We start from the raw sequence: 144,073 nt of genomic DNA on the forward strand, positions 1-144,073 counted from the left end.
CTTTTTCTGATACAATTAGGAGGTCATCTGTAACTTTCACCATATCATTTTGTCCTATCCTGTACCTATGTTTTGTTTGAAGAAAACTGTATGACCTAAACATGATGCAATGAAGATTTAACAAAAAAAAAAGTTGGACATTACAACATTTATGAACTGGAGACATCTGTCCCCCTGGAGTCAGTTAATCCAGACTGATGTATTATAAAGCCTTTTTAATTATCCTTGTTGTTACATGAAAGGCAATCAATTATGATGAGCAGACACAGTGACACATGTTATGAAAATGAAAAAGTGGAAATGGTGCAGTCATCACTGACTCCAGCATGTGGAATGCATTTTGACTTCTCCAGATGCTGATGTCTGGAGTGGGTCATAATTTTTCACTGACAGATGATACGTCAGTGAGGTTGCAGGTCACCCCCCCCACCCCCCAGTTCTCATCCTGAAGCCAGAGCGGCAGTTCTGTGTGGAGGTCAGACAGGATCGGGGTCAAGCCTTTCGCTTCTAACATCAGTTTCCTGAACATGTAGCGGGATTATTAACATGAGGAGAAGAGTGAGGTCACTCTGTGCTCTGCAGATGTAATGTGTACATCTGCTGCCCACTGTTATACACCAGGAGGCAGGAAACATCGCGACTGACAGTTTGTTCTGCAGGAGAGCTTGAGCAGATTAGTGCTTGATTACATGCTCTCCCTGTTTATGTTATGAATCATTTTGTTGGGGAAAAAACCCAAGTGTGCTGTCCTGTTGATTATGTTCCCTATGGTGCAGCTGTTGAAATTTTAGTCTTTGGATTTGAGTTGCAAAAGATTCAACCCCTATAAGAAATTATTTTTTTTCTGGTAACATATTGTAGATGGCACCTGCAGTATACCACTGTATACTGTGCACATACAGTGTTAATACATAATTACATACCTATCAAACTAACAACTGCATTTAAAATTGTAGTCAAGACCCAACAGTTTCCAAAATGGTAAATAAGTTTCTTATTTTATATTTGTTTTATTGTTCTCTTGCTTCTATATATTTTGTAGAGCCATCTGGTGGTCATACTTTGCATTTGTTACCTGTGAGTTCACTGGCTCCTTGCTCAGGTATTTGCAATTAGCAGGTGTTTGTATCTACGAAAGAGGAACCTGTGTGCTGAGGGCTACAGCCTGAAGAAGGCTGTTTGTGCCGGTACGCGTGGGTTGTTACACAGCTCTATTTTTAAGGTACAAACAATTTCAATATGAAAGAGCCATCTAAATAAAGGCTTTTAAACCTTTTGCAAGAAGAGTGCCTTGGAACTTCTTTTTTTTAACTTCAATAAATAAATCATTTGTGAATCACAGTTAATTTTTTCTTTTCTAAGATTGTTGTTTCACCTCTACCCACTATATTTCTTTTATTTTTTTTGAGCCAAGTTTCCACTTCCTTTGTGCATTGCATTGCATTGCAGGACAAGAGTCCATCACCAGAGGACACTCACACACCAAGTGTATACACGCAGTTATTTTTTTTAAGTACACTTTTTCTTTTAAAAGTATACTTAATTTGTATTAATACCTGCTTAGAATCAGTGTGCAGTATGGAACTGGGACACAGCCTTAATGTTGCACCATAAAAAGGTGCTTAAAAGGTAAAACATTTAAAAAACAAAAGGGAGGACATGCACAGAAAACACTGTGTAGTAAAGTTGACTTTTTTCCATGTCAGTGTTATTGCTTTATCTGTGCTGTATGTGTTCCCCCCTCGGTCTCCTGAAGAGTTTGTCTGGGTCATAGTTCAGCCTGCATCTCTGCTTCTTCAGTCTACTCTACTACATTGCTAACTGCTGCCCTCTGCTGTCCATCAGTCTCAGTAATCCCAAACACATGCACTACAACAAGAAGTACAGATGCAACTGAGATACTAAAGTGTCACATTCTCACAAACACACAGGTTTTTTAAACCTGCAAACCCCCCTTCGATCGTAGCGTGCTTCGTCATGCGTCAACAGAGATTATAAACCAAAGGAGTTTGCTGTCCACCGTGATAATCCCATCTCTGATTCCCTGGTAGCCTGCAACGAGGAGGCTAACACACAGAACAAGAAGTCTACTGTAATATGTCCAGATTGCATGTTGAACTAAATAATATGAGGCCATAGATTTTTAGAGAGAAATGTCTTTCAAATGTTTTTGTCTTGTGGTTGATAAAGTCTTCTGCTGGCATGAGTGGCTTTTTTAGTCGCGCTCTGCGGCCTCTATTTAGCCAGATGGCTTCCTCCGTCAATCCCCACTCACAATCAAGATTAGGATTACACCACACACACAAAAACATGCACTCAAATACGTCACATGCACAATAATTAATGTTCACTTGCTAGTGATATAACACAGAGTCTGTCACAGTTGCAGTTACAACTGAAGCTTAAGTTATTAAAGGGAGCCATTGATCGCAAAAAAATTCAAGGTTGGCAGAGTGGCGCGGATTAAAGTATTTTTACCACAAAGCCACGTATCGACGGTGCTCATCTGAAACAGAGAGGTGAGAGACAGAAGCGAGGCAGGGAGGATGAAGGGAGGGAGGGAGGTAGGGGGGAGGACAGTAGGGAGAGAGATTGAAGAGGATAGAGAGGAAGAAAGCCCTGCTGTCACCAGGCTTGTTTAGTGTTTCTCAGTCTGTGGCAACTGCCGGTACCTTGTACCTTCCCTTCCTCTGAGACCTCTGACGTGCTTGTTCTTCGAGGGCCTCAGGGCCGCTCAGCATGAAGCAGGAACCATGGGCTTTTTGGAAAACTACCAGGAGATCGACCCTGTCACTTTGAACCTTTGCATCCTCATTGCCAGCTACGTTATCTTGCTCCTGGTTTTCCTGATATCGTGTATCATGTATGACTGCCGGGGCAAAGATCCCACCAAGGAGTACGCCCCGGACCCTGTGCCGGCTCAGTCTCCCGTCAGGCTGGTGGTGTTGCAGAGCTCTCCAGCTCCGGTGGGACGGTGGGACGCGGCCAACATGATCACAACCTACCACGAGCCAACGCACTCGGACTTCAGGGAGAAGAAGAGCACGATGGTCTGAGCGAGACTCAGCAGACTCACCTTTGTATATACCTGACTCTTTCTTTTGTATTTCTTTTTATATCTCCTTGTTTCTCGCTGGGACAATGCTAGGATTTGACCTACACAGGACCAGACTTGCACGGTAAGAGAGAGTGACATGTGCTGAAGTGTGTATGCAGTGTTGTGTATGCATGTGAAATCCCTCTTTATCTGAAGGAGCTGAAGCCAAAGCCTGCAGTCTGCTCTGGAGGGGAAATGTCACAACTGATAAAGCACAAGGAATAAAGAGGGCATTTCTGTTGTAGGATTAGGGTTAGGGTTAAGAAAACACAGACAAGTGTTATTGAGGAGAAAGGTAGGGTTAGATTAACATCTTTGGCTCTTTTTAGATTTTAAATGAGGCACTATAAGACAAAAAAAAGTACCTTTAAGACAGAAAAATACTGCTTACGTTGCTCCTTGATGTCTTTGGACTTTGTTCCTCTCCAACACATTGATTAAACTATTATCTCTAACCTACTTGAACTACCCTATCAAAATCAAGGATGCATTGCTCTTGATTAGCTGCCAAATAGGTATTAGTGTTCAACATTTGGTTAAATCTGGATAGACGGTAACCTCTTACATAACTCGAGGAAGTGTGATGTGCACGGATGTGGTTGTCAAAGTGTCAGAGAGATGGGTGAATGCTTTGCGATCAAGGTCCTGACCTGCAACGTCTATACATTCTTATTTTCTGATGTGTGTCTTTAACCAACCCACGCACACCCAACAGGTCGATGTTAAGCCTTTGACCGATTCAGTGCTCCACTTACCTGCCACTATACAGGGACAAGTATGGCTGAAAGTTGACCTGCTGTTCATCTTGAACGGTTCGACGGGGATAATGAGCAGATAAGCAACGTAAATAAAAGATTAAGCTTTGAAAGCTTTTCCTTTGTCTCACGTATCGCTCATATCACTCAAGTGCAGTTGTGGTGACTCACATCTGTGGAAACATGCAAACAAAGTTTTGTGTAAACAAGAATGAAGCACATGATAGCTGTGTTTGATAAGTAAACGGAGTACAGTTGACACAAAGTTGCAGTACTGTTGTTGGTGTACACGGCCGTTCTCTCAGTTCAGGATGAATGACCTCTTCATTAAGACCTCTTCAAAGGCCTAGGCCTTTCAATTTTTTTTGAAACGCAGCTTTTCTCTTTTGGCCTTTCGTCCACACACAAACTGTGTTTTAGGTCACTGAAAAAGGATCTTTTAAAAACTCCATCCAGGGGGAAGTTTTTCAGAAACTCTGTTGACATGTGCGCTGTTATCTCCTTTTTGAGGCATCACAAATGAGGCGACATTTCGTGCAATGGCGGATGTGACCAAAACAGTACTGGTTTTTATCCCCAACAGTACTTTTTAATGTTAAATGTTTACACATGAATGGACAGTTACCCATTACTATATAGAAGAACAGAGGAGTCTGAATGCTTTGGAGCAATGATGTGCCATTGCAGCCAGGTAAAAGCTTTTTTAAGGCTTCTGATTGGCCAACATGGCTTTAGGGTTAGGGCTTTTGGGGTTAAGGTATTTGGACAGAAGTTTGTTTTTAAACAGTGCTTGTGTGGATGAGATTTTTTTTTAGAATGGTTACCCATATTAAAGATTACCCGTGTACGTGTGGACTAGGCCTAAGTCTTGATGAAAACTTGTTATGATTGATTTCTCCTCTAATACACTCAGTATTTATTATTTCAATGGCATCTGCAGTGACTTCATTTTGATTATATTCGGCATCTGCTTTTATGCTCCTTCCGGCTCTGTCCAAGCAGTTTTCCAGGTCAGTCATTGTAAAGGATCTTCCGTGCAGCGCTATGCAGTAATCAGACTGATTGGCTGGCCTGTCAGAGCAGTCAGAGGGTCTGAAATCAAAGTAGGGGCTTCTTCCGAGCAGCAGATTAAATGAGTTATCTGGATACCTGTGTTGAGTGAAACCCCAAAGCCTGTCAAATCAGAAACAAAAGGAAACTTGGCAGGTTTTACTCAAGAAAGTCATGGAGATAAGTCATTGAACCGGCCTCTTGGAAAATACCTCCAATTGGAGTTTTATTCAGACAAACATTACATGGAGTCAAAATAAAACCAATTGGTTGAGTTTAAACTCAGTGGAAGTTATAAAAGATAGAAAGCTGGAGGCCATGATAGGGAGTGTACGATATTTTATATCATATACTGTATATGCATTATAGTGGAGTGCATTTGCTGATTCCTTAAATAAAGCTCAAGCTATTTACCTGAATTAGCTGGTTAGCCTAGTTTGCCATCAAAATCCAAACTATTCTAATCTAGATTGGGTTTATATGACATTCATGTCATGTTGGAAGTGCCTGAAAACCAAACAATCATGGCCGCCACATGTTAGCTAGTTCATTGTTAATTGGTAATGCAATGCAAATTGAATGCATTCAGTGTTATTTTGCCAATTTTTTACCCATATATAACCTCGACAATCAGACAGTTTTCTTGATTTTTTTTTTTACATAGTTTGTCTTTGTATTCAAATTTGCAGCAAAAAACTGTGGTTCTTTGACTCTGCCCACTCAGGTTTGAGGATCTATAGTAATGTTTTTAGCCTCCAGGAACAAATGTATGAATAATGTTATAATCCAAATCAGATAAGGATAGGGAGATGCAGGAAACTGAATTTTTGCTGGTTAATAAAGAAATGTGAAATGTGTTCTAGTAGTATGTGATTATTCAACACACTGTGATTACAGCTTTCAGTTTGAGTTCACAGTGAACATGAACAGAAACCTGGAGCTCAGTGTAATCCTGCTACTTCAAAGAAATGGGCATAAAATGGATCTCATTCATAGAATAGGTCAATGGTATTCTTTGTAAAAGAAAAAAAAGATGGTAAATACAGTAATTAAGACAAATCACATCTTATCATTTTAATGGCTTTAAATGTATCTGCATTTTATATGTTTATACAGACCATAAAATTGCTGTTACCTCCTGGTTTTGGATCCTTTCTCATTTTAATTTCTCACATACAGTATTTTGCAATTCTAGTAAAGACTGACCAAACAATCACAGTAATTATCCGCTTACCTCCGTCCCAACCCTGCCACTTGGTATCTAAACAGCCAGAGGAATTCTTCTTTGAAAAAACAGAACATGTACCAGCTTAGCTTAGCTTAACTTAGCTTAGCTTAACACCATGTGAAAAACTAAGAGAATGACCCCATTTCTAAGACCTGTTTGTGTAGCTAAAAACTGACTGCTATTAGTATGTGACAATGATAGTACTGCAAACAAACAAAGTATGGAAACATATAATTATCTTTAATTTCTTTAATCTTTCACGATTTCCTGCACACAAGTAAATGCAACATAACATCCTTAGTTTTTTATGATTACACCCTCATCACTAAGAAGCTCTTTTGTTCTGAAATTTGAAGTCCAAGCGTTTACTGAAACATATCCTCATACTTTCTTAATAAAGAATTTGACCTGTATCTTGGCTTGTCAACACGACTGAACTTGTAAAAGATACCGAACAATGGGCCTCATTTATGAATGTTTATTTTATTTCTCTTTAAACATTTTCATTATAAAGAATTATTATTTTTTCTCTTTGAACATTTTCATAATAAAGAAATATAAAAAAATTTTTTTTTAAAAACTGTTACGTCCACCGATATGACGAATGAGACGCAGTTTGATCTATTATTTATTGGCAATTATGACTACATATTTAAATAATATTTTGGAGTTATTACTTGGGAATTGTTTGATTGGTATTATGATTTTCATCGTTGCTGTCATTATCATGTTGAATTTCAATTTGCATTTGGGTATACATGTTCTGACAGGCACTTCTGTAATATGTGGAATATTCTTTAAAAAGTGATCAAATTTAAATACATGGAATGTTGTTGTTTTTTTAAATAAAATAATGGCAGCTTTTGATTTTCTCTGCAGTACTCAACCAGATATGGACACGCTGCTATAATAGAAGATAAATTATCCTGATAGTCACAGTACAATCAAAGCAGTGGACTTCTGTGTGAGACTCTGAGGTGTAACATGAGTACAGGAAGGTAGCCATGCCTCAACGCACTCCATAATCCTCGGCCAGAGGCACCAGTGTGCTTTCCAATATAGAGCACACTATAGGCTCAGTTTGTTAGCTGCAAGATTACTTGCTCCTGCTGACCTGAACACACTGTTTAGTTTGTGGGATGTACAAATCGTGTCCAAATAGCAAAACGTATAATTCATTTAACCTGCACAAGGATAATTGTGGAAATGGTTTCATTTTGTAGTTTGAGTGGACATATTTTGCTGTCAATACTTAATAGATTTTTTAAATCTTTGTTGTTAAATTTTCTGAAATTCTGTAGCACCTTCTGTTGAAGCTATTTTTTTTAGAAATAGGCCTATTGATATTATTGAGGTATTTTTCCACTTTACTTTGCTTTATAGTTGACTGGAGGTGAATTGGGGTCATGCATTCTAGCATGACACAAGTAAACCAATTATAAAGCAGTTTCTTCCCGTGTCACACGTGTACATAAAGCCTCTTTTGTTCTAAGTTCGTCCCCCCTACTCTATATACAGTGAGGAAAATAAGTATTTGAACACCCTGCTATTTTGCAAGTTCTCCCACTTAGAAATCATGGAGGGGTCTGAAATTGTCATCGTAGGTGAATGTCCACTGTGAGAGACATAATCTAAAAAAAAAATCCAGAAATCACAATGTATGATTTTTTAACTATTTATTTGTATGATACAGCTGCAAATAAGTATTTGAACACCTGTCTATCAGCTAGAATTCTGAACCTCAAAGACCTGTTAGTCTGCCTTTAAAATGTCCACCTCCACTCCATTTATTATCCTAAATTAGATGCCCTGTTTGAGGTTGTTAGCTGCATAAAGACACCTGTCCACCCCATACAATCAGTAAGAATCCAACTACTAACATGGCCAAGACCAAAGAGCTGTCCAAAGACACTAGAGACAAAATTGTACACCTCCACAAGGCTGGAAAGGGCTACGGGGAAATTGCCAAGCAGCTTGGTGAAAAAAGGTCCACTGTTGGAGCAATCATTAGAAAATGGAAGAAGCTAAACATGACTGTCAATCTCCCTCGGACTGGGGCTCCATGCAAGATCTCACCTCGTGGGGTCTCAATGATCCTAAGAAAGGTGAGAAATCAGCCCAGAACTACACGGGAGGAGCTGGTCAATGACCTGAAAAGAGCTGGGACCACCGTTTCCAAGGTTACTGTTGGTAATACACTAAGACGTCATGGTTTGAAATCATGCATGGCACGGAAGGTTCCCCTGCTTAAACCATCACATGTCAAGGCCCGTCTTAAGTTTGCCAATGACCATTTGGATGATCCAGAGGAGTCATGGGAGAAAGTCATGTGGTCAGATGAGACCAAAATAGAACTTTTTGGTCATAATTCCACTAACCGTGTTTGGAGGAAGAAGAATGATGAGTACCATCCCAAGAACACCATCCCTACTGTAAAGCATTATGGTGGTAGCATCATGCTTTGGGGGTGTTTTTCTGCACATGGGACAGGGCGACTGCACTGTATTAAGGAGAGGATGACCGGGGCCATGTATTGCGAGATTTTGGGGAACAACCTCCTTCCCTCAGTTAGAGCATTGAAGATGGGTCGAGGCTGGGTCTTCCAACATGACAGTGACCCGAAGCACACAGCCAGGATAACCAAGGAGTGGCTCTGTAAGAAGCATATCAAGGTTCTGGCGTGGCCTAGCCAGTCTCCAGACCTAAACCCAATAGAGAATCTTTGGAGGGAGCTCAAACTCCGTGTTTCTCAGCGACAGCCCAGAAACCTGACTGATCTAGAGAAGATCTGTGTGGAGGAGTGGGCCAAAATCCCTCCTGCAGTGTGTGCAAACCTGGTGAAAAACTACAGGAAACGTTTGACCTCTGTAATTGCAAACAAAGGCTACTGTACCAAATATTAACATTGATTTTCTCAGGTGTTCAAATACTTATTTGCAGCTGTATCATACAAATAAATAGTTAAAAAAATCATACATCGTGATTTCTGGATTTTTTTTTTTAAGATTATGTCTCTCACAGTGGACATGCACCTACGATGACAATTTCAGACCCCTCCATGATTTCTAAGTGGGAGAACTTGCAAAATAGCAGGGTGTTCAAATACTTATTTTCCTCACTGTATCTGTCCTACAAGACCAGTAGAAGATGCAATATAAACTTAACACAAAAAGTAAGGAAATGTGTGTTTGGTAGATTATTTCTCTGTGGTAACAATGCTTTTTGGCAATAAATCTTATACCGTTTAGTTTATAGCCTGTTTAGTTCCCTTTCAAATGGTGCCCCATTTGTAAGGAACATGCATTTGTGGGGTGAGTAGCAGCACTGAGTATGTGGGTTGCGCCCATGAAAAATTTGCCAAATCTTCTCTGGCACCTCCTCCTCATGCTGGTCACCAGCCTGGTCACACACTGCTGTGGGATGGCATCCCATTCTTCAACCAGCATTTGTTGCAAGTCAGCCAACATGGTTGTGTCACTCTGGCACGAACAGCACTCCCAAGCTGATCCCACAAGTGTTCAATGGGGTTGAGGTCAGGACTGCTGGTTGAAGTTACCACAGAGAAATAATCTGACCTCTGACTTATCAGGCTGATGAGATAATATTAGTTTCAGAAATTGTTGCATCCAAACTTTATCACTCCAACCAACAATACAATATATGGCGGAAATTTCACATGTACGGAGCCGCTAATGGGACATTGGGAACTTTTTCTTTCTAGTGCTCATAAGAAACTTTCTGATGAGCAGGAGATACTTTTCTTGTGAGCACACGAAAGTATCTCATGCTCAAGAGAAACTAATCTGAGTCAGAATGGCTGCCGAGGAGGAGGTATTCATCTTTCTAAAAAAGGAAACAAAATGTACCTGATATTGTCATCAACAAACAATGGGGGTAAAGATGATAAGGTTACTTTTAACCAATTTCATGCTGTGAATGTGAAATATTAACTTCAGCCAGGAAATTTATCTCTTCTCGTGCATCAGAAAATATATCGTGCTCACAAGAAAGTTTCTCGTGTGCATCAGAAAGTTTGGCGTGCACACCAGAAAGTGCTTTGCTTCCTGGGCACAAGAAAAAATAAATAATTCCCCATGTCCATTTAGGGGCTCCATACAAATGCTCACCATAAAGTAAAAATAACACACATTCAATCTGTACATGTGAGCATTTGTTGGAGGTCAAATTATGCATCATTAATAAAGAAGAGCTCACTCTTCTTTAACTGAAACACTAAATTTACTCCCACTCCTCACTACAATGGACAAAATGAAATGCTGGTGATACATGAATATCCATGCATAATTGGTCTGGTCCAGTTGTTATAGGCTATATTTGCATCTGCTGTTCCATATTTTTCCATAAGATTTCAAGTCCCAAATGGGCAAAGGCAGGAATGCAGGTCACACAACAGGAAAAAGGTAGAGGGCGAAAAGGCTGCACCATCACAGCAGGCAGACAGCCTGCCAACTGAGCAGTTGGCTGATATTTATGTGCTGTGGCTTGATGAGGCACAGGTGGGGCTTGATGAGACAACGAGGGACAGGTGTGCAGGGAGGACACAGGTGGATCTGGAAAGCTCCGTGATGAATGCAGAAGGATAGGAGGGTTAGCATGAGAAAGATTCCCATATTTACAACTTGCAATTGTTTACATCATTGGACAACTGAAGGCAGTTGTATGATTTGGTTTTGTAAAGATAAAAATATTGTACAGGGTCAATATAGAACTATATTCATTCGATCAGTGTTTGATGGTACACCCATACAGCTATTTTTTTTTGCCTAATTAGACCCCTTCTGAGGACTGTGTGAGTGTGCACAAACTCTTGGTCCCCCAATCCTCATACTAGCTTTGTTGCACCTGTGAGGGCAGTTATTGTTTGTTCATGGAGTTTTGGTGACCTCACATATTTCCCTTATCATGTATGGATAACTATCTAATTTTGTTTTATTTCTAGTTGACCTAACATGTCCACACATCAATAATTGTTTTTCTTTGCCTAAAAAAATCTAAGAAATGCAAAAAAGTGAAGCCATGTCCAAAGCCTTACATTCAATACCATGTACCGGTGTTATTCTGGCTGATTAGACCTATGCTCCGGTTACAGTTTGGTGGAGCTAGTCAGGGAATTATGTGATGTCATGGAAGCTCATGTATTAATAAAGGAACAGTCACAATAAACTGTTAACAGTCTGTGAGAGCGGTGCTGCAGTTCGTAGTCTGGTAGTGTAATATTGTACCAAACGACATGATGGCACATTGCAAGAAGAACTCCAGTTCCAAACATAGTGCATTAGTGGTTCTATTGACTGAAATTTTGCAGGTCAAAGTTGAACAAAGGTGATCTGAAACAGGAAAGGCATGCTTGAATTTGTCCCTCATATAAGCTTCAATGGCAGGACTTAAAAATTGTCAGGACTTCTTTATTGGTCTTGAGATGTGAGCTTACCAGACCTCCGCAGCCTTCTTATTTCTGCCTGATGTAAACGACTTGAGGCTGCATTATCTGCTGCTAGCATAACATACCCAAATCTATGACCAAGCTGTTGCAATCTTGTAGCATTGTGGGTAATGTAGAAACCGGTTTTGATGGTTGTGGCAAGAAGTGATACAGCTATGGTGTTTAGCCAAGAAAAAGTGAGCGTCACGTGGCAACAGCTATGTTTAGGCCAATGAATAGTTAAGTTTAGGAAAAAGATCATGGCTTGGATTTAAACACTCCCAAAGAACGAACATGCTTTTCCTGGGTGAAAGTATTCAAATTATATTGTTATATTAGATTAGATTTTGCGGAACTTCCTGCCGGAGATGTATCCCTTTTAGCCATAACTGGTTTTAATAAGGAATGCATTGGAAAAAAGACTAAATCTTAGGTTCTCTTGTACTGATTTTTATCCTTTTTTCAGTCCATCATGAGTCAGACAACATAGGAGTGCTAAATCAGTGCAGGACTGTCAGGGGTAGTAGCTGTTAACTGATACAGCTGCGTGATTTGAGAGTGTGCAGGTTAAACACCAGAGAAACGTCATCCACCAACAAACAGAGGAGGTGACCAGCAATAATCAGACACAGACAGGGATTGTTAACGGCCAGGACAGAAAGAAAGATATCCTGAGCCGCTGTGACACGCTGACAACCTGCAGCTCTCAGGTCTGTATCACATTAGAGGTGTGGAAAAAAGCAGACTGAAGCCAGAAACATAGAGACACTGTGCCCTGATGTATGGCCTCTGGCACTGACCCATTGTCTGTGCTAAATGTCCCTTTTAAAACCCCAACTACACAATGAGCTCTCTCTTTGTCTGGATCAATCCCATTCTCTGCTCTCCCTGGTACAGTAACTGCTACGTGTACAACAAAGGCCCTGATACCTTTATTTAACATACACAATTCTTCCATGAATTTCTGATACATAAGATACCTATCTTTGTAGGTCACTGTTTCTTATTCAAGAGAAAGTGGTAATCTGTATCTGCTGAAACATAAAACATTCTTTATGTGACTTTAGGATAGGACAGATGTAGAAAACATTTGGAAAAGGAAACATAGCCTACTCAACTGGTTTCTATCTTGTTGTGTGCAGCAACCGAGTGCAAAGCATGAACGTCATTAAGCCTGATGATTGCACTTTGGTCTTACGTAAACCCACTGTTATATATACAGTAAGAGTCACTGATCAAGTTACCGTGCTCTTATGTAACTGAGCTGTTACAGTGTGACACTGTGTGCAGTTCACTGTCCAACTGTGTCACTTTGTCCGCTGTAACAGACATGACTCCTGCTATACCAGCACATTTATAAATTTCCCTGTCCATGATACCTATGTCAGGAAGCTGTGTGTGCTTTCTGTAAAAAAATAAATAAATAAAAAAAGTCAAATTGTGAAGTTGTTAACACATTACAAGATGAATTAAAGCATCAGCTTTTTAGTTCATGGTGCAAGCTGTTGTCACAATCAGTGTGGCCATCCTCCATCTGAGAGAAACTTCTACATAACGTGTGCTTTATGTTTTTTTTTAACAGAAGATGGTGTATGATACTGCATGTACAAATCTGCCAAAAAGTGGAAGGATTATATTATGGATTAAATACACTGCGAATTAAGATATAAACTGTATAAACCTTTTTTTTTGTTATTGGATAGAAGACACAAACAATGCGAGTACCACAATAGGTCACCCTATAAAGGGTTTATAAGTTGTAACTGATGGCTTTATTAAAGGTTAATATAACATTTACTTATGCTTTGTAGATTAGTTATTAACCATTACTAAGAGCAACTTTTTGGGTTAACAGGTGAGAAATCCAGTTTTCTTGTTTTTACTTTTCATTTACAAACCTTTTTATTATCAATTCTACAGCTAGAAAAATGTTGAATTAATTAAGTAATCTAGTGTTTTTACAACAATTAATGTCATGATGGAGGAGGATTTTTAATTTAAAGGTCTTATTAAATATTTACATGTATATACGATCTATAAAGTGGAATGATTTACCAACCTTTATTAAAGCCATTAGTTACAACTTATAAACCCATTATAAAGGGTGCCATAAAAGGTGGTACAAACATATGAATGGACAGCAGTTTTACACTGACTAAACATGCAACTATAATCAGGTCACAGAACATCACAACAAACAGAAACCACTTCCTACAACACAGAGACAAGGTAAAGAGTTTAATAGAAATGATGTATTCATGTATTTATCTACATGTTTATTTGTTCTTTTCTCAATGTTTAATATTTGCATATTGAAAATGTGACTGTCACGCTCCTATACAGAACACCTCCTTTTCAACATCTCATTGGCCAATTCGCCAGTCGTCCCGCTGCTCATTGGCGCACACCGCTGTCATTCAACATCTCACCACTGGATGGGCGGCGAGGCACAAAGAGAAATCATTTTGTGCTAGGCTGCTCAGCGGGGAGTAGCTTGTCATTGACCGGTGTAGCTGCTTGCTTGCAGGGGTCTTTTCGGTTTGTCCTGACTGCAGCTGGTGCTTATGGATATTTCTAGCTTAAAGAAGAGCCAGTGAAACAGCATTTTTTTTTTTTACAGAATGGTATTAAGAAAAAGACTAAAATGGTGCCTTTGTAGTAGGAGTATAGATGCTGCCGGTGCCTTGTAACGTTAGCTTTAACGTTAGTGAAAGTTAGCTAATGAGTAGCACAATGTTAGCTGAGTAGCTAATGCTGGGCCTTCCGTTTCCTTTGGTTTGTCAGAACAGTTTATTGTTTTATTCTCCCCTTTGTAAACAGGGCTTCGGAGCTCTTTTGTTTGCTGGCGTTTGCTGATTTTTTTTTTCTTCTGTGGTGAAAGAGGCACTGAAATGAAGAGAGTAAACAGCTTTCAGAGGTTTGTGGAATCTAAAAAATGTCACTGTAAAAAAGCTGAGCTGTCAGGCCAGGATTGCTGGTATTACTTGTCTATTTTTATGGGTTATGTGTTTAGTTAACGCTACCTCATTCTTTATGGCCGTTAGCATAAACCTGTTGTCCTTTCAGGTGGAATGACATGATGTTGAAGTTGCTGTGTAATTATACAATCATTTCAACTTAATGCATAGAAAAAAAATGTATCGTCATTTAACTTTGACACTTATAATAAATAATAATAATCATATATCAAGCAAAACTGCAGCTCATTCTCTTGTTTCAGATTTAGGAGGATTTGTTGCATTTCCCTCCATGTAAATTGAGTGTTTGAGTGTTGGACTGATGGCAAAAAACAAGACACTTTAACAACCAAGATTTCATCATTGGCTTTGGGAAATTGTGGAAATGTAATGTTATTGAGTAAATCATCAGTATTAGGTAGAACCTGTACTTTTTGAAATGGCAATACATTTAAAATAGTCTGCATGGTTATATATTATTGACTTTTATCATTAACATTGTTAATAACGTTATAAAATGTCATTACATCTCAGGGTAAACTCGGCAAAATAGAGAATTTAGAAAAGCCATGCTCAGTCTCCAAAAAAATACAACTTACTGTCAGTTGATGTCATTCACATACACTGCAACAGGAAATCAACTTGGGGCCATTTAGAATGTTCATGTTTACAATTGTGAAATGGTCTATAGGCCTGCTTAGTTTATAGGTAAAGATTATAGTCCATATTTATTTTCTCTGTTGATTGGCTGCTCTATCTATCCCACGTTGTTATTGAACTGAGCACTGCAATATAGTTAACATCTTTAAATCAACATTTCTGTCAATCAGTTCTCTTTCTGTATGGACAAAATCATAATAATAGGAAGTTATACGGTGCTGCATCAGCCTTCTGTGGTTGTTTATTTGTTTTATTTTTTCTTTGTGTGTGTGTGTCTTTCAGGTTTATGAACAGACGGGCCTCAGCTAACTGCCGCTACCAGCCCACCTGCTATGAGCATGCTGCAAACTGCTACACCCATGCAGTGAGTGGCTTGAATTATTAATTATTCAATGTAGATGTTGTTTTTTTTAAACAATGTGTTTATTAATCATTCATTCATTCATTCAATCAATTACACCTCCCCCACCCCCGTCCCAGCCCACAACAAAATTTCTCTCTCAACCTCTGCCGTACTACAACAATCAAAAAACAAAAAGCTAATTATATGACAGTATCACAGTAGCAGCTCCCCTATGTCTTCTTCTTTTACAAACCGATCAAATGGCCTCCAGATTTTCCCATACACCCCCAATTTGCCTCTCAATATACAGTTTATGGCAGTCCCTCCATGGACATACATTGCGCCATATTTGTGATCCAAGCAGCAATTGTAGGTGCCTCCATGTTCTTCCAGATGAGAGATATAGTCCTTTTTGCCTCTAGTATAGCAAAATCAATACATTTATATGCCTAGGGGTTTCCGATTCAGATTTGTTGGATACAGGTGCAGCAAAATGTAATGTAGATGACTTCATCTCAAATTCAGAGTTGCTCAGCCTCATTATCGCTCTGAAAATATTGGAGCGTGGTAGAATATCTCGTTCTGTACATTGCTTTTAATGGTTTTATTCCATGTGTGTAGCTCCTCATCGTGCCAGCCTTCGTGGGCATGGCGTTGCTGCATCGTCTGTCGGACAACGGCTGGGAGAGGATCACAGCCTGGGTGTACGGCATGGGCCTCTGTGCCCTCTTCCTGGTCTCCACTGTGTTTCATATCATCACCTGGAAGAAGAGCCACATGAGGTGAGGAGGAGCGCGATGACGAGCCACCATGTTGGCAGAGAACCACGACATGTACCAGTACAAGCTGTCATTTAAAAAAAAAAATAACATACACACACGTGATAGACAAAAGAGCAAGGGACACAGTCATTCCTTTTGTAATATTTAGTGTAAAAACAATGATGTACAGTACAGCTGGACTGTAATTTAGAGGTTTGGAAGTACAAAGTACACGCTGTTGACAAGGATATTTTCATCTCTTTACGTTCATTAGCTTCACTCTGTGGCTGTGTTGTGTTTTTGGCATGCTGTTATTTTGTTTTCAAGTTTCATGTTAAAAAAGTTAGTTTTTCTGCTTTTCTCATTGCGCACTGTGCTTAATGAATGAAGTCATAAGTTGCTGTCATATTTTGGTCTTTTATGCAGCAGAAACCCTGGGAGTGTGTATTTGTTCAGGAGAAAAATAGCCCTAAATTATTATTTTTGGCCTATTCCTGCTGTTTCCTACATTGGTAGATTTGTGTTTTCACTTTGGTTTAAATGTTGTTAAAGGCAGAGCCTTCTTCACAGATGCATGCTATTGGACTTTGTATTGATACCTTTTTACATTAGTGCCAATATCAAAACAGTACTTTTTTAAGTACCTTACTTTTAGAGATCTCTACAAACCCTTTCTTGATTTACAAAAGAACAGTAAGTTCCCAAATGTTAAATGTTGCCTTAACACAAGCAGACATAAATTAATTAAATGAAATACAGTTCAAATCAAATTGACACAAGTTTTGTTTAAATGAATTTGATCAAAGAACAGTACTAATTACTAAATAATTTCCCTGAAGGGAGTCAATAAAGTATTCTGATGCTGATTCCAGAACACCAGTGCTTTTCCTTCAATGCCAAGCCAAAAAGCTTATTTAAGATTTACTCTTCTATGGAAACTTGATATTACTTCCTGTGAACCGGAGCGTTTTTCCCTGTAAAAACATGCAAATAATGTTCCTGCTTTGCACCACTGTGACTTTAAGTAAACAAATCACCTGTTTGTTTACGCGTGGGTTGTTTCTCCCAATGTCTTTTACATTTTCTATCATGAAATAGCCAGTAAAATAAAGGCTTTTTAAGTAATTTTGAAGAAGAGTGCCTTGGAATTTTTCTTTTTCTCTACATTCAATTGAATTCCCGACCCCAGAGAGCACCTTCAAGCATTTGATTGAACTTCCTGAGCACCCTGGACTTTTTGTCTCACCTGTTTGTTTGTTTGTTTGTTTGTTTGTTTCAGGTCCATGGAACACTGTTTCCACGTGTGTGACAGAGTGGTCATCTATTTCTTCATTGCTGCCTCCTACACACCTTGGTGAGTGTCACACAGAGGACACTATACTCAGAGGCTGTAGAGTCATAAATGAAGTCCTAAAATAGATGCTAATGCTGTTTTGTTTTCTTGTTTCTAATCAGGTTGAACCTGCGTGAACTGGGCCCTCTGGCAGCACACATGCGCTGGTTTGTGTGGCTCATGGCTGCTGCTGGAACCATATACGTCTTCAACTATCATGAAAAGTGAGTTCATTTAACCGGTGGCTCCCCCGGTGATTGTGTATGTATGTGATATTTTGAATTTAAACATATATCTGTTGGGAACTGTCAGAAAGTCTGTGACCATTAACTACCAGTAATCTAGATAATCTATTATAACTGTGCAGCACCTTTTAAAATGAAATAAAAATCTCATCAGACAATCCAACGGCACATTTTTTTAAACATCATTTTTGTTGATGTTTACATTTTGGTAACCAATATATTTGAAATTAGAAAAGAAATAGCCGAAAAAAGGCACTGGTTCTTCTGAAATGTGTATTTTTTTTGTAACTTTCGTTGTCTTAAATCGAGTATCTGTGGGTTTTTAGGAATATTTTCTGACATTGTAGTTAAAACCAATGAGAGAATAACTGAGGGAATAATTGACAGATGAATCCATAATGAAAAAATGAAAACAAAGAATTAACTGCAACCCTATAACAAAGAAGGAAAAAAATTACATTGGCAACAAAAGGAATACAATGAGAGAAAAACAAAGCAGACACAAAGTCCATATTATACAAATTACTTACAATCCCAGTTTTCAACCATCCACCATAGACTCACTAAGAAACTCTTTAGTGGACACCCATGGGTCAGATTACAGAAAAATAGCTTGAAAAAGATTTACAATGTAAATACAAAAATAAAAAGTCAAAAATGTGTATGGTCTACCCAACTACTCCTATACTTCTTATGGCGTTTTTCCATTACATGGTACCTGCTCGCCTCGACTCTACTCGCTTTTTTTGGTTTTCCATTACGAAAGAAAGTCCCTGGTATCTTCTAACAGGTATTTTTTCTGCAGTTTCCTGCGGCGTCGCTATGACGACCAGCCACGCTCGCCTCATGCATGAGGTGGTACTAAATCTGCAATGGAAAATGGAGCACGTGGCACCGGGTCGAGCCGAGTAGAGTCGAGCAGGTGCCATGTAATGGAAAAATGCCATTAGATTGTGTATAAGTTTTAGTTTGAGCTAAAGCCATACGTGAAGTCCTGATCTGTTTAGATTCACTAGATAAGTGGATGTTTGATCAGTGCTTTATTTCATTGTTTTTTTTTAAACATGTATTTATTGAGTTTTAAGGAGACCAAGGATCAAATGTAGTAGCTGTAGTACCCACAGTCATGAATCTGTACATCCATAGGTGTATGCTTACACAAAATACATACAGCAGTTGTTTATCTCAACACCGTATAGTACAGATCTTCATTTCATTGTTGGTGTTCAGTCGCCATAATGAGCCCGTACTGAGTGTTAACACCTTCTGTGCCCTGAGCGTCGCCCCATGCACGAGGTTGTCACAACAATGACTTTGGCTGCCAGTGTCCTCATGAACTGCCTGAAAACACAGAACACATACTGAAGTCTGAAAACACAGGACACATACAGTATTTCTTTTCTGGTATAATTATTGAACAGATTTATTTTCAAACATATGCCCGTGCCTAAAAGGTTCTTGAATTTGCATCCCATTGACCGTGTCCGTGACCATGTTGCGTTTGTTTGTCTTTACAGGTATAAAGTTGTTGAGCTGGCCTTCTACTTGATGATGGGTTTTTTCCCTGCATCAGTCATGACATCAATGGTAATATTTACATTTATGGATCTATTTACGGTCCCATTCAGTTTATTTGCATATCCTGAATCATCACTTTTTCAGCCCATCAGGCTGCCGCAGCAGGTTGGAGGTGTTATGCAGGTGTTTTACTTCCTCTTCTTGTTGAAAGGGGTTTTCAGAGTGTTTCAGGGAGGTCCCCAGCAGAGGGATGATTCATTTAATCCATTAGTTTTATTAATAAATGTTGTTAGAAGTGTATTATGTTTAGGGTTGTACAAACTGTAAATATTGGTTCTAGGAGGTTTTGCAGGAAACGTACTGCTTTATGGAACCGAGTTGCAACATTTTAAATCTGTTTTCATTTCTGCTGCTCTCCTGTGGTTATAATTGATAAAGCATCCTTGTATCCCACTGAAACTATTAAGTACAAACTACAATACGTTCTAATGTTTACACTGTACTCGTATAGCATTTATTTTACGACAAATTATTGCACATGCTCAGTGGGTATCCAGCTGAATCCTCCACTCTTTAATACACACCCAAAGTACATATTCTTTCTGGACAGTATTTACTTCAGCTCCTGTTTTGTTACAGATCATTTCTCATTTATTTCTCCCTGTTTTGTGGATTCTGCAGAGCAACACAGAGGGCCTCCAGGAGCTGGCCTGCGGTGGACTCATCTACTGCCTCGGCGTGTTCTTCTTCAAGAGCGACGGCCGCATCCCCTTCGCCCACGCCATCTGGCACGTATTCGTGGCGCTGGCTGCGGCCGTGCACTACTACGCCATCTGGAAATACCTCTACAAGGCCCGCAGCGTAGACTCCCTCCTCCAGTCGTGACCCCAGCCGAAGACTGGACGGCGGTCCTGCCCCTTCCCCGTGTGCTTCTGAGCAGAGGCGCCTGCACACTGACTCCCTCAACTGCCCGCTGAAGCTGCAAACGAGTTTACGAAAATAGTGACCATAAATTGTTTACTTTTTTTCTAACGTGGAGAACAGATTTTTCAGCGTCTCCCTGACAAACAAAAGCTACTTTCCAAGCTGTTTTGTACAACTTCAGTCTAAAAAAAAAAAAAAAACTTGACCGTGAGGGAGGGAATTTAGACTTTTTACAATGAACCCTGGCACATTCATGAGTATTTGGGAAATTTGATAGACCTTTTTTTGTATCGCTTGAAGTGAGTCACATTCCACATTGGAGTCATTTGTGTGTCAAAACCTGGAGATTCATCCATTTCAGCTGGTGATTTCAACACTGGGGATAGAGTGAGGTGCTAAAAAAAATCAGCTCTTATCAGTAGCAGGGCTGGGTATCATTTGAAGTTTCAGTACCAGTACCAAATTTATACTTTTTGATACAGTACTTTGCTTATGAGAAACCTACATTTTTGTTTCAATTAAAAAAGAAACCAAAGATCTTAAATGTTTTCTAAACACAAACAGCTCTACAAGAACAAGTAAAGAACAGTAAAATAGTTTTGTTTTGGGGGGGGGTGCCAACTTTTCATATTCTGAACCAAAAAGTGTTGAGGTTTTATACCCAGCCCTTGTCTGTGCTCTGCTGGTGCATTTTCAAGTCGGTAAGATAAGAAAGAAATGATAAGGAAAAGCTCTTTTTTGTTTTCCCATTTTCATTATTATTTTTTTTTTGCTTTTTTACAATGATTACATTGTCAACCCTATCTGATCCCCATCACACACTCTTGACTCTTTTTAATTTTTCTGACTAGTATCCAAATGCAGTCCTCAGTTTTCAGGGATCTAGTTTCTCCTTTAAGTATTTAGCGCCCCCTGCTGGTTTAGAAGGTGTGTGTGTGTGTGTGTGTGTGTGTGTGTGTGTGTGTGTGTGTGTGTGTGTGTGTGTGTGTGTGTGTGTGTGTGTGTGTGTGTGTGTGTGTGTGTGTGTGTGTGTGTGTGTGTGTGTGTGTGTGTGTGTGTGTGTGTGTGTGTGTGTGTGTGTGTGTGTGTGTGTGTGTGTGTGTCACAGGTGAGTTGGGATTTAGTTAATGAGCCAAATGAGAAAATCAGTTCAGGTAATATGAGAACTTTTTTTCTTCTTCCTACTTTCTTAAAAATGTGAACAGTGTGCAGTAGGGTGTGTATGCACGACCTTTGTACTGTAGCTCAGAAATACATTTCCACTGATTTTCTCTCTCTCTCTGATGTGCACCACTAGGACAAACAGTGTTTCCTGTCTGTTTTTTGAGGCGGGTTTGATCAGTGGAGAAACTTCATGTTCATGCTTTTGTCTCATGCTGTTGGTTTTGTAAATTTGCTTAATGGCTCCAGATTCCTAACATTACCTTTCCCTCTTAGTGATGTATGAAGCTGAATGATTGCATATTTCTTGATTGTGGCTCTTGTTGAAATAATTTCCTGAACCACTGTGTTTTATAATGCTTGTGTATTCTGTTGTTCGTTCCGTTGATTACATGATCCTGGCCTTTGCGGGGGAAAAAAAACCCCCAAAAAAACCCAACTGCTTCTTGTATGTCCCATTGGCTGTTAATGGTGCTGCATATACATGAATGCCCCTCCACTATACTGAATATCACCTTTCTAATGTGACAATAAAAATGATAATGTCCCCCCCTCCCACATCTGAACCAAAAGATCCTCAATTCATAATGTACTTTCTGTTTGCATTGAGTGTTGTTTTCAGTGAGAATCATCAGACATTAATTTCCTGCAGGAACAAGAACCTTCCACGGAGTACTGTACTTTTTCTGATAGGATTTTAAAAGAAATATGGACAGATATGTAAAACATACTAAGAGGCCTTTTGTCTAAGTGTACTGTGGCTGCTGCACTGGCCACTGATCATAAGAAGGGTGAAGGTAAACATGGTTCCATACTAGTGCCACCAAAAGTATTTTTAGATGCATCACATTGAGGAATATATATATATATATATATATATATATAAAAAAAACAACCTCTACAAACCCATTTTTTAAAACCAAATTGAACCAAACTTCTCAAACATCCATTCATGAATGGTCTTTCACTTAATATGATGCATTAAAGTGCTAAAATCTTTTACTGCTGAAAGACAGATGATGGAAACATTGATTAGAAGGTGATGATGTGAATGAATGATTTGCAAATCCTTTCAAACTATATTGAACTGAATACACTGCAAAGACAAGATATTTAATGTTCAAACTGATAAACTTCATTGTTTTTTAGCAAATATTCACTCATTTTGACACCCCCCCCCCCCCATACCATCACAGATGCTGGCTTTTGAACTTTGTGCTGATAATAATCTGGATGGTCCTTTTCCTCTTTGGTCCGGAGGACATGACGTTCATATTTGAAACGTAGACTCGTCAGACCACAGCACACTTTTCCACTTTGCGTCAGTCCATCTCAGATGAGCTCGGGCCCAGAGAAGCCGACGGCGTTTCTGGGTGTTGCTGATATATGGCTTTCGCTTTGCATGGTAGAGTTTTAACTTGCACTTGTAAATGTAGCGACAAACTGTGTTAACTGACATTTGTTTTTCTGAAGTGTACCTGAGCCCACGTGGTAATATCCTTTTTGTTTTTTAATACAGTGCCACCAGAGGGATCGAAGGTCACGGGCATTCAATGTTGGTTTTCGGCCTTGCCACTTACGTGCAGAGATTCCTCCAGATTCTCTGGATCTTTTGATAATAATTTGACTGTAGGTGATGAAATCCCTAAATTCCTTGCAATTGTACATTGAGAAACGTTCTTAAACTATTTGCTCATGCAGTTGTTCACAAAATGGTGACCCTCACCCCATCCTTGCTTTTGAATGAGTGAGCCTTTTGGGATGACACTCACCTGTTTCCAATTAACCTGTTCAGCTGTAGAAAGTTCCAGGTGTTTTTTGAGCATTCCTCAACTTTCCCACTCTTTTGTTGCCCCTGTGCCAGGTTTTTTTGAAATGTGTTGCAGGCATCAAATTCAAAATGACACTAGTTTATCAGTTTGAACATTAAATATCTTGTCTTTCTAGTGTATTCAATTGAATATAGGCTGAAAAGGATTTGCAAATCATTGTATTCTGTTTTTATTTACGTTTTACACAACGTGCCAACTTCATTGGAGTTGGGGTTTGTAGAATAAGTCAACCAAAAGTAAACTTTTTCCAAAAAATTGAATAATATAAACATGTGCTTCTAAATAACTGTAAAACAGAAAAATACATCAATATCTGATCAAATTATAAATAAACCAGACTTGAGCGTCCAGTGCTAGACACATTTCAGTCAATACAAGCCCTATTTTCTTTCAATACTGCTGTCAAATTACCCAGGTTTTGATTTGAGTATACTTTGCTTTAAAAAAAAAAAAAAAAAAATAAGTTAAATACCATAGCTTGTTATTTTTTACAGATCCTTATTTTTACTTACCAAAATTAGCCAAAACCTAAACAAATGAACAAAGAAGCCATACTAAAAGCCTGTGTAAAACAAAGTCACACATTTGTAAAAATGTCCCCATTTAGATTAGGACATATCTAAAAGAATGATTAAACTGGAGGCCAGAGTCAAACACCATTCAATACAGGTTTCAATACTCGCTGCTAGGGACACATTATGGTTGATACTTAAAGAGGTTTGACACCCGGCTCAACTGATAATTAGGCTTTCCATTATAATTTTAAGAATGTGTAATTAATAAAAAAGCTGCATGGATGAGCAGAGAAATGAGACACGGCGGAAAAGAATTGGGATTTTATTAGACACTACAAATTACAGAGAGACAGGGGGCTGGACATCACAAACAAATGTTAAGCATCCATTCCATGACAATCAAGACCGAACACACATTTATGTTCTATTTTTATACACTCTGAAACAGTCCGTTGGTGTTGCCATGAATACAATGGTTACAAGTCTGTTGCAATGTCCAGAATAAGAAATGAACAGAGTTGTCAGTGTATATATTTATTATCTGATGCTCTAAGAAGCCCTTCAGTGCAGATCTGAACCTATGCGATTGATGCTGTGATGAGAACTTTACATTGCTGAGAGACTGGGGAACAGTCAGTGTATTCAAGGCACTGGAATAGACTCAGAATTATTAACGTTTCCGGGTGAGGTAGTGAAATCACTCGACAGTGAGGTACTGTTGGGGTAAACATGGATTAATTATTGGCCTCTCTCTCTCTCTCTCTCTCTCTCTCTCTCTCTCTCTCTCTCTCTCTCTCTCTCTCTCTCTCTCTCTCTCTCTCTCTCTCCTCTCTCTCCTCTCTCTCTCTCTCCTCTCTCTCTCCTCTCTCTCTCTCTCTCTCTCTCCTCTCTCTCTCTCTCTCTCTCTCTCCTCTCTCTCTCTCTCTCTCTCTCTCTCTCTCTCCTCTCTCTCTCTCTCTCTCTCTTCTCTCTCTCTCTCTCTCTCTCTCCTCTCTCTCTCTCTCTCTCTCTCTCCTCTCTCTCTCTCTCTCTCTCTCTCTCTCTCTCTCTCTCTCTCTCTCTTCTCTCTCTCTCTCTCTCTCTCTCTCTCTCTCTCTCTCTCTCTCTCTCTCTCTCTCTCTCTCTCTCTCTCTCTCTCTCTCTCTCTCTCTCTCTCTCTCTCTCTCTCTCTCTCTCTCTAGATGATTTCATAAAAAGATGCTCAGTAGGCATCATTCCAGTCTTCACTCTTCTCTAAGAACCCTGTTCACACTCGTGTGCGTCTGTGCAGATAAGATGCAGAAGGGAAACCCTCTAAAGCGCAAAAATACTAAGACAATAGTTTGCGGTTAGAAAAAAGAACCATTTTACGTCACACACACACCTTTGGATTGGATCGATAATGTTCCATCAAGTCTGGACTGGGATTTGACCGGTTTTATTGAGCTGATATTGGCTTTCGTTTGGGTCGTAATGTTTTTAAAGAACCAAACACTGATGCCTCAGAATTCAAAAGATGTCGGCACAAAAATATGGAAGTCCAGGGCTGTCACTATTAAAATAAATCAAACTGAAATTTCATTTGCCATTTGTGTGCATATGATATGTCAAAAAATGTAGGTCGATTTATGTTTTTTTTGGCACGACTGCCAAATTTAAACTGAGAACTCCATTAAAAGAATATACTTTGTGTTTTTAAATCAACAATTAATAGTGAAATGAATTTCTCATTTTAAAAATGGCCGACAAACTAAAATTGAAGATTAAATTGCAAACTGGGCTTTCACATCATTACACCTCTTTTGAAAAATCGATCAGAGCGGTTGGTCTTTGTGCCAAGCTAAGCGACAGCTAACTTCTTATTTAATGCACACATACAAGAGTGGTATTAATCTTCTCATCTCACCTTCTCATTGTCAGCAAGTAAGCAAATAACATCCCAAAATGTCAAACTAGTCCTTTGGATGATTTTAATCTCGACAGCTCTGGGCTTCCATACAATAATCAGAAATGTCAATATCAGCCCTCAAAAACATCAATCGGTCGCAGTCGCGGCCTGATTGGAAAAAAAGCAGCATGCAGCTCTACACTACAACACAACTAACGTTTTGGGAAACGTCACTGTAAGACTTCATTTAAGAAAAATAATAAAAATAAAGCATCCCAGTGTCCATCACTCAGGTACAGGGACCCGCTACAACTGCATTGACTGAAGGAACCAATCACACAAAGAGTAGCAATAGTAACCAGCTATAGATTTCCCTTCCTTCATAGTAACTTTATCCCGTCAAATCAGATCAGAAAAGAAACGACTCACAAGCTGCGCAATAAAAAATAAAAAAAGCCTCAAGAAGTTATTCACCATTAGAAGTAAGATAGGTCTGGACAACTCCTTAAATGTCGGGACGTGTCGGGGAAAGGTCACAAGACTAAAAACACGATGAACAAATGTGTGTTTTTTTGGTGGATTTGAGATAATGGATTTTAAAAAGTGCCAAACTGTACATTCTCTCTTCTGGACTGCATTTTCAGCATCTGCTTCCTCAGAGTTAAATGGGATTCATATGACACGGGAGCCTAAAGGTGGCGCCAACACAAGCAGGAGTGTCATAATAATAATAATAATAATAATAATAATAATAATTATTATTATTATTATTATATTTGTAGTGATAATGATAATATTAATGCCCAGGAGGTTTGGGTGCTGCTGAATATCTCTGAAAGTCTTTGTAAAACTACAACACAGAATATCAAAATACCACTATACTGTATGCATTGGTCTTTGAGTTATATATATATATATATATATTTGTATTCTTCTGTTGTGCCTTTAAAATACATAGTTCAGTAATGTATAGGAAAAATACTGTACAAAAAGAACAACTTATAGAATAGGTTTATATAAACATATCTCTTGTAACCAATATATTGTCTCTGTTGTGAATCATTTGGTCTGCAGTAAACAAATTGATTGGCATAACCACAGTATTGGACAACACCAGCCAACTTCTTTTTGTCAAAATCTTTTACATTCCGACAGCCATCTTTAAAAAGAGGGCAAACATAGAGCTACGATGAGAGACTACAGACATCTGTATTGATTTCTAAAATAAAAAGCACTCATTAATCATGCTAAGTCAAACAAAAAAAAAAAAAAAAAATCATGCTTAAATCTGAAAGGAGGAGGCTAAACGACAATGTCAAGAGTAGTATTTATACTAACAATTATATCAACAGAATACACACATATATATATATATATATATATATATATATATATATATATATATATATATATATATATATATATATATATAAATAAAAAAAACAGAACAATCTTCCATCTGAGAACGAAAAGGTAGATAAATATGAGGCGGAGGAAATTTTGAGCGAGTGGAAAACATTGCACCGGATCAGATTGTGAGACACGCATTAGTGCAGAAGTTATATAAAGTTATCTTTAAATGCGAGTTGAAAACAGATGGGAGATCTGCCAAGGGAAGGGGGGGGGAAGCAGGAAGGGGGTTTAGAAATATGTAGGTAGTCTTGTTAGTTTAGTTCTGGACAGGAATTATTGCTGGTTGATGAAGAAGAAGAAAAAAAAACCCCCTGCAAAGCTACGCCCACGATTGCACAGAAGAAAAAAAAGAAGAAGTGAAAGTGCTATACCTGAACATTAAAATACCCAGAGTGCTGTTGGAGAAGCTGGAACGGAGTTGTGTTGGAGCGCTGGGAGGTTAGACAACTGAAATACAACACGAACATCAAAGGAAGAGAGTTTAAAAAAAGATAATGTTGCTGATGGTGAAAAAAAAAAAAAAAAAAAAAAAAAAACAGAAAAAAAGATTTGTGGGGTATAAGCAGGCTCTCGGACACGTCACATCATAACACAGAAGAAGGAGAAGAAGGAGAAGAAGTAGTAGTAGAAGAACGGAACCAGAAAACAACGGTTTTCAGTCCTGATCTCGCGTATAAAATTGGTATGAAAGTGAACAACAAACAGCATGGCATCGTTTCTCAAAAATGGAAAGAAGCAGGGGACTCAGCTGGTGGGTTGGCTCACAACTCCTCACAGAGTTTGTAAATACATATATGCATCTATGTACTGGAAATATTTAGTCTACAGAAAATAGAAGGAACAGACAAACCGAAGCTTATGATCCAAGTCAAAAGGACAGTTATAATAGCAGAATCATACAGGTGTGTTGGTTGAGGGGGGAGGAGGGGGAGACGGGTTTGTGGGAGGAGGAAGAGGAGGGGAGAGGGGCAGTTCCACCAAAGGAGACATATTGTCCTTCAAACTCGATGGAAGGCAGGTTGGGGGAGTGAAGTGGGTGTGGGGGGTGGGTGGGGGGGGGGGTTTGGGGGCTCACAGGGAACCGTGCCGGGCCTCGTATTTAGCCACAATGTTCTTGCAGCGGCCCAGCTCCTTCCTCATCTCTGCTACCTCCATGCGGAGAGCGGCGTTCTCCTTCTCCAGAAAACTGGCCCGGATGGCGATCTGGTTCTCCTTCAGCCGCCGGGCGTCCCGGGACCTCTTGGCTGCCACGTTGTTCTTTCTGCGGCGGGCCCAGTACCTGTCGTCCTGGGGAGCAGAGCGCACGGGTCAGCACTGAATACAACAGAGGGGAGGTTTTTTTTTTCTTTAAAAAGTACAGTTTTGTATGATTTGTTTGTTCTCTGTCATCGGACCCATAGTCTGATGATTAGTCTTGTGGTCTAATAAGTCCCATGATGAAGGCCTCTAGCTGCTGGCAGGGTCACAGGGTCGAGACATGAACCAACTCTGTCGCTTTAAGTTATTCTCACAAGTAAATACAGCAAACTCCAATCCACAGACCATCTGTTGAAAACTTTGGAGCTTCATTTCTTTAGAAACGCCCAATAAAAGAAAAAAGGTAATCATGTTTCGCTGCTGTAGGAACACAAATTAAATAACCATTTTTTGGACTAAAAAAAACCAAAACAAAAACAACAACAGGCCCGACCGCCCGACACTGGCAGACTGAGACAGAGCAGCAGTTTACCTTCAGGTCTTCGGGGATGAAGATCTTGCGGGCTTTCTTGATCATGGGCTGTGGCTTCAGCTCCTCGGCGGAGAATTTGCGTTTCCTGGGGTCGAACATTTCCTGGCCGGGCACGCTGGACAGAGCCAGGTCTTGCGGGTCGGGCTCGTAGGCCAGGGGCACCTGGATGGACTCTGGGTCGATGGGGCTGGGGGTGTCTCGGGCTGAGGGCAGTGCTGCAGGGGGGCCACACAAAAACAATAACACACACACACACACACACACACACACACACACATTAGCTGCCAGCGAGTGCACAGAATCATCCTATTTTCTTGAAAAGAGGGTGTAAAGCATGTTGAAAAGTAGGGAAAACATCTTTGTATGGTACAGATCCTCGCATCCTCTATTTTTTTTTAAAATTTTTATATGTGTCAATGAAAATGAAAATGAAAATGATACAAAAATGATAATTTCCTCCAATATCGTGAATCACATCGCAATTGCAATATCAGTCAAAAAGAATCGCAATTAGATAGTTTCCTCATATCGTGCAGCCCTAATTGAAAACCTCTAATTATTTAAAGAGGGGACAAGTCAGCAGGAACCAAACTCTTAACACCTCTGATTTAGACTGTAATGTGTCTTAATGGCACCATTAAAAAGGCACGGTGGCACTTCCATTGTGTGTAATAGGCATTGACATATATAAAATGGACCAACAGAAGCTAATTATTGCTAACTAAAATGCTAGTTAACATTAGTAATTACACTTAAACAGCTAATGTGAGACGAAACTGCCTGCGCGCTTCTCCTGTACTATACGGTAATTTTTCTACTGTGCGACAGTAAGTCGCGTGGTTATGACACAATCGTAGGTAGGGCTAGGTACTGCATTCAATACTTTTTAGGCACCGACAGAATTGCCACTAAAGTATTGACTATTGAAAAAATGCCTCAGCATTCAATACCCAATTTAAACACCCAATGAGTAAATCTCATCAGCGTGAGTGAGCCAATAAGCACGCAGCATGCTTCTACCAAGATCTAATAATGCCGCCGATTGGCTGGCTAATGTTACACGTCGTAGAGACACGCAGGAAAAACAATACGTTACGCACAGAGACGGTGCTCATGTGGTAGGAACTAAAAAAATAAAATAAAATAAAAACATTTGTGCCTTAATGTGTAATGTTGTAATTTCTTTTTGGTTTATAAAATTGGTATCGAAAAAAAATATTGTTTAGGAATTGGTATGGAAGTCACGGTATTGGTATCGGTACCAAATATTTGTGAACGATGCCCAGCCCTAGTTATAGGTCATGCAATGTCATGAGTGAGTCCTCTTTAGCAGATCTTTTATGTAAAGCCTGTTAAAGCTGGACACAGGACACGCGGTGAAGAGAAGGGAGCAGGAGGCCTCTGAGGAGGGAGCTGAAAGCTGCCTTTATCCCTCCGAGCTCACATGTTTGTGTCTTCAAGGGCTGATCCATTCAGAACTGGTGCAAGCCTGAGTGTCCGGTGCAGGTGTTTTATAGCAAGAGAACTGCGACTACTTTTCTAGAAGAAAAAAAAAAACAAACCCAAACACTTAATCTGAAGTATTTGCCTCATCCGACCGGCAGGTGGTGCTATCACACAAAGTTTAAAACACAGGTGAGCAATTATACCTTCACAAACTGTTTTATCTTAAAACTCTGCAGCTGTTAGCAGCTCATCTCAAACCACCACATGCCTTCACGTCTGGCTTCCTGTTGTGCAAAGCTTCTCTAATTGATCTGAAGCTGAGGGCCGACCAGCGGAGAGTGATTCAGTTCCATTAGCTGACCCAAATGCAACCGTTTTTCTGTGATTTATTACATTAGTGCTCATTTGTTTTGTCATACAAACCACACCTGCATTTCCTCGCTTGATACAAAAAGCTCGATGAGAAATAATTGGAAATACGACTGAAAGTAGCCGGCATTTTCATTAGCCGTTACGCTGCCAGCTAGTACATCATGACCTACATGTGTGTACGTGTGAGCCTGCGATGACAGCCAGTCAATGCCGCTGACCTTCCATCAGAGTGTACGCAGTCAAACTGCTTTTTTTTTTTTTCCCCTCTGTTGGCTGCAGTGGAGATTTGAGAAGGGGGCCCATCAGATTCAGCTCTTGACTGCTCTCTGGGTACAGATCACAAGCAAACAGGAAGTCTGTGCTCAATCGTCTGTGCTGTCTGTACATCAGGAGACACTGTCCCACCCAGAGGAAGTGATGAGCTTCTTCATCTCTCACACACACACACACACACACACACACACACACACACACCACACACCCCTCGCTTTTCACAACAAAGTAAGTTTGTTTGAAAAACTATGCAGGACTATTAAAGCCGTCAATTATCGCCTTGTAATAGTGAGCAAAAATGTGGAAAAATACCCCGGTGCAAAACATAACAACAACATATGTTTCAGATATATGCCTCAATGCATGTTCACTGGTAAATCCAGACAGCTAGCTAGACTATCTGTCCAATCTGAGTTTTCTGTTGCAAGACTAAAACAACTTTTGAACGTACACATTCCACCAAAAAATGTTCCTTCCTGAGGCCATTTTGCAGCAGCACCGTGGCTTTTCCAGGTGCTTAGCGCCGCCCAAGACGATTGTGATTGGTTTAAAGAAATGCCAATAAACCAGAGCATGTTTTTCTCCCATCCCGGATTGCTGTGTGGGCTAGCCAGACCCTCCTCCGCAGCGCGGTGGAGGAAGGTCTGGCAAAGCGAGACTAGCTGATACCCAAAGCCCAAGTATCGTATCGGTACTGAAAAAGTCAGATTCACATTCCTGATCTAGACTCATTGGTTAATTGCTTGGACTATAAGAAAGTTTCCAGAGCCCAAAGTCAAAGTGCTTGTTTTGTTCGACCAATAAATAAAGTTTAGAGCTGCCCCTTTAGTCGATTAGTTGACTATTCGGTTGTTTTAGTCCTGCATTTTTCATACTGAATGGCTGATGTATAAGAAACTTATGAGAACATCAAAAAAATCTGTTTTACAGATCTGTCGATGTAATTAATTAATCGATTAGCCGACAAAAATCGTATGAGGACAGCCTTTACATAGTTACCTCAAAATTACGTATAACAGAGAAAAGTTGCAAATCTTCACATTTGAGATGCTGGAACCAGAGCATGTATGGCATATTTGACTTGTAATTGTAAACCTTTTCTGTCATCAACAGTTTAGCCGACTAGTCGCTTCCCTGTATTGAGGTTCAACACCCAGCCCTACACACAACAGGCACTATAATGAGAAATCCTGACATTCTCCAGGTAATCCATCCATAAGCTAAGAACCGACACATATGGCCCAACATGACCTTCTACCATTCGTACACTAAGCCCAGCCAGACAGCAAACTACTTACTCACTAAGATTAGACGCTGTCTTAGACAATCTGTCAGGCCTGCACTCAAACCTTCAAAAAGCCAGCGTCGCCCTAATCACCTTTACGGGTCGTTTTCATCTCCTAATTAGCTAAGTTAAAACACAGCAGCATGGTCTCGGGCTAAAAGTAGACGTACAAGCCCGCTCATTAACCTGTAATGTCCTCAACTGATGTTCGACACATTCCAGGGAAGAGGAAGCAGACGTGGATGTGAATTCACAAAATAGTTCCCCTCCTCTACCCCTCCTGAACAGGAAATCTAAAATTAACAAGCCAGGAAAGGCAGTCATGAGCTGACCTACAAAGAGCTGTGTAAACGCTGGAATAACTCTTGATTAAATACCTGTGGAACTTTGTGATTGATTTATCTATTTACGCACACCGCTGGCTGCAGGTTGGTGTCACGCTAGATGATCCTATCAGAGTAACTGGGAATGTTATCGTGCCGCTGTGTGGGTGATAAAACTACAAGTAGTGATAAGCTGTGTTGCGTATCTGTGTGCAGGGACAGAGCCCCTGAACTCTGACTTGGGTGGAACACGGGACCAACAACAGCCATTTCTTTCTCTCAGAGACTGCACTTTGAAAAAAAAAATCTCTTTTGCCCTTTAGCCCCGGATTTGATACAAACTAGGTTCAGAATTTTAACAAGACAACTGCAACTGTTTTTTTTTTCTCCTTTGGTCAGAAGGTCGAACTGGTGCATGACCACATAAATTTTCTATTTTCATAGATTTTCTATATTTTTCTTATTGTCAACAAATCCCATGAAAAGACCAAAACCAACAGTGAATGTATCTACTAACAAGTATTGTGTGATATATCTTCCTCTGCGCTATGCAGTTTTGGCCATTTCTTCACTGTTTTTTCGCTTTTTGCTCGCAAGTTTCTCTATAGTGCTCCCCCTACAGCTTCGGAATAGATATTTGGCAGCTCCTATGTTTACTCGTGTCTGACTCCTCACTCGGTCAGTCTGCCATTTCCTCTTTCTTTGTTCCTCCGACAATGCTTTCTGCTTCTTTTTTGCCGGCTCAGCCATGACGATAGTGTGAAAAACTCAATCGCTACCTTGTTTTTATAGCTAGCTGGTTCCTGTATGTGTGCAGTGCCGTGAAGCAATTCGATACATCGCAAGACCTGATATCACGCGATACTTCCTGACGCTGAGGCCGGCGGCTCGCCGGCTGAAAGTTGCAAGGGTGGTTTTTCCGCTCACAGGCGCTAGGGGGAACCGAGACGACCACCATTCAACCCGAAAAAAGTCAAATAACCATTCCAGTGACTCCGAAGCTGTTCAGTTAAGGTTAATTAAGCTAAGAAAACTGCATAGTTCCCCATTCATTACCATGACCACACCCACACACCCACCCACAAAAAAAAATGTGTGCGTGTTTGAGGTGTTTTTAAAGCTTTACATCTTCAATAGAGAATGAAGTTGGAAAGTACTGAGCGATGTACACATTGTTGATTTTGGTCCTTTGAAGAGGTCAGAACAAGAAGATAAACCAGCCCTACACTTGATCATCTGCAGGATACTAACTAACATGTCATCCAATAAATGTATCAACCAAACCCCGCTGAATTTATTTTTGTTTCCATGACATTAAAATGATAATAATGAACCGACACAAGCTGCAGTTACATGCACACTTTGTTCCATTCTGATTTAAATCATTTTGACCTGATCTGATCTAACACGGTCTTGTGTTTACATGCGCCAACACTTTTTAAATCAGAACAGCTGTGCGACATGTGGTTTATTAATTTGTTCAACGCTTCGGTCTATCCCGGCGTCGTTCATTTTTTCTGTGGACTTGTTTGAATAGGTCGTTATTTCTTATTTTCCTACGGACCTAGCGTAAAATAATGTATTAGTTTTTCGAGACAAACTCTCAGCAGAGGTCCAGTTTTATTCTGTTTTTCTGTTTTAAACGATTATAAAATCGGAATATTAGGCTCCATGTAAAACGTAGCTACAGATCCCCTTAACATCTGCAGTCCGTTCAGACTGAGAAAACGCTGAAAACTCCCATTCATTTGTTGGACAGTTGTGATAACAATGCTATCGGCCACCTGCTGTATTGCTTGCAAGCGGACACATAAGGATTGTGGTGGTTGTTGTGGGTGGTGGTGGAGTGGCTGGTTAGGCGAGATGAGGCTCGACATACTGGAATAACATTGAAAGCACGTGACAGAAGCACACCAGATTCCATGTGATCTCTGCAGGGTACAGCCTGTGCCTTGGCTCCGAGTCCAGGTTGTGTCAGAGCCGAGCTCGGCGAGGGCGGGAGAGGAAGACTGGATGGGAAGTGGAGAGTGTTAAAGGGAGAGGGGAGGGGAGGGTGAAAGTGAGAGGGGGGAGGGAGGGAAGCAGCTTCATGCCGTGACAAGCTCCTGTTTGCAGCTCAGCGCTGCACACGGCGCCTGCATGTGTCTGTCACATGGCCCGGCACGCTGTAGGAAACCCCAGCCGCGTTCACGTGAGAGGTAAATGTGAAGATGCAGACACGAACACACGAACGAACGAACACACACACACACACACACACACACACCCCCCCCCTGGCTGCACTGTTCTCAGATTTGACCTAAAACATCCTAGTTTAGTCTGCACACCTTTCCAGTTTGTGGAATATAAGGTACATTTGTGAGAAAAAAATAAATATCTCATGCAGTTACATGAGGGATTTTTAGAGAAGACATGAAATAATAATTTTAAATTATCATAAAACTAGTTCTAGAAGATATGACCTAAAATCTATATCCTGATAAAACTGTCTAGGGCTAGGCCTTAAACAACTAGTGTTTCAATCAATTTGTCAAACTATTTAGATACAAATATTAAATTAAAAGTGATAATTAAATCACCAGTTAAAATGATTAAAAGTAATATATTAAGTAAACATTCTCAGTCTCTTTGTTTGTAAATGTAAGCCTCTATAAATGCCCTTTGGTCAACATGTATTGTTTTTAAATGTGCTCTATGAATACATTTAATTAATTACAGTCTGACAAGTTAAATATTCGAGGGGGGGGGGGGGGGGGGGGTCGGCCTGGACTGTTGGCTGTACGTTTCTCACTTTAATTGAATGGGATTCCACCTCGTCTCGTCTGCTGTGCCTGTCTGTCTGTGCTTCTCCTGCTATGCCTGCAAGGTTGTCTGTTTCATTATTGTTCAGGCTAATCTTCTGTTGCTTGTTACTGTCCCAGTAATGTTTTTTGGGTCTGTCAAACCTGAAATGAAATAAATAATACGTTTTTGATACAAGTTATACTGAGTTCAGAAAGGCATTTATAATGTCACTAATGTGATAAATTACATTGTCTAGCCCTTTTATAAGCAAAGACTTAAAGTCATATATTTAGCACATTACAGTGAAGGTGAACACACAGCGATTACAATATCTAATCAATGGTTGTTTTTTTCTTCCAAATCTATAAAAGACACAACTAGTGATGTTAGATTTGCGACCAAATTGTTCTTTTTTGAACAACTTTTAAAGAGGAACTAGTTTAACTCTATTCACAAGCGGGAGTGAATCCAAACTTCCGATTCTCGTTCAGCGAGCACCCACTGAGCCAAAGAATGAGTCAGAGCTGACATAATGCACACATCCACTGCGCCAAATGTACGTTCGTGACCGCTATTTCGCTTGTGTTTATATCATTGTGACATGTAATTAGAGCTGCAAAGATTAATTGATTTAATCGATTAGCTTTCAGTTACTAAATGAATCGGCAACTATTTTGATAATTGATTAAATCGGTCATTTTCTAAGTAATTTTTGATTAAAAACAAATAAGAATTCTCTGATTCCAGCTTCTCAAATGTAAATATTTTGGAGTTTCTCCCTTACTACATGACCGTAATCTGAATATCTTTGAGTTGTGGACAAAACAAGACATTTGAGGACGTCATCTTGAGCTTTGAGAAACACTTTGAACTTTTGCTTAAGATTTTTTTTTTTTTGGGTGCCATTTTTAGGCCTTTATTTTTGACAGGACAGCCCAGACCTGAAAGGGGAGAGAGAGGGGGAATGACATGCAGCAAAGGGCCGCAGGCCGGAACTGAACCCGCGGCTGCTGAGTCGAGCACCGCACATGGGCACGCGCTCCACCATGTGAGCCACCCAGGCGCCCAAACTTTTTCTTTACCATTTTCTGACATTTTATAGACCAAGCAACTAATCGATTAATCAAGAAAATAATTTGATTATTCGACTATAAAATTAATCGTTAGCTGCAACCCTAACAGAGTTGTTTGTTTATTAGACTAAAAAAATAAACTTAAGAGAGCATGAGGAATGCAGCGAACTCGCTGCACGACAAAAGAGTTGTCCATGAGTCGGTTTGCTAGCAGAAGGGGGAACGAAACGTCATGGACGACTCCACCCAAAAACAAGCAGAACGGGACACATTTCATGTTTTTAAGCTGACAAATGACTTGAAGAGTAGCTGTTGCTCAGGTCGAAACCACTCCTTTTTATAAGGTTGACAGGATGGCGATCAATCATTTGTCCTCCATTATCATCCAAACTATTGTCTTTAATCATTGGTGGGATCAATACACAACTGCACACAAGGTGAATCTGCATTTAACCGATTGTAGGTTGTGTGATTTCATTATATGACTCATTGGTCCATTAACACACTTTATTAGGCACTCATTCACTCTTCAGTTGAACAATACGTGTTGCTTTTAATCAGGACTTCACCTCTTCAGCACTTACAGGTGAAACACACTAACAGGGCTTATACATCACACACGCCATCACCCTCCACACACTCCCTCTGTTTATCCATCACATATCGTCAGATCTTCTACCAGGAGCCCTCTTTTGTGCTGCGTTTGGAATCGAAACACTAACCGTCTCCAGTGCTGTGGCAGTGCCCGCTGAGAATTTGCGCTGTTCATGTTTACAGTGAGGGGTGGGCCCTTTAAGTGATTTCAAATTGTTCTGGAAACTCCAATCATGTCAGGCAGCAGCTTAACAAACTCACAGTTTAACACTTCTGTCTAAATACTAACTGCCTAATGTCAGCTCACTGCAATAATAAGATTTTCTATTAAGAAAAGCTCTATTTAATCACCACAATGCTGAAACACTGGAACTAATACACACGCTTTGAGGTTCATAACACTGCCTTTCTTGAAATGTTGAAATATTTAGATGACTCCATGTAGAGCCGGTTGTAGATCTCAACATGCAAATGTAATTTAAAAACATCTTACAAAACACCTTCAAATTCATCAAAAATGTATTACCCTGCAGGACAAAAGCTAAATATAGTTCAATGCACTAATTCATGAAACACGTTTTTGACTAACGCAAGCATAGAAATGCAACGCAGCTTTTAATCAGTAGTCACCAAACCCTGCAGGGAAATCTTGGAAATGAAAATGTATATTAAAACCAACTCTTACAGAGTAAGAACTTACACTGCACCTTTATAACCAAAGCACAAAAAGAAAATTAAGCAAACATGACTCATGGCAGACAAAGTCAGTGCGGAGAGCCTTCTAATTGGACTGTGCTACATCCTTGGACATGAACCTGCTTTACCCTGGGACTCCAAAGTCCAGTTTAGGGCTGTAAATCCGAGCTTGAGCATGTCTCAGTGTATCTAACCTGTGGTCAAAAGCTCTAACTAGGAGAAGCTTAAACAGCAGGAGCTAAATAAGAAACAAATCTAAATCAGCGCGCAGAGGCAATGCCTTCTGACACAAACCACAAAAACGTGTTCTCTCATAGTATCTCTAGGATGGCGGTTTCTCTAATGGTGGAGGGGCGTGTGTGTGTGTGTGTGTGTGTGTGTGTGTGTGTGTGTGTGTGTGTGTGTGTGTGTGTGTGTCTGTATGTGTGCGTGTGTGTGTAGTAGGTGAGCAAACATCCTCACAGCCTTCCAGAGCCTCCCCTGACACAGAGGATCTGTGAACAAGTGTGTGAACCCACTGGTCCTTGTGTGCAGGTGAGGTTTCAAGGCGCCACTGCGTGTGGTTCCTACCTGCTGTGCTGGGGCTGCGGAGACATGTCTGAGGCGCCATGCCTGTGTGAATGGAGGTGGTGGCGCGGCTGCTGAGGTCCACCACAGTGGGTGTAGGCGTGGTGGGTGGGGCGGGCGGCGAGGCCTGCTGTGCCTGCTGCGCTGCCTGGTCTCCCTGGTCTGTGTTGGCTGGGATGCCGTTCTCCGACAGGAACTCCTCCAGGTCCATGTACTCCAGCTGAAAGTTGTCCCCATCGTACGGCAGTGTCTTGTCCCAGAGGGTCGGGCCAAGGAAGGCCGACTGTGGGTGGTTGGCTGTGCTGCTCTCATCGTCCAGCTTCTTTGCTTCCTCCTTGGCTTTCCCAAATCCTGCAAAATGTTTGCTCACAGTCATTTCATTGTCGCCCACCAGGAGGATCACAGGTTATTGCATGGTAGAAAGTATGCCTAGGGTTCAATGGGGTCAGTTTAAATTTACCAAATGAAAAAAAATAACAACTGGGAACTTTTGAATTTTCTTTGGAAGCTATTTCCCCTTACTGAAAGTTCAGTGTTTGTCAAGGCATGCTGTGTCATTTTTCAAATTATATATAAAAAATAATCCTCAATTGTTTTGTGGTTAGAGTTAAGGGGTTAGGTAACCCTTACCCTAGTTTTTATTTATTGAAATGACCCTTTAAGATTAAAATCTAGGTCTCCAGTCAGATAATGTAATGACATTCGATACAAACAGAAAACATCCACAAGAGCTTCAGAACAGAAAAGACGCCCTCTATCGACAACTTGTGCTATTACTAACATAAATCCAATTAGAGACAAGGAGGTTTAAAGGGTATAATCTCAACTGCAAGCTAAAAAAAAGAGCGCAGTCACAATAACGACACGTGCAAATCGGTTTTTATTATGCTAATTTAAATCATAAATATACGCTAAACTAGCTTGTTCGATTGAGCTGAAGTTCAAGTCAACCTGTCAGTCAACTATCATTCAGCCTAGACGTCAACATTCTGTTTGATTTATCTCTGCTGCCCGCCAACTAATACAATTACATCGTTACTTTTTCGACAAAACATTCGTGGAATTTTAAGAGGCGTCACTCTGCGTGGATTTGGTTAACCTGTGTCCTTTATGGCGTTTTATCTGTCAAAAACATGGATGTCCACAGAATGAATATAGCCCAGCGGAGGAACACCACAGAGAGGAGGCGAAAGCCGAGTCAGTGTACGTGCAAGTCAAGTTAAAAACGTACCTTCATTGTGATGGAAAGGCAGCTTTAGCGGGTTTTCCAGCAGGGATTTCAGTACGCCGTGAGTCGGCGGCAGGAAAGTTTGGTTTATAGGATGAGGTCTGGCCATTTTCTCTGTATGTCTTGAAGGGCAATTCGAGAACAAAAGTCGCAAAGACAAATCTGAACTTCCCCCAAAAAAAGACGCGACCGTACTCGCTAGCCGGTCCCTTGGAGATCCTCGCAGAGGGGATAAAACGACGCTGGAGCTCGGAGGGAGAAGACGGGACTCCGCGCAGCAACAGGACGGTGAGCGGCTGGCTGCCTATGTAGACGGGGCTGGCTGGCAAATAGCTGGAGGAGGAGGGCGGGGCGAGCACAGCTTTGACGGAGCCTCTACACTTCTCCATCCATGTGCGGAGACTGACGCCGGTGACGTCAAAGCACCTGGGGGGCGGCGACGCTTCTTGCGGCGCGTTGAAGTAGCATAGGGAAAAAAACACTCTGTAGCTCCGAGCGACCGCTTGGAATATGCTGCCTTTACGGACAATCACAGTTTTTTCCGATTGCTTAAGCACTATTTTGAAAACAGGGACCGGTTTTTCAAAACACTACATACAATTCACATATAACACAACCACTCACCCAATCAGCAGAACATATCAGACCCTTTGCAAAATGAAACACTCTTGCAAAAACTATACACTAAGGGACTGTTCATTATTTAATCAAGGGGCCACCGGAGGAGTTTTGTGGCCTCTAACCAAAAAAGACGTGAACCTCCCCTAGTCAGTAATAATTTTCCTGTGACCCTCCAAAACGATTTGATAAAAAGGAATGACCCTCCCCTCGCATGCAAGTTTGCACTTTGCAAAGAAGTACAAATAGCCTACCACTTGATTTTTACAGCCACGATATACAGTAGTTAACCTCTGCATTCTCATCTTACACATCCCACTCCTCTGTTATGGTGTGGTGGCCATTTCAGTAGATTTACTCACTAACATTGTTGTGGAAACACAATAAGCATGGAAACTAAATGCACACTTCATGTATTACTGCATTACTTCAAATACTAAGTTCCTCCTCTAGTAAACTAGTATTCATATGAAATAGAACAATATAAAACATTGAGACCATTCAGCAAAGGACGCTGGGATATAACCAATTCAACACTGGTTGCTATGGACTTGTCACTATCGTCATTGTATATTTTAGCACATAGGTAAAGCTGCCGAAGCTGAACATTATATTCCAAAACACATATGTTTATTTTTAAAGTTTTTAAGTTACGTTGTAACTATTTAACAATTCGCTCTTATGAAATCCAATCGCGGCACGGCTGTTTTGGAACGCAATAGACAGACGCTTAAATTCAACTAAAATGTAACAGTGAACAATCAGTGTTGGACCTACAGTCTGTTGAGATGCCTCTCCAAACGCAGAAACCAAGCGCAGTCACACCATAAAACGTTAAGACACGTTGAGAAAAAAGATCCGCATTTTGCCGTAATCCAATGACACAAAAAAAAGTAATCCACAGCGATCAGTAGATCCACAAGAAGGTAAATGACACGGTGTATCCAGCAAGGCCGATATGAGCGTCCCATGAGGCCTCTCCACTTCGCCGTTTAAACAAAGTGGAATAAACGTATAAAAGTCCAAATCTACACAAAACCCGCAATCAATCAGTAAGCTGACATCACATTTATATACATGGCATTTAGGAAACCTTTATTGCAAGGTTGGCACAGCAAGATGTCCAGACTAGTGCAACAGCAACTTTCGTTTTTTGCGTCCTGCTGCTCCCATCGTCAGCCAGGTAATAATTTTTTTTTACTAAAGCAGTATATGAAATCAGATGTATTACCTATCACCATTTAGTTGTTTTGTGTTATTTAAGATATTTATTTAATATCTGGTCATGCCAGATGTAATTATTCCACAAATTTTTTAAACAATGCAATTACCCGTTTGAGCCACCAGGGGGGCAGTGCTCCTCCTGCCCCCCCCCCCAGCAAACTCCGCGTATGCGGTCAGAACCATCTGCTAGGGGGCCGAGACTGAGAGCTACATGGATAAATATGCACCAAACAAGCCACTTTGAAATTTTGCTCTTTTCATGAATAAAAAAGTTGGGCGACCCCCCCACCCAGACTAAAAAATGTTTGATGACCCTCCCCTCAACAAAAAATAAAAAGATATGACCCTCCCCTATTTTCCTCCGGTGGTCCATTCCATAAATACCTAACGGTCCCTAATTTATAAAAAACATATTTTGTTACCATATGAAACACACACGTTTCATATGACTTAATTCTGTTTGAACCAGTTACACACTGCTGTTGCTAGCCTAAAACACTTTTAGTAATTCTACTTCTCAGTGATTAGAGTACTGCAAATTAAGTACACAGAGAAAGTGCAAATATACAATAAGTTCACCAAACACTACACAAGACCAATGCTGCAGACTGAGGAAAATATAATTTATTTCTCTCCATGTACCCAAATCAGTCAACATGTCAACATGGAGAATCCCAACAAAACATGTCCCAGTTTTCATGCTACTACAGTAGTGTGCATAACACTGTTAGCTCAGCAAACAACAGACAAACATAATATACTGTATCCAGTACAGGTTACAATTACAATAAAAAAAACAAAAAGAAAGATACAGTACAGAAAATACTAGACTTAGCTGCTGCATTTTTATAGTGCTTAAACCTGATTGGTGTGTGTCTACAATTACAGTTTTTGCTGATTGCTTACACACTGAAATCAAAAGTATGACACAATTAGGAAAACCTTACACTCAAAGAGAAAAACATTGGTCCAGATGTGCACCACTATAAGCACAGTGTCAGCCTCACACTTTTTGGAAAACAATACAGACAGTGATTTGCAAAACACTCAACACACTTGTATACATTAGACGCAGAAGTATATCATGATGTCATTTTCTTGCAATTCCAAAGCACTGACTGTCAAATGACCACACCTATGAGCCAATCCGTCTCACAGCCACTAGGTATGCAAACACATGATTGCTTACAGTAATTGTAGACACACCAATCAGGTTTAAGCACTATAAAAATGCAGCAGGTAAGTCTAGCATTTTTTTTTTTACTGTAATTGTAACCTGTACTGGATATAGTATATTATGTTTGTCTGTTGTTTGCTGAGCTAACAGTGTTATGCACACTACTGTAGTACTGTAGCATGAAAACTGGGACATGTTTTGTAGTGATTTTCCATGTTGACTGATTTGGCCTTCATGGAGAGAAATACATTATATTTGCCTCAGTCTGCAGCATTGGTCTTGTGTAGTGTTTGGTGAACGTATTGTACTGTATATTTGCATTTTCTCTGTGTACTTCATTTACAGTATTCTAATCACTGAGAAATAGAATTGCTAAAAGTGTTTTAGGTTAGCAACAGCAGTGTGTAACTGGTTCAAACAGAATTACAGTTTTTCTAGATTGCTTTGACCTGCTTAAAGAAACTGGGATCCACTCGGTTTTCATCATCACTGTCTCAGCAGAGCAGAAGACACCTCTTGCAAATGTGTTAACCCTTTCTCATTGGATTGACACATTTCCCCCACCCTTTTGCAGAACAGTTAACAAGGATGTCATTCAAGCAGTCCAAACTCCATTGTTTTAGCTATGGTAACCAAACAGAAACCATCTGTTCCTAACTATTAGAAACTACCTACATAAGTATGAAATCACTGAAGCACCTGTTTGACACTCCTTTACACAAATCTTCAATTAGCAGTCAGTCTGCAGGCCTTAAAGGTGCAGCGTCTGTGTTGTTCTTTGCCAACATGGATGGAAGAGGTCTAAGACAGAAGAGACTGAGTATCAATAGTGGCTATTTCTTATACTCTACCGTAATAGATGTTTATACTTTACTGTAATAGATTTTCTTTTTATTTTCTTTTTTGTCATTAAAGTTTTTATTTCTTCATACACACATAAACATCCAATCAAACTCAAGAACAAACACTGACCTCAACATCAACAGACCAGCATACCACCCCCATATACAAAGGCCTCCTGCAAATCGACATTTCCTTTTTTTGAAACATCCAAAATATACATTCAGTACCATGTCTACAATTTTTTTCCATATGCCCTACCTACAAAAAAATACGTTCCCAGGTCCTCCTAAAATGTTCTTCTTCGTTGTTAATTCTAGCCAACATGCAATCATATGATGCAACTTCTGACATAATTTCCATCCATTTCTTAACATCTGGGGCGACTGTATTCTTCCATACTCTGAGAATTGTTCAAGCAGCTGTGACCATCCCAACTTTTAAAACCCCTCGTTCATATTTAGATATATTTGACATTTCTGTTTGGTCCCCTAACAAACACAGTCTTGGTGCTACAGGTACCACCACACCCAGCCATTTACTCATATAAAACCTCCATCAATGCATTCTTGACTAAATTTACCCTTTGTGATACAGGCTCTTATTTGTAAATATTTCCAAAAATTATCTTTATATTACAAGCCATTGAGTCCAATAAACAAATTTCTTCCCAATACGTATGGCTGGGTTATACCATAGAGAGGCGGAAGGTTGTCTTAAGTGCGAAATACCATATATCTTATGAGTTTCTCTCCAGACTGCTTTAGAATAAGACAACACTGGGTTTGAAAAATAATTATGCCCAGAAGTTGTTACACCATGTGAGAGGACATCCAGAGGTTCAAACGGGCTAGTTAGTTCCTTTTCAATTTTGATCCAGCTCAGCTCCTGATCTATCCCCTTCCAATGTTTTATCATTCTAGACATTTCGAATGATAGATTATATAATCTTACATTAGGTAGACCCATACCTCCCTTATTTTTATTTTCTTAATTTCGTATACTCTAATAGATTTTATTTTGGTTTACATGTATTTTGTGTAATATTTACAGTATTTCAGTTTTCAGCCACAGCTTCAAAATAAGGATCAATGGAATCAATTAAATTTGCATCAAAGCATTTCTGATTCTGGATCCAATTCTTTGCAAGAAGGCAACTTTATCAACAAATGTCACTGGCATGAAAGCTACGTACAGTAATAGGCTACAATGACAAGCAATGGTGCACTGATTTGCACAGAGTGCTGTATTTTGTATTTTGTTGTCCACTGTGTAATGGTTGATTGGAAGAGCTCATACGCTTGTTTGCAAGTTGTGTTATTTGAAGGCAAAATTTTCTTTTGCTGAATATTTTAAATGTTTTGGCACGGTTAGAGCCTTTTGCAAACAAAATGTGTCATTTTGACCATGAGTCCCACTGTTTCAGCCTGTGTGTTAACTGTTTTGAAAAATGTGGAGTTTGAGTTGACTGCTGTGTCAAAGCAATCGAGAAAAACTGTAAGTCATATGAAACGTGTGTGTTTCATATGATAACAAAATATGAAATTAGTTAGTTAATTAGTTTAGTTTTTATAGATTAGTGTATTATGTATTATATATATATATATTTTTTTGCAAGAGTGTTTCATTTTGCAAAGGGTCTGAGGTGTTCTGCTAATTGTGTGTAGTGTTTTGAAAAAACGGTACCCGTTTTCAAAATAGTGCTTAAGCAATCGGAAAAAACTGTAAGCAATCATGTGTTTGCGTACCTGATGGCTGTGTTTCACAGATTGGCTCATAGGTGTGGTCATTTTGACATCATTATATACTTCTGTGTCTAATGTATACAAGTGTGTTGAGTGTTTTGCAAATCACTGTGTGCATTGTTTTGCAAAAAGTGTGAGGCTGACATTGTGCTTATAGTGGTGCACATCTGGGCCAATGTTTTGGTCCTTGTGTTTTGATAATTGTGTAATACTTTTGATTTCAGTGTGTAAGCAATTGGCAAAAACTGTAAGTGTCTGAGGCGACCAGTTTAATGTCTGATGTCACTCTGTTATGAAACATTGGAAAGTTTTATTATGATGGATTTTTTTTAATTGTATTTAGTCTATCATATGTTCTACTTGCAGTGTGATGCACAATTACACTGTAGTCTACTTATGGTTTCTATGTGTTTACTCTGTAACATTTCATTTATCATAGTATCACTGAAGCAACTTTAAAAAGAGAGTAATGTTGTGATAATACAACAGAGAGGCACCTTTTTTGTACATTTCTTTATTGCCTATAATTAATAAATCAAATGTGTTCAATAAAATGACCACAAATTAAATACAACACAGCAGACCTGGGGATGGGGGTGGGGAGGATGGTCACAAGCGGCCCATGGTTCTTTTTATTTTAAATATGGCCACTGTGCAAGCTAATGCTACTGCTGAATATTCTCTGTACATGTATGCATTCATTTAACAGGTTTTAAAAATGCTACTTATGACATTACTTGCTTACTTGAATGTGCACCATAGGATTTATGGTATGTTTCAAAAGTCAAACTGATTAAACTGAGTAGTTTACACTTGCTTCCCCTACACACATCAATCATATATACTGCATGCTGTTAACTGCTGTTGTAGTCTATTACCAAAGTAATTCCTGTTTGAATTGTTCTCATGTAATTTTTCTGCAACTGCAGCTCTGCAAGGTACATTATTTAGAGCAGGTATGCCAAACATTTACAATTGATGGACAGGCCCATAAACAGACTGCAGCTCTTCAGTTTTACGTTGTTTAGTTATTTCTTTCAATCCAACCAAAAACTGTTTAGAAAATTATGACTGTGGGAAATTTTCATGGAAAACACTAATCATGTGTCAGAGGACTGCCTATGAATACGGAGTGAATGGCAACTTGCTCAGCTTGTGTTTGGGTACTATGTCAAACATGCCTTTGTTTTCAACTGAAATGTGGTCTTTCATCAAGTTTTAAGCCTTTTCTCAGGTCAAACCGGTCTTAACATTCACTGCAAATGACCGGAACAAAACAGAACCAAATATAGCACATTAAACAAATGTATACAACCATCATTTACTAGCTTTTCTAGGTGAAAAGAGTAAATTTTTTGTGACAAATTAGCTTTCAACTAAAACATATTTCTTTAGAAATATAGCAGCTTCATTTTGACACAGCTAAGATCCCTGAATGGAATTTTTTTTTTTTTAAATGTTTTTATTTTATTCTCTCTCCAAAACCACTGAGAGATCCCACCTTTCAAAGTGAGTGTTTGTGCCCTTTGTGTTAAAGTCTTTTTTACAATGATGACAAAATAAGCTTCTTGGGGCTGCAGATTCAGTCTTTTAAACTGAGCAATGAGGGCACAATCCACAAAGCACCACAGCAAAGAATGACATGAATCTAAACTTGACCTACTTTCAGCCAATGGGTGTTGTCAGACTGCAATTCTATCTGTGCGGGTCGTTGCACATGAAGACTCATGCTTTCTAGTATAGGAGTTGCTGAGTCATAGTTTAAAATCCACACTCCACTCTGCACAATTATTTTTGTTTAATCATTAGTTAGTCGGTATCATCAGCACATCTTGTTGTCCACAAACAATCAAACGGAGATGACAAGAATAACTAGCTGAAGAAAAACTAATTGTATGACGAGATATATTAAAAAAGCCTTATGAAAGGAGCTGATTGTGCAGACCGGACTGGGACAAATCCTTTCATCTGAAACTGTCCTAATGTCTATGAAAACGTCACGCTATATCAAACTAAACATCCTATTTTTCACGACATCAAAGCAATTTTTTTTTGCATCACAAGAAGTTTAAGTTCAAAGCAGTGCAGAATGAAAATCTCCTCTAGTCCCCTGAAATTCAACCAGGTCAGACACTGTTGCTGCATTCTGATTTTGCCTTTTAAATTGTGTATCTTAATGAGACAGCTTCCGTGTCTGTACTCTGGCCTGCTTCTCCAAACTGGGGGTGTGCCAATCACAACTGACTATAGATACAACCCCACTTGAAAATATCCAAACTACCCCTTTAAATGTGGATAAATGGCAAAAAAAGTGAAAGTTAAGTACAGTTAAGTTGAATCTAATGACGTTTTAGACAGAGGGTGAGCAAATATACTTATTGTATGCAAACTGAGCAGTCAAAAATTCACTCGAGGAAATTAAGTGTTTGTTCGACAGCCACAGAAGCGGAAACACTTTTCCTAAAGACAGATGAGTGATTGAGCACTGTAGTGAGGCTGAAGGTCAGGTCAGGTCAAGTTATAGACCTTTTTCACAGCAGACATGTTGCCATGTCATAGTAGGAAAAGCACAGGTGTACTACTACACTTAGGAGAGGCCCTGGTATTTTGCATGCTGACTCACTGAAATAGCTTACTGGGACACTTGATGTAACTGAGCCATCGTTAAGGTTATCAATTTCAGCTGTGCTTTTCCTACTATGACAAGTCAAAATGTCTGCTGTGAAAAAGGCCCATTAACGGGTCACGTGATGGGCCCAGTCAGCTGCAGGTAAACAGCTGATTTCTCCCCTGTCTCTTTGTGCCTTTATGTGTTTCGTGCATTATGTGCAAGAATCATACGTGTTTTTAACTGTGAGAAACTTCTGTAGAAGCCGAACAAAATGTGTGTTGTATGAAAATGGTCAGCTGAACAGAGCAGCATGAGCCCGAATCACTGCATAAGAGTTAGTCAAGGACACATAAAAAGAAACATTCAAAGAACTTCAACCCTAGCAAAATGTGATTTTAACTGTGAGAGCAGACTACAAAGACTTGTGTGTGGAAGCAAACAGGATTACACAGTTTACCAGAGGCTAGCTGCTCCTTAGTTTTAGGGTTAGACATTTTGGTTTTGTTATGATGTTTGCAGTACGGATAAAGACAAACTTTTTTTTGTAGCTAAATCCTTTCAAAGTGAAACAATTAGCAGTTATAAAAGAGAATTGCCTTGCATGATAAATTATCATTTGTTGATTGATCTCTGTTCATCTACATTCAGTGAATAAGAAGGAAGGTTATGAGAACGTGAATTTTATTGTATGTTCAGCAAGAGTTTTCTTTCTGTGAACATTGTTAATGTTATGGGGGGAACATTTGTTTTGCAGGAGGGGACATTCTGTGAAAACGTGGGTGGCTAATTCTTAATTAAAAATAACAATGTTGTACTATGTGCAATAATGAAGCGTGTGGTTGCTCATCTAACATGGTCTTAATCCCTATGTAGTTGTACACATAGGTGGCAAACACACACATACACACACAGAAACTTGTACACTTCTGATGACATGTCTGAAGTTTGCGTAATATCCAGAGCAACTGGGATGGTGTTTTTTCGAAAGACGTGTTTTTTTCAATGGAAACGTTCTGTTCACCTCCATTGTATTGGGGTGTAGGTACAACTTTCAGAGGTGCATATCTCAAAAAGTGGGCACATAAAAAACTAAACTATCGCCATGGATAGTTACTATAACAGTGACGAAATAAGACTTTTTGTTAATTTGGGTGAACCCACCCTTTAAACCATAACCGCAACACACACAATCCTAAAATAAATGGCCAACCTTGTGGGGATCAAATTTATATCCCCAGTCCCTGCAGTGTGAGAGTGTGAACATATGCTGTATAATGTCCTTCCATCCCTGTGTCTAACACAGCAGCAGGAGCACACACACTGGACTCTCTGTGCCAACATGTCTCCACATAAACGTCCAGCTAACATTACATGACACTACACTGTTTGCACAAGACAGAAAATCTATTTCTGATATCACACCTTTGGGCAAAATAAACGTGGCTTAACATCCACCTCAATGCTTGTCAAGTCTTTCTTGTTAAAGGTCCTATGACATGCTGCTTTTTGGATGCTTTTATATAGGCCTCAGTGGTCCCCTAATACTGTATCTGAAGTCTCTTTCCTGAAATTCAGCCTTGGTGCAGAATTACAGCCACTAGAGCCAGTCCCACAATGAGCTTTACTTAGTATGTGCCATTTCTGTGTCTGTAGCTTTAAATGCTATTGAGGAGGAGAGAGGGGGGGGTAAGGTGGAGGGTGGGGGTGTGGCCTTGACCAACTGCCATGCTTCGCTTGTTTTCAAGCCATGATGTCTCTCTCTTTCTCATGGGCGGGCCAAATTCTCTGGGTGGGCAAAGCAGAGAAAGGGGAGGTAACCTTTCCCCTTATGACATCATAAGGGGAAGATTCCAGATCGGCCCATCTGAGCTTCCATTTTCTCAAAGGCAGAGCAGGATACCCAGAGCTTGGTTTACATCTATCGTCATTTCTAGCCACTGGGAGACCATAGGCAGGCTGGGGGAACTCATATTAATGTTAAAAAAAAAACTCATAAAATGAAATTTTCATACCATGGGACCTTTAAATGAAAAGCAATTGTCAACATGGAGGCTAAAATGACTGTCACAGTGGTAACTTTCCCATCAGTGCAGCCTATTATAATGCTGTGCTGTTTCCGGTCTGTCCACTGTCATGTATGTAGGACTTCTGTTACACATTGATTCTAAAATGTATCAATTGATCACGAAAATCAAAAAAGACTGTGAGATGCACACATACAAAGATAGTCAAATTTCAAAATATAGCCATGCTACATTTATCATAATCGCTATTATTAATGAAAAAGCCCTGTATGAGTCTCCTATGTAAAAATGACTCCTTAACCATATACATTGGTTGGTAATTCACCCAGGGATTTGTGCACTGGTGCATTGTCATGTTGAAACAGGAAAGGGCCTTCCCGAAACTGTTGCAACAGAGCAGGACACACTATTGTCTAATACGTCACTGGAACTAAAACAGCCCCATAGACCAAAAGAATGTGGACAGGTGCATATCATAACACGTTTTTTTGTCCAAAAGAAAAAAATTCCACCCAGTCATCAACATGCTCTTTGCATTTAGACTATTGTGACAATATGACAATCAGATCAACAATAACAACCGTGTGTGACACACAAAGCAGAACCCTGACCCGATGACATGAATGGGTCAAGCGATGTAAAGTTTTCTCTTCATGAGAAATGGGTTAACAGAAGGTGGAGGCGGGGAAACAAATAAGCTTGATGAAATATACTGAAATAATCCGTCAGCACTGAGGCTTTAAGCCTGCTGCTGCTGCTGAAATGATTCTGAATCTGCAACAAAACTATTCCTGTTACGTAACACTTCATGAAACAATTACATGGACTCGGGCTGTTATCCCTCGCTTGTAACAGCAGAGTCCTGAGTCTGAAACTACACAGCCATCCCAGCAGAGACTGTTCAGTCAGTCAGACCTGCACTCGGGCTTTTCTCATCCTTCCATCAGAGGCTGTTGGCAGAATTTTTCCCTTAAAGGAAAATTCATAGGAATTCCATATAATCACCTCATAAACTTGGAACGTCTAGAAAACTGCACAAGCAACATTATGTTTGTTTCAGGCCTGTATTGAACTTTGAACCAAACTTTTTTTTTTTAACCACATTCACAATTGAGCATTATTTAAAAAAATTGAAAAGACAAGAGACATCAAAAATGACATTATCATACGGCCGATAATGCACATACACCTTCAACATGTAGAAATCCAAAGACTGACAGTCTGCGCCTACTTACAGTTCCTGCTCTATGATTGGACAATCTCTGTTCAAGGTTTGGGTTTTGCACCACCATTGCAACACCATATATAATAGGCGTACATAAATAACGATTGACATGAGTCAAACAGTCTTATTAAAAAAACTAAATTTTGAGGTTTACCAAACTCACTTCAGGCTTGTTCTATTGAGACATGTGTCTGTCATTTTGTCTGCCGCGCCATAGCCCTTATAGTCAAAATGAACCCTGTATTGACGACCAGCTTCCTTGTTCTGGAAAAAAAAACATTCAATTTACATATTTCTGCAGTTGTTAGAAAACATTTCCCAGAATTGTTGAGCATCAAACGCTTGCTTTGTTGGTTGCGTACGTGCAGTGACAGTCCTCCTGAAGAAACTTAACTGGGCCATGTGGAATACAACAATATCACATTTCCTGGAAAGTCTTTTTCTTTAGAAAAAAGGCAAGTCATGACAAAGGCTGAGTGTCAGGTTCATATTTTTCTTGGTAATTTCCCCAGCCAAGGAGAAGAAATCCTTTGTGAAAACATAATCAGCTTGATGTGGCATTTGTAAATAAATAATGTCTCTTAATTAGGACTTCACCTTCATCATTTATCTCATTTTGGGGGCACAAATTCCCTTTTTTTCCCACCAAACCACAAAGTAACAGATCTTTGACGGTAAGGAAGCATAATTACATCAAACCGCATTCTCCTGTCTTTGGATGAGAAATGGAAACAATCCTCTGCTTTAGGCTTTCTGCAGAGTTTCCTGCGAACTCCCCGCCTACCTGCTCATCATCTCCTTTTGCCAGCAGGTGAGAGATGTTGAGTTGTAGGGTTGTTCATCTCCACATCCCACACAATGCATTAAACACTCACATCCCTCTGCTCGCCGCCATGCACTCAGGTGCTCCCCCCACACACGGAGAGGGCTGCAGGTGAAACAAGTGGCTGACAGATACTGTGTATTTCTGGAGCCTGTAATGTGCTGAGTCCATTTATAGAGATAGGAGGGAAAAGTGATGCATGGACAGATGCTCTGCTGTCATTGACTTGACTGTTTAAGAAGCAGACAGATGAATTAGTGAAAAAGTAGTCCTAAAATAATGAATCTGAAAAGATTACAGAATGTTGGTTATCGAAGGAATATTTTGTTTTCATTGCATTTCTCTCAAAATATGTCCATTTGTAAGAGCCCACTGGTGCTAAAAAAAACAAGCTCAGATTGTGTGAACCAAGTACTGCTGTGGACAAAATTATATAAGCAGAATTTTCATCCATTTAAATAATTATTCTCGAGAATGCTGTAATTTAAAATAAAAAAGGAGAGTGACACTTGAATGAGTGATTTGAGAGCTCTGGCTAGAGCAAGTCCTTTACAGTGTGTTTGAAATTCAATTTCACAAAGTACTGTGGAAATGGGGCTTATTTCTGCTCTCAGCATTAATTACCAAAAAGGCAGAATTATCCAAGAGGGAAAACAACTTGAATGTTTGGATCTCCACTAGCCTCTGCTGCAGCAGCTGCTAATCTTACAGTACATATTGGTTGTGTTGAGTGTGCTAATTCAGACTTGTATGTGCTGTTAAGGAAAAAGGTATCAGATGAAAATGATAAAAGCATTTGTTTACAGCATTACATGGATGGATTACTGAACGGCCCAGAGGCCCAAGGGGTGGGGGTCCTGACTCACAAAGTGTTGCTAAAATAACACAAAACAACGAATTTTTGCAGGATATACAGTAGATCTTCTACTTTCTATCTTAAGAATACCATGAAATATTCTAGTACATCAGATTATATTGATTTATTCATACACGACGGGTGACAGATTAAGGAAGAACCTGAAATTAGTGGGAAGACATTATGAATTCAAAACGCTTCCAACAAACGAGGGCTCACTGAATGCTTTAATGAAAATAAAGTGATTCATATATGCTATCGTTACAAATGCTTCAACATTACTCAAAGGAAAGCTGGCTTTGTTAATGTACAAAAAACATTTGTTTTGCAAAAAAAAAGATACTAAAATATTATGTAATCAGATCAATATTAAAAGAGGTCACAGTGAAGATGGGCAAATTACAGTCATATTTGGATTAAAAAAACAGCAGCATTTGTTTTATCTGCACTATGGTTAATAGGAATGGCGGCCCAAAAGAGACAGCAAATGAATTAATAAATGTTTGCAATAAATGAAGGATAAATACATTTGAATTTCCCCCAAAAAGGATATTTTAATAAATGACAGAATGTATAAATGTTGTATTTTTTTATTACATTTACTTTTGTATTTCTGTAATCCTTATATATTTGCAGATTTGGTCTCTATCACCTCAATAAAAGAGCTGTGTATTATCATACTGTCAAACATGTGTGTCTATTTTCTCCCTCTTTTCTTTCATGCCGAGTCTTGATGTGCATCATCTATTTTTGTTAATGCATCCTGCCTTTGTCACCTAGTGACCTCACCAGCCTTCAAGTACCACATTTTTTCCTCCTGTATGGAGGGGGGGTTACGGGAGGCGACATCACACAGAGAAACCAATAATCCTGCCAAAACAACAGTGCCTGTGAGGATTAAACAGAAGGACCTGGCTCATCCAGCCTCCTCTCTGATTTGAGATGCATTTATTTAAAATAGGGACAGTGCATTTTGATAGAATGTTTATGTAAATATACAAGATTCTTTAGTCCCATGTTGATGTTAAATTAATAAGTTTGATTACATACTGATTGTAAAGTACACTCAGTCTAATGAGACTTCTTTCACAGTCTGCGTGATTCTGCAAAACAAAGATAGTATTGAAGCTGCTGGAGCAAGCCTGCACACACATGCAGAGAGAGAAATCACACACACACACACACACACACACACACACACACACACACACACACACACACACACACACACACACTTTCTCCCCTGCCGTGCTCTGCTCTCAGACTGGAGTAACATGCTGTCATCATGGACAGACACGTTTCCAAGCACATGCCCTCTGTCTCTCTATGTCTTCTCTGTTTGTCTCCCCCTTGTTTTGTCTCCTTGTTTCTTTTTTGTCCTCCTTTTTTGACTCTCTTTTTCCTACATCCCAATCCTCTGTTCCTATATCATAAACAAAACAACATGTTGATGTTATGTGCCAGTGTATTTCCATGTTTTGCCTCTTGCAGGAGAGCTGTGTGAGTCAGAAAGCAGAAATCAGGTAGAGAATGTCCACACGGCACAGCAGGCCATTTTAATTCAGCCCTCTCATTTTTCCATGACACAGAGCGTAAACAATTTGGACACAGCAGAGCGCCTCATTAAACGACTGCTGTCTGCTCCCCTTCTGATGTTCAGTTGATTGAAGTTATTGGTGTTGAGCCCAAGCATCCCTTAGTGAGGGAGTGACTGCAACCAGAGAACACGTGATTATTATCACGTGATTATCCTCCCCAATTAACAAGAGTTGGCTTTGATTGGCTTTTCCCATGCTGCAGATATATCCATGTGTGAAAGACTCCTGTACATGGATGATAGCAGTGGTTATCAACACAACTGTGGACTTGCATCACATTGACTCAAGTCATGAACCTGCTGACTTTAGACTTCACACAATCAAAGGATACATCTACACTACTATGTTTTCCTTTTTAAGCGGCGTTTTGAGACAAAAACAATCTCAAGAGTTTTAGCTCCAGTAGCAGAACTAACATATGTCCATATTACCAGGTCTGACAACGCATATCACATTACCATTAGCATACACTGGGCATGCGCATGCCGGTGTAAACAGGAAGCAGATTGTCCTACGTTACTCCGCGGTTGAAAATCATGGATGTTTAAAGTTGAAAATACAGAAAATACTTTGGAGAAAGAACAACAATAGCAAAAGGAAAAGCAATTATTCATTTGCTTGGACTGACAATAAGGTGGAACTGGAACCTAACCGATAACACTGATTGACTGACGGTGCAAATGACGGTTTCAAATAAAAACGGGGCAGCAGTGTTTCCAAATGTCTTCGTTTTAGGGGCTCTAAAATGCAATAGTGTGGGTGTGAGGCGTAAACAAAATGTAGTAGTGTAGATGTATCCAAAGAGACTTAAAGGAGAATTCTGGCCAATTTTTACATTACTCTTAATCGCTATAATTATGCGTGTACTTTCGTTTGAAAAAAACCCGACCCGAATCGGTGCAGGCAACACGGAGTAGCTGCAGCTACGTGTACAAGCACGGCTAAAACTACCACACAAATCGACACTGCTAAGCCTCCTACTCACCAACACCAGATCAATCACACACAAAATGGATGAAGTACAAATACACACGGAACTGCTGCGTGATATTTTAGCTGAACACACTTATCACAGACGACAGCTAACAGCTAGCAGCTAGCAGCTAACAGGGCGAGCTAGCTACCAGCAGAATCGAGACAGGGTAGGTGAATTAAAACAATGTCTGAGTTGAAAACGCATCTTATTGTCAAGTAAGGGCCCTGTTTATGTTGCACAGACATTTTAATTGCATTTCGTGTCTGTTAAGAGGCACAAAGGCACTCTAAAACCTGCCTGACAACTGCCGTTTTAGCTCAGTGGAAGCTTGTACACGTAGCTGCAGCTACTCCATGTTGCCTGCACCGATTCGGGTCGGGTTTTTTTCAAACAAAAGTACACGCATATTTATAGCGATCAACATTAACGTAAATATTGGCCGGAATTCTCCTTTAACTCGACTTAGACTCTTTCATCTTTAAAGTTACCAACCAACTGTTGTGCTAGTTACGTCTACCCTCTCTGGCAGACAGACCACTGCTGGGTGATGCACAACCACAACCACATACCACAAGTTTGGCAAACAAACAACCCCTCTTTCATTTTTTAATAACATCTAGCGAACGACTGTCGTACAACCGTAGGTTGTAGCTAAAACAAACGCTAGATGGCCAATGCTGAGCTAAACATGTTTGCTAACCTATCAGGGTACATTTTCAGGTGAGGTTGAGCCAGAATCCTTTATCTTGATACCATATATTTTGCATTCAGCGCTTCGTTTCTCTGGGCCTTGTTGTATGAAGAAGGCAAAGCTTCTAATGAATGGCACAGCAGCTGCTGGTGCAGTTGACATGTTTGTTGTCCTTGTAAAGTTTAGGACTTGGATTTGACTTGCGTATCGTTGGTCTTGAATTGGGACTTCATAACCAAGACTTGAGACTTACTTGTAAATTGCAAAACAATGTTTTTGTCCTACCTCTTGTAATCAGTGCACCCGTGTGGCTAAAACTGGCTCCATAAAACCGTTTGATCCTTATAATTTCCTTTTCAACCAGCATGCTGCTTGAGACTTCCAGTGACGGGATGAAGGAACGTTCCTTTGCCAAAGGTAATGATGAAGACTTGCATTCACAGAGCCCTGACTTTAACCTCATCCAACACCTTTTGGGATGACATGAAACACTGAATGCAATCCAGGCCTATCATCCAACATCAGGATTGGTTTATAGAAATTTGACTCCCCATTAAATGGGATCTTTAAGGCACTGAATGGTTTAATGTACACACCCTAAATTTACAAGGGTTTAATGTACACAGCCTACATTTACAAGGCCCAATAATTCCCCCAAATTAAACTCTAAAGGGTGTAGAGTTTTTATCCAACACTAGCGGTGAGATATGAAATTTAGATTTATTATTATGCTCTTTACAACAGAGTGGGTCTTTAGGTTTATGCCACTAAAGTCTTATGGTGTAGGTAGGGGGAAGACTGGGTTCATGTTCAAATAATAAAACTGTTTAACCAGGATGCCAGTGTTAAATGCCACACCCTCAGTTTTATCTGCACGCCACTTCCTGCATCTGGACTAAATGCTGCCAATGTCAGATTTTTGCATAAGATGATAATTCGTCAAAACTTGTGCCGCATCATTGGCCTCTTGCGATTCTGATTGAACTGATTATCTCAGGGTTATCACGCATGTCGGCATTTACAGGCCCATTGACACACATTTAGAAGACTGAATGTTCTCTGTGCTTGCAGAGACGCGTTCATGCATCTATTGGCAGAACTCCAGCTTAAGTCCATCTTGGGCAGAACTGGTGAAAGAGCTTTCCATTCTGCAGGAACAGGTTTAATATGGGAGTGAGCCAATTATCTTAACTTGGGTTCCAACCCGGTGGGTTCTCATAATGGGATAATGTTTATGCTTGTGATGAGTTAAGAAGAGAATTCTCTCAGGTAAATATAGAGACTGATGCACTGTTTGTGCAGCTGAATGGATAAGACACACGCCGTCCTTTAGGCTCGTCTGGCCCGTCTGTTATTTCCGGTGTACCATTGTTGGTTGGGCAACAGCAGCTGCCCCGGCAGTACCATCCTCCTGCCTTCAGGCGGCCAGAGCAGAGCCAGTGTCTGAGGAGCCAGCCGAGGCTTTGGAGTAGTGTGTGTGATTGTATGAGTGTATGTGTTTTGGAGGGGGGGGCTGTCGTCACGGAAGCCCCTTGGAGGTTCGCCATCCAGCCTTCAAGTGATTCACACAGGCGCTAATGTCATAGCGCTCACAACTATCACGAATTTAGTTGCTGTGGAGCTAGATCTGCTCAGTGATACACAAAGTGGGGGACAGGAAATCCTAAAGAACAGGGCTCAACTAGGTTTCATGTGTGATGGCTCAGAGCCTGTTTACTGTTGTTTTGCTTGTGCACTTGCAGGTCTGTGGCTGAGGTCATAATGAGGTAACTCCAGTCCTCATAGCCGGTCATAACAATGAACCTAGATACCAGTTGAGACACATATGTGTTTTTTTTGTTTTTTTTTAATTGTTTTTTATATTTTTGAACATATAGAACAGACAAATACAATTGAACAAGAACAAACACCCTCACCCACCCCCCACCCTCTGTGGTCTCAAAGAAAACAAAAATCACACCTTGCCTAATCACTCTCCTCTACTTCTTGTGATGCTGAGGTCATTAGGACTGATACTTGTGCTGCTGCGCCTTTCCATAGGTCCATAATTGATGATTTGACTTTGTTAATCCTTGCTGTAGAGAGCTCAAGCATAACTATGTCTACAAAATACGCCAACCACTGTTTTATACAAAGCGAGTGGGGGGGGAGCCAGCGCTGAGCTATCATTTTCTTGGTCGCGGTTAAGCCGGCTAACCAAATTTTCTTCTGTCTCTCAAGCAGGTGTAATTTAGAGTCATCATTAAGTAACAAAACAATCGGGTCAGTAGGAATTCGACATCCTATCACATCGGATATTATTGATGTTTTATTCCAGAGCTTATGTACCTGTTCACACTCCCATACCATGTGCAGGAAAGTTCCAGTTTGTTCAGGTTGACAGAACGTGCAATAGGGAGTAGGAATAGGGCTGAACGATTTTTGAAAATAATCTAATTGCGATTTTTTTCCCAAATATTGCGATTCGATAATTTTTTAAGCTCTTTGTCTTCTGTATTATTCAACAAAGACAAACAATAAATCCTTTTATAGTATGAACAACACAGAATTACACACTAGACAGTTAAAAAAGTAAAAATATAGTATATACACACACACACACACACACACAACAGTGTATTTTTTTTACAGTGCACAGAGAGGAGCTGCCTCCAGCCCCTCCCCCTCGTGAAGTTGCGTGCTGCCGAGTGCAGAGAGGCTATCGTTGCGTTAGCTAGTTGCTGGTGTTCTTGCCGTGGGATTAACTGTACTAATAAAACTGTTGAAACACCGCGGCCACGCTGCTGTGAAAGCTCCCCGAACGTCATTTATCAGAGTCTGGTTGTTACCCCTCTCAGTGGCAGCTCCTCCACTCCATATCTTTATAACGGAGCTAACTGCTAACCGGAGCTAACCGCTAATCAGAGCTAGCTAATAGTTGCCAACCGAGCCTTCAGGTCTGCGTGTCTGTATCCATTAACTGCACGTATGGACTCGAACCAGAATAAAACCCTTCATTTTATTAAAATGGCTGTAAAAGTTTTAAACTACAACTCAGAGTTGTTTGAATGACAGAAATCAGCTCAAGGTACAGTGTAGCGTTAGCGTGCTAGTTGATGCTTTCTCTGCGGAGTGCAGACTGATTTGCTCTCGCGAGTCATGTGACCAAATCGCAGCCTTTGCGATTAGGAAATCGCGTTTTAACATATCGCGATATTATAGCAAATGCAATTAATCGTTCAGACCTAAGTAGGAATGACTTTAGAGACATATCTCTTCTGAGGCGTCCAATATGTCCTATGGCATATGTTGAAGTGGATCTGCTGGTGATTTGGGTTTTTGGAGCAATGGGAAATATTGTCCCAAACTGTCTCCCAATTAATTGCGTTCCCCTCAGGGCTCAGCTCTCGCTCCCATTTCCTCGCTATTGGGAGTTCCCCTACGGATACTTCACATCAGTTTAGCATAAATCTTGGATGCTAATCTTCTTGCAGGAAAATCAACAAACCATTTAATGAATGGGTGCGGCTCAAGACTGTCTCTCCATGGCACTCCATAACATATTAGGGCTAATCTTAAGTGCAAATACAAGAAAAAATATGTCTTAGGGACCTCAAACCTAGTTCTTAGATCTTCAAAACTCAACATACCTTTCTCATTGAATAACTGGTTTACCGTATAACTGCCTCTGTCACTCCACTGTTTACAAGCAAAGGGTTTGTTGCCAGACATTAAGTGTGTATTGTGCCAGATTGGGGTGTTCAAATGCCACTTGTTGGTGTAGCCTAGTTGCTCCTCAACCTGTTTAAAGTTAGTCAATGTGTTGGTGATAATAGGGCCATAGGCTAGCATACACTTTTTTGGACACACCTGCAATGGCAAGGTCTTGCAGTCTTAGACTTCCAGTGAGGTTTTGCTCTATTTCTCTCCATGGCACTGTAGATGAGGGGTCCATCCACACTCTGAGGGCCCGTAGCTGAAAGGCCCTGTGATACACTTTAAGGTTGGGGAGGGCCAGGCCTCCCGTGTTTGAGGTACGTTGCAGGGTAGAGTATTTTAGTCTAGGTTGTTTATTATTCCAAATATATTGCCGAATTAAGGTATCAAGTTTCTTCCAGAAATTTATCGGTGGAGGTTTTGGGGATCATTGTACTTAAGAAATTCACACGAGGAACTATGTTCATTTTAATAACAGCAATCCTGGAGCGTAGTGATCCCGGCAGCACAAACCAATTGGCCAGATTCCTTTGAACACTATTTAATACAGTTTCATAGTTGTCCTTCCTGGACAACTCACTGTAGCGATGCGTGAATGGTGATGCCCAAATATGTAATTTTGCTTTGGGTTGGTATTGTGACACTAATGGCTGATGCCACATGCCTCTTGTTCAATAAAAGAAGATTAGATTTATTCCAGTTAATTTTATAGCTGGAGACTGAGCCAAATTATATTATTTTGCCTTATGGCTTGGGCTAACGGTTCAAGAGAGATTGCAAATAGCATGAGGGAGATCGGACATCCCTGTCGCGAGCCCCGCTTAATGGGAAATGTCTGATGAAAAGCAACAAAGTCAAAAATCTGAGGGGGTCTCTCACATCTGAAGGTGTCTGCCATGTGGCATTGTAATTTAATCTTAAACAACGCTCATTATCCATCCCTGTGCGGTCTCTTACCATTAAAGACGTTAAATTAAAATATAAAATATAGGCTACTACAGGACGTAGACCTGAGCCTACCCTACGCTCATGAATGCAGCATGACTGCACTTCACCACCACACCACTAGGCTATGTGAGCAAACCGCATAGGCTACGATCGATTTGACAGCACTCGCAAGTCCGAAGAAGTCACCTTGCTTTTAGCTTAATGTGCTTTTGAGGTAAATACCACCAATACATCTTAAATAAATAAATCTGTAGCTATCCTCTGGCATTCAGAACTCCGGAAAAGTTCCCAGATATTTTGAAACACCTGTCAGCAATACAATGCAATCTCTGATGGCGGAATATTCAGTGAATAGGCTTCCCGACAACATCGCAGTGCAAATTCCAAAATTGTTCGTCTATTTATTTCCACGGTTCAACACACGAGACGACTGAACACCCAGGTGTTGTTATCACTACGTGCACATTATAAGACTAGAACATAGTTTGGCTGTGCATTGGCTTTATTCATTTCTGCCAGTTAGTGCATTTTCCCTGTGTAGAAGTTAAAGACTACATGCATTATGACACTGAGGATATCTGAGACGGTGGTCTGGTTCAAATGAGTTACGTTTTATTTCATTGTGAAATTGAGAATGACACTCAGACTAAATTGTTTAGTCTATTTCTTTGTATTGCGAAATTGAAATGAAATATGGACTATTACAATCAATAATATGTTGAAATCTCTGTCTGTTTTGTGCGTGTATCAAGATAATAGCCTAGGCCTACCGTGCGCATATACTGCACAAAAACGCCACTCGCGCCTAGACTATTTAATTGTATAGCCTTGTTAGGCTATGTGCAGGGTGTGCCAACTTTTTTTTATGAGACAGAGAGACCCCCTTAAAAGACAAAAATATCATTCGAACACTGCTGAGAGTGCAATCCATTGGTTGAGACTATGGCTGTGGGATTCGCATATAAAGTATGCACCATGTCAATGAATTTGACCCCCAAACCAAGCCTCTCCATTACTTGCCACAAGTAGTTCCACTCTAGGTGGTCGAAAGCCTTTTTCTCGTCCACTGATAAAACTGCTGCCGTTGTTGGAAGATTTTTGGCTTCTTCTATTACATGAAATAGTCTGCGTATATTGTCTGCAGCATGACGCTTGGGTATACAGTCATGTGAACAAATTAGGGCACCCATGCTAAAGTTGACTAAAAAGAGGAATAAAAAAATAATCTTTTGCAAATTGATCTTAATGCCTTAATTAAAAAAATGAGGAAAAATCCAATCTTTAAGGACACCAATTTTCTTTGTGAATGAATAATGTATCGTAAATAAATAAATGTTCTTCCTTAAAATACAGGGGGCATAAGTAAGTACACCCCTATGTTAAATTCCCATAGAGGCAGGCAGATTTTTATTTTCAAAGGCCAGTTATTTCATGGATCCAGGATACTATGCATCCTGATAAAGTTCTCTTGGCCTTTGGAATTAAAATAGCCCCACATCATCACATACCCTTCACCATACCTAGAGATTGGCATGGTTTTATTTCAGTTAGCCTAATAGCTGGTTTGATTTGCATTGAGAGATTTTATAGAAAGTACCCCATGCCAATCTCTGGATCCTGGATCCATGAAATAACTGGCCTTTAAAAATAAAAATGTGCCTGCCTCTGTGGGAATTTAACATAGGGTGTACTTACTTATGCCCCCTGTATTTTAAGGAAAAAACATTTATTTATTTACGATACATTATTCATTCACAAAGAAAATTGGTGTCCTTAAAGATTGGATTTTCCTAATTTTTTTAATTAAGGCATTAAGATCAATTTGCAAAAGATGATTTTTTTATTCCTCTTTTTAGTCAACTTTAGCATGGGTGTCCTAATTTTTTCACCTGACTGTAAAACCTGATTGGTCGGGGTGGACTAGCTTCTCGATAAAGCGCTCTAAGCGGAGAGCCAGGACTTTGGAATAAAGCTTAATATCAGTCCCGATGAGGCTGATGGGCCTGTAATTTGAGCACTCCGTAGGATCTTTGCCCTTCTTTGGCATCACGGAAATCAGCGCGGTGTTGGTTTGTTGGTGGAAAGTACCCTTTTCTATGGCTGAAATTAAAGCTTGTAAAATGGTAGGTCCTAATATGTCAAAATACTGTAGAAGAAGGAGTAGAAGGATTGAATAGTGGCGCTGACATCTATATTCTTCCTTCTTAAATAGTCCAGGAATTTAGCTAGTTTGATTGGCTCGTTTAGCCCCCTGATGTTAACTGAAAGGCTTGAAAGCTCAGCCATATTCAAAATTTACACGCATACATGTCTCGAGTACCCTACCGTAATTTGCTGAAAAAAATGTAGTAAAAGGTGAACTGTTGTTCTGAGCAAGTTGTGACAAAAACATAAAAAGTAAAATAATTCCCCTAACCCTCTGAGGCCACAAGAACCCCTCCCCTATTTGTAAGATGTGTGACCACATCAAACACAGTTTGCGCAAAACTCCAGCTCAAAACTACACCTCCTGTCTTAAGCAACAGGTCAATTGAAACAGGTCTAGTGAATTCTTATGTTAAACATAAACAATATTATAAACACCTTCGAACAATTTCTGGACTAAGCTATGTGAAAAACAGACCAGTCTAGATGGAGCAATAAGCAGATTATGAGCTGAACAGACCGGATCCCTCATGTTCTTTCAGTCTAGCTTAAATGTCAACAAACAGACTGTAAACTGACCAGCCAGCATTTATCATGCACCTTCAATCTGGTTAAGTGTCCCTTTAAAGCTCGGCTTCAAAACTTACATACAGTATCCTTAGGATTACCAGCCATTATTTGTTACCTGTTACCTTTTTTTCAGCCCAATTAAGTGTCCTCAAAAATATAGATTGTAGACCGAGTAGCCAGCATTCATCATTTCTTACAGTCTGATAAAATGTCCCTTCAACGGTTGGTTTCAAAATTTACACACAGTGTCCTCCAGTCAAACTCGGTACAGTAGCCCAAATACCGTTAGTCAACAGGTGCTGAGTCCTCCAGTCGCGGCCCGGGCATCGAACGCAAAGTCCCACCGCTGTCCTCCGGTTCCTCGCGGCGCGGGGCGATCCGTGGATGTAGCGCGTCCTCCTTCTCTTCTAATTCCGGCCAGAAAACACCCGGGTCCGCGGCTGCAGCGAAAGTGAACTCTCTCCCTCCGTGGGTCACTCCCAGGGCAGCGCGGCAGAAGAACGAGTCTGAGTTGTGTTCAGCATGCAGTTCGCGTTGTATCCCTTCAGGTGTCCAAAGCCGCTGGGTCTTGAATGTGACGCAGTCAGATTGGTCCGGCTCACATACCATGATTTCCTGCATCTCAGGTTCTGCCCCGATGTGTTTGCTGCGAGGCATTAATTTCGGCTAGCACTCCCTTCACTGTGCTATCACTGATTTAAGCGCACGTAGCTGCTTCTCCAAGTCCCGGTCGATTAATTCCCCCATGTTAGAGAACGTGTCCATATCAGCTGCTCCGTTAGCCATCACTCCATTAGCCACCGACGTGCTAGTGAATTTCTCTGAATGAGTTGACAGCCCAGGTGACAAAGAGACACGCTTTTTCGTACCTGCAAGTGTTTCACCGAGTCACCGTGACAACTGACAAAACGTTTTGGCGTCGAACAAAAAGTAATAGACCTGTTTATTTAATGAAATATCGAGGCGAGTGTCCGAGCTCAGTCTATTGCAACCAACACACATATGTGTTTTTTAAAGCAATTCTCTATTAAATGTTATACAGAGGAATAACATAACACACAGAAACACAGCAGAATAATCTGAGCTATTTTAGTGTTTCCATTTCCATTGCTTTTTGCTCTGACCTTTATAATCTCCCTCTAGTAACCTTGTGAAGATAACAGGCAGGAGCCCTGTCACTCTGAAAAATGAGCAACTTGTGTCCTTTTTGAAAAGCTGGAGGTTTGGTTTGTAAACTGGCACTGAAATGACTTCAGTACCAGCTGAAACCATACAGTCTATGACTAAAACCAACTGATACAAATTACTTTTACATTGTTAGAATAAAAAAAAAATGTTTTCTATTATTAATCAGGTAATCATTTTGGTGTCAGAAAGTAGTGAGAAATGGCTTCAGATTACCTATTTTGTCAGTCAACCAAACCAAACCAAAAAAGCGTCAGTGTATGATATATTGCAGAAAATACGTGTGCGATCAAAGCCTCCTCTTTCATTTCTTCAACCACCTTCTTGAAAAGGTTGGAGTTCCGAGTATCCAAGTCTTTCATAATGTTTAAAAGTAGGTGTGTTTCTCCTTCTTTTCTTTTGGGCATGCATCTCTACCCCAGCCTCGCAAAAACTGTTGGCTAGTTGGTTTGTGTATAACAACCATAGCTACGCACAAAGCAGGCAAGAGGCCGTAAACTGTCGCAAACTGCGGTCAAAAACCCCCAATTGAGACGCATGTTCCAAATGAGCTGTAAACATGTCCAAAGAATGCTTCTAAAACCTGAATAATACCAGCTTATCCCACATGTCCTAATTGGAGAATGCTATATTCGGAAAAAGGCCTTATTTGGAATATCCGAACGGAATATGCTGGTTACATTAGCCATATTTTGTCATATTCTGAATATTAGGGGAATATTAGTGTACATGCACACTAATAATGTCGTCAATACTAATGTCTCCTCATGATAACCCATGCTGTACAGTACAGCTTGTATTCCTGCAGACGGGGTCAGCCACGATTAAAATATGACAGGAATAGCACAGTGTAGTATTACAAGAACAAAAATAGTCAGCTGCTAGCTTTGACCAGCTGATGGGAGGATTACTAAGTAAATCCTCTGGTGTCCTGAAAATCTTAATAAGCCACCTTAATGTGTCAGAGGGCACTTTCTGTCATTATATTTACACAGAAGCAGAAGGGAAAAAGGATCACATACATCATTTGTCATTAGTATAATGCAGTGTGCAGTTGTGTTATTGCTGTACAATGTGAATGCTTGACTGACAAGTGCTTCACATTCAAGCCCAAAGCTCCCACTTGAATAAACCTGCATCAAGAATAAAGGATTAGGCCTTGTTCTCGTAACCTACACGTCACCTCATTGAGAAGAAAATCATGGCTGATACATGTGACTCAGACAAAACAAATGCTTAAGCGACTTAAGCCCCTTTCACACATGCACTGCAACCCTGAACTTATCGAGACATTACGCAAATGAGTATGCAAATGTCTGAATCAGTTGGACCGGACCTCAAACAGACTAAACCCTGCCAGTCTGGCTCGACTGACTGTGCCCATGTGTGCATAGAGCAGCTCATTGTGAATTCACAGCGAGCAAGTGGGCGTGTTGATGACGTTTCTATTATGTCGCGCACAAATCAAAAAGAAAACAAACAAACAGGGTGAAGAAGTGTAATTTACACAAAGGCGCCATGAAAATGTCCAACCGAAGAGACAACGAGATTCGGAAACTTCGGTAAGGGCCGACGCCAAAATCCTCAAATTCACACAAATTCAAGGAACGGCAACGTGACCACGGTGCAATGCGCATTATGTCCTGCCTCCTGCACGCTCTACCCATGCGCCACCCCTCGCCTCAACCAAACAGAGGATTTCCAATAAGTAAGAATGCGTCTGACATGGACAATCTCCTGTTGTGTGCTACATGTGAGAAATGGAAACTGCAGACAAAGTCTGCATCTGATTTGTCAAACATTGTCCGGAGTTCATATGACAAAATGGCTTTGATGTAGTTCCCGTCTAAAATATTGCATTAACACCATATTGTACACAAGTATCAGCCTTTCGGCCGGCAGTATCACACAGACTGAAGAGTTGTGATGATGGTGCAACATTAACAATGTGAAACCTTGGAGAACTGAAGAATAAGCATTTTCTCAGTTTCTAGGCAACACAAACGCTCTGATCCTGTGAACCACAGTCAGGGGAGTTCGTGCTGTCACTCTTACGTATGTTGGTTAAAGCGACCTAGTTTTACTTATACACTCGAACATGGTCGCCTCTGACCATTTTAACATCCTCTGCTTGCAGCATTGACAATAGCAGCTCTGAACAGTCAGTATAACCCTCAGTGCTCGTCCACCTCCACTTCAATAATGCTGCTATTTCTGTCATTGTCTAATGTCTGACCAATACAATAATCACAGCACTGTGTGGGAGGATGGTTCTCAGCAGCCACTGCAGGAGTATCAGTCTGGAAATAAAACTAAATAAAAATAAATAATAAATAATTCATTTACTTACATAAATATGGCTTTCAATTAAGCTTTTATAGTTTCTCTGAATGTGCCAAAGGCTGTTTCAGAGGCGTTAAAAACCAACCAAATGTTTGTTTTGCGGGTGATTTACTTGAACAATTTTACATTTCCTCTCTGAAAACATGCTACGCTTTTTCCTGGAAAACCTCTCAGCATGTTGAGGAAAAGACACTTATGAATAAAGAGAAGACAAGCCGGAGCCACCCATATTGGCTGAACAAAGAACATGGAGACACCTTTGACAGACAGGTGGTGCCAATCAGGGAACCACAAAAATGTAGGAGACTCAAATTTCCCTGCATGGGCTCATAAGTTCCCGCACAATGAAAATGTAAGATAAGTTGAACTCGGTCTGATGACGATTTAGCTTCTGGGTAAAACAGACAATATTTCAGGGGTTCCAGTGTAGCCAGCAGATATCTGGGCCATGACTTCCTCTTCCGTGCGCCGAGTCCTATAAGCAATTGGAGACAAGAAACTGGAGTTGGAGTTGAGATAGTCCGTCTCTATAAACAGATATCTGCATATGAATGATGAAAACAAAAAGTTCAGAAAAAGCTAAATCGCCGTCAGATGATATCAATGTCAATGCCTTCTGCCTCTTTTGCTCTCTACACAGACGTTTTATCCGCATGCAACCAAAGCCCGCTCAAACTTGACTGGACAATACTACTCGGACTACAAACACAAACTGGAATGCTTCCGATACCAAAATCTTGTCCCGTTGCCTACAGATTCTGCATTCATACGCAGTTAATAGAGATTATATTGATCCCATACAGGGAGTCCTAACGTAATACTGGGAATGTGTGATGATGCAGTACTGTTGGAACACACTGATCTTCCTGCTATGCCATGCTACACCCTGTAATGCCCTGCAGTGCCCTGCTACGCCATGAACTACTACAACTACTATTTCTAGGCATAGTTCCATTATCTTTATTGTGACTATTATTGCCACTGTTCATCACACCCCCAACCGGCACCATCAGACGCCGCCTGCCAAGAGCCTGGGTCGACAGGTTTCTCACCACTGTCGCACTAAATGCTTGCTCTTGGGGGAATTACTGGAATTGTTGGGTCTTGTAAATTATAGTGTGGTCTAGACCTACACTATAATAGACCTACTCTATCTGTAAAGTGTCTTGAGATAACTCTTGTTATGATTTGATACTATAAATAAAATGTAATTGATCTCCTCATGTCTATCCGCTTGATTCCCGAGACAGACAGGATTAATTAGCATTCATAAAAGCAGTCTCAGGGGTTGTACAGGGTAAGACTCTCTTCTGGTTTGTATACCTTTAAGGCCGGAGCTCAGGACGGTCAATATTTTCACAATAAAGTTTATATCTTTGTGTGTTCATTTTTTTTAATTATCTTGAAGAAAATGTGGATATCATAAGTCTTCAGTTGGAGCTAATTAAAAAAAATATATAACCACCAGACCAAAGAAGTAATGTCCTCCAAGAAGCAGTATAGAGCAGAATATTTGGGTCCTTTTTAACCTCCATACAGAGCACATTTGAAGCTGACAGCGTCCTCCATCTTTGCAGGACATGTTGGATGATGAGTCGTTCCCTGTGGAGGACGAGGCAGAGAACAGTACCAGCTATAAACCCACCACTGAGCCAGGCAACAAAGACACACTGAGACAAGCAGGCAGCTGTGTGGGTTGCATGTTCCCACTGAAACAATGCTAATATGGTGCACTATCCTTGTTGCTTCCTGGAAAGCATTTACTGCAATGCTTAAATGCAGAAAGAATTTTAATGCAGTTTTGGTCAAATGAGCACAAGCTATAAAATGCAGACTGTGGACACAACATATACAAACATATTTCTTTATCACAAATAGGATTGTTTCATCTGTTTGTAGTGGCAGGTAGAAAATGATATACTTAAGTCATTTCATGCACACTTTAACCTTTTTCTACTGGCATTAAAATGATTTAAAGATGATTAAACCTGTTGATGCTTTGGACACTGTTTGATGTTCAGGAGGTGAGTAATAGGAGCTTCTGACTGTGGCACATTAATTGGCAGGTTCAGGCTCTATTCGTTCTTTGTTTTTGGGCGGGGGTATTTTATGAGATAATGATAGACAGGAAAGGGGTTAGCAAAGAGCCACAGGACAGATTTGAATCCAGGCCGCTGCCAAGGACTTAGCCTACATGGGGCGCACACTCTACCAGGTGATCTAGAGGTTGCTCCGAGGCTCCATTTTCGGATCTTCCATTTCTAGAGTTACGGTCTGGTTACATTCTGACAAATAAAACGACTTGGTTCAGAAATTATTTCCTCTGTTCCTGAGAAAGGATGGCCTTTATTTTTGTTCAGCTGCAAAACTAAGTAACTTTTGAACAACCCATTCTTCCTTTTACAAATACAAACAAATGCATTAAAGGTAAAACGCACATTTGCTCATTTCAGTACACTCAGGGGTATTTGCATACAACCGTTGGTCTTGTATAACCCATATCTTATTGTGGCTAATATTAGCTAATGTTAACAAACTCAGCTACACTATGTTTTAGCTTAAGCTTTTTGGTTCCTTACTCACTTTATGCGTTTTGGGCAGGTCTGATGTCTATCCGATAGCAAAAAAAGCAGCCTGATCTCACTGAAATATTTAAATTGACCATGACCTTTTAACACCACATTACGTGCTGGCACCACAGAAACAATGCCAATGGAAAGTCAATTAGGATCCGTTGTTGTGGTGGACACACACATTCCCTGGTTCAACACAGCCCTGTCTGCAAGTCCGCATAGGGAGGAGGTCTTGCTGGATGGATGGGTCAAACAAACTTTCAACCAGGAGACCGCTGTTCGTCTCTTGTGTGAAACCAAAGTCAACGTTGCCTTTTTTTTTTACTTACGTACGTAACTTAAGTTAGGTGACAATTGTACTTTTTTGAACCCAAACCATGGTGGTTGTGGTGGTTTTAGCCAAACAACTTCAGGTTCATTACCACTTCCCTCTGTAATGAAAAACCAAGAGGGATGATATAGGCAGAGGCGGATCTATGGCGTGGATTGTATATGGAGTGTATTACGTCACATCTGGATTTTGAACCAGATATGAGAAACTGAAAAGTGTAAATAAGGCCTTAGTCTGGCTTTAACCATTTCAACAAATACCTATGTCATTTTTTGTCGCTTTCTTTTGCTTATTGACATAAATTAAGGGGTTAAAACTAAGTTCAAGGATCACCGCTAAAGGCAAAGAGTTGTTGTTGTCTTTTTCCTGTACAGGACTTACAACTTCACACGTCTTGAGACTTTAATGATACACTCAACTACAATAACCTTTCTTGACACTTTACTCACGGCATCACATTGTTTTGTGAAAGGCTAATTGAAGACTGTCACCTTCAGAGTCTAATAAACCCCCTGACAGTTTGTTTTTTTGACACACTATTCTCCTCCACAACTTCATACCTTTTGGGTGAGGCATTTGTCCTTTTAAAGCACTCAACAAAAACAGAATGATGTTCCCATACCTTTGACATGATATCAGGTTTTCTGTTGTTTCTAAAAGCATCTTTGCGACCCTCTTGTATGTTGCAGAAGCACAGGATAAATATGAGCTGCTACACTTCTTCTCCAGGATACCAGAACCTCAGACTATTTTTCATACTAATTATTAAAATTAATAAAGATGAGTTTCAAAGATGACTGAGGGAGCGACAAACAGCGAGGCAGTTCAATCCAACAACCGGTTTGATGGTTTTTATCACGCTGAGATGAAACCATGACAGACTTCAAAAAAATGGGGAACATCTGTAATCTCCATGTGGTATTAAGGAAAGGAAAAGGTTATCAGAACTGCAACAGGAAACGAAGAGATGATGTTTTCCTGCTCGTATGCTGTCTTTATTCTGGCCATGTATCAGTTTGAAACCTGCAGCCTTTGTGTTCAGAGGCATTCGGCCTTTTCGTCCATGGCATTAACGTGATGACAGCTTACATCACCTGTGGATATCATGACAGTTATTTATTCAGTCTGAGCAAAATGAGAATAAATTGAATCAGGAGGGAAAGAACAAGAGAAACTAAGGAACTGTATGGAAATTATTGGGGTGGAGAGGACACCTGATCCCAATGGGTCACTCTTAGCTCTGTTTTTGGTCTCCACCAACTCCTGAGGTAAATCTCTGTCTTTTTAGCTGCTAAATGCTCCACTATGTTCACCAGCTTGTCTCTAACTGTCTGTCTGCTGTTTGCTGTTGGGCAGGTAATGTACAGTGGGTTTTTTTAGAGCTTTTTCACCGAAAATGACGCTATGAGAGCGGTGCGAGTGAAACGAAACAGTAAAGTTGGACTGTGGGCCTGACAGATAAACAATGATCTGAAAATCACTTTAAAGCTCTGTAAAGCCGAGTAGAGCTGCTGCAGCTCTGAGCACATCAAAAACATACAATATATCTGGGGTTAGAAAATTGAAAAGACCCCCTCCCCCCCCGCTCTTCCAAAGATGTCAGACAACCCTCTCTCCAGCAAAAATAATCAATTGTGTACATTCCCTAACTACGAGAATGACAGTTGATACATTCTCAGAACATATCTGTTATAATAAGACTAAACTGAAAACTCTCCTCTTTGATAAAGCTTATAGTTAGGGAGTGAGGAGTTGCAGTGAACGCCTAGACCAGGGGGGCAGGGTGTATAGCTGCAGACACAGTACCACCGCTTTTCTCTGCTTCTCTTTACAGTCATCAGATTTACCTATCGTATAATCAATAATATAGTGCCTCTCCTAGTTATGCTGTTATAATTCTAGACTGCCGAGGAAGTTCCTTCTTATGACACGCTCTTTTCTTTTGTTTCCTTTTATGCACAGAAGTGCTTGTTACTCACCTAGCTCTGGGGAGTTTACTCCCCAGAGTCCTTATGTTTCTTCTTCACCCAGAACATCGCCTCGGATTAGGGCGACACCAAGACCTGGGTCTTGGGTGCAGCTGTGGCCATGGACCTGCTACGCTCTACGATTCCCTGCAATGCCCGGCTACGTCCTGCTGCGTCCACCGCGTCCACCCATGCTCTGCTGTGCCACGCTACATCCCGTACTGTCATAACCCCAACCGTCAGACACCGCCCACCAAGAGTCTGGGTCTGCCGAGGTTTCTTCCTAAAAGGGAGTTTTTCCTCGCCACTGTCGCAATAGCCTCTGCTAATGCTTGCTCTTGGGGGAACTATTGGAATTGTTGGGGCTTTATAGAGTGTGGTCTAGACCTACTCTATCTGTAAAGTGTCTCGAGATAACTCTTGTTATGATTTGATACTATAAATAAAATTGAATTGAATTGAATTGAATAATCTACAGATGGTAATTCACAATTTCACAGATTTCTTTTTTACACACAGCTTAACATTGCCCCCAATCATTTTTAAATGTGTGCTTCTTTTGTGCGTGTGTGGCACTGCTGTATTGTCAGATGGAGCTGGTACCAAAACCACACACACAAAGTGCATCAATCACAGATCATCCAAAGTCCTCTGACTTGCATAACAGCTCTGCCTTCCAGGTAGGATCCCAGCCTAGGCTAATGCCCCTGTGGACTGAATACGGATTCATTTAGCACAAAAGATATTTCATATCAAAAAGGGGCACACATATGCTGTATACCTGCACACACACAGACCAAACTCCTTCCAGATTCTATCAGTGTACTGCAGGCTGTGCAGAGGCTGTGGTGAGATGAGATGAACTCAATGTGAGTTCATATGGTCTATATGAGTGTCTGTTTCTGCAGAAGCCTCATTCGATTGCATTTAATGCTCTTCCATGTTAAAGCATTTCATGAACCCTTGTTGCTTTGACCTCCCTTCACTTCAGCTCACAGCTACTGTTTATTCACCATCCTCCTCATGACTGCTCATTGAGGATCCATCTGTGTCCTTTGTGACACATGATAGCAGACAGGTCACTGAGTTTGCAGTCTAAGCGTGAGAGTGCCAAACCGATGGGTAAGTTTCACTTTGCTTTCCAGTGCCAAACATGATCTTAATCAACCGGGCGAGGTGTGTTGCCTGGCGGGTTCCTCTCTCTCTCTCTCTCTCTCTCTCTCTCTCTCTCTCTCGCTCTCTCTCTCTCTTTTGCTCTGCACACCACTGGCTGGCTGCATGTCACCCAGATCACAGTCAAGAACCCTCACCGCACAATCATTCCAGTTGCTGAATAATACAAAGCAAACAGTGACCTACTTTTGAAGTAGGGAACAAGCTAGAGAGAAGACCTGGAGTGGAATCCGGCAGGGAGGTGGACTGAGGGAGGAGCGGAAGGCAGATCAGGAGGCGGGGGGAGTGTTGACGGACGGGTTTAGGTATTGGTTTATGTTACGATTTGGGAGGAAAGAGGCGTGCCTGTGTGTACCAGACGGGAACAGTAAACATGGTGTGCCATGTGAGCTCCTGAGTCCGGTCCAGACGGACTGGTGGTCCCCGGCCGCCACTTGCGGCCTCCTGTAAATGTGATTAAACGGGCAGGCACAAATATACTGCAGCAAGCCACTATGCTGGAGGCCTCCCTGCACAAGGAATGCAGTTCATAGAAACAGGGCCTCACACGTGTCACAACATCAATCCGGGCAGAGTACACTTTCTGACCCTGTGACCACCCTTCTGCATTCCTGCTATTTTCTACCTGTTGTTGGTATCAAGTTCATCTCATCTGGAGCTGCAGGTATAAAGTACTGCTGCACTTGTTAGGGCATTTTCTGCTTCTCCGTCATCATTTAGGTGGACAACTGACACATAGGAAACCTAAATACACACTTAAAATCAAGCCATTTTTTCCACTCAATGTCTCAACCAAATTCATAATCATCATATTGCCTTCATTTATTGCTACAGACATTTAAAATGTCCGGCATAGCAATTATGGTTGCTAATCACAGGTGGGTCAGGGCTGGTCATGTTTTGTAATGAGAGTAATTAAAAGGTGCACTACTGTATGAGTTCTTGCATGGTTTCAGTGCGATTTCATTTTTGTCTCAAATCGTAGGCATCTCTCCTTGATCCGCTAGCTGCCTGCCCCCTGAATACACTGTGAAAAAGCTCGGTCTCGGGAGACAACACAGGGGTCGTAAACGTCAAACAAACACTAGGGGCACAGAATGTGCACCAAAATACAACAAACCACTCCAGCCAATCACCGACAAGATGGTTGGGGGTGGGGGTGGGGGTTAGTGAGTTTGTCAGTTAGTCACGACAGTTACGGAAACATGGGGGGAGGGGCAAGCTTGCTCTGTTTTGTTTGGTATTTACTTGGAACGTTAACAGAAGTGACGTCATGCAGGAACTCACAGTGCACCTTTATTAAGTACGTCAACATCTAATGACTTTTAATTAGGGATGCACCGATACCATTTTTTTTAAGATCAAGTACAAGTACAAGTACTTACTACTACTTGTACTACTTGCCGATACAGAGTACCGATACGAATGCTTAATAACCCCTCTGGGGTCCGAGGGTGTTTTCAGACACACAGATGATTTTGGCCTTCTCTAATATTGATGTTAATTAGAACAAAGCAATATTTTCAAAGTACCATGCCTTTTTTCTATTCAAAGCTCTGTGCCTGGGCCTGGACATTTCTCCGGGCTAGTGTCAATAAAATAAATCATAGAATTCCAAAATACTGAGTGAAGTTTAGAAAGAATGAAGAACGCAAAGTCCGATGACGTCAGCCCCGTGCATATTAAGTACCCATGTGGATTTACTGATCCAGCGGAGAGGATGGTTTGTTTACACCAGCAGCTAAGTTCACAAGATTTTGTCCATATTTAAAGACTTACTATAGGCAAACTATAACAGTTAAAACAGTTAGTCTACACACCAAGAGCTTTCGTTTCGGCTTATTTGTGAAAAAAACACTATTTACAGAGTAGCGCTGTGGTTGTTAAAACAGCGCTGTGTAGAAACCGCATGCAGACAGAGCAGATTGACATATCGCTTTCTTCAGGTTTATGCCCGTTAAGCTGTTGAGAGACATTGGGCTGATGCTGCTATTCCAAATATCAGTGGTGAAGTTTATGGGCAACATGCTGCTGATGAGACGTCGAAACCCAGTATTATTAACAACTGACAATGGCTGGTCGTCAAATGCAATCATGCATTGGGCAAGAGCCTAGTTATATTTTTTACAGCCAAAAATCTCCAAACGGCTGCCATTGCTCCTCTTCCGTCTCCTATACCTGCTTGACGCAGAAGTTATTGTCACATTGCTATGAGGTGGTATCGGCTGTGATAGTATCGGAGTAATTTATGACTAAAAGTACGAGTACGTGCGCACGGCATCGGACCGATACCCGATACTGGCATCGGTATTGGTGCATCCTTACTTTTAATCATCTGAGGCTGTCTATTAGGCTGAAAACATTAATTCTGCCTTTAGGCAAGGGACAGTTTCTCACTGGATTAAAAAGATACATTTATTTGCATGAAAAAAAATTGAATGTGTTATAGGTTGGACTGCTCCACATGCCTTATGTGATAAATGCCATTAAAATGAGTTTGCATCTCTTTACCTGTTACTCCTAGTCATCACTGATGTTCTGGGTTGGTAAACATTAACTCTTCTTCTGTTTACTGCGGTCACCACATGGGTACTAAAGTTCATCATTGTCAGACTTTTCCTGACACTTGGAGCCCCAAACATGCAGCAAAAGTTGCCCAACCACATACTGTAGACAAACATGAATTGAAGCACTGATTACATAACCCATGGTTTAACTCAACTTGCAATTTTGTCTTTGAGGGAAATTATTCTTGCACCTGCAGGTACAACAAACAGAAACAAACTTCATGATAGTGTCCCTAAGACACTACAACCTAACACATATAATACAATTTAACAATATACAAAAAGAAAACAACACATAAAATGTGCAATACATCCAGTATATCATTTTTCGTCAACACAGAACCTGGTAGCGAGTGCTAGGAGCAATTAACATGCTTTCACGTTGTTTGAAGAAAAGTACATTTCAGAGAAAGTCGACTTTCAACACCCTAAACTAGTTGCATCAATCCAGATATCAGTGCGTATGTCTAATATTGTTGCAGTTTTCCTGTCGCTATTTTTCAGATTTTTTAAGATTAAAAAGGGTGCACCACCAAGCAGAGACTCACGAGGTAAAGAAAAACAAAAGTTTAAAAAAATCAGTGCAGCAGAACCAGAGATATTGTCTTTTTTATTCTACACATTATTCTTCCTTGTCAAAACCTGGCATTTATGTAGTGTAGGAATAATCACAAAAATGAGTTTCCAACTGGGAAAATATATGTGAACATATCAGAACAACAATTCGGAAAGTCTGTGTAAATTTTGGTAAGTGATATTATGCTGAAACATGGAGGATGACAGTAAATGTTGGGTGGATGGTAAGAAGCTTTTTATTAATTCACGTATTGCATATCAATTTGTTGCTCACATGTACTTTGTAATATGGTATTAGGTTGTAACCGTTTGTTGCTGACACACACATACAATGACCTAGATTAGTTAAAAAAAAGTTATTTATTAGCATTAACCCTGATAAGTAATCAAGTAAACCAATATTTCAGTAGTTTTAGGGAATGTACTGGTGCAGCAACAAATCTGGAACACTCAGAGCAATAACATACAACACATTTTTGTGGCATCCATAATGTTTCCACATTACAACTTAAGCTCATAAACGCACCAAAGTTGAAAGAACATCTAATTTTATCAGGCACCTGAACACGCACCTTAATAGGTTTGAAAACATGTTTGAAAACATGAAAACATGAAACATGTTTCGGCATTGGCCATCTAACGTTAGCTTGCTTCTTGCTTTAGCTACTCCATCTGTCATTCGCTAGATTTTATGAAAAGATGAATGTTTGTTTGTTTGCCAAACTTGTGGTAGTTGATTTACGTACCCTTTGACCTGGACTCTAGCTCAAAGACTTGAGACTTGACTTGGACTCTAGCTCAGAGACTTGTGAGCATCTCTGGTTAGTGGTACTGCAACTTTTTAGCTGACGGCTGATTGTTGATGTTCTGTCCTGGTTTAAACCATTAACCTGCATGTGTGGATTTTTTCAAACAAAGTCATAGGCTACGTTCAGACTGCAGGCAAAAGTGGCCCAAATCTTTTTGGGGTCAAGTGACCAGGTCAGACTTCTTCAGAAGTAGTGTGAACACTCAAATCTAGCCCAGATCAGATTTTTTCAAATCAGATTTAGACCACTTCCATATGTGGTCCTGAATCAGACCCAGATCTGATTTTTTTCAATGCCTTCGCAGTGTGAACAACCTGCCCTTTGATGTGACTTTTACCTCAATAACCCTCGCTGCGCCCTCTCTCCCCGCGGGGAGGGATGGGGCCCCCTGCTCCTGGTGCAGCTGTCAACCTGGGCGGACTTTCCTCAGTGCGCCCCAACCGCGTCGCGTCGCCAGGGCGAGGATTGGCTCACGTAAAAAAGGTGATGTTGGCAACCCACCTGAGCCGTCTTGAAACACGGACCAAGGAGTTTAACGTGCGTGAGTCAGAGGGTCGCCCCGTGGCGCAATGAAAGTGAGGGCCGGCGCGCGCTGGCTGATGAGGTGGGATCCCGGTCCCTCGGGGGCGGGCGCACCACCGGCCCGTCTCGCCTGCACCGTCGGGGAGGTGGAGCGTGAGTGCGTGCAAGGGCGAAGCCAGAGGAAACTCTGGTGGAGGCCCGTAGCGGTCCTGACATGCAAATCGGTTGTCCGGTCACACAGACCTCTGTAGTGAATTTGCAGCCATAACACCACAAAAGGCCAAAATAGCCAATTTGTCTCTCTTTCTCTTCATTCTTCTCTTCATTAATGTCCATAACCTCCCTAACTTTAGTGCAACAGCGTGCTGCGTCTGATGTCATTGTTATTGTTCTTTTGCGCATGCGGGTCATTTCAAAACCGCAAACAGTTCACACTGGAATCTGATATAGGCCACATTTTAAAAGGCAATGTGAACAGCCTAACAAAAAATCGGATCTGAGCAAAAAAAATCAGAATTAGGCATTAAGACTTGCGGTGTGAACGTAGTCATAAAGTCTTTATTATTCATCCCTGACAGCCTCAGAGAGCGTTTCCTCTCACTGACACTCCTGCTTCTCCTTTGACAGTGAGATTGAGTCGGTCATGCTAAGCAGAGCACAGAGGTATATGTACAGTATATCTATGAGGGAAATGTGGGACATCAGGTCAACACAGCAGCAGCAGTAGGTATACGTGGGCCTCACTGGCTGGTAAAAATAGATCAGTGCAAACAGACATGAAGTTCACGGTGCTGGGAGGCTCCAAGTAACACAAGTTTGTCACCGCTTGCTGTCAACAGCCAGGCTGGGCAGTTGGGATAGCAACACCTTCAGCTTTGTCTTTGCTAATTAAATAAGACAGTTGTCATGGTGACTAATGCCAACTTAAACGGCTTTGAAATCAGTTCAATTATTGAAGTTGACAGGGGTTTGTCAATACACTGGACCAAATTTGGTCTTTCACCTCTGATACGTTGCAAGCAGGGCTTAATTTGAGCCGGAACACGCTGGAACATATTCCGGCACCTCCGACGTTGGATCCGGAACCTTTTTTATTGGATCCGGCACCTCCTGTGTCACTATGAAAATTTAATCGCCTAAATGAAAAAAAATGACTTTGTGTAGTGTTCAATGTTATGAAGTTTCAAAAAAATCTTATGTTTGCATGCGTTTTGAGGTGAATTTTCAGGGTAAGACAGAGGGGGGAGAGGGACGGAGGGAGGGGAGGCACTTCAACAACGTGGCGCTGCACTTCAAGTGACACAAGCGCTTCAGGGGAAAATGTCAAAAAGACAACAAAGTTTGCTTAACTTTTTCAAATACGCTGGCCAGTCGGATCCCAAACAAGCAAAAACCGTTACTGCCGATCAAGATTGTGGAGACCACGGTGGGTTTTGTGGTTTATTTAATAGTCCGATGGATTATTGCTGCTTGTGAAAATGATTGTTGCAGTGTAGCCTTTTTTTTTTTTTTTTTACATTTCTCACCGATGCAGTGCATGTTCTGAAATTAAAATAACATTGCCCTGATGTACACACAGCGTTGTTTAGGTTTTTTTAGTCAGAGAAGCTACGTAGGCAGTGTAATTTTTTTTTTTTGTTCCGTTACCTCCAACCCCCGTTTTGAGTCGCCGGATCCACCCCGGCTCTGCGCTCCGGGACCTCCCACTTTACAAATTAAGCACTGGTTGCAAGTGATTTACTTTTTTAATTTGGTAGACATCGTGTCCAGACTTATTGGAGCCGTCCTCTAAACCCAGCAGGAAGTCAGCCATATTTAATGTACTGTGCATATTCTTTATGTTTTTGACCATTTGCAGGCGTACTTAAAGTATGTGTTAAAGTTGTACTTTTCCTCTTACTGATTTAACCTGATTGACTTCAAAATTGGTCAGTACAATCTAAAGACCTTGGCAAATCTAAACTGCGAAGCTTTTGAGTGGTCGTCCAATGGCGTGGGCATTGCAAGGCGTCACATTTCCATGTTTCGCCATGAAACTGGAAGTGGTTTGTAACTAGACTGCACCAAATTTCTCATGCCTAATTAGAGACCAGGCCTGAGGACATCTACATGGCAATATTAAGTCATAGTCATAGCGCCACATACTGGCAACAGGAAGTTACAGTCACTATACTTTAATGTGCTCCTCCTAGTGGGTTGACCAGATCCACCTCAAAAGTGTTCAGAAAAGCCTTAAGACCTTGATGATGCTTTGTTGTGAAGGTTGTGAGCCTGCTTTGAAAGGCGTGGCCATGGCGAATTAGGACGTTACGTCATGAAATAGGAAGTTGTTGTAAATCTAATGTACAGTGCCTGACAAAAGTCTTGTCGCTTATCTAAGTTGTAGGAACAACAAATAATAACTTGACTTATAGTTGATCAATTGGAATCAGAAATGGCTTACATGAAAGGCAAAGGCTTCTGGATTATGCTTATTATACCAAAATAAAGTTTTGTATCATTCATTGAGTTTTATCATTGAATTAGGACAGAAAGGTCAGACTTGGCTTGGACAAAAGTCTTGTCGCATACAAAAATACAGTAATGTACGGTAGAAATTATACTTTATTGTGAATACACAAACATGCTACAATAACATCAGAGCATATGTAAAGTCATGGTGCCTTGGGAAAAAGAAAATGAGCTTGGAGGACTACAACCATACGTCTCGGCAATGACTCAAATAACGTATTGATGAAGTCATCTGGAATAGCAAAGAAAGCAGTCTTGCAGGACTCCCAGAGTTCATCAAGATTCGTTGGTTTCATCTTCCAAGCCTCCTCCTTCATCTTACCCCAGACATGCTCAATAATGTTCATGTCTGGTGACTGGGCTGGCCAATCCTGGAGCACCTTGACCTTCTTCGCTTTCAGGAACTTTGATGTGGAAGCTGAAGTATGACAAGGTGCGCCATCCTGCTGAAGAATTTGCCCTCTCTTGTGGTTTGGAATGTAATGGGCAGCAATAATTTGTTGATACTTCAGGCTGTTGATGTTGCCATCCACTCTGCAGATCTCTCGCACACCCCCATACTGCATGTAACCCCAAACCATGATTTTTCCTCCACCAAACTTGACTGTTTTCTGGGTGAATCTTGGGTCCATGCGGGTTCCAACAGGTCTTCTGCAGTATTTGCAGCAATTGGGATGCAGTTCAATGGTTGATTCATCAGAAAAATCAACCTTCTGCCACTTTTCCACTGTCCATCCTTTCACCAAGCTGTGGGCCTTTGCAAATGCAACACACTTTTTTAGTTGTCTTCTGTTTAATGCTGGTTTGTGAGCACTAATGCGGCCATGGAGACCACTGCGTGAGAGAATTCGACAAACTGTTGTTATAGATACAGGGGTTTCTGGTGGCCAGCCCAGAAAAAGGGATGGCCCTGGACTGTCGAAGCAACAAACGGTCCTCTTGAACAGTTGTCTTACGGGGTCTGCCTGACCTGGACTTGTCATGAACTTCACCAGTTTCTTCAAATCTTTTTCTTATCCTTTCCACTTGACGTTTGGATACATTGAAGATGTCTGCCACCTCAGCAGCAGACTTGGTCTTCAGGCTCTTGATGATCAGCACTTTGGTCTGTGGTTGAATCTTTGGCATGTTGTGAGAGGTCAGGTTGTACTTCACATGAAGGTCTGGTGTGCTGGAGTTCTTTTTATACACACCCAGGAATGTGTTAATTACAGTATTTGTCACAGGTGAAACTCTAATCTGTGATTGGTTGAATCATATAAAGACACGACAAGACTTTTGTCCAAGCCAAATCTGACCTTTCTGTCCTAATTCAATGATAAAACTCAATGAATGATACAGAACTTTATTTTGGTATAATAAGCATAATCCAGAAGCCTTTGCCTTTCACATAAACCATTTCTGATTCCAATTGATCAACTACAAGTCAAGTTATTATTTGTTGTTCCTACAACTTAGATAAGCGACAAGACTTTTGTCAGGCACTGTACATCGTCCAATCTGCCCTAAATTTCGGAGACAATTTTTAGAGACCAGGCTTGAGGTATGATGTACAGTGCCTTGCGAAAGTATTCGGGCCCCCTTGAATTTTTCGACCTTTTGCCACATTTCAGGCTTCCAACATAAAGATATAAAAATTTATTTTTTTGTGAAGAATCAACAACAAGTGGGACACAATCATGAAGTGGAACGAAAATTTATTGGATATTTCAAACTTTTTTAACAAATAAAAAACTGAAAAATTGGGCGTGCAAAATTATTCAGCCCCCTTAAGTTAATACTTTGTAGCGCCACCTTTTGCTGCGATTACAGCTGTAAGTCGATTGGGGTATGTCTCTATCAGTTTTGCACATCGAGAGACTGAAATTTTTGCCCATTCCTCCTTGCAAAACGGCTCGAACTCAGTGAGGTTGGATGGAGAGCGTTTGTGAACAGCTGGTCTGGACTGGACTGGACTTTGACTTGGCCATTCTAACACCTGGATATGTTTATTTGTGAACCATTCCATTGTAGATTTTGCTTTATGTTTTGGATCATTGTCTTGTTGGAAGACAAATCTCCGTCCCAATCTCAGGTCTTTTGCAGACTCCATCAGGTTTTCTTCCAGAATGGTCTTGTATTTGGCTCCATCCATCTTCCCATCAATTTTAACCATCTTCCCTGTCCCTGCTGAAGAAAAGCAGGCCCAAACCATGATGCTGCCACCACCATGTTTGACAGTGGGGATGGTGTGTTCAGGGTGATGAGCTGTGTTGCTTTTACGCCAAACATAACGTTTTGCATTGTTGCCAAAAAGTTTGGTTTTGGTTTCATCTGACCAGAGCACCTTTTTCCACGTTTGGTGTGTCTCCCAGGTGGCTTGTGGCAAACTTTAAACGACACTTTTTATGGATATCTTTAAGAAATGGCTTTCTTCTTGCCACTCTTCCATAAAGGCCAGATTTGTGCAGTATACGACTGATTGTTGTCCTATGGACAGAGTCTCCCACCTCAGCTGTAGATCTCTGCAGTTCATCCAGAGTGATCATGGGCCTCTTGGCTGCATCTCTGATCAGTCTTCTCCGTGTATGAGCTGAAAGTTTAGAGGGACGGCCGGGTCTTCGTAGATTTGCAGTGGTCTGATACTCCTTCCATTTCAATATTATCGCTTGCACAGTGCTCCTTGGGATGTTTAAAGCTTGGGAAATCTTTTTGTATCCAAATCCGCTTTAAACTTCTCCACAACAGTATCTCGGACCTGCCTGGTGTGTTCCTTGTTCTTCGTGATGCTCTCTGCGCTTTAAACGGACCTCTGAGACTATCACAGAGCAGGTGCATTTATACGGAGACTTGATTACACACAGGTGGATTCTATTTATCATCATTAGTCATTTAGGTCAACATTGGATCATTCAGAGAGTGTTTGCTGCACTTAAAGTAAAGGGGCTGAATAATTTTGCACGCCCAATTTTTCAGTTTTTTATTTGTTAAAAAAGTTTGAAATATCCAATAAATTTCGTTCCACTTCATGATTGTGTCCCACTTGTTGTTGATTCTTCACAAAAAATTACATTTTTATATCTTTATGTTTGAAGCCTGAAATGTGGCAAAAGGTCGAAAAATTCAAGGGGGCCGAATACTTTCGCAAGGCACTGTAAATGGCAATATTGACTGATACTCATAGCGCCACCTACTAGCAACAGGAAGTCTGCTTCATGTGACAAACATCATCTGATTTACATTAATTTTACATTGTGCTGTCTTAACTTGATATAGAGCAACATAATTCAATTCATAATGCATGTTTAGTGCGTGTTGTCTAGCCCCACGTAGTGGACAGAGAAAGTGATCCAAAAAATTGCAACGCATCATCTCCAGCGCTTGGCACTCTGCGCAATGTCCGATGGCAAATGGAACCCTAACTCAGAAGAAACTTTCATGCATTTCAACCTGATAAAAATGAAGTCCATTACTTTGAAAAGTCTGAATCTTTGAAGGCTTTATGTACAAATGTATTGAATGTATTCTCAAATTAAACTCTCAATACACAAAAAGGAATACCTTTAAATAAAAAAGCTAACATTTTCCTAATTTTTTTAATTAATTTCATTCAATTGTTTCATATGTGGAAACGGCTTTAGAGTTGTTTTTTGTCTTTGTGGTGGAGGTTTTGCCACAATACTGACTCATCCAAAGCTGGGCTTTCCAGATAAAGGCCCTGTTTACACGTACATGGTTATTTTGAAAAACTGAGACATTTCCCTTCATTTGTGCCCTTCGTTTACATGGAAACGGAGAATTCGCCTCTGAAAACAAGTCTTTCTAAAGCCTCCGGCCAGAGTGGAGATTTTGGAAAACTTTGTTTGCACGTTTGCATGTAAGCTGAGACAAACTGAGGTTTAGGCAGCCGAGGAAGTGAGGAAGAGAAGAGAGAGGAAGCGATTTGTTGCTGTTGTTGCTCTTTTCGGGATTCTGATTGGCTAACGTGGGCTTGAGCTTGTCCTTACACTACCACCTACAGGTTTGGCATGCTCTTGATGACATTGATGGCATATATACACGGTTACATGTAAACAAACACTTTTCTGAAAACTGACAGCTGTGCACGATGTTTTTTTTTGAAAACGGAGAGGCTGAAATGTCCGTTTATGAAAATAGCCGGCCACGTGTAAACGTAGCAAAAGATGTATTTATACTAGAATCAACTGAAACCCCTTAACTACACACAGGAGATCTCTATGTAACTAATTATGTGACTGGCTGTATCAGTGAGGATTTAGGTGTGTCCAATTAAAAGCGAGTGAATACTTCTGCAAACTTTTATATTTGAAATTCATTTGGATGACTTTGTAGAGATCTGTTTTCACGTTGACATTAAAGGGTCTTTTCTGTTGATCAGTGTAAAAAAAAAAAAAAGCGACATTAAATCTGTTCTGATTCAATGTTGTGAGACAATAAAATGTGAAAACTTCCAGGGTGGGTGAATATGTTTTATAGGCATCACTCTGACTGTTTTGGTTTGGTTGGCTTTAGCATTTCACAATTTCAAGAGTTATTTCTACAATGTAAAACATAGATTATTAGACACATCTCAGAAAGGTTTATTCTGTTATCTTTAGACATTAATCCAAGCTGGAGGATAAAACCACATACCACCTTAAAGCCACCATTAAATACTAAAGGTGGTAAGAATTTGATGCTACTTTTCTTCAAGAGTAAGGAGATCGGAAACAAGAAACAATCAAATCAAGCTGCTAAAAAAACAAGTAAACTCATCTTGTTAAACATTTTGTAAAACAATTGTCAGTAAAATATCTAATATTATAAAACCCCAGTGCCAGGTCTGGTTCAGACAGTAATGTGCCCTACATAACACTGAGGGAAGGAAACACTCTGTGCTTCTAATCACTATTATTCAATCAAAATAAGAGACTGAAGTGTGTTGATCGGAGCGGCTGTGAGGAGACCTCTTGTCTTTAGGAGTGGTCACTGTGGGCTCTCAGGCACGGTAATGTTACATGTCGACTCGTAAGTGGTTGTGTAAGGCACCTTCTGCACGTACACAAACAGGTCAGCCTGTGATGTCCCAGAAATAAAGAAGTAACCACTATAGGCCATTTCCACAGAAGATATTTTACATCGAAACGTTACATGTCAAAATAATCTCAACACAGAAGGAATGCTTAATAGCTCACTGATCTTCATCAGCTAGTGGAATGGTTATGTTCTTTTCAGAAAATCTGAAATAAAGGTTTATTGCCAAGTAAGTACATTACTTACAAGGAATTTGCCTTGGTGGTTGGTGCACATTTAAAGTACAAAACTGTTATAGCCAGTGGAAAACCCCACCCAGCTGCGGCAATTCCCAGAAACCTGCAGAAAATGTTACATGATCATTTTTCTGAGAAGGCTCAACAGTTCAACCAAAATTTGTTTAGGTAAAGTAAATTAGAAACACCTTTTATATACACAGTGAATTCTCATCAAAACAGACCATTATAACCCAGACCAGATTTTACAACACTGATTCCACCACTGTATTCTTAAAGCCAAAACCTTAGTATAAACGCATAAACAAACAAACAAACATATTGAACATTAATATGAAATAAACAATAAATACAGAAACAAATATATACAAAATAGCTGTTTAAAAAGAGGCTGAATAGATTGTGTGCAGAATGAGCAAAAAATATTAAGTATGTGCAATGGGCAGGTGTATAGTCTAGAATGTAGGTTATTTTTTTCTCTTTAGACTTATTAAATAATAAATCATGAACATTTTTTATTTTTTTATTTCATGGTTGGTTTAAAAGCGTCTTAAACACAAGTTGTCCCACACTAAAACCCAGCAGAGACGCTGACATGTGTTTCCATTCACCTGGTTGTATGCACATTTGATGTATATATGTCGACTTGAAGTGGTTGTGTAAGTCCCCCTCTGCACCTACACAAGCAGGTCAGCTTCTGTTGTCCCAGAAATAAAGAAGTAACCATTATAGGCCGTTTTCACAGAAGACATTTCACATTAAAATGTGACATGTCACAATAATCTTAGCTCAGAAGGACCACTTAACAAATACAATGATAGTTTTTTATTTTAACAAAAAAGGCACAGTATGTCTTAAATCGGCTGGTCACTCTAACAAATGTTAGTCAAACATGAAGAAATATCACATTTGTTGGGGCCTATTTCCAGCGGCAGATTAATCCACATTTGGTGCTCTAGTGAGTATTTGGGGCAGCAGGACGGTGTGTGTGGGATTGTTTTAAAATAAACTACAGTGTGTCTGTTGATGATAATGAATAGACATGTCACCCAGTGCAACAGATTGGCTCATTCATGTGTTTTTAATAGTTTTTGAACAACAGTGGAGCTTTGCCCACGCAGTTTACAGCCAGCCACAGTTATAGTACAGGTGTGTATTCCCTTGAAAATATGAGCAGTCTTGTGTGTTATGAAAGACTCTGTCATTAGAGAATTTGTAGTCCTGGAGACATGATACAGAGGGTTTAACTGAGCCCTGATATCATGGTGTAAAGTAAGTGTTTCAAAATAGAACGGCATGAGATGTGATCTTTTGCAACAACTGGTGATGACGATGATGGTTTTCATGAAGCCGCAGTGCATTCAGCTCAGTCGAAACCGAATGAATTTACTGAAGAAAGAAGAATCACTGACTAAAACACAGTGTTGGCTATGTGAAAGCCCACGAACTCTACGCTGGAAGGAGCTGTAAGAAAAAACTGCTGCAGTGTGAAAGTTGTTTCCTTGGGAACTGAGAGGAGGCTTTCCATCTCTGAGCAGAGTGCTGGGAGAGAATGACACTGACCAATTAGGAGACGAGTGGGCCACCACCGCTACTGCTGCTCTCACATCACAATTGGTGAATTATCCTCAAGAGCCTTTTCAGTCACCTCAGTGAAGAATGCAATTACAAAGCAGGACAGCAAATTATTAAGTGCACCCATCTTCATCACATTTTCTTTGAATTTCTCTTATAATATTCTTTTAATTGACAGTCGTGGTATGTTTTGGGATTTCTTTCTTACTGTCGGGCTGAAGTCTATTTCTCAAATTAGAGTTTTTGAATCAGACTTTTTATGATGTATTTAGCTAAAAGGGACACTTTTATAAATAATAAAGTCATATTTTGGCACACACATCACCTTTTTTTCAGATGTTAGATGATATAAGATCATAAATCATCATTTGAATGAACAAACAGGTGTCACATTGAAAATGATGATTCATTCATGAATCAATCAAAACTGTTGAACGGAACAAACATACAAGCCATTTTGTTTGTCTTGTATGAAGGTGCTGATGGAAGGGAATACGTTTATTTTGACTATTTGGACAATTCTGAACCTCACAATGTATGTCCACTGCCAAAGCAGGAAGTGGTGTGACCGTTAAGTTGCCAAGCAGAAAGTAAGAATGAAGAAAGAATGTTGTGAGTCTGACTTTTACGCAGGAGGCCAGAATTTGCTTCCTGTCACAGACTGGCAATTAACATTTACTTTTTTGTTAACCATAACCATGATCTTTCCCTACCCTTAAAGGTCCTACATTGTATAAAGTGAAATTGTCATGCTGTTTGTTTTGTATTCTAAAGCAAGTCCAGGTGCCGTATTAATACTGTGAAAGTATCAAAACGCTCAATCCACAGAGAAGTATAGTACCAAACTGTGCCTTTAAACGAGCCATTAGGTTGCGATGTCACAACTATAGGTAGAACAAATACAGAGGCGCAGTCCACCCCCTTCCGGTGAACCACCATGGGACCTTATTTTTGAAAAAATATGTACAGTAGTGACCGGGGAGAGACAAATAATAGTTTGATCCCATTTGAATTGAGCCATGAATTACACATATGATGTTCGTTGATTCAAAAGACAATTTTGCAAGTCAAGAAAGTCTCAGTTTGTCATAAAACTGTTGAAGTATAAGACTGTGAAAATACGTAATTAGACTTCTCACTTTAAAGTCGCATGTGATGTCGATGCCTGTGTGTATCGTACTGGGATGTAAAGTTCCTCACATGAGCAACGGATCTTGCTCATTCTTTCACTTCTCGGCTGATAAAAAGACGCTGGATAAAACACACCAGGTAAGATAACGTTACATGTGTTGAACATAGCTAAGCTAGCTAGATAGCAAGCAGGCCGAGCATCCAGGTGACCTATATTGTGTGAGACGAGATATGTAGTTCCCTGAGTGGTTTTGCACAAAGCAGGGTGAAAGTGGTACTACAACAAACCTACGACAAACTGTCTTTTGATTTACTTGCAAAAGTATCTTTTATATTGACAAACATCATATATGTACCTCATGACTCAATTTAAACAGGATCCAAAAATGATTTGTCTCTCCCTGTTCACTGCCATACATATGTTTTCCGAAATAAGGTCCCATGGAGTCTACCGGAAAGAGAGGGAATTTCGTCATTCCCTGGCTACAATGATGATGCAGAGATGCCGATAGCACAGATGTGGGAGGCCCTGAAACACGGACCAATCAGAGCAGACCAAGCTTTTTTTGGGAGGGGCTCGAGTTTGGACATTCTTCTCTGGCGAAAGAGTCAATGTGCTCAGTAAATGTGGATGCTTTTTGCCCCGTGAATAGATTGATTTCCTGTTTACATGTTTAGATTTTGCTGTGATGGCTGTGCTAAGAAAAGGTCAGCAGGTAATCAATACGTCTGGGGACAACCAGTATCCACAGCACATTTCATTTTAAATCCATCAAGTTTGGACAAAATTATGAGATTGACTCCTTCCATTTAACCAAAGACATACAAAGCTTTTCTGTAAAAAAAAATCACTGAAAAAAATCTTGTGGTCCTGAAATTTGAGTTATTGATTGAATGTTTGGATTTCTGATAAACAAGCGGAACTCACACATCAGGCAGGTTTCTAGGTCAAAGCAGTGCAAATGTTTTCATTTTGGGTGTTGGGATCAGATTGGTTATTCTCAGAGGAAACATCACTCACTAATGGTAATACTTGTTGTTACAAAGATACAGTGTTCTGGTTTCATGGATTTTTGTAAAGAGGCCAAGTAGACATGAGCTCAAGTGTTCCGCTTAGTTAAATGTTGATGAAATAAATCTATGTAAACACCTGCGTCCCTTAATCAGTCTTCACCAGCAGTTGTTCCTTTTGGATTCATTTGACTTGTGATCAGTACTTTTATTGTGGATGGTAATTACCATAATAACTTCCCATCTAGAAGCAAAAAAAACAAAAAAAAAACTGTGAAATTCACACATGCAAAGACATTTAAAGCTGCTATCATCGCGTTTTATAAACTGTGATTAAAGAAACACACAGGCCTCTCACCACAAACAACAGACAAGAAGGAAAGGAAAAAATGCCTCCTCAACAGGTCTTTTATATCATATTATAACATTACAGTGGCTTGTTATGATGGAGCCTGTCAGTAGTGCAGCAACACTTGAAGCCCTTGCAAATGAAATGTATTGAGACAAAGGCTGGCAGCTTTTTACACAGTGAAGGAGGGACTGGCAGGACCTCTGCAGTTTTTTTTCTATCAACACACGTCATAACAGAAAAACGTCAGTCAGTTGAAACTGTTTTATTTGTACGTGCTCATATTTTGTCGAAACGTCTTGGCCATAGAGACAGAGCCAGGATCAAATGGTCATAACAAAGAAGGAGACTACACAGAGTTTAGATTCTCGGCCCAAGCCCGAGCCCGACCCGAGCGGACCTCGGGCCGGACCCTTGATCAAGCAATTTTTTTTGTTTTTTATCCATTACCTTATTATCCTATTTGGGTGGGGAAATAGCTATGCCATAATCAGAAATATTATAAATATATATATATATATATATATATATATATATATATATATATATATATAGGCTATATAAAAGTAACAAATGTGTACAAAAGTTAGGCTGCAGTTACAAAATGCAGCACGTGTGATGCGCGGAGTCTCCTCCTCTCGCACGCATCACACCGGGAGCTTGAAGATGTAAAGAAAAAAAGAAAAACAGGAGAATTAACTTTGAGCAAGTGTGGAGGAAAGTCGGAGGTATGGAAGAAGTTTAAACAAGTCGTGGGCAGTGACAACAATATGTTGTTCATCATTGTTTCTTTTTTTTTACGTTTCTTCATTCGGATCCACTTGCGATCCGTTCCATTCTAAACAAACAGCGCAGTTTACATGCTTCGTCCTTGTTGTATTATTCTAAACAGATTTCTGCAGTTCAAACAACTCTGAATTATAGTTGAGAACGTCAGTTATAACGGCCCACGTATTAAAAAATTGTCGGGTTTAAATCGGGCTCGGGCTCATAATTACAGTTAATGTGTCGGGCTGGGCCGGTCTCGGACACAACGTGCTCGGGCAGGTTCGGGCTTGATTTTTTGGGCCGATCTAAGCTCTAGACTACACCATGTTAAATGTTTAAACAATAATAAAATCAAATTGAACCAAATTAGACTAAATTAACTATATACAGAATGGGATGTGGAAGTCAGTAGAGTCAGTGGTGTAGGGTGTGCATGAGTGAGGGTGTGTTGGTGTTGTAAAGTGTAAACTCAGCAAAAGGCAAACCTAGGACATCACGACTCATGACTTGGTAGCGTTCCAGGCAAAGTCACGAGCTGGCTAGCTAAACATTGTGCCGCTGGCAGGGTTCAGGTTAGGCTACCTAACGTTAACGTTAGCTAACGGCTACCTAACGTTGACGTTAGCTAGCGCTAGCTGATACTAGCGATTTCTAGTCTGCGACATATTTTGGGCTTCATTTAATAAACATAACCTTTAGTAGTACACAATCATATGTGTATTGTTTTGATTACAATATGCGGAATTACTTTACGTTGCCTTTTATGCCATTTATGTCTATTTATTTATATTTCTCACCGTTAATCACCGGCGTCTGTACAGCATCAACAGGGGTCACCATTGTTGTTTATGTGTGTGTGACGTCAAAAATTGTAACTCGGAGTACAACGATCTGGTACGAGTTCACTAGTAGTAAGTTACAGGTTTGACTGCCATTCCAGGGCACTTTCACGGGTAGAAGGTTGTGAAAACACGGGTTATGGGTTGCCTGAAACGCAGCATTAGATGACCTTTTTAGGTCAGAAATCTTTTCTACTAATAAGAATGGAAAAAGCTGTCATTTGTCCTGCCCTAACTGATGCAACAAAGCTATAAGAGGCTCGGGAAGATGCCAGTCAATCAGTTTAAACACCCAAACAGTCCTGGGAAGGGGGTCTAATCAGCCAGATTAACTTAAAACACCTGTGTGGGTATTCAGGGCCTTTAAGAAGCCTCAGCACACCAGACCCAGGTGAGCTGAGTTACTGTAATTAGTAACCTGCAAACACACATATGCCTTTGACACCTGACATTGACCTTTTTTGATTTTACTGTTTTATTGTATGGCTGTCTTCTCATGTTTTATGTCTCTTAATTTGTATTTTATGCCTGTGGGAGTTATATACTTTGTCTTTTACTTATTCTTCTGTACAGCACTTTGGTTTTAAAGTGCTCTTTAAATAAAGTTTGATTGATTGAATAAATATGAATAAATATCAAGTGGCAACATGACAGGAAGGCATCCTCATGCTCTCAACAAAGTGTTTTCCACCGTTGCTTTCTAGCAGCTGTGCAGTAGAAATGCGCCCTCGCAGTCCGCCAGATGTGTTTGTGAAGCCCTAGAAATGCGAAGCCTCAGTGAAATGCCTCTGAGTGCTCTTAGCATCCTATTGCTGCTGCTGCTGTGAGAGTTTTTTTTTTTTTAAAGCGCTCAGATTTGACATGAGTCCTGCATGTTTGGGGTCTCTGGGATCCGGTGTGGAGCAGCTGTTACCCAAGGTTACAGCCTCCACAGAGTGTTAGCAGTGAGCTGCAGTGTTGCCTGTGACACAAACGTCCACACAGCCTCCCAGAGTGGAACATCTTTCCTCTCTGCTCACTACCACCCACGTCTCTCTCTATTTCGTTCTCCCTGTCTCTCTTTCACTGCTTTCACTGTCTCCATCATGCTCTCATCCCTCTGTCCTCATTTCTCTCTCTGCTGCTTATAGTAATGGCTGCCGTTGGGCTGCCAGGCCCATTGAGAATCTGAGAGGGTGATAAAAAACAAAACAAAAAAAACCCTTAAGTCTCAACATAGGTGGCACTTCTGCTGTGCACTGTTGTGAACGTGCTGCAGTGTGTTCCGGTGCAGACTATGTTGTGGTGTGTGTGTAGATGTGCAAGTTCGCATGCTTTGCTCTGCACTGCCATCATTTGGTCAGTAGGAGGACTGAAGTCTTACAGCAGATGATTACATTGATCATCTGCAGCACTTTTCATGTCAATCAGAAGTCAGTTTTTCTACTTTTGATGACTAATTGTGGTGGATTTTGGAGTCCAAGAACTTGTTATTTTCTGTAACACAAAAGTAATTTATTCTGTGGACAGTTTCTGATGGCTTTTCTATCTGCTGCTCAGGGATAGGAAGGTCTTTATTCTGAAAAATCCCCCAGAACACATAAAGTGGTGTGTTTACCCTGCAAGAGTCCTTCACAAGAATCATTCCATGCAACGCAACAATGACTGCTTTCCACCAAAGTCAGAAAAATAAGAACCTTTTAAATTATCCACTTAAACAGTAAATGTACATGACAACAAAACAAATGCAAAAAGGAAATCCGGTTGGATTAGCATAAAACTGCATGAAGACCTAAATTAGGTACAAAAACATATAGAAGAACAAATAACATTAAAAAGTGCATCATTAAAAAAGAGGGCACAAATAAAACGCCATACTTGCAAACAATGTGTAATCATGCAAGAGCCGTGTAGGACTCAAATTTATCTTCAATCTGACTAACAATCATTTATGAAATGGGATGCTGCCACCATTTATGATCTGCATGTAAGCATAGACATAGCACACGCACAAACGAAAACAGTAGCTGAAAGAGCATCGGTAGAAAAACCAGGCCAACATAAAATACTAAAACCACTAAAAACTCAGTGCTGTGATGCTGAAAGAGAAAGACTGAAAGGCTTGTTGTTTTTGCTATAATGTCCGAATAGGGACTGCAATAGTTACCAAATAACTGGATTTAGTCTCTGAAAATAGCAGTATCACAAGACAAAATCCACGTGGAGATTTTGTGTAACCAGAATTAAGCTTCGGCGCTCTACACAGTGCCGATCTTTTCTTTAAATATGTCTGTTTTTTTCTTGTGGTAATGTCAAACACCAACCATGTTTCATCTTTTTATGGCTTCCTATGTCACCGGCTGATCACCCGTGAAACAGCAGCATTAAGGAGCAGCAGGTCAGCATGCAGAGAGCAGATATTATCAGGATGGATTAGTGTCTTGGATGAGTTTCCCTCTGTGAATACAAACAACAAGCAGCCTCATGACCCGGGAGACGGGTTAATAAAGGACATAAGGCGCAGGTTTTGGGTGTCTTTCAATGGTTAGGTCTTTGTTCTTGAAAAGAAGGGATCATTCTGAGAACGATTTGAAGGAGAACAAATCACGCAGAGCAGATTTTTTGGGTAGACAGCACACACTATTATCTCTCTAAACCAGCTTCCGGAGTATCAACACTCAATCCAGGCAGTCGCAACAACAGGCTCCTGGTTTCTATGGCGACTCCGCCTACACAGTGTGTTCATAAAGCCCATCTCTCCACCCCTCCACCCACACACACACACACACACACACACACACAGTCTCTTCCCAGTGTTATACATTCTGCTGCTGCTTCTTCCCACTGTTAGTCCCCTTCCACTGGTGTCTATGAGTACAGCTGATGTGTGTGCAGAAACATTTTGTACTGTGTGTGTGTGTGTGTGTATATGTGTGTGTTTCCATACAGAGGAGCTCAGAGCCAGAGGTCAGAGCCCCGTCACTGTTACTATCCTTACATAACTTGTCCCAGTTTAAGGAAGTAATGGAAATCTTCTCCTACAGGAGAACCCTTCCCCAGTTAAAGGTGCTCTAAGCAATGTCACACGTTTTTTAGACTACAACATTTTTTGTCACATACAGCAAACTTACTTCCAAGTGTTTCTTCAGATTTGAAGTAGATGTTAGCGCCATTAACAATGCTTGCACTTTTGGTTTGCACAACTTGCACACAACATACACATTATTATTTTCCACTGTCTTTAAATCGAAGTTGTGGCGATATTTGCCAACTTTAGTAGTTGGCATTTTTCCCAACTGAAACGGGTGTCACTACCCGATGTGAGTCGAGTGCAGATGTGAGTTGCGCATACGTCACTACGCGACAAGTAGCCTACAAGAACCTGCTAACGAGAGACTTCTGTAATGTCAATACAATAAAAATGGACCTACATAACGAAGTTCGTTCACTGCTGGCTGCAAGTTAGCAATCAAACACAACAAAGGCTGACTCGACTCACAGCGGGTAGTGACACCCCACTACCCGCTGTGAGTCGAGTGCAGATGTAAATTGCGCATGCTCAGATTTAAACGGTTTACGGCATAACGTGTCATACTGAAATTTGGGAAATCCATAAAATAATAAACTTTTTTCATTACAAACAATAACAGAAGATGGAAATCATTTCAAAAACATTTTAGCTATCTATGATTGTTTGATTGCTAACATTAGCTCAAAATGCCATTCAAATGACAGCCTTTGTTGTGTTTGATTGCTAACTTGTAGCCAGCAGTGAACGAACTTCGTTATGTAGGTCCATTTTTATTGTATTGACATTACAGAAGTCTCTCGTTAGCAGGTTCTTGTAGGCTACTTGTTGCAAAGTGACGCATGCGCAACTCACATCTGCACTCGACTCACATCGGGTAGCGACAACGGGTCTGTATTTCGACGTTTGATTTGAACCTTTTTCTTGTCAAGAAACTACACAGGCAATTGGATAGTGACATCTAGTGGACAAACGAATGAACTGCTTGTCAAATTAAAACAGGCTATCATAAAAAAGTTGCATTGTTTGCATGATAAAATGTAATCAGGTAATTCTCAACAAGGTAACTGTAATCTGATTACACATTTTTTATTGTAATCTGGGTTGATTATAGTTACTTGATTTTTGTAATTTGATTATCTAATCCAGATTACATGTAATCCGTTACTACCCAACCCTGGCTGGAACTAACAGTTTTTTTTTTTTTTATCTACTGATTATTTTATCAATTAATAATGATAATAAGTCTACAATGACAAAAGAGATGACACACTAAAGTGATCATGCTGATTTGCACATTTTACTATTTAATATTTACTTTCTTTAATTATATTTATTACTGTGCGTTAATGATTTTGAATACGCGTGGTCCTCTATGTTTCCTTCTTCAAACTTGCCGGGGCCAGGAAGCTACGATACCTATTAGCAGCACCTGTGAGTTTATCATGTGACAGCGAAAACGCGAAAGGCGGAGCAGTATGTCCTGTATGTCCCTTACCGGCTAACGTATTTCAAGATGGCACATGAATATGGAGCGTCTACCCCAGTTCATGCGATTGCAAATGTAAAATTTCAAGCCAAAAGGAATACTTGGAATTGATGGTGGTGGTAAATATTCATGAAAAAGGACGAAGGAGGAGGAAGTTTGTGAACGGGCGACACAGATTTTGATAATGAACAACTAAACACATTACACACTGGACCTTTAAGACCAAGACTGGTCTTGAGTACTACAACACTGCCTCACAGCTCTAACTGAATCTTCTGTGGCAGCGGAAGTGAGGAAACACCTTCAACACGGCAGCTTTATTTAGCTCCTCCAACACAAAGGAGGAATGTTGGACCTTGGCGGGGTGCAAACTAGATATTTGTTTCACTGTTGCTGGGCGTCTGTTTCTCCCAAAACACATTACATCATCATCAACGCTGAGAAACACCTTTTACGGGCTGTGCTTTCTCATTTTCCCCCCCCGTTCTGTCACACTGCAGCTAGATAACTGATGGAGGATGTAGATGGAAACTCATCAGCATCAATTATTAATACTAAAAGCTCAAGATCCCTGAAATGTTCTGTGCTGAAGAAGGAAGTTACTAATTTGATTATTTACACCGTCGTTGACTTTTTACCTCAGAAATGTAAATGTAAGATGGATCTTTTTTTGCAGCAGTAGCTACAGCAGAAATATTAAAACACTTGTTTGATATATCGGACCTGCTCATTAGAGCCCGAGCGACACTGGATCAGTGAGGCCGATTCGGACATTCATAAACAAACAGCGAGTACTTTCTCGTGAGATAATCTGTTAACGTAGACACTTTCTAAATGACATCTCTTTGGCATTTCTGTACTGCGTTTTTCTCGTTTTCCCCCCAAAGCCCAGGTATCAGGACTGAAAAAGTTGGATCGGTGCGTCCCTAAAACTAAGAAAAAAAAAAAAACATTTGTTTGTATGAAAACAGATGGATGAAATGTTTGGACTATGTGAAATGAATGTGTAATGATGATCTATCTCCTACTACCTGAAAAAAAAAATCCACTCGTGTGTTAAGATGAAGCCATCTTGTGTTAAAGGGCAAAGTTTATCTGCTGCTTTTCTAACCTTCCGAGAGCCTCTATCAGGCTCCTATACTGCCCCCCTGTGGAGAAGGGTGAAACTACAACCAGTGTTTACACTAATGACAGTTTGATACTGAAGCAAAATGTACAGATACAGAAAAGGGCTTTAAATTAATTTATTTAAAAAAAAGCATTTCTCCACTGAAGCAGAACAAACATTGATTTTTTTTCTTCTTTTGCTATTGTTTGGAACGTGTACAATCAGAAAACAGACTCGCCAGGTTGCCAGAACAGAGTAAAATAATCAAGCAAAGGGGAGGTCTGCCAACACCACAACGTCAACAAAGCCGGGAGGGACGAGGAGGAGGAGAAGAAGAAGAAGAAGAAGAAGAAGAAGAAGAAGAAGAAGAAGAAGAAGAAGAAGAAGAAGAAGAAGAAGAAGAAGAGTGGGAGGGAGGGAAAGAAAAAAGAAGAAGAAGGGAAATGAAAACACAAATATTTAATCAAGTGCAGGTCTGGTTTGGACAAAGCAGGTCTATTTTTACCCTCTGTTCAATTTACAGTTGACAACTCCTGTGTTGTCGGATACATGCAAGGTCAACATCTGGAACTACACATGGAGATTTCATATGCTTATATCGGTTATCTGTGCAAGTATTAAAATATGTAGGTATAACTAAGCAAATTTCATACGGATATGTCAGAACGAGGGGAAGAGAAACAAATATTACGAAAAACCATTACACTGTTTCACCGAACAGAAAAGGAAGTCCACATTAAAAAAAAAAAAAGGTGAGAATTCTAACTTAGTTACCGAAATGTCATCGACCTCATTATTTTGTACGCTTCCTTTTAATTAAATTATTACTTATCTAGATAAGTGAAAATACATAAAAAAAAAAAAAAAAAAAAAAGAAAGAATCCTATGCTCCACATTTGAACAACAAAATACTGCATATCTACGTACAGCTGCGATAAAGGAAGGTCAGTATTGTGAGAGGCTAGCTGCCAGAGTTTCAGGAATATTGGCTCGAGTTGATCCCTTTTCTGAATGCGTTGACCGTTGTTTTTATTTCTTGATTTTGTTTATATTTAACCATTGAATGCTCGACGTACTCGTCTCCCGGTTGGTCACATCGTCCAGAGCCGTCCCGACAGGTCCGGGGTGCGGCGGCTGCCAGAGTTTCCCCATCTGCTGAGGTAGATGCGACAGAAAGGTTGGCGAGCAGCGCCTCTCCCCGTAAACGGTCAGCTCTTAAGGGTTAATTGTTGTTAAGGCTTCCTGTGGTCTTGTTTTTTTAGTCACTCTCCTGTTTTAGTGGCTCACAGGGGACACCTTCAAGTTCATCTTTGTCCCATTGCTTTATTTTGTTCTCAACCCACATTCCAGTCTTTAAAGGGGTGGACATTATTTTATTTTTTTCTTGTGTTGTTCTAGAACTGATAAATCCAAACTGAAAAAATGAAAAAGAATCCTCTCCGTTTGGCACCTCAGGAGTCAGTGGTAGGAAGGAGGAGAAACAAAAGAAACGACGGGGAGGATGAGAGAGAGGGAGAAACCGTGGGGGGAGGAGAAGGTGGTGGTGGTGGTGGTGGGGGGGGGGGTGTTGTGTGGTGTGTGGTTGTACAGACTAGTTGAGGCCCGGGTCGTTAGCTGCCGACGAGTCCGAGTCCGCCGCGGTGACCGGGATCGACGCCGCCGCCTCCTCTGATTTGATGCGCTTGGCGTCTGGCTGTTCGCTGGCCGCCTGGTCCCCGTTCTGTCGCTTGGTGGGGAGGGAGGCCGAGGCCGAGGCGTGGGCTGCCAGCAGGTGGAGGGGGCTCGCCACAGCTGGAGAGACATATGGGGGGGGGGGATAGACGGGTTAACAGAGATCTTGTGCTTCACTTGAATCATTTGGGCTAGTAACGAGGGAAGCGAAACGAGTTCATCTTTTAATCAATTAGTTCATCTGCAACAATTTTGAATATCATTTCAAATACATTTGCATGCAATAACTACAAAACAACCTCTGTTTCCAGCTTCTCAAACGTGAAGATTTGCTGCTTTTCTTCATCTTCTATGATTGTAAATTGAATTTCTTCGAATTTTTGAGTGATGGTAGGACAAAACAAGCAATCTGAAGACATCACCTTGGGCTTTGGGAAATGGTGATGATTACCATTTTCTGATCGAGAAAATCAGCAAATTAATCCATTATAAAAGTAATTTTTAGCTGCAGCCCTAAATTTAATCATTGTAATTAAAAACATGGTTATTGCAGTTTTGCAAACGCGAAGAGTTATTCCGGTGTAATGCATAACAACAAATGTTGATGACAGTGAACATCATTAATATTTGAAATGTGACAACCGCCACGTTGTTCCACTTTTGGTCCATTATTGTTTGACTTAAAACATTAAAACAACGACCGTTCCTGTGCTTCTCACCTGAGCTGGCAGGTCCATGGATGGCAGTGGTGATGCTGTGAGTGCCGTTCTGTGTGATGGCCTTTATAGGCAGCTGGTGCTGACCCATGGGCGCCTGCTGCACTATGGTAACAGTCTGCAGGGCGGTGCCAGACTGGGAGGTCTGGATGATGCGACTGGAGCCGCCTATAGAGGTGATGGTGGGAACCGTCTCCACTTTGACTGAGAGGAGGACACAAACATTTCAACAATGACTTCAGTGGGGGGGAAAAAAAGGACCGTTAGACCTACTACACAACAATATGATGATAAATTGAGGGTAATGAAACCAGCCATGGTCTGATCAGTTCAAAATTGACGACAATAAACTAAAACTGCAATAACTAATAATTCTGAACGCTACTGATGCCAGCGTGGCTGGGTGTCGACTCAAACGTTTTGATATTGGCACCAATAAAATATCCGAGCCTCGATACCAAAACAATACTTTGCCAGTACCAGACCAAGAACTGGTCAAGCATTCAATGCCAATTTACAGTGGTACACATTTTGGACGGTAATCAAAAGGTTTTGATACCCTTGATGGTGGATAACAGCTAGTGGTGTAACGGACCAAAGTTGATCCATGGTCCATACGGATCAACACTTAAGATTCCAAATACATGTGAACCGTGGATTCATTGCAAAGTTTAGCCATAATAATAGTGTAAATACATTTTACATAAAGAAGGCTGATAAATATCTATGCAGGGTTGCCATGAAAAGACTGTCTGTTCACGTGAACGGGGCATGTTAAAATCAAGTTGTATGTTCACGTGAACATACAACATCAGTTGATAGAGACGGTCATGGCTACTGGAGGAGCGGAAGAACTCGAAAAGCCGTGACGCCGGCTACAGCTCCGTCGTATCAGCGGCAGTTGAGTTACCCGAGAATAGGGGGCTTTGAGCCGGGTATAGGTCACCGCGAGCTGCCGGTTGTTTCGGCAGACATTATGGTTAAGTTTAGGCTACAAAAAGTGAGCGTTATGGAGGCGACGACAGTTCAGTTTAAAGATGACTTTTTTGTGGCTTTTCCCGTCATTTGATAGTGACAGTGGATAGACAGGAAAGGTGGGAGAGAGATGGAGGATGCCACGCAGCAAAGGGCCACAGGTCGGATTCGAAACCGGGCTGCTGCAAAGGACTCAACCTACATGGGGCGCACGCTCTTTATGGGTGAGCTAGAGGTCGCCCTGACAGTTCAGTTTAAAAACCAAAACGACAAGTTAAGTTTAGGAAAAAGATCGTGGTTTGGATTAAAAACACTCCCAAGGAACACGCAGTTCCTGGGTGACTCCGCTCCCCGCTCTGCTCCCCAGCTTGTTGCGCTTTCTGACAGTTCAAGTAATAAATGGAAAGCATTTAAAATAATAACCCCACACCTTTTTTTGTGCTGATCCGAAAATGTATCCGATCCGTGACTCAAAACCGTGACCCGATCAGAAACCGCGAGTTTTGTAATCCGTTGCACCCCTAATAAGATTTTTCCCACCATGCTCCCTCGTCTCACCTTTGAGCCCTGTGCGCTCTCCGTTCTCCTGCGGCTCGCTCTTGATGATGGTGGCTGGCTGGGCGATGACGGCGGCCGAGCTGAGGGACCCAGCCGGGATCTGCTGCAGGACGTGGACAGTCTGGACAGCAGGCTGGGAGGTGCTGGTGCTCACTGGGGAGGCCATGGTGTAGGTCACTGGCTTCATAGTTTGAGGTAACTGACGCTGGACTGCTATGAGTACCGGCTGGTTGTTAACAGGCGAGCCTGAAACAGAGCACACAGGGATATTTATATATAAAGAACATACAACGTTAGGAATCCTGCAGGTTTATTCATTATTATTATTTTGTTGATAATAAAAACATGACAAATGTGAAATATACGGACATTTTCTCGGGCATTCAGGTTGTGCAAAGACATTCGGCATTTGCAACAGCGTGTTGAAATAACAGCAGGATCTATCTGGATTTCCATTCATGCCAGGTAATGAAATGGTTGAGGCCTTTCTCAAAGTCAACAATATCAAATTAGGCTGCTCATGTGGAGCACTGCTGTTCAGAAACTGGCCACGAACCAGACAGTTTAACAAGGCCTGTAATGGTTTTAACTGAACATGATAAAGTGTTCCTACAAATAATGCGAGTGGCAATAAAATTTTAACGACAGGGAAATCTACTGATGAGATTCCTGATGTATACATCTTCCATTTGTGACTTTTTAATTGAGACCATTAAAAAAGGTGAATCTTATCTTAATACTTTTAAAAACTAACTTCCAAACCGAGCTGATAACCTCAAATGGGTGTGCCCCTTAAAGAAAAGCTGACTAGAATCAACTTGACTATGAGATTTTAAAAAAAGAGCATGTTGTGGCAGGGACTTGGGACAGAAGCCAGGTTCAAGAGCCACAGAGGCTTGAAGCAGCTAGACTGAAATCTACAAAAACACTGAACACAAAGAGAGAGGGTGTCATACCTGGTGTGTTTTGTGCAAAGCGTGCTTCCTGGATGACTGCCAGTTTGGGCTGGACCACCGTGGTGGACGCCGGGGCAGGAGCCGAGGAGGTCTCCAGCTCCAGGGGAACCGGGGAGCCCTCTCGTGAAAGGCTGTCGGGGGTCTGGACGCCACTGGAGTGAGCGGAGAGAACCCCCGAGTGATTGGGAGACGCCGGGGCACTCCTGAGGGCCGGACAGACGAGTCAGGTTAACTCACCAATGGCAATATTGGTATTCAAGTTGATTAAATACTGAAAATAATTGTGTCCATGACTGAGTGAACATCAATGACTTGAGAGCTGAGAGTCAAAAATAACGTGTTTTGCAGTCAAACATAATGAAGAAACATGTCATCCACTGCAAGAAATTAGAGCAATATTTGTTATTGGGATGAGTTTGTGGTTCCTTTTTTGGTTTTTCAAGGAACTTGTTTTGAATGAAGTCTTGAATCTTGTACAATGTTGTCATATTAGGCCTTTTTTTTTTTTTTTTTTTTTACATGTTTAAATGTCTCAACTAATGCTTAATGTAAATATGTTTCTTTTAAACTATGTATCTTGAGCATGTTTTATCTTCAGTTTCTTGCCCATTCTCATTTTATGATGATGTTTCGGCCCTACAGATCCCCCAGTAGGGTCAAAACATTGCCGACATAAATGCAACCAATGCACATGTGGCGCTCTTATATTTATGAGAAATATAAATGACTGCAAGCGCTGCTAACGACCAAAATTATACAACCATTAAGGAATACATGAACAGTCATGTCGGTAAAACATGCAACAAAATGTGCTAATTAACTCTATAGTTGGCAGGCTGTTGAAATCTAGAGAGCGTGTGAGCTCATTCATGCAAAAATAAACACAAGACAATCTGGGAGGCTGCGGTGAACGGTGTTAATTTGAATGACTCTGTGTGACTCAAAGCAGCAGTGTGTGACGGTGGGATGGAAGCAGACCTTGAGGAGAGGGGTCCGTGTGGGGTCCGAAAGCAGGGGACGCCCCGGGGCCTTCGTTTCCTGAAGGCCTGCTCGATGAGCTTGCCCTCCGAGGACGGGTCTATCCTCCAGAACGAGCCCTTGCCTGGCTCCTCCTGCGACCGCGCCACTTTGATGAAATAACGGTTCAACGACAGGTTGTGACGGATCGAGTTCTGCGACATAGGAGAGACGAGTGGTTAGGGTGTTGTGAATGTATTATTGATGTTTTAATGGTTATTTTTGTGACCGTTTTGGTGCAGGGACTCTTCAGCACGTCTGCTATCTTTGTACCATCATGCTGACAGTCAAAGTGCGCTCTGACAGCCGAACGTGAGGCCAGAACTCACCTGCCAGCCCTTGTCTGCAGTCCTGTAGTAGGGGTAGTTCTTTGTGATGTGATTGTAGATGCCATTTAGTGTGAGCTGCTTGTCCGGAGCCAGTGTTATGGCCTGGACTATCAGCTGTGCATAGGAGTACGGAGGTTTTGAGTCATCCTGTGGAGCAGAGGAGAAACGTCATCTTTCAAGCTGTCAATTGACACGGATTCAAACTGCCAGAACTATGCCAGAGCCATAGTTTTCATGTCATATTGGATTTTTATTTTTATTTTTTTTTTTTACATAAAATGTAAGAGCATCTGTGGAGATTAAAAAAAAAAACATGCTTTAGAGGATATAAAAACAGAAAACTATCCATTGTGTTATGCTTTAGTCAGACAACCTTCAGGCATTAAGGTTTTACTAAAAGGAATGACAAAATGTAGCATATATTAGTGTGTGGGAGTTGGATTTTAATGATATTTACAAGTAGAAAAAGGGGTATTTTCCAACTATCTTTCAATATACTTCCAACAGCAATATTTAACACACATTATAAACCAGTTTGGGTGGGATTTTCTGGAAAGAACTCAGTGCCCTGTGGGTGTGTTTTAGAGGGCCGTGATACAGGGGCAGTAAAATAAGTAATGAAATGCTGAACAAAATCACAAACTAAGGGCCAGTTTTGAAGAAAATCTTTCCCTAACAGGGCACCTGGACTTTAGCCCTGCTCTCACCTTGGGACTGTCGCCTCCAGAGGCGTCTTTGTCGTTCTCGGGCTGGGAGTTGTCATTCATGAGCTGCAGCTCTGCAGAGCTGACCATGCGCCCGCCCATCCTGTAGCCTGAAGAGCCGGCGCCCCGCGGGCTGGAGGGGCACGAGTTAGCAGCACTGCAGGAGAAGACGACAACATGACTGTCAGCTGCCAGGAAACGTAATGTAAACATCATTTACACTACATCAACACATAAACAATAGGTTTGGATTAGGTGCTTACACCTAAAACATAACTAGCCTGGCATTTCTCAGAAAGGGGCGCGATAGGTTGCCTGGCTCACTTATCCGCAGTCTGTGCTGCAGTGACACGCTTTTGGCCGACGTCTATGAAAATGGCCCTACCTCCCAGACTGTCTGGAAATACTGCAGTCACTTTAGGAGCCACTTTCAGGCCTAAAGCAACAACACATTCAAATCTTAAATCAGGTCTATTTATTCATGTAATAGACTTGAATAACCGGGGGATGAAGAGAGACTTAATGTAAGGGAGGATTTCCATATTAAATGTCTATTTCAGTACTCAGGGGACTCGTTGTTGGTAAACCAAACAAACAAACAAAGAAGCGGCCACTCAGGATTTCCAGATGTGCTACACCTGCTGCCTCTTTCATTACGCAGACTGTTTATTTGCCAACACATTTTATCATAGAACATTCAAACGGGACCTGTATGACAGAAGAAACTAGGGCTGCACCATTTGAGGAAAATATGCGATTAGGTTGTTGAATATTGCGATAATGACATTACTTGCAATAAATAAATAAAAAGATATTTAAGTGTACTCAGATCTGCCTTACTGCTGCTTTCAGTATTCTGCTTAAATACAACAAATTGCCTGTTGAATTTAAAACGAAAGGAAATCATTCCTAACATTCTTCTATTAAATAAATTGAGCATTGAATTGAATATTAAAAAGGCACCACTAAAAATAAATGACAGTTATATATTTTAAAGCAGGGGTCTTCAACGTTTTTTTTAGGCCAAGGACCCCTAACCTGAAAGAGAGACGAGCAGGGACCCCCTACTACAATGTATAAAATTAAATTGCATATTAAACTGGACCTACAATAACGTGTGGGGCAGCCTAAGCCTTTATACATACCTTTTTAAGGAATGGAATACTAAGCTATTAAAATAATAATTGTCGGCATGATTTTATAAATCATCTTTTAATGTTAAACATACATGTGGCACAGTGAATCCTTAGGATTAACTGTATCTGTGGATGGCTGCCTTAGTGACTAGCTTACCTATAGGCCAGTAAGCCTATCATCAGTGGGGATTTATATTTGCTAATAATATGTTGCATTCATGGAAACAAATTTCAAAAGTTAACAATAATTTGGAGGCCCCCCCTGCAGTAACTCTGAGGACCCCCTGTTGAAGATCTGTTTTTAAGTGCAGTTTTCTACTGATATTTTCTTTCAACTAACAAAACACTCGGAGGGTCTCTTGCAATATGTGGCAGCATTTCGTGGTGTGTTTATTAGGGGTGGGGGGAAAGAATATCAAAAATCGCATGTATCGTAATTTTTTTTGGGTTACTTTTTAAAATCGATTCTTTTCCCTAGAATCAATTCTCACCTAAATGTTTTACGACTAGATCATATCCGTTTCCGGCAAAACAGACCCAAAGCAGAAAATCCACGTTATGTACTTCTTTACAAATTAAATAAATGTCAGACTGACTGACTGACATGTGATGTGCATTCTTCTTAGAAAACAATTTGTTTTTAGAAATGTCTCCAGAAGTGTATTATTCAACTTTTGTTGTTAAAAAAGGAAAAGAATACTTAATTCTATCGAATAGCAGTACTTCTAGACTCGCAATGAATGAAATCCGCAATACGAATCTAATCGGCACCCATGCATCCTGAAAGAATCGAATTGGGACAAAAGCACATCGTCCCAGCCCTAGTGTTTATTGTGCCAGTTGACATCGCGATGACGATAAAGAGAACGATATATTGTGCAGCCCTAGAAGAAAACCTGGTGGCTTTGGAGCCATCTGGCTGAGATCAGAGGTGAGAGGATCTAAGAGTCTGAGATGGAGGCGCCTCCCTCTCTGAGCTGTGCAGCCGCTGAACTAAGCCTAAGCTGATCACCCTTTAGAGGCCATGTGAAGGTCCGCTGACACGCCAAGGTCAGCTGGAGGCATTGTGGGAGTTTTCCTCCCGTCCTGTACTGATGAGGGATCTCAGATTCAGAAAAACTGTACGTTTAAAAAGAACTGATGGAAATATCCTAAGTCCTTAACTTAGCATTTCCTTTTTCCACAAAAGTTAAAGTAATACAGCACTACTTTTGATATTTGGTTCGGTTAATGGTAGGTCTGTCAAAGTAAACGCATGATTGCGTTAACGCAAATTAGGGCTGGGCGATAATGGAGAAAATCAAATATCACAATATTATTGACCAAATACCTCAATATCAATATTGCGGACCAGTGAAGCCCAGTTCTCTGGTTTATCGTGGTTTAGATAAAAGTTGCTACTTTTCTTCTGGAATTTACAATTTAGGTTGAAATAACTAAAACTACCTCCAACCTGATCCAATTGATGTATTCATCTTCAAAACTAGCCCAAAGCCAGAGGGGTAAATGGATGCTAAATGCCAATACATCTTAAATATAAACTTTGCAGCATGAGGAACCATCATTGGTGAGGATAGTTTTTAGATACTAACGTGTTGAGATATATAATCCCTGTAGCACACACACAAGGAAAAGTCACCTCCGGCCTGCTTCAAGCCAGTGAATGCATATTAATTTGCAGCAGAAGTGAGTACCTAATGGTGCCAGTGGGCGATGGCAGGGGGCTCATTAGGTGAGCGATGTTGTCTGGAATGTTGATGGTCAGGGGGGAGATGTGGGGCTGTACTGGTTTCACTGGGGACTCGGGAGCTTCGCGCTTCACTTTCTTCCCACTGGACAGCGCTGTGAAAGTGATCTTGATGTTTGTGCTGGGGAACCTGAAAGTGCACCTGCAAAAGAAAACAGTTTTTTCAAACAAGTGCAAAGGCAACTGTCTATGAAATAAGCATTTTTGTTTTTATTTTTAAAAAAGGCAAATCAAATTACTGGGCACTCGCTAACAACACATAAACCCCAGCGGTGGTAGATTCTCTGGCCGACTTTACAACAAATAAGTTACATTTAAATACTGATGCAATGGCTCGATGAAGCTCCTCCCTTCACTACACCGCCTGAAAATCGATGTTGGAAGGAGCAAAAACCAGAGGATTATCACAGATAGCTCCGTGATATTACACTGCAGAGGACTGAAGCTGCTCTGCTGCGACTGTTCTGGGGGAGCGGTGGCCTCACTGGGGGACAGGCCTAAATTAGGCCGAGTGGTAAATATAAAGACATGCACAGGTCTCAGCACCATGTCAACTATAAGAAAACATGCAGCCACTGGCAATGGGCACTTCTCTTCTGTGATCATTAGTGCTTAAAAAAAATGTGTCAATTTGTCTGTTCCAGAAAATGGACAATAATTTTAATTATTACAGTGATTTATCGATTATAAAGTGGTAAATATGCACTACTTCCAGCTCTTTAATGTGATGATTTTTTGTTTAATATCATTGTAAATTGAATAACTTTAGGCAATGGTCCTTTTTTGCCATTTTCGGACAGTTGTAGACAAAATGATACATCAAATATAACTGGATAGCTATTAATTTATAATGAAAATAATCAATACTTAAAGCTCAAGCTGTTATTTAAGACCCAAACCACTGTGAAACGCATTTTACTCTTCTGTTGTACCAAGTATCCTTGGAACATTTTCCACAATGACTTTCAGCACACTGCAGAAAATAGGGTAAGGACTTGTTCCATTTTCCTTTACATGCAACATGCCTTGTTGCTGTATTATATATATATATAAATATGGTCCAATGACGTTGCCTGCAACAAAATGTGGTATCTCTGCCTCTAGGGCGTATCTACTGCATGTCCTGTTGCCCTCAGTAAACTAAATGATTGTTGCTCTCATCATTATTGCAAAATTGAGGAAACTAGCGAGCCGTGCTGATAATCACGACACCAAACAATCTGAGAAGTAATGTGTGGAATCTGTTTGGATTCCACACCCTAGGTGGAAAACTCGTGGATAAAAGGTGCATTCAAAAAAGCCAAACGGAAACATAACCACAATGCATCTTGGAGCTGGGTCAATAGGTCAGTGTTAGGCCAATAAAGTGAATCACTGATATGTAGTATCGGCATATACGTTGGCTGATAAATAACAAGACATAAGACTGGAAAGCTGGAAAAACTTAAAACATTGATATTGGTATGTGCCTCAAACATCCATTATCTCTTTGCCTATACAAGTCACTTATTAGCTTGTCAAAGGAACCAAACCACAGCATTTCTACAGCACAATGTACAGGACTGGGCGACATGAGCTGTGTTTAAACTCATTTGAATGAATTATGAGTCAGTTCTCATTCTTTTTTTTTTTTTTTTTTTTAAAAGGTGACAGCTCTAGCTTATAGAATTACATCTTACTTACGGTAATTACTTGTTTTAAATGAGTGAGACATTTCTATCATTGCTTCTCCATTTGCTATGCAGTGGAATAACAAAAAAAAACTACAACAACCAACAAAATGGACTCAGGAATGCAGGGACACTGCCAACAGAAACTGAGCACACTTTGGGGCGGATTCTTTCTCTGTAATTAAAATATTTTGTCTTTGATTAAAACAAACCCATCGTTGGTATACTTTTATTTATGATGGATGACGGGGAAACTGTCACGGAAAATCTTCAAATTCACAGACAACAGTGAATAGAAGTTACTCTTTTGAATCACTGTTCGGCTCAGGCGGCGCAACACCGTGGAGACGGAGCAGACACACATTGGTTTTTGTCGAGTTAAAGAGCGCCAGGCACAGCACTTTTTTCGCCAGGTCCTCACAGAGCTGGCATCTGCTGAGAGAACTGTATCCCTGACACCTACATCTCAAATTAGCTTTGCCGCTCACAGGAGGAGACAAACACTTCCTGGAGCCAGACTGGTGAGGGGAGACCATTTTCATTGTGCATGTTCCCTCTCAACACCCTTTCAGGAAGCCTAGAGACTCCACTGTGGATCAGACAAAGTTATGGAAGATCCTTAAATAACATCAGAGCACTTCTCAATACGTAGCGGCTGTGGAGAACTGACAGAGTGGGGACATTGAGATCTAAATATATCAATAAATAATAAAATATCAAAAACAATCCGGTTCCTTTATGTTCTTGTCCTACATTTCACCATGCTGTTAATGAGCCGTCAACCATTAGCACCATAACTTTGATCAGGGAATATTGAATAATGAGGACTGTGTACAGTATATTAGGATGCTTTCACACCTGAGCTGTTTGGTCCATTTTGACCAGACATTGTTTAGCAGACGTGGTAGCCCACCCAGATCATGAACAGGTTGGTTGTTTCTCCAATTAATCATTACATGTTTAGTCTATAAATGTCCGACCAACAGCTCAACACCCAAAGAGATTGAATTTATGATATAAAACCTCTCTTTTGAGAAGCGTGGACCAGCAATGTTCTGCATTTGAACAACCAAAACAACAAAATTGTTGGACCATGTGGCTGAGTATTGATAACTGAACATATTAGATGTTGATGCCATGCTTTTTTTTTTTTTTTTTTATAAGTTGTCGTTGCCAAAATATTTACATATCTAGGGAATAGTCCGACATACTGTAGTCAAAAGAGCTTCATTTAGGAAATATCTGATCAATGAGCGAATTAAAAAAAGCCTCCGATCTGACCAGGGATTCAATGCCAACTTTCAATACAAGGCAAATAGGATCCTTATGTAGCCCTACCATCATCTAATTGCTTGATTAACAAACAGTTTCAGCACTACATGCATAATAATTAGTCATTTTTAATTATAAGTGAGTGGGGCTCAACGGTATGAGAAACTGTGTCCACGTTGAGTATCCCCCTCAAAGCATGCATTCATTGAAGTCTCTTTAACTACCCTATTTTTCTCCTGCATGAACAATGAGGCCTGAACTCCGAAAACTCACACGCACAGTTGCTATGCTGCTAGGCTGTAAGGACGGCAACAAACAAAGCTTGTTTTTCATCCCCACCCACAATGCAAAAGAGAATGTAAACAAAAGAAGACAGCAAGACAGGAAAGAGCACCAACTTGGAGAGGATTTGCGGGTGTGGGAGAGGACAGGGAGGGGAGGGAGAAAAGGGGGTGGCTGTGCCTTTCTGTTCAGTCTGTTTACATCACTACAGAGGAATCCCTGGAATACAACCGACTTGTCCCCTGGGCCACAGCTCTGCGAGTTCTCCAATGCTGTCAATCTGCTTCTTTAGCAGTCTTATCGTGGACAGTGTAAGTGTCTTCTCCAGTTTGAGGATTACAGTAAACCATGTGGGCCTGGGCTAGGTGTCTTACTTATTAAACCATGTTGTAAAGACTGCTGCTGATTAAAAGATCTTTAATGGCAGTCGGCCTGATCAATACGAGAACTTGAAACCACTGCTGCTCCTTCCTTGTGCTGCCTACTAATGAAATGCATTGGTATATGTACGATGTGGCTAACAGCCATGCAGAAATTGATTTAATTATCAACCTCTAAACAAAAACATGTTCAGATGCAGACAATATTTTTTTTGCAAAAGGACAATTTAGTGGTGCAGAAATTGCACCAAGTCACAACAAGCTTTTTCTTTGTGCAGTACAAAAAAAAGTGTTTTCACATTGAGTGATTGCACAATAGCTGAGAGCAGTGTGGGAAGAATTGTCAGTGTTGGCAGAGGCTGGTAGGTTTGTTTACATTACAAGTCACTTCAGTGAATAAACTACAACCATTTTTTGGCATGCTAAAATCCCAAAAGAAATCCCTCTGGACAAAATGTAAACACGGTGTTTTATTTTTTCGCCAGACATGATCTTCCCATTCTGGTTTTATAGTTTCAATTCTGTATGTGGGACTAAGACATATTTTCATTGTTAATTAATCTGTGTCAATTACAGTTTATTTTCTGATTGTTAAACTGTTATATTGTACATATTTAGTCTAGGTTATCGTGTATTTTACATAATTTATTTTTGGAATATTTCTACTCTCATATTTATGTTCTTGTCTGTTGCAGCACTTTTCTTTGTTTATTTCCTTTGTATGCACCAACCACCAAGGCAAATTCCTTGAAAGTGTTACTTACCTGGCAATAAATTAAATTCTGATTTAAATGTTTTAGAAAATAGTGAACTGTATGTTTCATTTCCCACTGGCCACACTGACATCTTCTAATTTCCTGTTTTATACAACCAAAAGACCGAAACCCTAAAAATACTCCATGTACAATGAAAAGTATCACGTTTGACTTTTTTGTTTGATGAATGACTGAAATGAATTAGCAAAATTGTTGATAAACTCCCTATCTGTAAGCTAAACAATTAATAGAATAATTGTTTTCACTCTACTTCGAATTGCTTTTTCAACCAACAGAGACATTTGGTTTACAATGGTATAACACAGCAAATATTAACGTTTGAGAAGTTGGGACAAGATAAGGTTTGCCATTTAAATTTAAATTACGATAAATTGATTATAAAAAGGTTGATTGGTTTTCTGTTCATAGGTGCAGGCTACAACCTGCACAACAAAACTTTTTCTTAAAAGCTCAACCAACCTCCATTACAGAAACGTCTTGTTTCATTTTAAAATGAACTATGAGGGTCAAATTCTTGTTTATTGGTTAATATTAGCAAATTATTAGTGAAATACACCGGCTAGCATGACTTCGGCTGATTTGAATTGAGAGTAGGTCCCGCAGGCTCTGCTGTTGTGAGCCGGTAGGGCGGGGACGGGCTGGTTTGTTTACGTTTAGGGGTCGAGAGGAGCTCCATTCACAACTATAGAGAAGCTACAGCTACCTGCTAGCTAACATTTTTGCATGTCAACAAGGACAATGTTTACAATATCACCATATTTACATTTCTGACATAAGAGCGTCCACGTGAAAGAAAAACTGCCTTGTCAATATCAACAATAATAGCGTCACCATAGCTATGAGCTAACTTTGTTATTTTGGCTAAGTAGCTCCAATACAGACACGGTGGACTGCAGCTAACGCTAAGATAACCAAAGGAGGGAATGTGGAGTGAAGGTAGGCGGATAATTAACACTGTTGCTAACAAGAATGTCAACAAAGAAAATGGCATAGGGAACAGGATGCGGAGTTCTTGCTAACATGCTAAAACACGTGGTCCTCTCAACCCTGCTAGCCAGCCACTATAAACCCAATGTTGTTGACTGTTAGCGCTTTAGCGCTAGCATCCACATGTTCACCGAGAGGGGAAACTTACATTCGTGGTAGCTGCAGAGGAGGGGCGCCCCGTCTGAGGAACACTCCATCTACAAACACCCCGTTTTTACCGAGACACCTCAGGTAGAAATCCCCGTTACCGGTGCCGTCGTCGCTGGCAGTGAATATCTCCAGATGCCTCCGGGAGATGAAGCTGGAGTGGCCCATACTCACGTCCACGGAGCCCTGAGACGAGTTCCGGCCGATGGTCACCGAGCGCTTTTTCATCATGTATTCGAATTCACGGCCCTCAAGCCGGGCAACCGGCCCAGACGATCCGCTCACCACAGCCATGTTCGGGTTAAAGTCTTTAAACGACAAATAACGTTACTGGGACAAATAAAACACCGGTGTATGGACGCCTGACTGTGGCCTTACAGAGGCGTGTAAACGGATCAAATCTACAAGAGGGGCATCGAATTCAAAGCAGGAATTTAGAGGGGAACATGCGAGGCCAGGGACAGCGGCTCCGACCCACCGCCGAGAGAAAGGGTAGCAGATAGATCCAACCAAACAGAGCAAGAGGCGGATATGACTTTACAGACAGCGCGCTCCACCAATGAGAAACCAGGAAGCCGATGCAGCTCCGCGACTGCGACCAATCAAGCGTAAGAATTAATCCGAGGACACTTTCAAGGTCGGTTGGTGGGTAGCAATAAGCGCGTATGCTGCTTGGTGAGAAGTAAGATGCGGAGTGTTCATTATTCATCGCACAGGAAAGGAGTGGAGCAACCGGTTTGAACACGTGCAATCAGTCACAATAATCACTACAACGAAATATTATCGATAATCTATGATCACGCATCGATATCACCGAGATATCGTGTATCCAAACCAATAAACTACCACATGTATGAGATCACTTTGCATGATCCATCTCCCTTCAGGCTCCACGTCGAAGAAGCGCAAAGCCACAGTGCATGATGATCTTCCTCCTCCACTACAGAATCCATGGCTGGTTTGGCACGTTGCCCCCTTTGCAGCATATTGTTACTTTGTAAATATGAGGTTAGCTATCTTTATGATCATCGTACAGTCTGTAACCAGTACAAACATATCGTGTTGCCTTGACAGGCAGGCAGACAGACTTAATATTTCCCAGCTGGGGCTGCAGGTTTGTAATCCTGTGCTGTCCTGTCTGCAGGCCTTGTTATCATCAGGGTGAGTGACCCTGCCATCTGTAGGCCACTTGTTTGTAAACACTGTGGAAATGGTGGGTGTTCGCAAGCGCGTGTACACACGCGCTTGCGAACACCCACCATTTCCACAGGCCTCTATCAGATAACAGCCCTAACAAAGGGGTAAAGTAATGATCAAGCGTTAACAGATTGTTTTCATTGAATGCAGCATCGATGTAAAAACAAGGTTAGTTAACATAAGAATAATGATCAAAAGTTTTGTATTACATTGAGCGAAAATAAAGAATTCTTTTTTTCCAACTGCAAAGATATGAAACATGGTGCGTCAGTGGTCCTTGCTGATCATTTCACGAGAAACAGATACATCAACTTGATGAAGTTTGATATAAGATTAAATATGTAAAGTATCTAAAATCATCATTGGTCAAAAATGTGTATAATACGTAGTTATCAAATTATATACATTATTGTAATTTTCAATAAACCATACCGAAATGCTCATGTTATCTTTCCCTGTTCTGTATTTCATTCATATTCCCGTAGCCTTTTTTTTCTTATTGCATCTTATTATATTCTGGACGACTGGCATATATATATATATATATATATATATATATATATATATATATATATATATATATATATATATATATATATATATCATATGATATGATATATATATATTGGTGGAAAAAGTACTCAGATATTTTACTTAAGCAAAAAATAGTAATACTGCTCAGTAAAAATACTCTGTTAGTAAAAGTCCTGCATTCAAGATTTCACTTAAAAGGGCTGTACTCAATATTCAGAACATTAATATAGCAGCAAACAAATATTTGCTATGTAAAGATATAGTGGAGTAATCACTCTTCCTCTGTGTTGTAATCTGAGCTTCTCTGTTCTTTGTTTTGATAGCTGGTCCGGCCATGCGTGTGTTAGTGCATGTGTCTGTTATAAAACGTAGGTATTTCTCATGGGGAACAGTTTGTGTGAGCCATGTGGAGGCAATCCCAGCTCACGTTTTTTTTTTCAGTATTTCGAGGACAGGCCTTTTAAGTAAAAAAAAAATGATTGAAGTAAAAGTAATTGTTAGGCAGAGAGTTATATTATTATATTACATATATTATGGGAACAAAAGCAGCATTTGGTGGAGGTGGAGTACATTTTAACTACTTTATATACTGGATAGTTTAATCTATAGCACACTATTATATTCACACATATTTTTTAAAAAAAATAATCATATGTTTGGTTTGTAAAATCTACATTTTGTAAACTGACTACTCCAGCTGTCAGATAAATGTAGTGGAGTAAAAAGTACAATATTTCCCTCTGAAATGTGGAGTAGAAGTATTAGTACCGTAAAATTAAAATACTCAACCTAAAAAAAATACTTAACTACAGTGCTATCACTGTCGTTAAAAGGGTGATTCCTTTAAAACACATGTTTGATGACTGCGCTACTGAATGGACAGGAATATGAGCCTTGATATCGGCAGATTAGACAGTTCTGCTTGTATTTTAAACCGACTGGTAACAACTCATTTATTGCAAGCAAAGTATAAGAAAAGCAAATGCTGTCCAAAATCTGTCCTATTCTAATAGGGGATAGTTGAATGGCCCATAAGAAATCAGTCACATCAAGCTCTAACTTCAACTCTACCAACCACTGGAGGGAGACATGCACCATCATAATCCTCCAAACATGACATCATGAACACACCATGCAGCCATTTTAAGCTTTTAGGCTGAAGTATAGTGTTCACAAACAATGAACACAGTATTATCACTTCATCACCTGCCTCAAGACAGATTTATCTGCCCACAGCCCAAGAGTACCAGCATTTATCTGGTTATTAATAACAGCATTTGTAGAGTGCAGATTATATCAATATGAACTGCCTAATGGGACCCATCTTTATCTGGGAATACATTCACACATACATTAGATTGATTGCTTTGAGAAGTACCGGTATTTGATGATACTACAAATCTTGTCAAGATTATTTAATGAAGCCACGTCTGACACATTCAAACTTTAAAATCTCTCTCTCTCTCTATCTGTGTTTCTTATTGTATTTTCTGTGTACTTGTGGTAGACACTCACTGGTGACAGTCAGTCCCATTTAGAGTAGTGAGCGCCGTGGCACAGCTAATGGGAATAAATTATGAGCCAAAGCTCTCTCAAACCACATAATTGGGATTCCAACCTAATATCTGCTCAGCATTACCTGCAAAAAGAGGATATGCTTCATCATGCTGCCGTGTTATTCGATTTAGGCAGCAACCAACCAGGATGTAGGCTACATTCGAGCCTCGTGTTTTCATTGCTCTCAAAGTACACCCTCTCACAATCTGCGTCTCTCACTGGAAATGTATTGTGCAATGACGAGTACAGTTGTGATTAAGATTATAATGACATATACCATCAAGACAACTTGGGGATTTCAGCACTACAGAGAAGGCGGTGTCCCGTGGGGGAGGAGGGGCTGAGCAGCAGGGTTTTCATCTCTTTGCAGAGATAAAGATAGAGAGAGAGAGAGAGAGAGAGAGAGAGAGCGAGAGAGCGAGAGAGAACCATTACGCCTCTCCTCTATTTCTCTATATCCTCTCAGGGGCAGAAACCAAATGGACACATTAATAACACTCCCCATGTCTGAGGGAGCTAATGGCGCCTTGAGTGCTGATTAAGCCTGGGAAGAATTGGGCGTGGAGGAGGAGTATTAGTTTCATTCTCCTCGCTGGCTGTTGTGGTGAACAAACTTTAGCACAGATCGCACAACACTTGCTTTTTTGAGGAAAAAACTGCTAATTGGCAAAAACCTTTAGCACATTTGGTCCCAGCGCTTCATTGCTTTGTGAAAGGAACAGGTTTTCCATCTCGCTATATATCTCAGTTGTTTTGCCTGCATGAGAGTGATGCATATTCTTCCTGTTGAACTCTGCACTGGGTGGATCTTACTAAAATAACCCACAGTACCTGTTTGGCCAGTTTTCTATTGAGGCTTCACAAAGAACACAACACTCATTTTGTCATTTCATTTTAAAGCATGTTTAGTCACTTATTTCAAAAGCTTTTCCATCTTTACGTGAATGTGCATAGACATGTTGAAACAAAAATAACAACTCATAATGTACATATGTGATAATAATGACTTAAATAAGGCTTACAGTATCATGACGGTGCTTTTATTTTTTATTCCAAATTAAAGTGCTGAGAAATACATTTTCCACTTCAACAACATCCAGGAATCACTGCTGTCCATACACAACATGACAAGTTGTTTTCACCCTGAAGTCAAAGGGTGGAAAAGAGTTGTTTTTTTTTATCTCCTGGGATTAGTCAAATGTGTTCCTGGTCGTGCCCGGATTTGGTCTTATCACATATCCGTCACTGAGGCAAAACCCCAAGGAGAGCCACAGGTTCACAAATTCATGATTTTTGATGAATCTTCTGCCTCAATCTGTCCTGCCAGTCCCCTCTCCATCACCATGTTGCTGGGTTGAAGGAGTCCAGTAGCTCGGCCAAGCGCTGACTCAGTCCAGCTTCCCTCATACTGTAGTTACAGTATGTCATGTTTGGTCAGGTTCAGCTCCTCCTCAGGCACAACGAGGTTCCCCATGTACCAGAATATCCAGAACACCAGGCTGAAGAAAATCAGCAAAGGTCCGGACAGCACAAAAAAGTCCCAGAAACTCAAAGGTGCGAAGATCCCGAGGAAGAAGAGGATGAGGCCGACGATGTCAAAAACCACAGCCAGCGTCAGGAAGACGATGGTGTTCTTCCTTTGCTCCATAGTCGGGGCTGGGTGAGACGGACAGGTGGCTGTCGGCTGCCGGCTGAAGGTCTGACAGGATTGGGAGCACGTCTCTCCAGAAAAGTGATTCCTGTCTTCTGGATCATTGTGTGTTTCACCTAAGCACACCTTACATTTCTTTCATAGCACACGACTTGGTGGAAAGACTGGTATCCAACCACAACAATGGGTTGTGATGCTCATTAGCAGCAGCTGAAAAGCCCCACAGTCCATCTTCATTCCTTTGGACGGCTGACTGGTTTTGCAACTTTCATGCCATTAATGTGACACATCAACCCATTGTCTTTGCACATATACTTCATAATCAGCCAACACTGACCATACACAACGTTAAGCCTGCTATAATTAATTGAATGTGAACGTGATTTGGGGCTGATTCAGTGTGTTGCATCTTCTGTCAGATTGTTTAAAGCTTCCTCTTGACTTCAGAGATTTACCCCATTCACCCTTCATATTTAACTTGGAAGCAGCTCTTTAGGTCTTTAGTTTAAGTTTATTATAAGGATACTCATTAGCTGATTCCTTGACGACCAGCTAGTCTTCCTGGGGTCCAAAACGACATTAAATTGGACAATATTAAATCAGACAAAATTACATTTCATTTCATGACACATACAGGTAAATAAAATAAACATGACACACTCTAAGTATAAAACAAGTATAAAACAATACAACAAGGAAACAAAATCCATGGAAAAAAATATCTAGAAAACAAAATTACATTACACTATATAACAGAGCTAACATCCAGGTATCTCACAAAAGGGTGGATACATTGCATTCAAGCCTACCCTAAATATTTGATATATATCTCTACGATAAAGACACCTATTGTGAGAGCGACTGTCCCAAAGAGGAAATACATGCAATGGAATCTTCTTAGTGAGCAGCTTATTTGACCAGTCATGCTGCCACTATTTGTCTCTGCTCTGCGGCTTTAATGCACTGTCTGGCCTGTCATATAGCAGGTCTACACAGCACAGATGAAGGATGTTTTATTTACCGTAACATTGTCATGAGTTTGATTAAAGTGCTTTAAGCTGTCAGTCATTCTTAAATGCTGTTTCAGTTTAAATAAATAAAACCCGTTCCGAGCCGTGACATTTGCATAAGGTGTGCCATTATTGGGACTCCAATTTGTGGATCAGTCCCTGAGGCTAATGTTTGCAAAATGAGGTTAGTAGACACTACATACATCTATTTGGATATGCAGTATGTTCCACAGGGTCCCCAGTCACACACAATCCTCTGTTAAGGATTTTCAGGTTTGTTTAACCAACACCACACCACTAAGACAAACCAGTTTGACCGGTGTTTATGTTGCTTTGACAGCAAATCAAAAGGGCAAACATGACTCGGCTTTACTCTAGTAGCAGCTACAACTTGTATACAATATAAAGTTAAATGTGTTTGGAAAATGTGGCAAAATAATGGAGGACAATTAACACAGGGACATTTCACCTTGTTGGATGGACAAAGAGACTTTGTGAGAAGACAAACTATTTTGTTGATTCATTATATATCAATATACCTTTGGATCCCAAAAAAAATGAAATAAAAGCATCAGTATGCAGAATTATATTCCTGCAGCATGGCCGGATCAACCTAGCCTGGTCCTACCAGACTGTGGTACATTTCATTTGTACAGAGAGTGTTGCCACTCTCCATTGACAAGTGTTAACTTCCTTGAAGGCAGGTACTCTGTTGAAATTTAAAACTATTGGATCTGCAAAGAGCCACTCCGGTAGCAGGCTCCGCCCTCCTACGTACTGTCTGGTAGGACCAGGCTAACAAGACGGGAGACGACAACAACTATTGGCTTAGCATCGCTAGCATTAGCTTTAGCCAACTCCTTCACCACTAACGGAGCGAGCTGGAAAATCAAAATGTTCCCAAACCCCGTGGGGAGGAGGGCCACAACATCACGGCCACCAACAAAACTCAGCAAAGATAGTTCTTGCTCGGGCTTTAACTTCTGGATATTCGGCAGCGTTGCCACAACGGGCCGCATCTTTCTCCGCCGCCATTATGGAACTATAACTCAAACTAGCGCATGTCATGACCTCAACGTCATTGTTCTCAGCCACTCCCTCTGTTCGTTGATTGGACCGCCAAATATTTGGTGGGAGAAAACCCAAGAATATACCGCAAACCCAGACGGACTACTGAAGGAAAATGAAAATTGAGCGTAAGTACGTAGGAGGGCGGAGCCAGGCTAGGATCAACCAGCCCTGCGCTGACAAAAAGCTGCTGACCCCCATGTTTCTCCCATTCTCGTTTGGGTTTGTATTTAGAAATGATTTAAGTTACATGCACCACATAAGCACAATACGTGAAACAAAGCTGTGAAACTAGGTTTTAACCTGGGACTCCTTTAAAATATGACCTCATGTTTAGGTAGTAATGAAGGTGTTGCCTTTAGTTCCTTCTCATTAATGTTTATAATGTGCTTCAGTGGAAAGTACTATATTAACTGACATATTTGCAATTAATGAAATAACCTGGACATTTAAGAGTCTGGGGCTCCAATCGCCCACTTTGGTAACCTGGTTTGTAACCCAGCCTTGAAATTATTTGGAAATTGATGTTTGGAAATCAAATATTCATAAAATACAACAAAACAGTTCAATAAATAAAATAAAATACAAAAAGTAGTGATGCTTTTTTTTCAGGTGCATACTTTCTAAAGTTTCTTAGAGAGAACTATGAAATGTGGTTGTAATTTAAGGGAAAAGAGGAATTTCCTCAACTGCTCCATTTAAATATATAAAATATTCATTCAAATATAGTTGTTAATGGAAACGTATTCAAATTATTAATGTGTTGCATTGTATGTTTGTCTGTGGATCAATTTCACATTTTTGCATGCTCAGGTGACTAAAAGAGGTTACACTAACACTTAATAGGAAATGAGTCATTGAGATAGAGAGAACTCTCTATGTGTTTTTCCTATCAGTGGGCTACCACACTCTTTCCAAGAAACTTACAGATCTGTGAGACAAAGTATTACTGAAAATGAAAACAAAATGAAAACAATTACAGAAATGTACAGAAATCTTCGTGTCAGCTCCAAATGTCCTGAGGGGTGTGGGGAGTGCATTAAGGTGCCTTGGACCTCAGTATTATACAGTCTACAGCACGTGTCAAACTCAAGGCCCGGGTGCAAACCTGGCCACTCGCAAATCTTGATCCGGCCTGCATATCAATTTAGGTTTACAATAAATTTTGTCCCGTCTAGTGGTTCGTCAAATCAAAAAGACAGAAAACTGTTTTCAAAGAGTTTGAATATTTAGGCTGTGAAACAGGCTGTTGTGAGTCAGCTATAATATTATTTGCAGTATATCATCCATAAAGTCCCTGCTGCAGCAAATAATGAAATGTATCACAGCTGACATGACCACATTTTAAACTATTTTTTTATACTAAGGTACCCATTCATGGCATCAGGTGGAAGTTCACATCTCTGTTTTTTCCTCTGGTTCTATCTCCACTTTCTTCTCCATAGAAGAGGGGTCCAGGCAACTTGAAATATTAAAAACGATTACAGTGGTCATAGCCTAATTTTAAATCCTGATGTTCATAGAGATAGACATATGTTCTCCACATAAAAAAAACGTTCAAATTGACTTTAAATGTATAAATGAATTGTTGATATTGACTGTGCAGGCTCATGCACACCTCCGATTTCTGAAATGTATCACAGCAGACATGGCCACATTTTAAACTATTTGTTTTTATACTAAGGTACCCATTCGTGGCATCAGGTAGACGTTCACATCTCTGTTTTTTCCTCTGGTTCTATCTCCACTTTCTTCTCCATAGAAGGGGAGTCCAGGCAGTCGTCGTAGCCTTTATTGTGGTATGCTGTGGACCGGCCCCATGTCACCCGGCTGGCCTTGTGCGGTCCCACCTGGCTGCCGTCCTCATCATCCTCAACACATTTTACGCGTGGCTCTCCTTTCAGTTTCTGGCTTAACCTCTCGGATAGTTTCCTGGCCAGCTGCACGATACTGCTGCTCTTCTTCAAGCCGCCCTCGTCGTCCTCCGACACCTGGACGTTCCCCACGTACCACATTAACCAGAAGGCCAGGCTGAAGAAAATGATCAGAGAGCCGGAGTAGATCAAGAAGTCGCCGTAAAAGCGGTCGCCGATGCGCACGTTGGCGAATATGCCGACAAAAACCAGAATCAGACCGAGGACATCAAATAGGAAGGCGATCAGAAATGGAGTCACGCATCCTCCTATACACCTTTTCAGCTCCATGGTGGGGACATTACAGCTGCTTGCTTTAAACTTGTATAACGGGAGGGTGATGCTTTATTCTTTGTAGGCTACCTGAGCTGAGGCAGCGCACCTGTAGAGAAACGCCCCACCCCTAAAGTGAAGATAAACAATGTAGCCTATTTCCCCAGGCGTGGTATCCAGTGTAGTGTGTACAGTCTACACACCCTGACTGTCGTGTCGTTACTGTGTTGTCCTTTAAAAACAACCGGACCGTCCCACAATTCAAGCTGAAGTCCACTGTAATGCTCTGGCTGCCATAATGCAAAGAATACAGAACTTGCAGGATCTTTTAACATATCATTTGGCATTCAAATTGATATTTAGGTCAACAGAGCTCAGTTCATCATGACTCAGCCTTTTTTTTTTAATGTGATGCATTTATTCTATTTGTGCTAAAAACTATAGGCTCTTATAAACCACTCTTTATTTGTTAATTGATGGTTATTTGGGAGCTTACCATTTTATTTTCCACTTTAAATATTTTCTTTCAGTTTCTTTCTTGTCTTATTTTTCATTTGAGGCTTAATCAACGTTTCTATATAAACTTGTCTTTATTACATGTTTTCCTTTTTTTTTTTTTTTGCATGCCCACTAAAATGGGTGTTTTGACCGAGGCTGTCACATGTTTTAAGGGGAGACAGTACAGGGAAAAACATAACTTTTCAATTTTGAGGTTTTGGATTTTGCTTTCAGACTAGTGGAAACATTTTGGATGTTCTGGATGTTATTTTATAGTTTATTTTACTACTCTTTGTCTATTTGCGTCTGTAGTTTTGTCCTACATTTAGATGATGCCTCATTTGCATTAATAAACATACACACATTTCAAAAATAATTGTCTCAATGTAAGTAATCATGGGAAAGTTTACAATTCATGTATTTAAAGGCCGTTTTCAAAAGTTTTTTTTCTCATACTTTCTCATACTCTCAGCCAGAAATCTCCACTTCAGTAGCACTTACATACACCACACCTTCCAGTTTCATTCCTATCTATATTCTGAACATTTTTACAGCGGCCTTTGTTCATATATCATCCACAGCCTGATTTATGTAACATTCTATATCTAAAAATGGGGCATTTTTTCATATTTTCAATATTAACTTGTTATCATGTAAACATGAATTTGAATATTGACTTGAAATAATCTAACATTTGTATTTCATGTTAAAAAAAAACACAATTTACCACTGAAATGACAGTGCTAACTTGAAACATTAAAACAGATTACAGTTAATATTATATATATTATTATATAATATTATTACAGCCAATATTATATTCTGATGTCCATGGGGATGGACGTTGAATTTAAAAAAGAAACTTGTGTTCTCCACATAAAGAAATTGCAAATTTGAATATGATGGGTTTAGTTTGTTAATATAGACTGTGCAGGCTCGTGAACACCTTCAATTTCTTGTACAGTAGACAAGTGCGTATAGGAGGAAATGTCCATAGACAAGAGAAGAGAGAATTCACACACACTGTCCTTGTATTTGCAATAAATGTTTTATTTCTTAATAAAGTTAATGCAAGTAAAAGGACAGTGTGCAGTAACTTTCTCTTCTCCTGCCTACAGTTTGTTGATATGAAAGTTAAAAAGTTGCTGGTCTTGTGTCACCTTGCTACTTATAGCCCATGTTTACATTTACTTAGTCTCGCATTGCCAGACCTTCCTCCACAGCGCTGCAAAGGAGGGTCTGGCTAGTCCACACAGCATTCCGGGGTGGGAGAAAAACATGCTCTGGCTTATTGGCATTTCTCTAAACCAATCACAATCGTCTTGGGCGGCGCTAAGCGCTGAGTGGAGCCACGGTGCCTCTGCAAAATAGCCTCGGGAAGGAACATGTTTTGGTGGAACATGTGTACGTTCAAAGATGTTTTTAGTCTTGCAACAGAAAACTCAGATTGGACAGATAGTCTAGCTAGCTGTCTGGATTTACCCTGCAGAGATCTGAGGAGCAGTTAACCATAGTCCTCATAAATCCATCGGAGTTTAGAATGCCAACACAAAGAAAGCGGAAGGTAATGGACATCCGAAAACGGACATCCAAAAAGAATGACATCCGGCAAAATTTCCAGCAGAATGAGAATAATCCCGGAAGTGGAACGTCGTGGATATAGACTAACATTTACTTAAATCTGCATTAACTTTTTTTTTTGGCCACTTGGGGGCAGGAGAAACACTGACATATTAAGTTGACAGTTTCCTAATTACACATCTAGCAGATACAGAGCAACATTTGCATTGATTTAGCATCATGTTTGTGTCCACCTGATGCATGTAAGTCAAATAACTCTCCCTTTAGCTCTGCTTTGTTATGGCACGTTAGCTGCTAAATGCTAAATACTAAATTATGATTATTTATTTTGTTTTCTTGTGTAAAATGTAATAATCCAACAATATGTAGTCTAATTCAACAATAATCTTTCATTAACTTTAACATTCATGCGAATAAAGCTTATTTGAATTTGAGACACAAGTTCATATGATCCATTACATATTGATTATATTAGCTGCTTTAAGTTTAAATACAAGCTGCTTAGTTGCTCGGCCAAAGTCTGATTTTAATTGCATATTCAATAGCAATAAATATTTCCTGTCCATTTTAATATAGAAGCTGGGTCTGAAGGGGTGAATTAAAAATGTTGGACCACATAATATTTAAATCCTATGAAAATGTGCTTTCAGGTCACAGCAGTCAAATGTTTGTTCTTTACATATGTTTGAGGATGAATGCAGCTTCAAAGTCTCCTTCCACATGCAGGACTTCAGCGAATGCAACAAAACAAAGTAAACCGCGGGAACTGACAATTATAAGCTCTCACAACCTTTAATTATTCATGAATTGGCATATACTGTACCACACAGCATTAGGAAATCCCCCTTGTCTACTTAACCCTCATGAACATTCATAAGGACAGTTTGCTTTCTAGTATCCTTCTCGCTAAATTGTGTGTGGATAATTGCAATTTATACAGCGCATTGTTGTCCTTGTGCTCTCACCTTCTTTTTCCACAGCAATAGCCATAAATGCAAATGTTGTCATGCACACTTGAGAGTGAGATAAGTGCTTAGTGTTGCCAATCCTTGTAAAAACAAAAATAAATGTCACCACGCAGAGTCTTTTTAATAATTCACTCCCATGCTGAAAAGGTTAATTTCAATCCAGTGTGCTCTGAAAACTTAAAAGTTTCTCATGGTAAATGACTTCCAAACAATGACGTTTTGTGATCACAGGTTGAACATCGGAGGCCTATAATTGCTGAGAGGCTTCTTCTTATTTGACTGCTGCCTGTTCTCCTTGGTGATAGGGACCAGGACCAAGCCCACCACAAAAACCATCAGCCCAATGGACACCAAGGCCGGTCCCAGGATGTTGGTCCACTTCCTGCAGTGGCCGGCAAAGTACAGGCCGCTGATGATGATGCCGCATGCCAGGAAGCTGCCCCCGGTGGACATGAGGTGGATGGCGAACCAGAATTCTTCACACTTGCTGCGAGGGATCTCTGCGGTCCAGAGGGACTCGCTGCGGGACAGGCTGAATACGGTGCTCTCTGTGCGGCTCGGGGGCGTCAGCTGGTCCCTGGACTGGGAGAGGGTGCACTCTCCCAGAGGGATGTTCTCTGGGCTGCTGTGCATGGCCTCCGGGATGACTCTGTGGAAACAACGCGGAATAATAATCTATCAGAGAAGACATGCCTCTCTGAGGTCTCTATTTCTAATCCAGAAAGTACTAATGGATAAAATCCTTTTCTGTAAATAGAGTGAAATATGTCACAAAAAGTGCAAAACTGTGGTCAGGAAGACAATTTTTAACACTTTAGTCATACTGATGTTAAAAGGACAAAACATATTTCCAAATTAGCAGTTTTAAAATGGGGACTTTTTCCCCTCAAATCAGCATTATGGAATAACACATTTTCTATCTGATATAGTAAGGGCTGCATTTGTTAGTTTTTCTGAAGCACCTAGCTCCAACAGAAATTGCTGCTACTTCAACTGGAAAACCATTCAAACCAGACAAATAGAAGTAAACAAGTAGACAAACACCCACCTTTGAATCTGGATCAAGTTTCTGTCTGTATTTTTGAAGAGAATCAATAAGTTTACATGTAACCATCAGAAAACATCCAGAAATCTGAAAGAGACGCTGACAAAGATTTCCACCCACCGTGCGACCAGAGAAACCACTCAAATGCAGTTCTACAGATTCCCACTAAACAACCATCTACCCACCCTCCTTTGCTCTCTCCACCTCCTCAAGAGAATCCTGTGACCACCACCATTCCCTTACCATCATCTATCATCGCTCACTCCTGATGTTGCATCCATGGCGAGGAGCTTGCCTTCCGGTCCCCAGAAGATAACCAAACAGCCCAAACCACTCAGGCTGAAGCCTTCATTGGCCTGTGAAATGATTTTCAAAAAACTTCTACCAACAGCTCGGGTGTTGCCTTTTGTTTAAAAAATGCCTAAAAGGACTGGACAACGAGAGGAAAATATCTGCCTCAATTGGCTGATGCTCTTCCCATACAAAGAGGAGCAGGGCAGGGCACAGCAACTAGGAAATGGCTCTCTGTTATAGCCGGATTGATGTAGCAAGCAATCACCCATACAGAGACTTTCCAATACAGCCTGATATGTTGGAACAGTATTGATCCCAAAGTAGCTACCCCGGAGCAATTATCTGCAAGTTGTAGTTTTGTCCGCTGAACATGAGATCAATGAAATGCGCGCAGCATAATTAACCCTCAGAAAGTGAAGGAAGTCATATAGAATTTTGGTCAAATTGTATTTTATTATTCAGCTTCTAAAATGTCCTGCTTCAGATTCACAGGGTGGGAACACAACAGGGATGTTTCTGCAACGTGACACTCCTGCTTCCATTAAACAGCCCTGATATTACATTTGTGTCTTGTGTTGCTTTGTGTGCTCTTTGGGGAAGACACAAGTGTCAGTGTGTCGCCATTGATCTGAAAATGATCTCACCCTTTAACACAATTACACTCGGCCCGTCAGCACTGCCAGTCTTGTACTTACTTAGTAAACACTCAAGATCCTGCATGGACTCATTACCTTACTGCAGTATATGTTTAAAATGCACCACTGTACCATCCTGTGGTCAGCGATGGACTGTAACTATAAATACATTTACCAAAGTACTGTGGCATACTTAAGTACAATTTTGCATTTACTTGAGTATTTTCATTTTATGCTACTTCTACTGCACTGCATTTTGGAAGCAAATATTTTACTTTTTACTCCAATATATTTGTATGACAGCTTAGGTTACTTTGCAGATTAATAATACAACTAATACAATTATGATGTATTATTATGGGTTAAGTTACCCAGCAGTATATAAACTAATTAAATTAGCTCCACCTTTACCAGCACACACAGCATTAATGCATCAATAATTATAATCCAATAATATAGGCTAATATACTTTCTGAAATGGGCCCTTCTGCATAATGAGTACTTTGACTTTTTGTAAGTAAATTTAGATGCTAATACTTTTGTACTTTCACTTGAATAAGATTTTGAATGTAGGGTTGTTACTTGTAACTGAGTATTCTACATTGTAGTATTACTACTTCTACTTAAGTAAAAGATCTGAGTACTTCTGCCTGTGGTGCAACACTGATATGATGAAAACCTGTCATTTCTTGCGAAGAGTCACTCAATCCAACAGAGGGCAGTACCAGCATGTGTTTTGGTGTGTGGGCAAACGATTGAATTCAGTTAAGTTGTATCATTATCTTTTGGTGAAATACTTCCAGATTAGTTCATTAGTCTGTTAATTCAGTATTTTTGTAATCACCATAGACTTCAGTTCATTCTGCCGTGCCTCATGGATTAAAGCCTTTTATTTTACATCCACATGTGAGAAATTAATTTACCATTCCATGTAATGTGCTGCAGTATCTTGTGATTATGATGTGCCTAATTTTCTTTAATGATCCATTTAAGTGGGTTGTATCCCATTCACTTGATCATAGTCATCTGAGGGTATTTAACACTGCTGAGTAAACCCACTAAAGGATGAGGTGGAGCTGCAGAACTCCATATAAATGTGTGTGTTGATCCAGATCAGACATAGGATATGTGGTGTTACATCAGGGGAAAGACTTATAAACACATTGAAGCGTTTTTGGTAACATGCAGGATGCCATTTTGTACCTTAAACGTAACATATGCACTATAAGGTTTGATTGATATGGCAATTTAAAGAAGGGCTCAAACAATGTGTCGATTAAGTGACCAGACGATGGACAGCAAAGGTGCGTGAAAAGCCGAATATTTCCACGGTTCATCTACTCAATTATGAGGATTTGACGCTTTTCTGTCTTCTGTCTGTGATTATAAATTGAATCATTTTTTGCTTTTGGACTTGTTATTCAGGCAAAAGCAAACACTTTCATGACTAAACATTGTGCTTTAAGAAACTGTGACTGATACATATAGTTTAAGTGACCAAAAGATGAATTAAATGATTGTGAAAACAATCTGCAGATTAATCAATAATGAAAACAAAAATGTTATTGCTGCCCTAATAATTCATTGTTGATATTTCATGCTCATTTATTCACTTCACTATCCATTATCATCTACTAAATGGTCAGGACAAAGTCTAACATACATTAAACCTTTAAGAAAATAATTCATTTTTTAAATAATAATAATAATTTTTAGAAATGTAAAAACTATGTGCAAAGTCAATTAAAATGCAGTTGCATGTTGTACAGATGTAGTCAAAGAGAAGCTTTTACATCACAGGTGGATTATTTGACTTGTCGGAGTTATAAAGTTAAAAGTTGAGCCAATATATTGGTAAATGGACATACACGTATCAGTCTAATCCTATTTGATAATACAAACACAGAGGGGTGCCAGGGATTAGGGCTAATAAGCCTCGTCTTGAGTCGGCATGCTGAGTTTGTTGGGTTGGCAGGGGTTTAAGACCGGATTCAAATGAACTGTGGACTTTGAGGTGCAGTGAGCACACCCTCCGGTTAAAGCCACCAGAACTAAGATGCTCTAACAACTCCAACCCTTGCGGTTTTTCGAGGCGGTGGATTAAACAGAAATACTTTTTGGCCAAATGAAGCCTCGCACAGAGCCTCGTTAACTCCTGAGCAAATATCAATACAATCCGTGCAGCAACTCATCTGCAGATATTCACCCGTCTGCAGACAAATCACATATTAACGCATGGAGCCCTTTTCTGTACAGGTGACTTTGAGAAACTTATTAATCTGCTTTGCATATTTACAGCTTTTTTGTTGCGTAATCCCAGGGGGAAAATCATGCAATCAACTGTGGCATAAAGGTTCTTTGACCCATGGAAATGCAGAGAGATGTGTGATATTCATAGTTCTCTTTTATCCCTCAAACTATAACTCTAAGAGGAAAACATTGATACTTTTACTCTGCTCAATACCATTGGTCTGTCAGTTTTTCCTAAGGTTACTTTCATGATGTGGAAATATCAGGTTTGGACCCAAAATGCAGACTGTAGAGATGAGGAGGCAGCAGAAAGAACTTCAAGATTTATTAACAACAAAACCGCTTCAACAGAAGGTATCCTGAGGCAGGCAGGTAATCATGCAACAGTAACTAGAAGATCTATCAGACAATCCAACACTGGAAACACTAGAAAAGCAAAGCCACAAGAAAGAGATTACACAGAGAGAGATGGCGATCTGACACTAGACAAAGGGAGCACACAGACTAAATCCACAAGGCAGTGAGGGTAGTAACTAGGAACACACAAGGCAGGAACAGAGACTACAAAATATAACAGGAAACTAAACAAAACCCAGGATCATGACAGTGGTAACAATACAACACAAAGCCAGGCTGGCGAGACACAAAACAGGTGTACAAGGGAAGACGTGCAGGGCAAGGCTACAGGGACACATAAGGTAAGCACAAGCACAGAAAACTCAAACTCAAACAATGAATGAAACAAGGAACAAAAAACCCCAAAACACCAAATCCTCAAGAAACTAAAGAAAACATGTTTGTGCTTGTTTTTAAAATGTGATTTTCTGCCTTCTTGGCCAGGGCTCACTTGTAAAAGAGATTTTAATCTCAATGTGATTTTTCCCTGGTAAAATAAAGGTAAAATAAAAAAATAAAAAAATACTGTCACATGGTCTAAAATAGTTACATAAACAACAAAAAGTCCAAAGGCCTCTGGCCATAGTGCAGGACCGTGAAAGTTAATACTTTGTGAGTGTTTCCACTTGCCCTTAACGTGCAAACACCTACTTTTCTTTGACTATGTTTTCATGTGCTCATCATTAAATATGATACATCATCCTCCTTTTCAAAGGGCATGTATGACAAAAATAGGTACAGTCAAACTGGGGCATGTCTGTGCCAAAAGGTATCCACCAGTGTTGTAGTACTCAAGATCGGTCTTGGTCTCAACACCGCTCTTAAGACCAATTTGGAAGTTATCGGTCTCATCTCGGAATCAACCACATTTTTACTCTTGTCTCGGTCTTGGATAAAGAGGACTCGGGATTTTATTTCAAGACCAGTCAAGACCACAACTGCAGGGATTTTGCTAAATTGCCTGTGCATTGTCTGATTTAGGCCTATGTTTTAAAACTTGCAAATGCAACCAATAACTTTACTCATATCTAATTTGAAATTTGTTACCGTAAACCCCCTATCCCTGCCCCCTTTACACACACTCCCAAGAAAATGAATGTGGGAGACGAAGAGAGAGAGAGAGAGAGAAGAAGCTCTGGCTGTCTAACACAAATCTGGTCTTGGTCTTGACTTGGTCTCAAACCCACAAAGTCTCGTTCTTGTCTCGGTCTCGATACACTCTAGTCTTGGTAAGGGCTAACCCCTAACCCTAACCCAGGGCTAACTTCCTGCTGATATTGACTCTATGCTTATTCACACAGATGAGATTTGGGCTTTCAGAATATTCACAAAAGCCTCGTTTTTCTGATTAATTCAAAGTGGGTCAAACAGGTATAATAACATATCTTCGACATTATGTGATGGTAAATTATGCCATTAGTGTTTCTCATCTTAGAAAGCTGTGGTTCAACCATAAAAATCTCAACAATCATAAGAAAAAAATGTGGACATAAAGATCATCCTTGTCTCATTCTGCAGCATGTTGGAGAACAACGTAGACAGACAGGCTATTAGTGTTGTGGACAGCAGCCATTGGGGGTGAGTAAAGTCCTGCTGCTGGTGTTCTGGCATCAGTATTCGAAACACATTCCCACATCCTGTGCAGACAGGAAGTTAAAAGACAAAATCATGAAGTCGGAGCACTTCCTTGTGGCTAAAATCTAGGCTATAAGGTCAATATGGCTGCAGTGCAGTATAATGTTTCTCCAGAGTCCTACCACTAATATTAGCACACTGTGTAATTAGTAATAAACCAATTCTATAGTAATAAATTATGTGAACGAGGGAGATTACCAGGCTGTTCTCATGAACCATTCGTAAATAAAGCTACTGAAAGTAATGCACTGTAATTACGTATGTATTCCATTGACTGCTGCTGTATGAGAGCGCCATGGTCTGTGTAGGGAGGATGTCAGGGTGGATGGCTGGGTCATAATGGGCTTTCAAACAGTGGAGTACTACTTAAAGGTCCCATGGCATGAAAATTTCACTTTTTTTTTCTAATATTAATATGAGTTCCCCCAGCTTGCCTATGGTCCCCCAGTGGCTAGAAATGGCGATAGGTGTTATCCAAGCCCTGGGTATCCTGCTCTGCCTTTGAGAAAATGAAAGCTCAGATGGGCCAATCTGGAAGGTTACCTCCCCTTTCTCTGCTTTGCCCACCCAGAGAATTTGGCCCACCCATGAGAAAGAGAGAGACATCATGGCTTGAAAACAAGCGAAGCATGGCAGTTGGTCAAGGCCACACCCCCACCCTCCACCTTGCCCTGCCCCCCCTCTCCTCCTCAATAGCATTTAAAGCTACAGACAGAAATGGCACATACTAAGGAAAGCTCATTGTGGGACTGGCTCTAGTGGCTGTAATTCTGCACCAAGGCTGAATTTCGGGAAAGAGACTTCAGATACAGTATTAGGGGACCACTGAGGCCTATATAAAAGCATCCAAAAATCAGCATTTCATAGGACCTTTAAGGGGATGGGTTATTTAACCCAAACCAAAATCTTTTTTCTAATCTTAACCACCGCTAAACTTAACTGCAATGGCCACTTAAACGAGCGGGTCCTCACGGTGCTCCGTACCCAGCTCAAAGTCACCTTTTGTCAGCTAAACTTAAATATAAATATTCGCCAATGTTAATTTTGCGCATGTGTGACTGCGCCCTCACTCACATTTTGGAATGAGTTTTGTCCACTTGGCGTTCAGCGTTGCTATATTTATGTTTTTCGGTGTTGTATCCACCATTTTCTTAGCTTCCCCTTGGATGTGTGCTTACAACACCCGGTCACTATGTTTTTTTATAGAAGTTGATGCCCAAAAATGTCCAGAACACAGCAAAATAAGAAAAGCAGGCAGAGTGCAGGGTCTCTGTAGATACACACACTGCCACAGACTTCTAGTGGGTCATAAGTGATGAATAAGAGGGATTGCTTTTTGTATTAGTCTATACATAGTTTTTTAGGAATATCCTTCATATTATACCTTTTAACTAAAAAGGAAGGGGCAGAGTAATAACAATACTATTATGGTCTATGGACTTTGGAATAAATAATGTGGCGTTATAATGTGCCTTTCATGAAGTATGAGAAACAGAACATTCATTGATTTTCCTGGGCAAGAGAATATGTTAAGGTGGATGTTTCAGCCATGCATTCACCTCATGCATTTCCCTGCTTTGATGATCACATCTGCATGTATTAATATACATGTCCTCCTAGTTTATTACTGGAATAAAAACAGAGCATATAATATATGCTTTCAGCAGGTAGAGGAAAGGTGTATATAGTCCACTGATGATTGCCTTTGGGCTTTCATGACGTCAATGGCCTGCACTGCTCCAGCGCTGCTATGACATGTCAAAGACAGAGAAAAACAGAGAAAGGCAGGCAGTGCTAATAGATGCTGCTGAAGAGGAAAAGATGTGGATTGCGTAAACAGATCAATAACTCAGCCACATCTCGTTTCTGACAGATTTGTTTATAATTGGGCAAATAACAAAGTGTGCCACACTGCGCTTGATCTGATGGTTCACCGTCTCTGGATTGCTGTATCTTTGTCAACATGGGGTTGATGGGATGTGTTAATAGACTGAAACTGAGCAGTGGACACACAGGTAAGAGTTTTGCCAAGTGTTGCCCTGACTATTGTTGGGTATTGGGGAAAGTATTTTTTCCCCTCCATAATTAATTGGAAATCCTCTTTCATAGACAGGGGCGGAGCTAGATGTTGTCGTGGCTCAGCTCAAACCTAGGAGGGTCTGTGGGCATTTCTTTCCCATTTACGGCAGCTATTTGCTGCTATTGTTTTTTCAAGCCATTTGAAAATAGAATGCCTAAAAATCTGTACATCCTTTGAGAAAATCATGATAACTGCCGAGTAAAAACTGCATGGGATTATCATACAGTGGGTATGTCTGTAAAGACGAGACTCGTAGGTAGCCATAGAACCCTTCTCTTTCAGATATCTGGAGGTGGAAGGTCAAGGGACCCCTTTGAAAATGACCATGCCAGTTTTTCCCTCAACATAATTTAGCCTAACTTTGGAGCGTTATTTAGCCCTCTTCCCAACAAGCTAGCATGACATGGTTGGTACTAATGGATACCTTAGATAGATTGTCTAGTTTCATATGATACCAATATCTTCTTTGTCTTCTTTCTAGCTTAAAAACGGACCCGCTACAGAAAACATTCTGGGTTGGAGCCCGAGAAGCCTAAAGCGAGTGGTATACCCGCCGTTCCCGACCTGTCGCATGACAATGTGACGCCATGGGAGCGCCGTAACTATTTATACTCACGCGTGGTGGTCACGACACTAGTTGCATTCTTCTCCTGAACAGAGGTGTCGCAACTGAGGAAAGGCTACCGACTTTGCTATTTCTACGGACTAGAAGAAGAAGAAAACAATGGCAGAACTGGCAGCAGCATTGACGTCAATGTTTCGATTTAATTCAATGACTAATTAACTAACTTTAATTCGATGAAATAACTCATCTTAACCGAGTAAGTTTACAAGAGAGACTTGCAGTCACTCTGAGAGTACTGGCATCCGGTTGCCCTCGAACTCGTCCATGCTTCCTGTTTCCGCTTTGTCGTGCGCCGCTGAAAAAAAAGAAGAGTTCTCTGTTGTGGTTGCGCACTTTAAATCCTGGCGCGCCAGCGATATCTACGTACTTTTGACGTCACATTGTCGTGCAACAGGTCGGGAACGGCGACTGTAAAGAGGCCTTAATGCTCCGCCCTTGCTCATAGAGTCTGGTCACTGACTAAATGTGATCCTTAATTGTTCAGCCAGAAGTGTTGATGATTGTCACTCATTCTGTTAGAAGCCCACATGCAGTAAGAAAATGCCTCATACAATGAACCAGATAAATACACACATAGCATGCAGATATGTTTAATAGACTCACAGCCTCTCACATAACGAGACTGACGTGTGCTGATAAATAATCTGGCCAGTTCCCCAGAGGAAGATCCCTATGCAGTAAGCAACAACTATCTGGAGGGCTAATTCTGTGTATACTTCTGATTGGAAACACAAGCATTTGAAATGATTCATGTAAAATGTAAGTTTATTTGGAAAGCTTGAGGAGGCTGGTGCTGCCTCCCAGTTATATTAATTATGGCAGAGTCGTGTTTCCCAAGTTTCCTAAACAGTTTTGTGAGTTTATAGTTAGTATGCATAGTCAGAATGGCCATATTTATAAGAATAAGACCCAAAAAATCCTGGAGTGTTGTCAATACTGTGAGGTTGCTGGGCAATTCGACTTCAGGGAAGTTACTACTACAATTAAGAAATAACTATCTTTGTATTCAGCCAAAAGAAAAAAAAAAGAAATAACAGGCATTTCAAATAGCCTCTTAGGGTAAAAGTGGGGTATGTGACCTGGAGGTGTCCGCTCCCTTCCAGGACTGTCACTGCCAGTCTACATGAACATGGTGCTTTAGGTGAGAAATCAGCCAGAATTAACAGGACACTGTGTTTGATGACGTGTTTTGACACGCTGGCCGGAAGAGTACACTCAAAGGGCAATTTTCACACTTGAAACAAATAATTTGATGGCTTTTCTAAAATGTTATCTAACAATTAGTCTGTGATGAGTCATGGGTTTGGCTCATTTTTGGATTAGAAAAAGGCAGTGAAGAGAGGGCCAGTAGCCTTTTGACAGAACCACAGCAGAGAAAAACCCTTTATTCAAGGGATGGGAAGTTTAACATGTTGAGTCCATGGGAACTTTGTATATGTGGTTGATTTATATACATTTGTAGCCCACAGATCACTGGGTTATATATATATATATAAAAAAAAACAGCCTCTCCATTACTATTCAGTCTTTCACCTTGAACTCCAGACAACTTTCATCAAAGAGCATCAGATGTGTTTTATGTATGGAAGACCATCAGATACAGCACTAAGTGTAAAAGTCTTGCTATATGCACTTATAGCTCAAGCCATAGTGTACTCCAGGTGAATTAGCCTTTAATATGGGCTATATGAAGGGTCTTTTTGGTCCTTCATTTAATATATACAGCTTGAACAATGTCTAAGAGAGCATAAGTGTGGTATAAATTGTGTTGTTGCTCTTTATGAGAGCCTAAATCATGCATACTGCGAGATATATAATAATTATCAGCATTAAGATAACTTAACACATGGAAAAGTGTGTTTTGCTACTCGTCCTCGACTAATGTAACACAACAGTGATCTAATGGAATATATGACAGCTTTTTCATTTACACCCATGGTAGAAATTTTCTTCAAAAAATACCTGTAGTTCATGTACTTTGTACCTGAGCACAAAAACTTGTTGCTACAGCAGTACAATGCACAGGGGCATAACAAGACCCTTTCTTAGTCATTTATTGCATGCCAACCCTATAAAAAGTGCAATCACGTACACCAAGTTACAAAAATGTACCTATAAATATTCAAGACTAAATGAATTGTTGTTGATAATGCCCGTGGTGGAGACAGAAGGAGATGGTGGGACAGACCAGATATTGTAGTTGTCACTATAGTGCTGTGACAATGACATGATCCCTCACCGACTTCCCACTGTAAACAGTGCCTCTGTTCAGTGGCTGTGCTCCCCCCCCCGGTCCTGAACGCCCCATATAATATGCTTCCTTAATCAACTTCAGTATGGTTGACTTGGTGCACAGTTGTACCATAAATTATCTGAAACCAATTTACAATAATGTTTTTAAAGTGTCTATACTCAATATATTTCTATTAACAATAGATCACATACTTGTATGTGAAAGGGTGGCTTGCAGTGACAAACCCACAGAGAATTATCACTCTGCAATTTCCCTCAGCTTTATAACTTCTTTCTTTCATCGTTTTGGTGTTAAGACCCACAGCTGTACTGTTTTTGTTCACTCTCACCAATAACATGGTGCCGTCTTCAAACGCAGTAAGCAGAAAAGTTCTGATGAACTCACTGCATACTACCTGCTCAGCAGCAAACAGCAGACAGACAGAGACTAGCTGATAGTGGAGCATTTAGCAGCTAAAGAAATAGATAATTCCTACAGAAGTTGATGAAGACCAGAAGCTAAAAGAGAGAGAATACTGGCTTACATTTATCAGGTGGACACAAACACGACTCCAAAGGAATGATCACGTTGCTCTGTAACTGCTGGATGTGTTTGCCGTATCAACTTAAAAGTGGATAACATGTCAGTGTTGTGTTCACAATGTTTCTCCTGGCCAAAACATCAGTTATTGCAAGTTTAACTGAGCCTGTGTCATGTTTATTTTCTATTCTTGCATTGATGTAAAAAAGAACCCAACATACCCTGTAAATAGATGAGTTAAGGTCAAAAAAGGGTGCACTTCTTTTCACTCAAGGCCTAATTATGTCTCTGATATGGTACATCTGTGAAAGCGTGTAGTTTTCAATAAAAAATGAACATCTGTTATTGAGAAAGCAATAAATTACGCCTATTACTCTTCAATTCTTTTTTGGTATATGAATGAGATTTAGGTTTAGAATGAGGTAGAAGGTAGTTACCAAGATTTGGAACAGTTTTAGCTGAATGGCTGACCAAGGCTCTGTTCAGACCTGGCGCCTCAGGTAATCACACCTGGCAGTAGAATGCGTCTACACATGCCTCTTGAGCGTTGTGATCAGATCTCACTTCCCTGTAGCCTAGAAATCTAGATGCACCATAGAGGCAGCAAATTTAATTTGTAGCCAGGGGGGTCTAGGCACTCTCCGTTGGCTTGCGAGCTGGAAAAACCAAAACTCTAGTCAGGCCAATCACATCGTGTATAGAGTTGGTAGGCGGGCTTATGGCTGCTGCTGCTGGGAACAGCGGTCTTCTGGAAGACTTGGAGTTAAGCTTTTCTTTGAGAAAAGAACAAAGAACGGCACTGAAGTCATTCTTAAAAAAGGAAGATGTGTTCGGAGTTTTGCTGACCGGATAAGGCAAACGTTTAATCTATCAACTAGCTTCACTATCTTCTTCGTTGCTCTGCCTGGTTGTAGCGCTATCCTGTTGCGTGCAGAGGGAATTTGAAAGACAACCGTTTATCCCACCCCTCGGATTGAGCTCCGTCAATGGTGAGTTCCCAGAACCAAAATCTTGATGTGGGTCTGGCTTGTCAGGCTAACTTCCCTGCTCTTTATGCAAAGAAACAGGTACATCATTTCCATTTGCAAAGACCAAATGCGTTGTTGTTTTTAACCGGCGGGACGCAACAATGCACCTCCCCTGCCTAGTCTGCCAAAAAATTAAAAGAAAAAGAAATCAAAACAATACAGACTGCTTCTGTTCCTTGAGGTGTTCCACGCAAACCAGATCACCCAAGATGTCTGACGCACTCATAATATCTCTATGGTCTTTTCGAAATGTTCAAACGTTGTGGACAAAGCCAGCTTATGAGTTTTGAGAATTCTACGCTTACACAAAGGACATCAGTTGGGTAGGCGGCCCCTCAATGTGGCCCAGGGCGCATTTGCATACACACGGCTAAAAGAACGTGGCCATACGTGGCCCAGAACATCTCTGAATGTAGTCTGAGCAATCGGATCTCAATGCGTCCTAAATACGTACTGGGTGCATTCACACCTATACTTTCTATATTTACAAGCTGTCCACTTGTGATCAGATCACCCAAGACACTTGTTAATGCCAGGTCTGAACAGGGCCAAAGACAAAGTAGACGGAGCAGATACAGGAACAAGCGCCACCCACATCAAATCAAATGTCATCAAGAGAAAATGATGACAATTATGTCACAGGTCTGGACAGTAATTGATTCAGTGTCCTCTGTGAACTGGAGGGAGCCACCTAAAGTCTATATAAAGAATTTCAAGTCTGTATGGAAGACTATGGCTGCTACTGGATGTTGTGTGTCAGAAATAAAAAGGGAATGGCAGCTGACAGGTGAACCTGTACTGTGAATATCAAATTTTCAAGACGTCATCTAAGATCATGTCAGTTTTTAAGGGTGTGAAAGCTCATTCTCTGTCAGCTAGGAGGGATTTTGTCTGAACAGCCATCGCTCACCACAGAAGATTATTGATTAAACACAAAGAAAGAGAAAGAAAAGGAAAGAAACTCCAGTCCATGAACAAAGTTTCAAAAACACCTATGTGATTAACCAGTGTTGTCTAAAAAACATCCAGCGGGCCATCTTCAGTTCTGTGATCCTCTTACAAGCAATAAAACTCTAATGATGTCAGCTCTGAAACAAGAGCTTTTGGTCGAGGTTACAAACCAAGTGAAGCAATATACAGCGAGTTATGACTCTACTTCATAAGAGAGACTCTGACATCTAATTTCAGATATCAAGAGGGGCCTGGCTTCCTGAACCATGGGAAATAAGAGCAATCTAGCCAGGGTCAAAGGGATAAAGGCATTTTAGCCGCACCACTATTCCTGCCTGTGTATATGACTCAGATTTCACAACCAGTACTCCATAATGCAGAGGTTTCCATGGCGACCAGGCTTTACAGCTGCAGTTTTTGGTACAGCCTGCCTTTGCTAAAGCACAGAACTCTCAGGTCAAGGCTTAGACATCACCTTTGATGGAGAAACCCTGCGATCAATGTTATTTCACAGTTGTAGCTGAAGTTCCTTTTGAAATGCTAATTCCCCTCAGAGCAGCGGGGGCCAATCAATGATATTGATCCACATGGCCATCAGCAGAGAGAAGAAGATCCTGCAGTCATAAGACTAAGGATTTTACATCCTCGCAGACCTCCATATTTTGTGTGTATGAAAACTCACCACGACTCACGCTCAATGACGCTTTGATGGCCGAGGCTGTACAGATGTTCAAGCCTAATCAAGACAAATGGGAGCCCTTTGTTACATGTTGCACAAGTCAATATGGTGGTCCCACTGAGTTACCTGGAGAAACTCCCTGGGGAGCGCAGAGTCCAGGCAGACTTTAGATGACTCAGAGGAAACTGTTCAGGACTTTCACAATGAACAAGCAATTAGCAAGTTTCCCTCTCCTGTACTCTAAACTCTGCAGTTTCAGCTTAAAGCCCAAGAATTTAGGACACAATTCAACATTTATAACAGTTTATAAGTAATGTGAAGTAAATGTGCATTTGTTCATGTTTGCCCTTTGAGAACAGCATACAGTATTTCACACAAGATCAGTTCTCATGTAGTCTATATTCACGACGTTCCACTTCTGGGATTGCTCTTGTTCTGCTGGAAATTCCCCCGGATGTCACTCTTTTCGGCCGGATGTTCGTTACCTTCCGCTTTCTTTGTCTTGGAATTTTAAAACAGTCGATTTATGAGGACTATAGTTAGATTATCTGTTGAATCTGAGTTTTTCTTTTGCACGACTAAAACACGTACACATGTTCCACCAAAACACACCACCGTGGCTCCGACGATTGTCATTGGTTTAAAGAAATGACAATAAACCAGAGCATGTTTTTCTCCCATCCTGGAATGCTGTGTGGACTAGCCAGATCCTCCTCCGCAGCACTGTGGAGGAAGGTCTGGCAATGCGAGACTAGTTCTCATGTAGCAGACCTGCAGACCAAGTGGGATGAAAAAGGTGACAGTTTCAAAACTGAACCCCTTAAGGCCGTTTTATAGTTCTGCGCAGGCTCCATGCAGAGCTTTCGCCGTAGCCTACGTAAGTGGCCTGATGTTCATACTTGTGCGCTGGTGTGTGCGTTGAGCCGGCAGTGTGTTAGAGCGAGGGAGAAGTGAGAGAGTGACGGCGATTAGCTTTGGAGCGAGTACCGACTCTAGAGTCATAGTGAGAGAAACAAAGTGTCTCCCCTGTGTTTTCTGACCAAGGTGGGAAATCTTCGGCAGGAAAAGTTAACCCTCTCCTTGATTTCATGTTGTTTATGGAGAAGGAGAACCAGGAAATGAGTCAGGGGAAATGCATCGCTACCAAGCCACGGCCGAGCGACGTGCATCACTGCGACATGTAGTTACATTTTTCGAGAGGTGCACGTCAGGCTATGGCATAGGGTCCGGCGTAGACGCAGAGGGGTCTGCGGGGTACGCCGTCGTTTTTTCAACTTTAACATTTGAATGAAGCTTTTTGATTTTTTTTGTTTTTAAGATGAAAATAGACGACAAAATTTAAGGGTTCCGTAGGTGTTTGGTGTTTTAAGCCCCCAACGTTGTCTTCCAGGCAGCGCTGCCTGGAAGGCACTAGGATTAGGCAATGGTTAGGGTTAGGGTTAGGTGCCTTGAAGTTGGCGGTCGCAGCGCTGCCTTGAAGTTGACGTTGGGGGCTTAAAACCCCATCGAGTGGTTCCGTAACCCCTAGAGGGTCCTCAAAGTTTGATATTTATTTTAAAGTTTGTTTTCAAAAATGTCTGAAAATATACATTAACGTGAATCCAACATATAAATTGCAAAGATAAATCGGCCTATTATTGAAAAAAACACTGATCATATGCTTACTAAGTAAGTTAAAGAAGCCACCTTACATCCACAGATACGATTAAGGGACTCACTTAGCCATCCACATGTATGTTTAATGTTAAAACATGATGTATAATAATATATGAATATCCATCTGGCCCAGTTTAATATGCAACTAAATTTGTATACAATATATTTAGTAGGGGGTCCCTACTCTGTCTCTCTTTCAGCTAAGGGGTCCTTGGCCTAAAAAACGTTGAAGACCATGTGCTAACACATACACCATGTTCAGAAAACATATAGTTTAAGTATACATAATGTTTAAGTACATCATTTTTTTCTGTATTTTGGTCTAAAACAGGAAACCAGGGCTTTGAGTCCTTGTTGTCTCTGCTGCACTTTAGAGTAGCTGTCAAGGAAACTCCATCTCTCACCACCAAGAAATAGAAATAAAAACATTTTCTGCGGATCTTTATGCTATATTATTTATTCCAAACTGCACATTTTGCTGAAAGGGGATGGGTGTGCAGGTCAGATTTAGTTGCATGTGGTTTTCAGATATTTGACATGTGAAATGTAGCCTAAAACATCTCACATGTAAAAACATACTATTCACATGTGCCTTCTAGTAAGTTACAAATACATAATTAATAGTAATTACACATGTAATACATTGTACAAGTGATAACTTCAAACAAAGCTAGGCGTTACATGTGAATTCAGATTAGAAAAGTGATGAAAACTCATAACATTATGATGATTTCACATTTGAAATGTCTGTAAACAGAAAGACAATTAAGGTTTGTATCGTTTCCCCTTTGTTAAAAAAAGGCCATCACTATTCCACTATTTGAAAATACTGTGGAATAAGCTTCTATTTTCAATTAGGATCAGCTGAGAAACCCAGACATGCACATTGCTTTATAAGTTTGATGCCAAACATTCCTGTGATTTACTACAGATTGCACCTCAAAGAAACCTTTGACATGGACTATGCAGCCTACAACTACAACTACAGTGATATGCACAATGCACAATGTACACAGTATGAAAAACTGTGTTCTTAAAAGGAATACAAAAGCCGGGTTTAGTTTTATAAGCATCTTAGCACCCGAGATGGACATTTCCTTGGTGAAAGATAATGTTCTGTTGTTGCTGTTTATCACTGAGGGTTTATCTTATACTGTACATATCAGGGATCACGTTATCCTAATTTGTCAAAGCCATGGCGTAAAATCCCCATTTGTTGGTGCGACCACAGGGACGAGCTATCACAAACACTCAGCATGACGAGCTGCTCCGGCCTCTTGCGCCTTTATGAGGCCATTTCATTACTTTCTCCCAGACTTTCTACAGCGTGGAGATGGCACAGTGTTAGATTAAGTTAGACCTCCTGTTCAACTCGGTCCGTTCATGTGTCAGTCTGAGGAATGCATGAATTGCTTTTATGCACGTTTGCTGATTGTGTTGTTATTTCTGTATTGCTTGTTATGCAGGGTAACATTTGGACGAAGCAAGGAGAAATGTTTGTGAGTTTGTGTAACCCTCTCTTTTCCAGAAAGATTGTAAAACAGAAAACAATCTCATTCACTATAAACTGTTAATCAGGCAGACTATCAGAATCTAATTATAATACCTGTCATGGATCATAAAGGGACGTGTTTATGAGATTTATGTGAGCAGCGGTTTGCATTAAATGTTAGTAAAGGACAAATGTATGGATACAATGTTATGACGGCTTCTGAATGTTCATTCTTGGCCTTAGATATCACAGTTAAAAAAAACAACCTTTTAAAAAAAATAAACACTCAAATTCAGTTTCACTTTAGTTTCCAACAGAATAGTGAAACATAAAACTGATTAAAGAGTAAATAATAGACTATTTAGAAAGACACATCAGCTGTTTTTATCCTGTGAAATCCAAAAGGCTTTTCAGCTTAATTATTGTCTAATAATGTGAATGGCTTGTTACAAATGGCACAGAGGAAGAAGATATACCAGGCTGTTTGTTAGTCGGATCAACTCATTGTTGGTTTGGGATTTGTAGACAATAATAACAATAAAGAATAACAGTCAACTTTAACATTTGTGTCCTGATGTTTAAATGGTTTAACAAGAAAGCTTCATTGGATTTTTGTCCATTTCGTAACCAACCAGAGCATGTGGTAGATCTTTGAACATGAAGTTGGAAAGTGACATCACTGTCAAGCTGTTTGGTTACCACTGTGACCATTTAATCAATGTTTGGATGATGCAATTTGTTGATGGAATTCCTCTCTGATGATACAAATCTCACTTCCTCTTTGCTGTTTGAGCTTTAAAGATTTCATTCAGGTTTAAAGATTTCATTCAGCTCTTCTCTGACAAGCCGAGGAACACTAACTGCCTTGGATTATGTCCAAACAATTGATTTCTCCCCCTTCATTTTCATCTCTCTATCAAGACAGCCATTGATTTCTTTTACTTCATTTCAAAAGAGGAAGAGGAAAAATAATTACAGCAGCTCCTCAGTGTCTGAAGTTTCAAAACAAACAATTTTTCCCCTGAAATGGTTGCTTGTCTGAAAACTTTTATTATCAGCCAAGTTACTCAAAGTGTATATCCGATTGTATTTGTCACCACGTTCACGCTTGATACATTGTCAGTATCAACACGTTCATGGCAGATTTATTTACTAACACTCATAATTCTTTATAAAGTGGTGTTTGCTGAGAGACTATATAACACTTTGAATTATTCATGAGTGTTTGTGAGTCTTTTTCTCCCGAATCTGTTTTGTTTGCTCCAAACAGTCATGCCGCATTTTAATTATTCCGCTGCCTCCCCAGACTTATAGAGGGAACACAATGAGGTTTGACCTTAACGGGGCAATCTTGTTACCATTTCATATCAAAACATGTATGAGTTTCTTTATTTTGTCTTTAGCAGATTACTCGCAGTGGCTGGCAGGACAGTTTAAGGCCAGATAAATGGAATTCACAAAAACTCGACTGCTCATTTTCTCACTGTTTTATTCTCCCAGCAGTTAAGGTCAACAGTTTTTTTTATCAGGCTGGCCCATAAACCACTGAGAGGCACACATTTAAGAATTTCTTGATGTTATTCCTGCACTCTCGTACACTCAAATCAATACTTGTCACTGAAGGATTCTCCCAAAGCCAGAAACCAAAGACTCAAACTTGTGATAGCATCAGGTATATTGAGCCTGGAGCCAGCCTATAGACATTGAAGACAGTGATTTAGAAAAGATAGTGGAGTTGAGTGGTGGTGGAGCTTCCAGGGTTAGTTTCTGCTGATATAAGAGTACAGCTGACAATGCAACTTAAGAATGAAGCAGAAGAAGTAAAACCTGAACACACAATGGGGTCACAAAGTCTTACATTCATTTTCCATGTGGCAGCTTGAGATTTTATATGGACCTGATGCTTTAAATGTAATTAAAGGTGGGGCACATTAAATCACAATATCGTGCCGTTAAGCCTTCCTCTAATTGGAACTAAGCGGGCTAACCCAAACCATGGAATGTGTCCACATACTTGACCTCAGACAGTCTCAATGTATGTAGATTAAGAATGTGTAGGCTTGTTGTTCTGGCCTGGATTACATGCTACAGATGTTTCTGTTATTTTGTCCACCACCCCTCATACTACCAAAACTACTGCCTATGGGTATCTGAAAGTATTTGCACTCTGAACTGTATAAAGTTGAATGTCAAACAATCTTTTAAAGCCTCATGTGCTCATCGGATTTTTCTTGGATTTTAAAAAGCAAACTTTACACTCATAAAATGGACTCTTATCTCCAACTTGCTTCTTCTTAGAAAAAGCACTGGGCATTACTGGAGCATGTCAATAAACACACAGCAGTTACTTGATAGCAAGCTAAGACTTTTTCTAGGCTTTAGGTAGCTTGTGCATTGCTGGGTGAAATTAGCACTCTCTGATTTGGCAAATCACAGGAGGGAAGCCACGTTAATTAGGTTAGCAGTTAGCCTGGTTTCCACATCCAAGGAATCGAATGTGGCACTTTTCATTTAGCAATTCATGGAGTGTGGTTGTGCCCGTCTCTGAATTGATTTAACACAGTTTTTATGGCATGTGACCTCATTTTTAGGTCCCAAAATTCTGATGACCCCAGCTGGAGAGATTTATAAAGGCGCCC

At 40.5% G+C, this 144,073-nt stretch overlaps 6 protein-coding genes and 2 long non-coding RNA genes across 12 annotated transcripts; 2 read left to right on the forward strand and 6 right to left on the reverse strand.

The window, feature by feature from the left end:
* The first annotated feature begins 2,708 nt into the window (after window positions 1-2,708).
* On the forward strand, window positions 2,709-3,121 carry LOC116063975 (small integral membrane protein 36-like). The gene has a single exon (XM_031319018.2). It carries the CDS (start codon window positions 2,754-2,756, stop codon window positions 3,054-3,056), a length of 303 nt encoding a protein of 100 aa, XP_031174878.1. The 5' UTR covers window positions 2,709-2,753; the 3' UTR covers window positions 3,057-3,121.
* mmd (monocyte to macrophage differentiation-associated) lies at window positions 2,931-20,818 on the forward strand. 4 transcript variants are annotated; one of them, XM_035996444.1, is made up of 8 exons: window positions 14,006-14,197; window positions 14,394-14,490; window positions 15,473-15,554; window positions 16,155-16,315; window positions 17,574-17,648; window positions 17,750-17,851; window positions 19,390-19,459; window positions 20,072-20,329. In XM_035996444.1, the coding sequence occupies exons 2-8, from the start codon at window positions 14,465-14,467 to the stop codon at window positions 20,273-20,275; spliced, it is 720 nt and encodes a 239-aa protein (XP_035852337.1). In that variant the 5' UTR covers window positions 14,006-14,197; window positions 14,394-14,464; the 3' UTR covers window positions 20,276-20,329. The 4 variants fall into 4 exon arrangements, with proteins under 4 accessions (XP_031174866.1, XP_035852337.1, XP_031174867.1 ...); XM_031319007.2 differs by having other exon boundaries at window positions 14,013-14,131; XM_031319006.2 differs by lacking the exons at window positions 14,006-14,197; window positions 14,394-14,490 and adding an exon at window positions 2,931-3,179 and having other exon boundaries at window positions 20,072-20,818.
* Window positions 20,819-24,981: 4,163 nt separating this feature from the next.
* LOC116063978 lies at window positions 24,982-41,772 on the reverse strand. The gene is made up of 3 exons (XR_004108407.2): window positions 41,737-41,772; window positions 40,137-40,139; window positions 24,982-25,659 (listed from the first exon to the last, which is right to left on the reverse strand). It is a non-coding gene; the product is annotated as an uncharacterized LOC116063978 (long non-coding RNA).
* Window positions 27,462-39,848, reverse strand: hlfa (HLF transcription factor, PAR bZIP family member a). Its single transcript, XM_031319005.2, has 4 exons — window positions 39,476-39,848; window positions 38,248-38,595; window positions 28,832-29,046; window positions 27,462-28,389 (listed from the first exon to the last, which is right to left on the reverse strand). Exons 1-4 carry the CDS (start codon window positions 39,579-39,581, stop codon window positions 28,174-28,176), a joined length of 885 nt encoding a protein of 294 aa, XP_031174865.1. The 5' UTR covers window positions 39,582-39,848; the 3' UTR covers window positions 27,462-28,173.
* Window positions 41,773-50,040: 8,268 nt separating the features above from the next.
* On the reverse strand, window positions 50,041-60,895 carry LOC118494070. Its single transcript, XR_004896130.1, has 3 exons — window positions 60,800-60,895; window positions 57,448-57,454; window positions 50,041-50,051 (listed from the first exon to the last, which is right to left on the reverse strand). It is a non-coding gene; the product is annotated as an uncharacterized LOC118494070 (long non-coding RNA).
* Window positions 60,896-96,527: 35,632 nt separating this feature from the next.
* Window positions 96,528-112,164, reverse strand: LOC116063955 (forkhead box K2). The gene is made up of 9 exons (XM_031318992.2): window positions 111,647-112,164; window positions 106,079-106,273; window positions 103,252-103,405; window positions 102,545-102,691; window positions 102,177-102,370; window positions 101,199-101,401; window positions 100,243-100,488; window positions 98,713-98,913; window positions 96,528-98,113 (listed from the first exon to the last, which is right to left on the reverse strand). Exons 1-9 carry the CDS (start codon window positions 111,937-111,939, stop codon window positions 97,914-97,916), a joined length of 1,833 nt encoding a protein of 610 aa, XP_031174852.1. The 5' UTR covers window positions 111,940-112,164; the 3' UTR covers window positions 96,528-97,913.
* A 7,984-nt stretch (window positions 112,165-120,148) lies between these two features.
* LOC116063970 (transmembrane protein 238-like) lies at window positions 120,149-121,212 on the reverse strand. The gene has a single exon (XM_031319012.2). The coding sequence runs from the start codon at window positions 120,864-120,866 to the stop codon at window positions 120,375-120,377; it is 492 nt and encodes a 163-aa protein (XP_031174872.1). The 5' UTR covers window positions 120,867-121,212; the 3' UTR covers window positions 120,149-120,374.
* Window positions 121,213-123,698: 2,486 nt separating this feature from the next.
* Window positions 123,699-125,595, reverse strand: LOC116063971 (phosphoinositide-interacting protein-like). Of its 2 annotated transcripts, none has more exons than XM_031319014.2 (2): window positions 124,944-125,595; window positions 123,699-124,544 (listed from the first exon to the last, which is right to left on the reverse strand). In XM_031319014.2, the coding sequence occupies exon 2, from the start codon at window positions 124,526-124,528 to the stop codon at window positions 124,121-124,123; it is 408 nt and encodes a 135-aa protein (XP_031174874.1). In that variant the 5' UTR covers window positions 124,529-124,544; window positions 124,944-125,595; the 3' UTR covers window positions 123,699-124,120. The 2 variants fall into 2 exon arrangements, with proteins under 2 accessions (XP_031174874.1, XP_031174873.1); XM_031319013.2 differs by having other exon boundaries at window positions 125,184-125,594.
* Window positions 125,596-144,073: the final 18,478 nt, after the last annotated feature.

This window comes from Sander lucioperca, chromosome 21 (genome assembly GCF_008315115.2).
Source record: "Sander lucioperca isolate FBNREF2018 chromosome 21, SLUC_FBN_1.2, whole genome shotgun sequence".
NCBI lineage: Eukaryota > Metazoa > Chordata > Actinopteri > Perciformes > Percidae > Sander > Sander lucioperca.

Coding starts and splice junctions, on each gene's coding strand:
- hlfa (XM_031319005.2), bottom strand. CDS start 39,581: ATGGCCAGACCTCATCCTATAAACCAAACTTTCCTGCCGCCGACTCAC. Junction 38,596..39,475: donor GCCTTTCCATCACAATGAAG/GTACGTTTTTAA, acceptor AACATTTTGCAG/GATTTGGGAAAGCCAAGGAG. Junction 29,047..38,247: donor CCGCAGCCCCAGCACAGCAG/GTAGGAACCACA, acceptor GCCCCCCTGCAG/CACTGCCCTCAGCCCGAGAC.
- LOC116063955 (XM_031318992.2), bottom strand. CDS start 111,939: ATGGCTGTGGTGAGCGGATCGTCTGGGCCGGTTGCCCGGCTTGAGGGC. Junction 101,402..102,176: donor CACGGACCCCTCTCCTCAAG/GTCTGCTTCCAT, acceptor TCCGGCCCTCAG/GAGTGCCCCGGCGTCTCCCA. Junction 100,489..101,198: donor CTTTGCACAAAACACACCAG/GTATGACACCCT, acceptor GCTCTGTTTCAG/GCTCGCCTGTTAACAACCAG.
- LOC116063970 (XM_031319012.2), bottom strand. CDS start 120,866: ATGGAGCTGAAAAGGTGTATAGGAGGATGCGTGACTCCATTTCTGATC.
- LOC116063971 (XM_031319014.2), bottom strand. CDS start 124,528: ATGCACAGCAGCCCAGAGAACATCCCTCTGGGAGAGTGCACCCTCTCC.
- LOC116063975 (XM_031319018.2), top strand. CDS start 2,754: ATGGGCTTTTTGGAAAACTACCAGGAGATCGACCCTGTCACTTTGAAC.
- mmd (XM_031319006.2), top strand. CDS start 3,142: ATGCTAGGATTTGACCTACACAGGACCAGACTTGCACG. Junction 16,316..17,573: donor TGGAAGAAGAGCCACATGAG/GTGAGGAGGAGC, acceptor TGTTTGTTTCAG/GTCCATGGAACACTGTTTCC. Junction 17,852..19,389: donor GTCTTCAACTATCATGAAAA/GTGAGTTCATTT, acceptor TTGTCTTTACAG/GTATAAAGTTGTTGAGCTGG.